General features: G+C 45.3%; 5 protein-coding genes across 7 annotated transcripts in view; 1 reads left to right on the top strand and 4 right to left on the bottom strand.

Moving 5' to 3' along the window:
• Window positions 1-6,322: 6,322 nt before the first annotated feature.
• On the bottom strand, window positions 6,323-17,356 carry ZBTB47 (zinc finger and BTB domain containing 47; the record flags this gene model as incomplete). The annotated part of the gene is given in 12 exon segments (XM_079712869.1): window positions 6,323-6,954; window positions 7,210-7,354; window positions 7,997-8,112; window positions 9,447-9,594; window positions 11,226-12,785; window positions 17,019-17,030; window positions 17,034-17,051; window positions 17,054-17,130; window positions 17,133-17,193; window positions 17,195-17,238; window positions 17,241-17,272; window positions 17,274-17,356. Coding segments are annotated over 12 exon segments (2,634 nt in total). The 3' UTR covers window positions 6,323-6,616.
• A 7,052-nt stretch (window positions 17,357-24,408) lies between these two features.
• On the bottom strand, window positions 24,409-71,174 carry NKTR (natural killer cell triggering receptor; the record flags this gene model as incomplete). Of its 3 annotated transcripts, none has more annotated exons than XM_079712923.1 (16): window positions 24,409-24,504; window positions 26,011-26,115; window positions 26,604-26,660; window positions 27,621-27,716; window positions 30,514-33,399; window positions 34,792-34,937; window positions 35,431-35,518; window positions 41,709-41,864; window positions 42,305-42,527; window positions 43,751-43,896; window positions 44,421-44,450; window positions 53,408-53,495; window positions 55,258-55,302; window positions 55,811-55,918; window positions 56,489-56,563; window positions 71,117-71,174. In XM_079712923.1, the coding sequence occupies 16 exons, from the start codon at window positions 71,172-71,174 to the stop codon at window positions 24,417-24,419; spliced, it is 4,395 nt and encodes a 1,464-aa protein (XP_079569049.1). In that variant the 3' UTR covers window positions 24,409-24,416. The 3 variants fall into 3 exon arrangements, with proteins under 3 accessions (XP_079569049.1, XP_079569050.1, XP_079569051.1); XM_079712924.1 differs by having other exon boundaries at window positions 26,011-26,112; XM_079712925.1 differs by lacking the exons at window positions 41,709-41,864; window positions 44,421-44,450; window positions 53,408-53,495; ... (2 more) ...; window positions 56,489-56,563; window positions 71,117-71,174 and having other exon boundaries at window positions 26,011-26,112; window positions 43,751-43,768.
• A 3,982-nt stretch (window positions 71,175-75,156) lies between these two features.
• On the bottom strand, window positions 75,157-77,982 carry SS18L2 (SS18 like 2). The gene is made up of 3 exons (XM_079713395.1): window positions 77,843-77,982; window positions 77,529-77,605; window positions 75,157-75,678 (listed from the first exon to the last, which is right to left on the bottom strand). The coding sequence occupies exons 1-3, from the start codon at window positions 77,909-77,911 to the stop codon at window positions 75,591-75,593; spliced, it is 234 nt and encodes a 77-aa protein (XP_079569521.1). The 5' UTR covers window positions 77,912-77,982; the 3' UTR covers window positions 75,157-75,590.
• A 10,281-nt stretch (window positions 77,983-88,263) lies between these two features.
• SEC22C (SEC22 homolog C, vesicle trafficking protein) lies at window positions 88,264-99,470 on the top strand (the record flags this gene model as incomplete). The annotated part of the gene is made up of 6 exons (XM_079713551.1): window positions 88,264-88,445; window positions 90,509-90,676; window positions 92,954-93,129; window positions 95,329-95,447; window positions 96,682-96,747; window positions 98,938-99,470. The coding sequence occupies 6 exons, from the start codon at window positions 88,264-88,266 to the stop codon at window positions 99,136-99,138; spliced, it is 912 nt and encodes a 303-aa protein (XP_079569677.1). The 3' UTR covers window positions 99,139-99,470.
• Window positions 99,471-114,433: 14,963 nt separating this feature from the next.
• Window positions 114,434-116,457, bottom strand: part of VIPR1 (vasoactive intestinal peptide receptor 1) — a gene marked incomplete at both ends in the record, with an annotated part of 29,852 nt that continues 27,828 nt past the window's right edge. Inside the window, 3 exons of the mRNA XM_079712609.1 lie at window positions 114,434-114,625; window positions 115,287-115,328; window positions 115,560-115,689. Coding sequence (XP_079568735.1) covers window positions 114,434-114,625; window positions 115,287-115,328; window positions 115,560-115,689 — 364 coding nt within the window. The remainder of the gene's footprint in view (window positions 114,626-115,286; window positions 115,329-115,559; window positions 115,690-116,457) is intronic.

Below are 116,457 nucleotides of genomic sequence, written 5' to 3'. Positions count from 1 at the left end.
TACACTGGAACAGGGTTTAACCCTGTAAGTTGTCAGACATGCCAGAAGATTTAATTTCATAGGATTCAACTATTCTAGGTGTTTAAACCCCCAGGGATCAAAAAACAAACATAACGCTCAGTTTAATATTCCAAGAAAGCTGTCTATGCTCGGTTCTTGGTCCATACTAAGCTTGGCTTGAGCCTGCGCAGCCTTGGGGCCCCTGCACCCTGTCTAGCATGTATGGAATCGGGGTAGAGGTCTGGGACAGCTGGTCCCAATGCCCACCCTGCTCTGGACCTCTGACCACCCTCCCCCTGCTCCACACATGCACACACACATCAGCCTCAGCCACCAAGATTAACTTGTTCCCAAAGTGCCAGAGGCTACAGCTGTGGGTTAAATTTAGCCCCTGGTGTGAACTGTTACGGGGCATTCTCCCACCATTCTTCTGAGTCACTTGTTTATAACCTCAGGCTTGGGCGGGGCAGGGGGGATTGGCGAGGGGGCCTCAGGCTGGGCCAGGACTGGGTCACCTCCCCGTTTTGTGATCTCAGTGATGTCACTGCCTGTCCCTCTGATCAGTGCTTTCAACTGCTTGTTCACCCCACCAGCAGGTCCCAGAGGGGCACAGCACCCAGGCAGTTCCTGGAGGTGGTCCTGTCTTTCAGAAAGAGCAAGGGGCTCACCCAGGGGCCTCCAGCCCGGCCCTGGACTGCAGGGCACTTCCAGTAAGAACTATCAGTGAGGAGACCAGGCTCTGAGAGGCTCAGCAACTTGGCCAAGTCACACAGCTGGCAAGTGGCTGAGCCAGGATTCAAAGCACATCTGCCTACCTCCAAAGACTGTGGGAATCCCTTTCTACCTTGCTGCTTCCTGCAAATAACAAAAAATGTCTGTTAGTCAGAGTCTCATTTACCAAAGACCAGGACAGAAGGTACTGACTGAACAATTAACTTATATTTATCAGATGACTCAACGACATATTTTTAGATTATGATGAATTCCATGGTGCTCATTTCCTACCAGGCATTCTACTGGAATGTTTACAAGTGGCTCATCCATTCATTGAGAACCTACTGTGCACTCTTCTAAATGCTGAGGATTCAGCAGTGAACACATCGGGCAAGAATTCCTGTCTTTATGGAGCTTACCGTCAGTTGAGGGAGGGGGCAACAAATAAATATATAAATATATACAGGGTGTCAGATGAGAACTGCTATGGTGACAAGTAGCTGGGAAGGGGCATGGGAAGTGACAGGTGGAGGTGGTCACAATTTTAAATGGAACAGTCAGGATGGACTCACTGAGAGGACTACACCTGAGCAGGTTCAAGCCAATGCAGAGGAGGTTTCCAAGCAGGGGAACAGCTTGAGCAAAGGCCCTGAGGCAGGAGTGCACCCCTCATGTTCTAGGAACAGCAAGGAGGCCAGTGAACAATGAACGAGGAGGTGAGTAGGAGATAAGGGCAGAGAGGTTGTGGTGGGGTATCATGTCTGGCCAGTGTACAGACTTCAGTTTTTCCCCTCAGTGAAAGGGGGAATCACTGTTTATTTTTAAATTATAATTATGGGAAATGCATGTATTTCCAGAGAGAGAATGATATACTGATCTCCCATGTACCCAGCATCCCATTTCAACAACTATCAAGTCATTAAGTCATGGCCAATCCTGTGTCATCTCTGCCCCACCCACTCTGTTCTCACCCAAGGACATGCCCAAGGATCGGATGTGGGAGGGAGGAAGTATGACTCCAGGGCTTGTAGTTGAATCAAAGGGAACTGTCATCTCACTTATCCTTTTAAACGTTACGGGCGCTGGGCTTCTCAACAGAAACGCGCCAGCATCTAAAATTCTGAGGGCAACGATTTCCAGCCTGAATTCTAGACCCAGGCAAACTCATTCCTGTGTCAGGGTGAAAGAAAGAGTCAAGCTCTTTGGAATTTAATTCCCTGAAGTGGTCCTGAGGAGAAGGTAAATTTTAGGGTTAGGAAAAAGGAGCCCACCAAGACGTAAACCTTCTAGAAGTTAAAGATCTCTGCAATGAACTGAAAGGGATACAGTCTCAGCAAAGTGGGACAGGGAACCACTGGCTGGGGGATATCGTTAGGCAGTTTCTCAAGTCTTCTCATGGGAGCTGGTTGCAGTGTGTGCACCCCGGGGTTATCTTGCTGCACGGCTCCCTGGTTACAAGAGTGATGAAATCAATGGAACACATATATGTGCCGTGTTTGCACATATTGGAAGGAAAACTGAATTTATAGCAAAGGGTTTGGGAACGCAGCAGTGATAAGCACATAGAAACCGAAGCAAATCACGTTTAAGAGAGACAAAAGTAAAAAGTTGTGCAAGAAAGGAAATGGAATCATATTCTATTATATGGCTTGGTTGAGATCAGTGTTTACACAGTCATAATAATGTACACACTAAATATTACTCTAACCCCAAATAATAATATAACCATGCTGGGAGGAAGGAGGAAGGGAAATTGTGTGCATAGTATTTGTGCATGTCATGGGAGCGATGAAGAAATACATCAATAGCTGATGCCTAAAACTGAAAAAAATCAGGAAAGTAGCGTTGGAGGTGTGCTTTTTGTGGGCATGAGAACACCAAAAATACCAACTGAATTGGAATTGCTCACCTACTGGGAGTTGGAGAGGAGCAGGTGCAGGGGACTGCAGGTTTTTGTTAAAAAACGAAAGTTCTAGAAGTATCAATATTTGGCTTCTTCAACTATGCCCAAGTAAAACTTTAATTTTAAAAAATAGATATTTTCCCAGGGATTCTATAGAAAATAATGCTTGTGGCATCAGGCCGTTGCTCACAGCACGGTGGGGTTGAAGGGAGGAGGCCATGGGGAGAGGCAGCAGACAGACCACCGATGGACAGGTAGAAGAGGGAAACAGAGAGAAGCTGAATCCCCACAAGACACTGTAGGAGCAGCCAGGCCCGCAGCCCTGACAGCAAGCTTCAGTTTTAGGGTGACTTGAGCGGGCCCCTGTTCCCTTCGGAGAAGTGGGACTGTGTGAAAGGCAATGTCCCCATCCTGGGGATGTGTACCCCCTCTCTGGCTGGTTAGTGAACCCACCCACCAGCCTCCTCTCCTAGCCCTTCCCAGTTATCCCCCTCTCTAGGTATCTGGGACCAAGTGCCACGTACATGGGGGCCTCAATCACCACGTGTCACCACAGCCTAGAGTTCTATCCCGCACAGAGCCAGCGCTCCAGTGAAATAATTCTTGGAGGTCCGCCCGGAGAGCCGCCTTCTCCCTCCTCGGAGTCCGCTACCTGTCTTCCACCTGAGATGTCCTCCCGGGTGCTGACATCTGGCTCCTTCAGACCTCAGCTCCTGACTCTGGATGATCCCCAGGAGCCCAGCCCACCCTCAAGGGAGGGAGACGGGGTGTGCAGATGCTCGGGGCACGGGTGTCCATGTGGTCTTCGGCCAAGCTGTCAGGTTCCGCGCTACCCTTGCTCTGGTCCAAGTCTCTTCAGCCAGTAGTCAGGGCGGCAATGTGTAAAGAAGAGGCTGGGCCAAGGGACAGTTGTACTGCCTTTATTCCCCTTCACTCTTCTCCTCACCCTCCTGCTGTTGCCCACACGCTCTGGGGCTGTGGGGTGGCCACATAGGGCCAGACATCAAGGGTCCACATGCCTGGGCACAGCCGTTCTGCCACCGAGCCCCCCGAGGGGTGCTATGTTGTCCGTGGTGGAACGCATCAGGATCGGAGGCTCAGGTTCTGCCCCCGGCCTGGGTTCCTAGGGCTTGAGGCCCACCTCATCTCTCTGGCCACTCACCTCCAGCTGGCTCAAGACCAGGGAGTACAAGGGGAGCCGGGGAGAGGGCAGGCCCAGGTTCTGGGCTTGAGGTCTTGGCCAAATGGGCTGAGAAGTCCAGCTGGACAGAGGGGCGCCCTGGCAGATCTCCAGTGGGAAGTGATGATCCCAAGCCCCCTCCCCACCACCAGCCCTGGGAAGCGGGTATGATGCCCAGTCCCCTCACTCCAATACCCAGGTGCTTGTTAATTTGTTTTAACAATTAAAAAGGAAATGTAAAAGCTGGTAAAACAAGAACCCCTATCCATACTGGCACTGCTGAGGTACCATTATTGCTTCAGACCCTTGTGGTCTGGCCAGAAAGGAGCTCCCACCAACACTGGCCCAAGGGGAAGAGAGCATTTAGCACCAGGGACACAGGGTTCCTGTCCCCGCTGGGGTAGGGGTCTCCCAGGAGAGGGGCTGGCCGTGCCCATCTACAGCTACAATGACCATTTGACCAATGCCCAGCCTGCTGTCTGGACCCCTCTTGTGCCCTGAGAGGGCAAGTGTACAAGAACAGGAGACCCAAGTCCTGGGACTGGGTCTTGCTACCAGCTCCCCACACCCATCTCCAGCCTCTGCTTGTCAAAGTCTGGCCTCATGGACCAGAGGTCCAGCCCGGCCAGGGCCCCCTAGGCTCACTAAGGCTGCAGGAAGGGTAGCAGGTGACAGGGCCACCAGCCCCTATGGGAGATCCCAGCGTCAGCAACAGGGGGTGGGAAACTCATTGGAGTCCCAGCCTACAGCCCATTCGGGGAGATCAGACTTTTCTTAGGAAAATGTGGGCCAGCTCTGAAGCTGCCAGGCACTGGGACCAGAGGTTAGAAATAGCCAAGGGAAGGGGGAAGCAGGGAGGGGAGGACCCTGAGGACGTCATGGAAGCCCAGAGATCACGGGGTGCAGGAGAGGAAAAGAGCTACAGTAAAGCAGGAGCCTGAGAGGCGCAGCGCTGACCCCATAAGAGGCTGGAATTCCCAGTCTTGGCGTGGGGGGAGCCTCAGTCCTGGGAGCCAGACAGGGAGCTTTCCCCTCTCGGGGAGGGGACCACTTTTTCTCCCCAGAGGACAGCAGGGGTGTCTGAGGGTGCGTACGTAGACTCTGGCTGGCACTGTTCCTGCTACAGCCCCAAACTCAACCGGGCCAGGGCACTGCCCCCTCTAAGCCCAGAGAACCATCTGGGCTGTGTGGCTTGGATTCTAAATCCTCAAATCACTCGGGCTCCTTGGGCTTGCCCACATCTGTACATAATAAAGTGCTTCGTTTATTGATGATTAAAATGTCCCCAGCCCCCTGCCCCGGTGCCATGGGCCTTACAAGGAAGTCAGAGGGGTCCTGACCCCCTCAGCCCTTGGGCTGATGGGGCCAGTCCCCCCCCAACCCGCCCCCCTGGGCTCAGGCCTCTTCCCACTCCAGCCATGCTGGGAAGGCGGTGATGCGGGGGCAGTCGAGGGGTTTAAGGTGCAAAGAGTATAACAGACAAAACTGTATAAACACAATAGGAAAGAGCTTAACTAGGAAACAGGTAGCTTATGGAACCTTCCTCCCCATCTCAAAGGCAGGAATAGAGACGTTAAATGACAACAAAAAAGGATGTCCTATTAGTGCTGGCCTTGTGAGGGCAAGCATTGGGCACAGGCTGGGTGGGGCTCTCCCGGTACCCCTGACCCCGACCCCCAGGGCCTGATCATGCAGGCTCCTCGCTCCACCCATGAGCCCAGAGGCGCAGGAGGGACAAGGCCGCTGGACACCAGCCAGGGGCAGGCTGTGGCCAGGCCCAGGGAGTGGCTGAGGCCTGTGCTGCCTTCCAGGAGCAGAGACAGACACAGACACAGATGTCTCTAGCATGGGAGATTCGGCTGGGGCAGCTGGTGAGGGATGGGCTGCTCCGTGAACAGCTGCCCTGCCCCCTGCCCCACTGATAGCACCTTGAAACCTCAGAACATCTGCCTGAGCCTGCTCCTTAGGGCCCTGGTCCCTGGGGTCCACCCATGTGCAGGGGCTCCTGGGCTGCAGTGCCTGGGGGCTGGCGCTGTGGGAACCAGCCCGCCTGCCCACCCAGGGCCCGGCCCACCACACCCTGAGGCCCGGCAGCTCCTGGGGACATCTTCCCCAGGACCCAGGGCCCTCGGTGCAGCCGGGGGCAGGTCGGGGATGCCGTGGGGAAAGCAAATGCCTGGGGTCCAGCCCCCGCCCGCCCCCCTCCCCACGGTGCACAGCTGCAGTCGTCGCACCTCGCCACGCAAGCCCACCCCACACAACCCCCGGCGTCCGGGCCCAAGTTCCTGCCTCAGCATCCGCAGCCCTCACAGTGGGCCCACAAGTCCTCCAAAGGGGGACGGCACCCCAACTTTTCCCCAAACCCTCCGGGATGAGGGGCGAGTGAGGGGGCCCAGGACGGGCGGGGACGAGCAGCTGAAGGTGACCCGGGCTGGGCCTGGCCACCCACCTCCGGCTGAGGCCTCAGCGGAGCGACCAGTCACACCTGCTCCCCAGGTCCCTCCCCACCCGTACCTGCTTCCTCCAGCGCCCCCCTCACCTGGAGGGGGATGCTGTCAAGAGTTTCCTCTCTTTTCGTTTTCCTTCACTTCCAAAAAACAAACAAACAGACAAAAAGTAAAGGCTTCAAGGAGCCGCTGAAAGGGGGCACTTGGGAGTGAGGTGTCCTCCGCCAGCTCTGGGGGCTGCCAGCCTGCACAGCCCCCAGGGTCAGAGGCCCCGGGCAGAGCGTGTCCAGCCAACTCTGGAGGTGTTGCTACCCCCCGCCCCGCCCCACGAGGACGAGTGGAGGGTCCTGGGCCCGTGCAGCAGGCAGGCAGTTAGTTGTTGGTGTTCAGCCTCCCCCCGGGGCTGGCAGCGGTGGGGAAGAGCGGCGGCGGGGGAGGCAGGGTCTGGGGCAGCCCGGGCAGCAGGGGGAGGGCCTGGGGCGGGGCGGGGGGCAGGCCCGGGGCTGCGGGGGCGCTGTCGCCGGCCAGGGGGTGGCTGACGCGGAAGCACTTCTCCTTGTGCGCCTTGAGCATGTTGGAGAAGCGGAAGCGCTGGCCGCACACGTCACAGGGGTAGGGCTTCTCGCCGGTGTGCGTGCGCCGGTGCCGCTTCATGTTGGGCCGGCTGGTGAAGCTCTTGCCGCAGATCTCGCAGATGTACGGCTTCTCCCCTGCGGGGTGGGTGGTGATGGGCCGTGGGGAGTTGCTGGCGGGCCGCTATGCACCCCCACCCCGGCCCTGGGCCAGCCTCCGGGCGTCCACGGAACCATCCCGGCCCAGCTCTGGCACCCTCGGATCCTTGCCACCTTGGGCCAGCCTGTACCAGCCTCGCCCGACCTTGGGAGGCAAGGAGGCCAGCGCTGAGCCTCCTAGCGGAGAAGGGGGCCCGGCCCGGTGTGGAGCCCCTCCTCGTGGGGCAGCCGTACCTGTGTGGGTCTTCATGTGCTCATCAAAGTACTGCTTCATGTTGAAGTCCTTGCCACACCACTGGCACATGAACTGCTTGTGGCCGATGTGGATGCTCATGTGTGACCGCAGCTGGTACTTGTACTGGAAACGCTCGTTGCAGTTCTGAGGGCGGGGTGGAGGGTGAGGGGGTGAGACCCGGCGGGGAACAGCCTTCAGGGAGGGAAGTGCTGGCCCGAGACCACAGGGCTGTGGGAAGGACTCACATGGGGAGGGGCTCCTGGGCAAGGAGGTGTGGATGCAAAGGCCAGCCGAGGTGCTCCTGGGGTGGGGCAGTGCACGGGCACAGGTGGAGAGGCCATGGGCATGCAGGGCCCAGGCAGGAATGGGGGTCAGGAAGTGGGAAGAGGCCACAGAGTGGAGGGAGCCCTCATGCCTAAGGCCCTCCATCCTTCCTCCTGGTCCAAAGGCCCCCCCTCATCCCCACCTGCAGCTCCATCTCTGACCTCTCTGCCTAAGATGCTCCTTTCTCCACCTCTCCAGAAAGCCTGCCCCATGGTTCCAGCCCATGCAGACCTCCCACCCTGAACCTTTGGGGGTTGGTTAGGGTGGAGTGGCAGGGGTGTGGGGGGAGGTGCAGGTGGGCAACCAGGTAAGGATGGAGCGGGAGGCAGACATCAAGGAGGGGCCCCTTTCTTTCTGCATCCTATACTCCAGTACCCCAACCCCTGGTTTTTAAGCAGCTGCTGCCTCTGATCCCTGCCCCGTCCAGGATGGCTCCTGGGGCAGGAGGAGAAGGGAGCTCACCTCGCATCTGAACGGCTTCTCCCCGGAGTGCTGCAGTGAGTGCACCTTGAGAGACATGCTGCGTTTGAAGGACTTCCCACAGGTCTCGCAGGTGAAGGGCATGTCCTTGGTGTGGGCTACAGGGCAGGCACCATGGCCATGACATCTCGGGGGGACCCATCTGGCTCCTCCCAGGGGACCCCTGCCTGACCACCCCCCAGATCCAGCCCAGATCCCACCTCCCAGGGCACCACCTACCCTGGGGCCTGATCCATAGCCTCTGTCTCCCAGGCGAGGCCCATTCCCTCCCGGCTAGGTCTCTCTGTTTGGTCAGACAGGCATGGAGGCCCTGTTGGTTCTTTAGCCTCTGGCCTCACTCCCAAAGCTTCCGGGAAAGATAGAAGGATTTCAAGTGGGACTGGCCTCGGCTCAAATCCTGGCTCAGCCACCGGCTCCCTGCATGGCCAATGTGTGCCTCAGCGAGCCTCAGCACCCTCTTCTATAAAAAGAGGGTAGAGTGGTCTTGGGCCTCCAGGGTGGCTGGGTTTTACAGAGGGTGGCACCTGTAAAGGCCTCAGCCTTGGGTCCTATGCCATCCAGAGGGAGTTAGTTACCTGCGCTCCTCCCAGAACAAACTCCAAGGAAGATCTGGGAGGAAGCAACTGGAGACACGGAGGGGCCCCCCCTCAGAGTTCAGAGCTGGGGAATCCAAGCCCAGGAAGGACCACCAATCCTGGGTTACCCAGCATGCTTCTGGCTGATACCTAGACCCTGGGGTCCCAGCTCCCAGTCAGTTCATGCTGGAGGCCTCTAGCACTGTCTGGTAGAGAACGGGGGTAAGGCCTGGCCAGGGCACACTGCCCCTCCTTGGCTACCCCTCCCTAGAGCTCCAGGCCCCAAGCGGGCAAAGAAGGGAGGGCCACCTGGACACCAGACTCCCAGCCAAGCCCACCTAGAGGGGAGGGAGAGCCATGCCCAAGGCAGCGAAGTGGCCCAAAACACACTTGGGGGCCTCCTTACCGTGTCCAGGTATGACCCCTGGGGGAGGGTTGCATTCAGAGAAGCCTGAAGCCCTATCAGAGGCACAGCTGTCCTCAAACTGAGACTGGGCCTGTGTCAGCCCATATGGCACTTCATGTAATCTAGACAAAGGTGCTCTGGTGGACACAGCCCCATGTCAGGATGCACAGCCTGGTTGGCAGTGTGCTAGCTGGATTCTGGTCCCCACCTGCCATCTTGTCCAGGAGTCCTTGTGCCATGTGCAACCTGCCCAACTACGCATGGCAGCCCTGGCCCCAGAGCCTGTCCAGGACCACCTGCCACTGCAACCAGCCCCCCATCCCCTACCTCCCACCTACGAGGGGCCTTCTCACCCCTTCATATTGCCCTTGGATTGTGAAGTGTTTCCCAGAACACCCAGCAGCTGGCCCGCTTGGACCTCAGGCTCCATCCCTCACCAGCCTGGACTTACCGACCATGTGCTTGCGCACGTGAGCCATGGTGTAGAACTTCTTCTCACAAATCTCACAGGAGAACTTCTTTTCTGCGTAGCCGTGCACAATCTTATTGTGCTCGTGGAGGGACCAGAGCTTCTTAAAAGCTTTGCCACACGTCACACACTGTGGGGTGAGAAGACTTTAGGCTCTGGGTCAGGACCATGTGACCTAGGACTAGTCACTGCCCCTCTCTGGGCCTCAGTTTCCCCACCTGAACTGTGCTGGAGAGAGAGGCCTTGATGTCCAAGGACCAGCCAGATGTGATGTTCTGAGAGTTGGGGGTGGTAACTCCCTAAATACTTACCCACCTACCCACCCACCCAGGGTGGGTCCCTCATCCTGAACTCACTAGGGTCAGGGGCCACCTCTTCCAGGAAGTCCCTCCTCTGTGCTCATTTCAACAAGGCATCTTTCTACAAAGAAGAAACACATAACTGGCTGAAGGACCACAGTGGGTGAGGAGGCTACTCAGTTCATGGAGAAGTCCCTCAGATAACGGGTCCTGGCAGCGCTGGGCCATTATCTCTGCTGCCTCCCCCTGCTGGGACCCATGCTCTGACACCATGGAGATCCCCAAGGAGACAGATTCCAAAGGACTGGGGACTGTAGGAGGTACAAGGGCCTATCAGGCAATAGACGGTGGCGGGAACCTTGAGGGCCACACTCCCCTCCTCCTCTTCTCCTGGGCCCTCGTCCTACCCATCCCTGCAGCAGGCCAGGGCTCGGGCAGAAACTGGGTCAGGGTGCCCGGGACAGAAGAGGTACAAGCGTCTTTCCCCTTCAGGAGGGAAGCTCAGGTGTGTGCGCACGGAGAGTCAAAGGGCAGCCCAGCAGGCAGGCAAGTGGGAGTGTGGGCACGAGGGTGGGGCAGGAATCCAGGTAACCCCCAGATAACACTTTCTCCACAGGGCACTGCAATTAGCAATTAGTTCAGGCAATTAGCACCCGCCTACCTACTGCCCCCCCCAACCTCACTCCCAGTCAGAAAAGGCAAAAACCAGCCTGGCTGGCCCTGTGCTGCCTGCACCCTGAAAGGCCGGGCTGGCCCAGACTCAGGCTGGCTCAAGGCTTGGCAGCCAGCCCAACTCCCCTGTTTGGCCCCCGGCAGCCCCTGCGCTTCCCAAACTGCTCATCCAGTCCCTTTTCCCAGGCCCAGGTCAGCTGGTACCTCCAAAGAGCTGAATGCAGGGGTTTCTTCCTGCTCCGCTGCCCCTTGCTCCTTTCGGCCTTTGCAGGAAGTGGGAAATGGCGCCCCCTTCTGGGAAAACCCCTCCTCCCCTCATCTGTGCTTTTGCGCAGGGCACAGTCTGAGAAACTATACATGGTGGCCCTGTTGGCCTTGCGGCAGCCCAGAGATTTACTAAAACACTGACTCATCCCTCCTCAGAGTTGGCTGTCCCCCAGCCTCACGTGCTCAGACAACTCTCATCCTCCCGAGTCCGGGCTCCCCTCTGGCCCTCTTGCCAAGGGTACTGTTTGTTCTACCCCTATCTGCACGTCTCTGCACGTGCTGAAGCCCAGCTCTATCCACCTCCTCCAGGAAGCTCTCCCTGACGTTATCCCTTGAGCTCTCACCACCCTGGGCTCACCCTTGGGCCTGGCCTGGTCCCACTGTCCAGGGGGCCAAGCCTGGTCTCTGCAGACTGTGTGGGCAATGCAGGCAGCAGGACACTGGGTGCCCGGGGCCCAGTTCAAGTCTGGCCCAGCCTGGATGGCTGCCCCTGTGGGCCCCGTGAACCCACCCCGAGGCCCACCTGGATGTTGCGCTCGCAGTCTGTCTGCCGGTGTAGCAGCAGCTCACTCTCTAGCAGGAAGCGCTTGCCGCACTGGTCGCAGATCTGCATGCGGCTGTGGGTCACGTTCATGTGCTTCTCCAGGTACCAGCGGTTGTTGAAAACACGCGGGCACTTCTGGCACGGATGGTGCTGCTTCTCCTCCAGCTTCACCTTGGCCCCCAGACCGTCAGCGGTCTGTGGCCCTCGGGCTGGGGCAGGAGACCCTCCTGCAGGTGGCTTTGGCCGCTTCCCACCCTGCCGCCCAGCCTCCTCAGGCTCTGGGAGGCCCCGGCGCCGGGCGGACCGCGTTGCCATGCGACTGTGGGGAGGGGCGTCTGCCCCGCTGCCGCGACACCCCGGCCCCTGCCTGCCTCCCGCCTCTCCGTCCTCCTCCTCCTCCTCCCCGTCCTCCTCCTCCTCCGAGCTCTCCTGACCCTGCTCGCTGTGCCCCTCCCCCTCCTCCTCCTCCTCCTGCTCGCTGTGCCCGTCCTCCTCCTCCTCCTCGTCCTCCTCCCCCTGACTGCCGCCCTCCTCCTCCTCCTCCTCCTCCTCCCCCCCTCCACTGCCACCGCCCTCCTCTTCCTCCTCCTCCTCTTCCTCCTCCTCCTCCTCCTCGGCCTCCTCATCCTCCGAGTGTCTCTGCAGCCCATCCTCCCCGCCCAGCACCATGGTGGCCGGGCCTGTGGCGGCGCCCGGCTTCCCCTCGGGCCCTGTGGACACGTGCAGCGTCTGGTTGTTGAGGTTCACCTCCACGATGATCTGGGACTGCTCCCGGTGACTGTAGGTGCCAGAACCCCCAAGCTCCTCCTCCAGCTCCTCCCCCCCCTCCAGCTTGCACAAGCTCGCCGGGGGCCGGCCGGCCTCCTCGACGCCACCCTCCTTCTCCTCCTTGAAGAAGGGCTGAGCCGGCCCAATGGTGGCAGGCACCGTGCCACCTGTGGCCCCAGCCCCGTCCTCAACGCGCACCGAGTAGGGGTCAGGGCCCTCACGGGCGTAGATCTTGGGCAGGCCCGGGGCGTCGGCCTCCTGCTTGATATCACAGTAGTAGGGTGGTGCGGCCGGGGTGCAGCTGGCAGCCGGCTGGGCAAGGGTCACAGCGCCGGGGCCCGGGGGGCCGAGGGAGCGGGCGTCCAGCAGCTCCTGGCAGGACGCGGCGATGTCTGCCATCTGCAGCAGTGAGGCGGCGCTGAGCACCTCGTGGACGTTGGCTGCGTTGACCAGCAGCTTGGACGTGTAGATGAAGTTGAGGATCTGCTGCAGGCCGCCGGGCGCCAGCGCCTCCAAGGACAGCTCCACGCGCTGCAGCTGCTTGTTTTGGGTGAAGAGTGAGTGGAAGAACTGGCTGTAGGCGGCCAGCACGCCCTTGTGGGCCGGGAAGACGCTGCGCTGGGGCACCAGCACCAGGTCCACGTCGCACAGGTCAGGCTGGAAGAGGCGCTGCTCGTTCAGGCGGCCCATCAAGCAGGCGAAGTGCAGCGCCACGTCCTCCACCAGCGAGAACTCGGCCGCCGGTGAGTCCGTCGTCTTCTCAACCAGCAACTGTGGGGCAGAGGGCACAGGTCAGGTCAAGGCCATCTGGGAGGTGGCCACCCACCCATCACTCCTGGTTCCGTGTTACAGGGAAGGTGCCGAAGCCCAAGCAAGGACGAAGGGGAACCAGGAATCAAGCACAAGTTTGCTTTTCCTCAGAGCTCAAACTCTGGTTGTGACCTTCTGAGGCCGCATGTCAGCCCCTGGGTCAGTGGTTAACTTTTCCTGGCCTCCAGCTCTTCCACTGTGAAATGGGAGAAGTCGTCCCGGGAAGGGGAGGGGAAGAGGAAGAAAGGGGAAGGAAAAGGTTCAAGGGTGACCAACCGTCCAGGTGGGCCAGGAACCTAGGGGTTTCCTGGGATGCGGGACTTTTGATGCTAAAACCAGGGCTGATCCCAGCAAACCAGGACTGGGTTGTCTCCCCAAAAGCATCCCCAGAGGCATCCCTTCAGCATTTCTGGGCCCCATGGATCCTCTCTTCCACACTCACTCGCATACAAATAAAGCCAAGCCTGCCTAAGCCCAGACAGCTCAAGAACAGGTCAGGCTCACTGGCTCACCGCTCTGCCTCTGGCCACTGCACCCCTGGGGCAGCACCTGAGGGAACCCCTCAGCTCACCCACAGCGGCCCTCAAGGTCTAGGCCTGAGGCCTTGCAGAGGCAGAAACTTTTGTGAAGAAATCCAAGCCCATGGTCCCGCTGCCCTGTTGGAGGAGGCTGGTGAAGTCCAGCCGTCCCCTCCTTCCTCAGTCAGAGCTTGGGCCAGGCTGCTGCCTGTGGCCTCAGGCCTGGTGGCAGCAGCTCCCCGCCACAGAAAGGTTCTGTGGAGGCAAAGGACACAGCTGTGTTACCTGTCCACCATGCTTGAGGCAGGAGGCCCCTAAGGCTTGTCCCAAAACCCTTTTCCCTCTACACCCCCAGACCCCAGGTCAGGTGTGGTCCAGGCCCAGAGGTTCCGAGATGGCCTCATCTTGGAGGTCACACCACTGGGGGCTTCTGGAGCCTGAGGGAGGCCCTTGGATCTGATGGGTCAGATTCCTAGACCCTTGGGCCACATCCGGTACCTGTGAATTGCCCAAAGTAATTATTCCTGGTCGCACCACAGCGGCTTCCCCAAAAGGTGGGCAGCACAGACAGGCAGGCTGCCCAGTCCCTTGCATGGGTCCAGCGCACAGCAGATGTTCAATTAACATCTGTCGACTACCTGCCTGGCTGGACCAGCCCTGCAGGTTCCAGGTTCTGGCCCTCCTCAGGCCCTGTGCAGCTAAGTCGGAGCCTCCTACATTTGAGGGTACCTTGCTGCACTGCAAAGACATCAGCTCCCTGATGCCGTGCACCTCTCTGGAAGCCTTGTGATGAAACCCCAGTCCTGTGCATCCACAGCCCACCCCTCCCCTTCATGCCAGTCCTTCCGGTCACCTGAATGAGAGGATCTGCCCTGGGCCTTGGGATGAGCCTCAGGGAGCCTCCAGGGGCAACCTGCTGACAGATCTGCCCTGGGTTTCACCCTTCCCATCCAGCAGCCCAGGACAGCGCCCATGCCCTCTCTCTGTCTCTCTCTCTCACCACCATCTCTCTTAAGTTCTCCCCTGACACCTCCTTCCCCCCAGCCAAGAAGCCACCCGTTTGCTTGTCTGTCTCAGGGCTGCTGGCCCGTCCAGGCCTGACCAATCTAATGGGGATAAGATGCCAACCCCCTCCCATCTCTATCCACTGACTCATTCCGATTCATCTTCTGGGACCAACCCCTATTACATAGATGGGGAAACTGAGGCTCAGAATGGGAGGGTCCCACCGCAAGCAGGAGCAGAGCCCCTAGACTCTTAGCTCTGCTAAGGCCACCCAGTCTGTGCTGGACTAGACACTATTCCACGTGGAACTATTTCTTGGCCTTTAATGACTTAAAAAGCAGGATGAGGCATGTGGGGACCCTCCCACCCAGGGGACCAGCTGTGTTTCCCCAGACCCCATCACCACCTCTGGCGACCTGCACCCTCCTTCCCAGAGCTGCTGCCACCTGCGAGTCAGTGAGGGGTCAGGGTGCAACTTGGCTGTATCAGGGGTTCCTCAGGGCCTCCAGGGGCCAGGCAGTGGTGGGGAAGTGGCTTGGATAAGGACTTGGCAATGTCGGACCTGTTGTGGGGTACCCACCCTAGGGCACAGGGTTCTGGTCCACTGCTCCCCCTTCACAGAATGCCCTCCAGTGCCTGCCTGCCATGGGGCAAGGGCAATGCCCGACACTTCCCTTGTGCAGATCTGGTCCCAGGATCCAGTGAGGACCCCTCTGGCCTCAGCAGGGGAAGAAGGGCTAGTCTAGGGGGTAGTGCTGCCCCAAACACTCCATTTCCAAGGCAATACTCCCAGCCAAGCCAGCACCATCCTTGGCCCTTGAGGGGCCCAAGAACCTTACAACCAGGCAGCCTGACTGGACTTCCTTGACCAGGCACGTAGATGCTGCCTAAGTCCATAACTGGCAGCCCCTCAGCAGGGCGCGGCTACCCCCTAGCCTGGTACCTCCCACACAGGGCCACCAGCTGTGTCTGCCTCTCCGGCCAGATGTGCTAGTTCCCTGAAGCTGCAGATGCCCCTCCCCATCTGGTTGTGCCAGCTGCAGCCACACACCCCACCCCCAAGTCCAGGCCAGCCAAGCTAAGATACAAGACCAGGGGAGTGGTCAGGCACTTCCGTTGCCAGGGCGTTTCATGCCCTCAACCCTCCCCCCAAGGCAGGCTGGGGGAAGGCCAGGTGCCAGGGACACCTGCCGAGGCTGCCTTACCATGGTCAGAGCCTTCTGCTCCTAAGGGGTACCCTGCCTCACTGTCAAGAAACCACCAGCTTCCTACCCTGCCCTGGCGTCTCCCTGGAGGCCCTAGGATGAAACCTGGGCGTCTATCTGCACACCTTACTCCCATGTCAATCCTTCCATCGCTGGGCAGCAGTGGGTGGGCCCAGACTGAGCAAGGGGGCACAGGCTCATGACTTCCAGCCTCCTCCTTTTAGGGAGGAGGTGTCTATGCCAGCCTCCTCTCAACTCAGGCCATCCGTCCTTCCCGAGAAACAGGCCCAGAGAGGGCGGGAGACCGGCCCAAGGTCACACAGGAGTTTGGACCGAAGCTGCAGGCGTCCCCCACATTCCACTCGGCCCAGGAGCCCCGAATCCCCAGGCAGGGCGTCTCCAGCGCCCACGTGGCCCAAGGCCCAGGCGGGAAACCGACCTCCTCCCTCCCCCCATCACCCAGTCCGAGGGCGGTGCCGTCCGGGCCCAGAGAAGCGCCCCCCTCCGCCAGTGCCTAGCAGGACCTCAGCCTCTCGCGCCCGGGCCCCAACCCCAGGAATTTAACCCCTTGCCCGCCGTAGGCCGCGTCAAAGCGCCGCATTCCCAACCCGCAAGGACCCAGAGAAGGGGTCGGGGAGACCCGGAGACGGGTAAGATTCCTCACATCCCTCCACCCCGAGCCGGCCGGCCGTGCGCTCCAGAGGGCAGAGCGCGCAGGTGGGCGGATAAGCGGGGGGACAGGCAGGGCCCTGCGTACCATGGTGCCGTGGCGCTGGGGGCTCACAGGGCCCCGCGGGATCGCGCTGCCCCCGGCGGCCGGGCCGGGGCCGCTCCATGAAGCGCCGCGCTGGGGGCCGCCCCAGCGCAGGGCCCCGCGACCATGGCCCCCGGGGGCGCGGCCGGGCGGGCGGAGGCGCAGGGCCGCGGCGAGTCCAGCCGCCGAGCAGCTGCGGCCCCAGAGCCTCCGGCGCGGCGGGCGGGGGGCGCGGGGCGCCGATTGGAGCCCGCGCGTCAGCTGGGGCCGCCGTCTGGACGCTTAAAGGGCCAGGCCGCCCTGCGCGCCGGCGGGGGTCGCGGACACGCGTGGTGCTCGCCGTCCCGGTGCAGCCCGCCCCTCCTCGGGCCGCCGGGGCCCCTGGCCAGGACCCGCCGCTCCTATCCTAGCGGACGGACCCCGGCCTCACTCTCCCGCGCCGGGCCCCCTTTCCTCCGGGAAGTTCGTCCCGGAGTCTAACCTCGGTGTCCTCCAGCTGCGCCACAGAGGCGGGGTCGGAGTAGGAGGCGGCCCTGAAATCGGGAAGCTGAGCTCTCCCGCCACCCCCGCCCCCCTCCGCCCCCCTCCGCCCCCACAATCAGCTGCAGGAAAGGCTTACACCTGCTCCCCTGAGCGACCTCACACTGAGGGACCGAGCCCCCGTATCCTAGCCGCGTCACCATCCCCACCCTCTGGCCTGGGCTGCTCAGACCTTAGGGTGAGTCTAGGATCGACAACTAGCCTGGCCGCCCCCGGCCCCACCCCAGGACAGCTCAGGGTTTGTTTTGGTCTGTGCCTCCAGGACTTGGTTCTGGTCGACCCCTACGACCCCTACCTGGTGGCTGCCTCTGGCTGCCCAGGGCCGCCCAGGGCAGGAGATGCGAGAACCCGTACCGCAGCTGCACTGATGAAATCCTTTAATGTGACAGGCCCAGAGGCCTAGGTCCCACTGTGTCCCCCAGCCGTGTGGCCTGATGGCTGCTGAGAGGCCGCCTTGCTCCGTCTCTGCTGGGGAGATGCAGCCAGGCCTGCGGAATGCTGCTCTGGCATGGACACCAGTGGGGGCTGGGGGCTGGCTGTGCTGGCAGGAGGCTGCAAAGGAGCACTGCCAGGCTGAGCAGGCAGCAGGGTGGGGACCACAGGGTGCTGAGCCTGGCAGGGTCTAGGTGGTGGCTGGGCCGCCATTGTGGCGAGGGGGCCTCTTGTACGGCCCATGTCATCATTCAGATGCCTTTCCGTACCCCCAACTCCAAGCTGATGGCTGCCCCATCTTTGGTCACTCTCACATTGACCCCATCCTGCAGTACCACAGAGTATCCCCCTACCGCTCCGCTCACATGTGCAGTTGTGCTTACACACCCACCCATGCCTGGCTGTAGCAGTGTCCCCCGAGTATGCCACCTTACTCATGAGTGGGCAGGAACTCTGGGGCCTGTTCAGAGTGACTTGGTTCTGGGTGCCAGGGAAGGAAATGGAGCAGAGGCCGAGATCCCCGGCAGGCGCCATCCTGTAGTCTGATGTCTGTCCCATGAAACTGCAAGGGCCTCCCCTGAGGCCGGGATGGGTAGGCCCTTACGACAGGGCCATCCCAGGGCCAGGGAGAAAACATCTCACGGGCCAAGATGGGGGTGACCAAAGAGCGCCAAGAGAAAGAGGAGGAAAACACATAGCCAGATGGAGGGTGAGGAGAGACCCTGGTGGAAAATGAGATGGGAAGAGAGGAAGGGGCACAGATGGGGACATGCCCCAGAGAAGGCCACTGCAGACATCCCGCACTTCTGTGGCAGTGGTGGGTGCAGAGACAGCTGGCTCAGCTCCCAAAGACCTCAAGCTGAGGCCGGGCCAGAGCAGCCTGCATGCCTGAGCAGCCCATCGCCTCAGGGCTGCCTTCCACTTCTTCCTCCATCCCAACCCACTTCCTCTTCTGACTCAGTGGATCCTTGCACGGGCCTGGGAGGTGGTAAGAGAGGAACTGTGTACCCACTGGTGGGATAAGGACAGTGAAGGTACAGCAGGACAGATCACACAGCAAGACACCAGCGTCAGAAGCCAAGAAAAGAGAGGCTGGAGCAGTCTCCCCCCAAGGTGGGAGGAGCCTGGCAGAGAGGGCTGCACAGGACACTCCTGGGCCCACTTCCCAGCCAAGGTTTGGCAGGGGGTGTGGCCAGCGTGACCAAGGACTGAAAGTTGAGTAACACTAGGGCAAAAGGAGAGGAAGGGTACTCCAGGCAGAGAGAAGAGCACCTGCACAGGCCGGAAGGGAGGATATAGTTAAACATCTGCAGGGAACTAGAGGTGATTTGATGTAGCAGAATCCAGATTCTCGTCTGGTGGGAGTGGCCGGATGGAGATAGGCAGAATTGTTCTCTTGGCCTTTGAAAGAGTCATGCTACAGGATCTTCCCCTCAGGGTTGGTCAAGGCAGGCTTTCTGGAGGGTGTAGGGTGGGACCAGTTATCGGGGAGGGGGATCCCAGGCCAGAATCACATGCCACAGGGGCAAGCCAGGAGTCTGTGGAGACAAGGGCAGGGCTGGATGATCCTCAGACACTTGGGACTGCGTGCTGGCAAGGTCAGCAGAGCCACACCCCTGCCTCTAGAGGCCAGCTCATGGGTTTTCTCACAACTTCCCTAAGCTTCTAGACCAAACTTCTCTCCCATGTCGGAGAGGAGGAAGAGATTCAAACCATGCTGGGGGGCAGCACGTGTGCGTGTGTGCAGAGCAGGGCTCAGCCTCCCTAGGCGGGGCATGGAGCTGGGTAACTGTAATGGGGGAGGGAGCGCAGAGTGGGCAGGGCCAGAAAACAGAAAGGGACACCGAAGCATGGGGTTGGTGGGGTGGCAGGGAAGTTCCACCTTCCTATTAGGTGCTGACCCAGGGCTCTGCCGGGTCGGGGAGCACGGGTCTCTGGGTGTGGGGTTGGAGGGGGTGCGGATTGCTCCTGTCCTGAGCTCAGCACTAATAGGCTACAGCTGTTGTGGGGTGGGGGCCTAATTCAAACCAGCAGGTTGCCCAGTTCCCTCCCAGAGCGTAAACGTCATGGCCTAGGCATTCAGGGCCTCCCTAGCATCTACCAGGATCCTCTCCCACCCTGCTGGTTCAAGGGGCCCTGGGCCTCTCACTAGTGATTGAGCCTGGCCCTCCCTGTGAAACTTGTGGGACAAGCACTCTGCTCTTGGAGGCAAGCCCAGGGGCTAGTGTCCCTGAACAATGTGTGTTTAGTTCCAAGCATTTAATACTCACCACTCCTAAGATAGAGGAGTTGTATTATAAAGGTCAAGCAATTTACCTAGCTATCCACCTAGAAGTGTCAGAGTGGAACTTGAACCCAGGCAGTCTGACTCAGGCCCCAAACCCTTAAGGACTGTGCCACAGAATAGTTGCTCATAGAGTTCTTTTATTTCTTCAAAATAAAATCAGATTGGGCCACTGGGATCCTTCTTGGTCTTTCTCTGGGAATCTGGCCTGGTGGTAGAGGTTTTAGTTGCAGGAGACCCTGGGTGACCTGAGACTGGGAAGTTCCAGCCCAGAGCCCTATCCCATGGGCTCTCTGGGAGGCTGATTCATCTCCAGACCGGCCCAGGAAGGGATGAGCACCCCGGTTCCCATGTCTGGTTGCACCCTCTTTCGGGGTTTATGAGCTGAGAGACTGGCAGTCTAAGGACCATGAGCCTCATGTTGCAGAGGAGAGTCAGGCCTCCAGATGCAGAATGCAGGTGTCTGTCCTGAGAGCTTGGGTCACATTTTCTACCCCGATGTCCTCACGACTCTAGGCTGGCGGAAGAGACGCAACCCTCCCCGGGCTAGTCTGGGTCCTGCCGACCATGAAACTCGCCTCAGTCTCTGGAGCTGGAGTTCGATAGCTGTAGGTGGTGAACAGTGGGTCTGGGGTCTCCAAGAGGCAGAAGTGCTTGGCCCGAGCTTCGTGTAGCCCCACTGGAGGCCTTCTGATTCACGGGGAGCACTGCCTCTACCTTCTACTGAAATCTTTAAAGAAAACCATCCACGAGAGCCTCTTGGTCCTTTGTGTGTGTTGCCCAGGTGGGATTTCCTTGCCTCACGCTCATCAGGCGCTGACTGGAGCCGCCTAGGGTCTGTCTGCAAGAGGTGCAGTCTTCTTCCAGGGTGCCAGCTCTTCTCCCTGACCTTTTCAGCATCAGAGAACTTCTCCCTGCTGAGCAGGAGTCCTCTTGGCACTCTGCCCAGTTCATTCTATCACCAGTGCCTCATGGGATTCACCTCTCGCTCTGGGCGGTGGCAGAGTGGATTCCCTCTCCCAAAGACCAGCCGTCTGAGGCCAGGCTCTTCCCACGTGAGCCGTGGCTTCCAGCCCCTCACCTGGCCACACGGTTTGTGTCACTCACTCTGCACCGCTGGAGCCTCCTTTCGCTTCCAAACCGTGATGCCTAGCCAGTCAGTGCTCATGGTCACTCGTGAGAGGGGCATTTCCCTTGAATTCTCTTGCCAGCTAATTCAGAATAGAAAAAACCAGTCTTTGACACATTTCCTCCCACACTGCCCAGCTGATCAATATGATCACTATCAGAATTTGATTAAAGATCCTTGTGTTCTCTAAAAAATAAGACCCTAAAGGAACCTCACTTGGGGATTTCCCTACAGCAAACAGACTACAATTTTATTTAAATTTTAAGGCAACACATGCAGATTTGCCTGTTTTCAGGAACTGCCTGACTTGGGGGTTTACTGTTAACTTTGAAAACTGAACCTCTGCCAATCTTACTGTGTGAGGTTATGTTGTATTCACTAAGAAAGTACAAATCCCTTTGAGTTCTGAGGAGAATAAAGTTAATTGTACTTGTCCTGCAAATTCTCAAGTGGATGCTAAAAATATCACCATGAATGTTTTCTCCAGGAGACAGTGCTATGTGCCTGCCTGGTGAACCACTGTTAGGGAGGGAAGGTGGAGGCTGCAGGTGGCGTAGCAGGTAAACATGCTGTCCCTAGGCAGCATCTCACAGATGGCGGGGGCACGTATTCCCTCCTCAGCAAAGGCATCTGTTATATGCAGGTCACCTCAGCTGGATGACAACAGAGCCTGGAAGAAACGTGGAGTTGGCAGGGGAAGGAAGACCAAGCACCATCAATGGTTCTCTGCGTAGGTGAACATTTCTGCCGGAAGTTCTCTCTAGCTCCACCTCGTGCCCTACCACTAATACTCGGCCAGAAGACGAAAACAAGCCACAGACAGATGAGACGAGGTCTCTTCACTGGCTGGGTCAGCAAGGAGACTCAATGTCTCCTTTTCCATTTCAGAAAGACTATTTGAAGTCTGGATGAATAAAGAAGGATGAAACATGCACAGACTCAAACTTAGACTAAGTATATATTTTAATTTCTACAAGGCCCCCCTTTCCAGTTTTAGGGAAATTTAATGAAGTGTATACAAATCAGACATTACCAATATGTACAAAAGTATTTTCTACAGTTTTTCAACAATACCAGCTATATCATATTTCATTTGCAGTAAACAGGACATTACAAAACCAGTCCAATAATGCCTTGTCTATTAAGAAGCACAATACACATAATTCAATTTTATTAAAAAATAACTTAAAATACAGAACAATCCCCTTTATGAAGAAAAGCTATTTCTGTAGTCCATTCAGTAAACACACAAGTTGAATGCTGCAGCTGAGGGCTGTTCTTTTCCATGGAGAAAACAAACGAGGCTTCTAGGGCCCACCTTTTCAGGGTAAAATTCTACCCACAGCACAACAGGCGAAGTTATTGCCTGTGGGAGGCAGAATTCTAAAATGCCCCTCCCCCTATTTCATGCCCCAATCCCAGGAACCTGTAAATGCGATACCACTTCTGTGATTATGTTCTGTGGCACAGCTGACCTTAATATAGGGAGACTATCTCAGTGGGCTTGATCTAATCACACGAACCTTAAAACAGAGGAGGAAGGCAGAGAGACCTGAAGCATGAGAAGAAGGCCTCGATGGGCCATTGCTGGTTTGAAGATGGAGGGAAGCACACAAGAAGGAATGCAAGCAGCCTTAAGGAGCCGAGAAAGAGGACCCCGGCTGACAGCCAGCAAGGAAGTGAATACTGCTAACAATCTGAATGAACTTGGAAGCAGATTCTTCCCCAGAGCCTCCATAAAGGAATGCTGCCCTGCTGACCCTTGATTTCAGCCTTGTGAGACCCTGAGCAGAGAATCCAGCCATACTGTGCTGGACTCATGAGCTACAGAACTGTAAGCTAAGAAATGAGTGCTGCTTTAAAGCTGCAAAGTTTGGGGTCATTTGTTACACAGCCATAGAAAACTAATACACTGCCCAAAGGTAACTCTTCTAAACGTAATTAGATTTGGCAGTTTTTGTTTGGGTTCTAAATGCAGTTTCTTTCCACTGCGTATTATTAAAGCAATATTCTCCTCTGCAGGCAACTTTTGAAAACCCTTCATGTGATCGCACGTTGTTCTGTATTCACTATCAAGTATGTTTGTTTGACTTAGGTCCTATTTTCTAATGTATTCTCATCTATCAACTTGGCAAACAACTGGCCACTTAACCCTGTTTATGAACCTTTTATGGGTGATAGTTTTAATATATCCAAGGTCACCCCTCCATCCATCAGGGGTGGTCAGATCCCTCCAACTGAGGGCTCTTTCCCACTTCCCAAGTACACCAGGCAAGCCCTGGGGTAGGATGGCACAGAGTTCTGCATCAAACATCCAATATGAATTTCTTCTGCATAACTGGATTAAACTGGCACTAAGGTGATTAAGTACACTTGGGGAAAAAACTCAAACTAAAGGTTAAAAAATATCTCACCAGTTTTTACAGGTCAAATCATTTTTGAAGGAACCACCCAAGACTGTGAAAGTGTGTAATCTATGCAGTACTGCACACCCCGATTCCCTGTGTGTTGTAGGTTTACCATCTCACACAAGGCTTCACTGAGTCAGTGCAGGCCACTGAAACAGGGAAACATGCTGGCGGGTGCTGAGAACAGTTCAACTGCTCTTGCATCTGCCTCTTACTTGAAAGACTTAAAAGTAAAGCCCTGCAAAATGTGCCCAGGATGGTGGCAGGGAGATCTTGGTGTTACTTTTGAAGTCCACTCTCCAATCAGCTCCTCCAGGGGCACACGCATCAGTTCTGTGCAGCAGACCCCAGTGGCCACACAACCCCATGCCAATCCTGCCTGCTCCATGGCCTCCAGCCCACACCTGTGCTTGAGAGAGGCCCTCCAAATATTTAAAGTGAATAGAGATTAGAAGGACCCATGTTTGGTGCCAATTAATTTTAAAAAATTCATTTCTCTCTCTGACGGAATTCTAATGTATAGTATATAAGAATAATGCACCAAAAGGTACCAAGCACCAAAGCATGAACTGGAATAGAATTTTTTTTTTTTACAAACTGAACTTCTGATAGTATTTATTAGAAAGCACATAAAACATTAGGGCTTTAGAGACAGTGCAGGTATTTATAGTTAAGGCTGATTTACTCTTCTTAACCTCACCCGCCAGCCTGAAATAATACAGTGGGCCTGTATGGTGACTACTTTCCTGATCCTCTGAGACAACAAAGACGTAAGGAATGAATTAAGAACCCCAGAGCCACTGCCTTATACTCCTGGCTACCATTAGTATCAATTCTGGGCAGTTTGTTTTTAAGAGCACACATGTATAAGATTCTGTGTAACTGGTACATAAGTATTTGGTCACCTTTCACAGTTCTCCTTCACAGTTCTATGCTTGGCAGCATATATGCTAAAACCTTAAAAACGGGCAAAAAGAATCTGTATTCTAAGAAATACATGAGATGGAGAGAAATAATCTAGCTAAAATAATACTGCAAATTATATTTAAATTTCATGATTTCTTGATTCAAGAAAATGAAATTCATTTCCATAGTTGGCTACTGTAAAATGTGGCATACAAATATTTTAGGAGACATATCTGTATTTTAAATTCTACGCACATGTAAATGAACAAATAACAATTAGTAAGTGTCTATTTTTCAACTTCATCTCTAATATTGAAACAGAACAACAGACTGCCATAAAGTTTTTTAAACTTTTAAGTTACCAGATATTTACAAATAAGATACAATCTGTATCAAAAAAAGGGGACACTTTCAACTATATCTGCTGCTTTCACTGGGACTCCGGTGATGAGAGTAACTTCGGTCACTTTCACTGTCAGAGCCATAAGATCTACAACTCCTGTATAACAAAACAAAAACAGAAATACCTTTTAATTGTCAACCCTTTGAATTCCTCTTGTAGCTTCTTTTTTGATATGAGTGGCCTGAAAGCAAGTGGCTTGAAGAGGCACAGCACAGTGGGTTGGCGAGTGGGGTACTGACTGTGGCAATACTGCAGACTTTTCAAAGATGTCAATGACAGATGGTGGTAATATCAAGGTTAAGATAAAATAAAGAAACTTCTTGGGGAATTACTTGAAATCCACTCATATATGTGAGAATAATTTTCCATGTTACCCAAAATGAACATCAATATTTAATTAGACTGAGGAAGTAAGGGAAAAAAGGCCCACAAAGAGAGTTTCATTAAAAGACAAGGAATCAGATGGGAGCCCAGTGAGGGGTGAGGGTGAGGTGGGCAGGGACAGGACCACTGGGATAGTGAGTCAAGAAGACTTGGTTATGGTCACCATTCAGTTATTTCGAAAAATATTCAGAGAGCCAGTCACTTTGCTAGATGCAAAGGGCACACACAGAGTAGACTATGTAGAGTTTCCTGGGGCTCAAGGATAGTATAGAATAGGGGGCAAGATAAATAAAGCACATGCGGCGGGAGGGCACATATCTCGGAGTGAGCAGTCAGGAAGGGCTTCCCTGGGGCAGTGAGTGGGTTGCAGTGGAGACCTGCAGAGTAGGGGAGAATTGGCTATTTCAAGAGGCAGAAGGGGAGATGGTGAAGTGGGCCTGTGAATCTCTAGGCAGAAAAACAAAAAGGTTCCAGAATGTTAGTGCAGGGAAGACAGAAAAGCCCAAGCTGGAGTTGGTAGGTGGAGAGGCCTCCATGCAATGCTGAGGAGCATGGACCTGCCCCTGAAGGCAGTGGGGCATCCTTGAAGAGTTTCAAACAAGGGAGTGTCCAGATCACACTGATATCCTACAAGCACGACTGACTGTAGTTGTAAGGTACAGGGGAAGGTAAGACCAGAAGCCACCAGGAAAGGGACATTATAAAAAGCAACCCACAAAGACTTCTGCAGTATGAGCCATGTTACATAAAACATATCTATAAATACATACAATATATAAACATTCTTAACCATATAAACTGCAATCCTAAGTGATTATTATATTTTATATGTTACATTTTTTAAAATATTACCTTTTTAAAATTTAAAACACTGACAAATTGGCTGTTAGTTCTAGCAAGCAACCCTATTTAAAGAATGGGCCATGGTTTGAGTGGCCTTCTCTCCTTATTCCTTCCAAAAGAAATGTTTGTCCAAGGATATGTGAATATTTAAAAATCCATTTTAGATTCAAACATTAACAACCACCAGTAAATATTACCCAGCAACTCTTAATACAAAGGCCACTTTCAGTAAATGCCTTTGGGTTGATGAAGTTCAGGAAGAGAAAGAGGTATTTCTGTCCTCAGAAGATGGTGCTTTCTCTTCTACAGCAGTCTCTCACCCCACACCCCAAGTGCCCACAGTAACTTACAGTGCTTGAAAGAACAGAGACCCACCTGGACCGCCTATTGTAGCTTCTGCCTCGGTGATAACTGTCACTCCTCTGGCTTCTACTTCGACTCCGACTCCTGCTATAGTAGCTATCGTAAGTGTAGGACCTGCTTTAACAGCAATAACAAACACTAAATCTTCCCACTCAAATACTCATATATTCCCATTTCTTTTTAGGTTCTTAAGTGTCCTCTTAGGACATGGGCACTATATGACAGTATGAAGACACATCTGCAGAACAAGTACTGGAAACATTTAACAACTGCCCCAAATCAGACTTACCGTATTAAACAGAAAAATGTTATAGTTTCCTTTCTGCATTGAAAAATATCACAAAATTAACACTGAGTTAGTTCAATTGAATCTCGTGGATCTTATTAGGCAATTATAGTCAATAAATCCCTGCCATTACAATTCGACATCAATTATCACTTTTGACACTAGAGCACAATGGGCCAACAGATTAAAAACTGTTCAAAAAGACAAACATATGTTTTTCAATAACATACAACACCTTTTAAAAGGGAATTAAGGGCTTTATAAAACAAGGCCCTTTTAATTCTGCCCCCGCAGGTGGTTTCCCAATCCCTGTCCGTACCTGGACCGACTGTGGGGATCGTACGAGCTGCTCCTGGATCTGCTCCTGCTGGACGTCCTAATAGGAATCACATGAGGGGCTATCAACGTGTGGATCAGGACAGGCTACATCAAAAATCTAGACATTTATTTGCCCATCAAGGAGAAAACACAATGAAATCCAGCAGCCATATTTATTTCATTTTCATATCAAAAGTATATTGGAATTTTTTTAAAAAGCATGTTGGATTTCATAAGAAAGGTTATAAGTTTTACACAATTCTTCTATGAGGTGCACATCAAGAAAGTCGCTGGGGAGGAACTGGGTGGGGAAGGGGAAGACACAGGTGGCACACTTGTAAGTAAAATGAAGCTGCAGCAGTGGTAAATACCTGAGAGGCAAAAGGGGGCTGGAAGAAGCTGGGAAAACCAGAAACTTGGGGTCACCCACCACACACACACCTCTTCCTTTGTCCTCTTTTTTTTTTTTTTTGCGGTACACGGGCCTCTCACTGTTGTGGCCTCTCCCGTTGCGGAGCACAGGCTCCAGACGTGCAGGCTCAGCGGCCATGGCTCACGGGCCCAGCTGCTCCGCGGCATGTGGGATCTTCCCGGACTGGGGCACGAACCCGCGTCCCCTGCATCGGCAGGCGGACTCTCAACCACTGCGCCACCAGGGAAGCCCCTCTGTCCTCTTTTAATAGTCCTCCTCTCCCAATACCTAACCCGAGTCAAGAGATGACTGCAGATGGAAACTTAGGTTAAAGAGGATGTACTGGGGGTTCAGGTCGTAGTCAGGGCCTCTTTTAGATACTTCTACTGCTTCTCTTTCCTCACTCTGATAAGATCCCATCTTGAGAACAGCCAGTAAGAATCCAATAGCTCTTTGAAAGAAAGAATTAGGTGAGAAAGTAGGCCCGTCTGATAGTCAGCAATGACAAGATCCTTTTCAACAGCTACCCCACTCTGCCTGTGCAGGGCAGGCCTTCAAAAGAAGACAGATGGAGACCCCACAGTAGGACAGGATTCACAAGCTCACCTATGGCTTTTGTAACTGCGGTAGGAACTGCTCCGGCTTCTTGTGCGGCCTCTGCTGTACCACCCTCTGCTCCGACTTCTGGAGTAGCTTCTTGATCTACAAGTACGAGTTGAAAAAATATAAATCATGTTAACTCATTATGCTGTTAAAACTAATTACTAGTAGGGCAGGAGGGGGAAAACCCAACAAGAGGAAACGTCTCTGGAAAGGTCTCTCACGAACTCCTCACAGCGGGTATCACAGAGACGGCTAATGAGGGTTTAACCTGAACAGAATAAAATAAAGAGAAAACAGAAAAGGCTGATATAGGTATGTTCATAGGAGCCCTACCTGTAATACCAGAAGAGGAAACAATCCAAATCTCCATTAACGGTAGAATGGGTTAAAAAAAAATTAACACAGATATATACTGAAATATTCTAAAGTAGGAAAATGAACTACAGCTGCCATGTATCAACAGAGGTAACTCTTGGGAACATAATGTTGAGTGAAAAAGGCAAACGTAGAATATCTATACATACAAAAAAGGATTTTGTTTGAGAACAAGCAAAAGCAACATTATATATAGATAGAAACATTTACAGTAAAGCTACAAAGAAAAACAACAAAATTATAATAGAAGTTTAGAATAATGTTTAACTCTAGGAGAAAAGAGAGAAAGTAGGGTAGCATCGGGTAGGACTACATTAGGTATGTCAAAGCTCTATTTTTTTTTTTTTATTAGTTTCTGCTTTATAACAAAGTGAATCAGTCATACATATACATCTGTTCCCACATCCCTTCCCTCATGCATCTCCCTCCCTCCCACCCTCCCCATCCCACCCCTCCAGGCGGTCACAAAGCACCGAGCTGATCTCCCTGTGCTCTGCGGCTGCAAAGCTCTATTTTTAAAGCCAGATACCATTTAAAATTATTTTTTATACCTTAATCATTAAAAAAATTTATACCTATTTAATATTTAATAAAACAAACAAGAAACTTAATGCAATTTTGCCCCCACCCTGCTTCCCCTAGTTTATGCTTGTCATTCAGGAACTGAACAATACCCCTGTGTATGTGCTACTCAGGTAATATCTTCATAGGTTTTATTCAGTACGTACTTATGTTTGGGAAGACAGATGCAGTTTACTGGCAAAGACACATTCTGTTCTCATAAGATCCTACTCATTTACTCAACGAACAATTATAGAGCGACTCTGTTAGGTGAATGAAAGATGAGTAGCAAACAGCCCCTGACTTCACTGAGTTTGCAGGCCAGAAGGGAAGTCAGGCCCACGTAAGTAACCAAAACAGGGAGGCAAAGTTTAGCTATCTCAGTCTACTATCTGTGAGCTGCCCAACTTAAGAGCAAATTTCTTAGCATTTCCATGCCTCACTGTCTTCATGTATGAAATGAAATACCACCCACTCCAAAGGCAGGGGCAGGAAGGCAGATGAGAATGGCCAGCGTCACCAACAGCTCAGAGCTGTCTGAGTGTAAACGGTAAGTACACACCGAGCGGACAGGAGGCTGGAGTAGCTCAACAGGCACCTTCATCTAGAATATGAACCCGGAGAGAAAAGGCCAGGATTCACCAGCTCTCTGGGCCTTGTTGGGAGTCGGAGCAGGAGGAGGTAGAGACGCCAACAACTCAAGCATGGAATGGTCTGAGAAGGAATGAGGAGAGCTAGCAGAGGGCTTCTAGAAGGACTGAAGGGACTGAAAACATGCCCTGGCACTGGCCATGCGGAAGTACCTGAAAATCTTAGTCAGCTGAGTGAGATGGGGGAGGGAAGGCACAATACAAACGGCAAGCAACTGAAGAGTAAATGGGAAATGGTTATTGTAGATGGTAAATGTTGGCTCCTATTTTTAAAGAAATCTGGGTAAGGGAAGAAAATGACTGATAGATAACTAGGAAGAAAAAAAGTTAAAGATTCTTACTGCATTTTACGTTCAAGTGATGAAAATCAAGCACAACGTAGTAAAGGATATGAGTCAGAGGCAGTGAGGCAAAACCATGAAACATTTACAAGGAAAAGAAAAGAATACAAATTACTTGTTAACTTCATACCACCATCACCAATTTTTTTTAGTTTTAAAAATGCTCATTCAGGGGCTTCCCTGGTGGCACAGTGGTTGAGAGTCCGCCTGCCGATGCAGGGGACACGGGTTCGTGCCCCGGTCCGGGAAGATCCCACATGCCACGGAGCGGCTGGGCCCGTGAGCCATGGCCGCTGAGCCTGCGCGTCCGGAGCCTGTGCTCCGCAACAGGAGAGGCCACAACAGTGAGAGGCCCACGTACCACAAAAAAAAAAAAAAAAAAAAAAAAGCTCATTCTCTGCATTAGCCAGTCTATTGCTGATGACAAAAGTTAGACGTAACTTGAACCAAAAATCAACCAATCAATCTTAAGATGATCATTTTTACCATTTCCTGCCCCTTGAATAAAGATCAACTAGATGCATGTCCTCGGCAGGTAACTTTGCCTCTCTGGCCCTCACCCTCCACTTGTATAAAATGGAGGGTTAGATTACTGATCTCTAAATCCTACATATTCTGTAAATGCAAGATTCCCTTCTAAGGCATCACTAACAGTAGAGAGAGCGGGAGAACAGTAGTTCTCCTTTAAAAATGGAGAACTTGCCACCTATCACAGCAACTCACTGCAATTGCCATGGAGCTTTAATTGACAGCAATAGTTTTTTTTACCCTGAGCCCAAATTTCTTCCCCTGAAATCTCCACTCCCTGTGTCTTCAGTCTGCTCTGTAAGTCACACAGCACAAGCTTTCTCTTTATTCCCTCCCAGATATTGGGAAATAGTGATCTTGTCCCTAACTCTGATGTTCTTCCAAGCAAAACAATAACAGACGCTCATTGGGAGAAAAAAAGGAAAAGAGAATAATGCTCACCGATAAGATGATGTGGAACTTCTCGATCGACTTCTTGAGTGACTGTAGGAGACAGACCTTGTTCTGTGCCTTGATTTGGTCTCAGATTTACTTCGAGATCTACTTGGACTCCTGGACTGGCTATCACCATCCCGACTAGGTGTCTGCTCATCACTCGAACTCTCCTGATTTCTTGGCCTCCGGTTTAAGCGTGCTGTCTTTCTTACTTCATCAAAGAGAGACCCAGGCCGAACTTTATTTTTGCTTTTAATTTCTATTCTCAAGCCTTGTGGTTTCATTTCAGGCACAGTAGTCAGTGCCTTAACTTCCACTGCACTTGATGTAGTAGCAGATGGTGCTGCCAGGTTCCCCACACCTTGCAGGGGCTTCCATTTATTATCCATGAGACTGGTCTGGCTTTTCTCAGCCACCTCTCTCTTCACAGTGCTTTCTACAGCAGTGGCCAAGCTGGCGGAGCTGCTGTCCTGTTTTCCCACCTCACCCACCGTTTTGCTTTCTGACATTCTGCTTTCCTGTTTTCCCAACTCTGCCTCAGGATGCTCTGTTGGCATATCCTGCTTTAGAACAATGCCTATATCCGGGGTGTCAAGCCTTGAATTTCCTAGAGGGGAAGCCCCCTCGGCCTTTGCTGGGGAACTCCTATCAGGAGTGCAAATCTCCATGTTGTCATCTGTTTGAAGCAGATCCTCCACTCCGCCTGGAATGCTCTCTTCAATATGCTGAACGTTCGGGGGAGAACTGACTACATTTTCCTCAGTGTTTAAAGCTGCGGGAGACACACTGAGTTTACTATCATCTTTAGTAGGCTGATCAGCATCTGATGAAACCGTTATTGGATTATGTTTACCTGAAAGACTGCCATCTTCACAGGGCTTCTCAGTTTGGGGAATATTTTCTTTTATGGCTTCACTGTTTTCAGAAAGTTGTTTTTTCTCTTTTGCTTCCTGAGTAACTTGCTTTTCATTAATCTCCTCCTCCTCCTCTTCACCAAATTCTAGTGGAGGCTGCCAGTGAAATGCTTGTTTTCGTTTTGGAGCCTTGTGTTTTTTATCTTTTTTCCCTTTTAATTTCTCTTTTGCTTTTTTGGTATGTTCCCTTTTAAGATGCTCCTTTGAACTGTGTTTATGCTTGTGTGGTTTTCCTCTACTGTTTTCTGAATTGGAATAGAACCCCTCAGAATCAGAGGTTGATGACCGCTGTTTGCTTGATTTCCAGGCACTATTACCATCAGGCAGTAAAGTATTTGCTGAAGACTTAGTTGCTGGTTTGGCTTTGATGTGAATTTCACCCAACTCTGACTCAGAATCTGAAGTGGCTTCACCTTCCTCCTTATCAGAAGATGGCCGGGAATTATTTTTACTGTTTTTAGTTACATCTTGTTCAGAGTTTGACTCAGAGTCCCATTTACTCCCAGCATAATTCTTCCTTTTGGGCTTACTGCCATTTCTAAAGTGATCAGAAGGACTTTCTTTCAAAGTTCTTTTTTTTGAATGAGGGCATTCCCGTTCAGGCTTAGATTTCTCTTCATCTCTGTTTTTCTCTTGTTTATTATTCATGTCCACTTGCTTCTCTTTTTCCTGGGCTGACTGTGTAACCCGAACACTTGACTGTTCACTGTCTGAAGAATAATCTAAAGATGACCTGCTTTCACTGTACTTTCTATGACATGAAGACTTGTCTCTGCCTTTGACATATTTATTACGAAGTGTCTTTTCAGAGCTGCTGCTGTGCCTTTTACTTGAGGTGTTATTTTTTTTCCCATTGGATCTAAATTTTCTCTTGGCTCGTCTTCCATCATCACTGCTAACAGAAGAGTATGAAAATGATCTACTACACCGTGAGTGGTCACTGTATTTATTTCGTGAATGAGATCTAGATGAGGGAGACCTAGACCTTGAATGTGAACTACCTAAACTTCGAGATCTTGTGTATGACCTGGAATAAGATCTACTCCTAGAAGATCTACTCCTTGACCTTGGTGAGCTTTCTGAACTTCTATCACTGTATTTTGAATAAGCGCTCCGATCACTTTCTGAATTTTTTTCTCTTTTATGGTAGGATGATGAACTACCAGTCTCTTTAACATTTGCTAAACCGTAAGTGCTTTGGATGGGCAGCAAATGGGTTGTTTTAGCTTTCATTTCCTGGATTCGTTCATAAGAGGGCTTCCAGGGCTTCTGTCCAGGCTTCCACCTTGAAGGAGGGGGGCTGTCACTCAGTGGTATTACAGGAATATTTTCCGCCACCACTGGTTGTACTAAAACATTTTCATTTTGTGTCACTGTTGCTCTTAAAGGTTCTGTTTTAACAGGTTTATTTTCACTTAACTGAGAGGCTGTTCCTCTTGGTGATTTTGATGCTGTTCTTTGGTGCCCTGACTTAGAACTAGATCTGGACTTTGATCTACTTCGAGAATGTGATGAGGATTTTGATGGAGTCCTTGATCTTGAGCTTCCTCTAGAATAAGACTGTGAGTGAGATTTTGATCTGTATGAGTCTCTGCTGGAATGGGTTGAAGAGCTCTGGTCATCCTTATCAGATTTAGACCAGTCCCTCTTGGACGAGTGATGAGATGACAATGAGGAAGAACGAGATCTCCTTTCTCTATCACATGAGGATTTCACTCTTCGGGTGGAAGATTTTAAGGATTCTATGTCAGATGGTACAATAATCCTTCTCTTCTTAGTCTGTTTGTGCCTTCTGCAATGTTTCTGCTTTTTAGCTTTCTTTTTATGCTTAACCTTTTTCTCTTTTCTGCGTTTTTTATGGTGACCATCAGAGTGTCTTGCCGTACTTAGATCTGAATAATATCCATTATAGGACCACGATCGGGATCTCTGGGACAAGCTTCTTTCATCCCATCGGCTTGAACAGGGGTCACTTAACCTATAGAAAAGGACATAATATGCATGCAATTATTTACAAGCATGTTTTCTATGCTTTAAAATTAAAACACATTTGTTGTCAATACAAATGCATCAGCAAAAGCTTAGTTAACAACCAAGTACTGACTCTGTCAACACTTTAAGCACACGTAGGAAGGATAAACCAACAGCTGATAGGCCTGGTCCTGACCTTTTAATTTCAAAGAGATCATTACTATCAGATCACTACTATCAGACTTACAAAAGGATTTTTTTCAGAGCCAAGCCAAGAATTTTCAAATTCGATAGGAAAATAGTTTTGAAAAGCAAACCAACTATAGCAATCACAAAAGCACTGCTGACCTACTGAATTCCTGGCTATCATCCACTCAATAACACTCTGCCTCCAGGAATAATTCCTGAGGGAGAATCAAATCAAGTTCCCAAACAATTCTGATAATTCTCTGCAGATACAGGATAACTGCCTGAACTTTAGGCAAAGCCTCTTTTTCTTTTTGGCTGCACGGCTTGTGGGATCTTAGTTCCCCGACCAGGGATCAAACCCAAGCACCAGCAGGGAAAACTCCTGAGTTGTAACCACTGGACCACCAGGGAATTCCTTAAAAACATGACTACTGTTTTTATCTCAGCCTCATAGAGGTAATCAACAACGTTCCCCTATGGTTTTAGTTAAACTACTTAGTATAGAAATTAGGGGAAAAGTACATGAAAATAGATGCAGACTTTACAATATCTCAGTGGTAATGTCAGGGCTCAAAACTGAGAGTTCTCAGTGCCACTGTGTCTACACCACTTCCACACAGCAGGCGCACACCTTTTCCTCCCTCTTCTAACTCTGAACCATTCTGCTGGATGCACACAGAGAAAAACAGAATTCTACCATGAACAATTACACAGGGTCCCATTGGTATATTTTGCACTAGCTATTCTGGGGCCAGCCCCATTTCTAAAATACTGCACTGTGGAGTGTCACTGAAGACAGGAGATGGATACACTTCTGAAGAAACAGAAGTCCCTGGGGTCAGAAGTTAACACACACACTGGGTACAGATTTCCCTATCTACCCATTTATTCATTAGTGACTATGAGAACAGGCTAGGAAAGAATCTGCTATATAATTTTTTTTAAGTCCTGATTATTTCTAAAATTGAACAAGAAATCTTTAAGAAATTCAGGAAATTCAGGTTATAGTCTTGTGAGGGAAAAGAGAATTTTGATTTAAAAGCACCCAAAGTCAAGCAGCCCTCCTCCCATTTCACCAAGCATTCCCAAATGTATTCTCTTTGGTCACAGTCTAATTTTAACGGTAAATATTTAGTGAAAAGTCCAGAAGTATGTCTCTATCCCCTTAAGACTTAAAATATAGAGGACACAGGATTGTACTTATACTTACTTATCTCCTTTACTCCATTTTTCTCCACTAGGTGGTCTATATGCTCTTAATCTCTGCATTTCTTCTTTCCAGTGAGGAGGAGTTTCACTGCTATCATCATCATCTGATTCGGAACAGGATCTTGATCTTGGAGGTGTGTGATAGCGCTTTAAAAAAAAAGTTAGGAATAACTACCTTCAAAATATCTCTTAAGTGTAATCTGCTATAGGACAGAGGTAGGTATAAGACCCAATCTCTGATGCCATTCAAAGGCAATAACGACTGAAGTACCAAGAAGATGGTATGAAGTTATGTCAAATTAAAAAAAATGAGAAAGCTGGAGACTCACCTGTAATCACACAAAAAAATTTCCTCTTTGAAGTCCTAATGGTTATATTCATTAGCCTAGATTATTCAATATACTAACATTTCTCAGCATACTGATTATTTCACATTCATTTCATATTCAAACCCATTCAAACACAGCAGTAAACACTAATCTAACAGCAGTGCCTTCCCATCACTATATAGAATACAACTAGCTCCTTGGACAGATTTTGGACTATACCTAAGATTAAAGCTAGGATTTTGCCTAGAGGTAAAAACATTTTACCATTTAAGATAAGTAATTTGAAAAAAGTCCAGTTTTAACACACATACAATTGTGCCCCTTCCTTTAATCTTCCGTCCAGACTTTGATACAGATGGTTTCTGATCATTTACAATGGGTGTAATATCAGGAATCTTCCTGGAAAAGAAGATTGAAAATTTTAAAAAAGCAAACGCTAGGCAGTTTTCTCAGTGTTTTTTTTAAATGCAGAATTTATGTTCCTATCATACAAAAACACTTCATTTAGATTCAACACTTTTGTAGAATGAGGCACTCCACATAACCTAATTTTCTAAGCAAATCCTTTAAATACAGAAACTTAAAAAAAAAGTAACCCGGGGCTTCCCTGGTGGCGCAGTGGTTGAGAGTCCACCTGCCAATGCGGGGGATGTGGGTTCGTGCCCCGGTCCGGGAGGATCCCACATGCCGCGGAGCAGCTGGGCCCATGAGCCATTGCCACTGGGCCTGCGCGTCTGGAGCCTGTGCTCCGCAATGGGAGAGGCCACAGCTGTGAGAGGCCCGCGTACCGCAAAAAAAAAAAAAAAAAAAGTAACCCAACTGAGTAGAAATACACGATACTAGTATCAATCTTTTAAAGTACAGAACTACTTTCAAAAAAATCCTTTTTTAGATGTCTCTTGTCAAAACAGTAATGTCCTTAGGGAATCCTAAAGTATTGTTGACTCTAATGCTCAAGTGTTTTTAACAGTTTTAAATTTTATTATATATATATATATTTTAAAATATTTATTTATTTATTTTATTTATCTCGGCTGTGCTGGGTCTCAGTTGTGGCACGTGGATCTTTACTTGCGGCATGGGGGACCTTTTAGTTGCAGCATGCGGGCTCTTTACTTGCGGCATGCATGTGGGATCTAGCTCCCTGACCAGGGATTGAACCCGGGCCCCCTGCACTGGGAGCACAGAGTCCTACCCACTGGACCACCAGGGAAGTCCCTTATTTTATATTTTTAATAGTTTGTTTGTCTACCCCACTTTACTATAAGCTGCCCCTCCTTCAATGCTCTGAATCTACTACTTTATCTTATGGGTAATTCTAAGAGTATAGTTTTTATGGCAGCTACAGTCCTCCATGCCTGAGAAGTCTTTTCATACTTGAGTTTGTTTTGTATCTGTTATTATTAACATAATGGCTAGCTTTTATTGAGGACTTACTATGTGTCAGGTGTTATGTTAATAAGCATTTTAAACATACTTTTTTAAATTGGGTAAAAATATATAACATAAAATTGGCCATTTTAACCATTTTTAAATGTACAATTCAGTGGCATTAATTATACTCAAAATGTTGTGCAACCATCACTACTATCTTTCCAAAACTTCTTCATCACCTCATCCTGAAACTCTACCTATTAAGCAATACCTCTCCATTTCCCTCATTCCCTTAGCTTCTGGTAACCTCTAATTTATGGCTGAATAACATTCCGTTGTATATATATATATACACCACATTTTGTTTATCCATTCATCTGTTGGTGGACGCTGAGTTGTCTCCACGTTTTTGCTACTGTGAATAATGCTGCAATGAACCCTGGAGTACAAGTATCTGTTTGAATCTATTTTCAATTCTTTTGGATATGCACCTAGGAGTAGACATGCTGAGTTACATGGTAAATCCATGTTCAAGTTTTTGAGGAACCACCAAACTGTTTTCCACAGCAGCTGCATCATTTTAGACTCCTCCTAGCAATATATGAGGATTCCAATTTTCTCCACATCCTCACGGACACTAGTTTTTTGGGGTTTTGTTTTAAATTACAGCCGTCCTAGTAGGTGAGACACAGTATCTCACTGTGGGTCTGATTTGCATTTTCCTAATGACTAATGACATTAAATATCTTTTCACATGTTTGTTCCCCATTTGTACATCTTCTTTGGAGAAATGTCTATTCAAGTGCTTTGCCTATTTTTAAACTGAGTTGTCTTTTTGTTGATATTGCTCATGCTTTTGGTGTCAAATAGAAGAATCCACTGCTGAACCTAAGGTCATGAAGGTTTACCCCTATGTTTTCTTCTAAGAGTTTTACGGTTTTAGTTCTTATACTTAGGTCATTGACCCATTTTGAATTAATGTTTGCATATGATGTGAGGTAGGGTCCAACCTCATTCTTTTGCATGTGGAAATCCAGGTGTCTCAGCGCCATTTATTGAAGAGACTATTCTTTCTCCATGGAATGGACTTTGCACCCTTATCTAAAATATAATGGCCATGCAAAGTTTGAATCTCAGAATCAAAAATTAGAATTTTTATCATCTCGGGCCAGTTATTTAGCTCTTTGAGCTTCAGCTTTCACACTTGTAAAACAGAGATAACACTTCAATTTATTTATACGAATTAAAGAGATAATGTATGAAAAACTGTTAGTTCAGTGCTTTGCATATAGTAAGGGCTTCCCCCCAGAGCAGGGTTCTCAAACTCAAATGCTGACAGGCAGATAATGTAAATCAGTGAAGAAGACACAACAGAATAGTTCACTTTCCACTTGATTATTCTTCCACTTGAAGAATAACAGTTCAAGCCCAGTGATACACTTCAACTTCTCTTGGTCAGGAGACAGCAGAGATTGGTATGAACAGGGACAGCACTCTCGAGTAGCCACTAATTTTTGCCTTGCAGTGAAACAGAACCAATGTTTTGGAGGATTCTTCAATTTCTCAAGAGAAGACAAAAATCTGAATTTTTGTATGAGTCAACAATGTTTGAGCCAGTATACGAGCCAATGGTGACACTGTCATGAGAGGTGCCATGAACCTAAGGAATATAATGAATCCAATTCTGGACACCTGGGAGCCAATTTTTAAAAATAAAACAATAATATGAAGGATAAATAACATAGGTCTATACTCCAATGTTTTCATGATCCACCAGTTTTCTCTTCTGCTACAGAGGCTCTCAGACCATGAGTAGGTCCCATATTTCAGGGTCTGAACCTCAATCATGGGGGACCAGATACTGGATGTTCTCAGTGTGTCCACTATGCCCATCCTCTCAGAGACTCACACTGCTCACCTAATCCACATGCCACTGAGGTACTAACCAGAGGTCAATATAATAAATGACACTGGGGAAAAAAAAAATCTAATGGCCATAGATGTATGGGTTTATTTCTGGACTCTTAATTCTATTCCATTGGTCTCTATGTCTATCCTTATGCCAGTACCACACTATTTTTTTTTGAATTTTATTTTATTTTTTTACACAGAAGGTTCTTATTAGATACCACACTATTTTGATGACTGCAGCTTTGTAGTAAATTTTGAAATCAGGACATATGAGTCCTCCAACTTTGTCTTTCTCCCTCAAGATTGTTTCGGCTATTTGTGACACCTTGCAATTCTATACAAACTTGGACATTGACTTTTCCATTTCTGCAAAGTCTACTGGAATTTGACTGAACCCATAGCTCACTTTGAGTAGTACTGACATCTTAATATTAAGCCTTCCAATCCATGAACATAGAATGTCTTTCCACTTATTTAAGTTTTAATTTCTTTCAGCAGTATTTTAGATATATACCTATAGTTTTCATTGTACAAGTCTTTCACCTCCTTGATTTAATTTATTCCTAAGTATTTTATTCTTTTAGATGTTATTTTATGGAATTACTTTCTTAATTTCCTTTTCAGATTGTTCATTGCTGGTTGTTAATAAGTGTTTTAGAGGCATTAGTTCATTTAATTCTCATAACAACACTATGAGGTAGATACTATTATCATCTCCATTTTAAAGACAAAGAATTTTAAGATTAAGAGGTTAAAAATGTTGCCCAAGGTCACGGAAAGAAATGAAACTTGACTCTTATAACCATTTTATAGGGTTTTCCCAACCAGGAATCTGGCTCCAGATAAACATACAATATTACTATAAGAAAACCTTGACTAAAAAGTATATATTAGTCTTTTCAGTCATTTCATATTCATGACATCATTTGATTCTCACAATGAGAGATATAATAGGGACTCTTGGCAAGCAACTGTTAACCTCGTTTTCCTCATGAAGAACAAAGCACTGAACCAAATGACTTGCCTCTTAAGTGTTCGGCACAAATTAATGTTCACCCAGGAACCTTTTAGATGCTGATCCAATGCTGCCACCCTCTACCTCCTCCCCACAACATTCTGATTTAATTTGCTGTATGGCCCAGAAACTGGTATTTTTAAAAGCTTGTCAAATTACTCTGAAGTGCAGCTGAATATGAGAACAAATGAATTAGAGCAAGTGTGGAACCCAGCTTTCGCTAAGTGAATTATAAGTGATAATGAGCTTAACTGCTGGTAAATTCAGTAAGGTGGCAAGCTCACTAAGGTTGACAGCCCCTGTTTCTTATCCTTGCATGCCCTGCATTATTAGCACTCAATTCTAGCTCCCAAACAACTGATCAAATCTCAAACATTCTAATGAAATAGATCAACTCGCTATCTTTGTATGACACAACTACCTGCCAATTATGATTTTAAATAATTCTGCAGAATATAACTTCCAAAGATGTTATGTAACCAAAGAAGAGTGATGACCAAATAAACTTACTAGCAATATTCAACCATAAATACAAGACAGCGGTATAAACTACTTTTAAAATACCAGATAACAGGGGTCGGCAAACTTTTTCTTAAGAAAAGAGTCCAAGAGTAAATATTTTAGGATTTTTAGGCCAAGAAGAAAATTAAGATGACTATGTAACAAAAAAAACACAAGTCTTCACAAATGTTTTATCAATGAAATTCGAAAGTATCATTTTTTGTGACACAGATCTACTAAGGACAGTGGAATTCTTTTTTAGGGAGAATAACATTTCACTTCATTTAACTAGGGTTCAGTATCCCCTATCAAAGCAGATAATGTTAATACTGTTCTTCTGGTAATGCTGATCTGTAATGAGATTTTTACATACTCCATCTCTGAAAATATCTTTCCACACAGATGGATTTTATGTGTAGCACCTGAAATACTGGAGAGTTACAACTGCATCACTGTGATGTGTAGTGCACTGAATAGCATATAAAGCGATGAGAGCACCACATACAAACTCTCTGCAACTCCTTGATTCTGCTGCTGTAACACAAAAACAGCCCAAGAAAAACAGTGAACAAACGGATGTGGCTGTGTTCCAGTAAAACTTTATTTATGGTCACTGAAATTTGAATTTCATGTAATTTTCACGTCACAAAATATTATTCTTCTTTTGATTTTTTTCCACAAACATTTAAAAACATAAAAACCACATTTAGCTCATGGGCTGTACAAAGCCAGGCAATAGGCCGAATTTAGCCCATGGATGACTATAGTTTGCCAACCCCCGCTAGATGACACTAAAACTGACCTTACAAGTTTCCTACTTTCTGAAAACCAAATGGATTTGATCAATGAATGGTGTCTTATATTCTCAGAAAGAAGGATTCCACTAAAATTTGTTCACAATATATTATATTATATATAATATAATAATATAATTAACAGCAAAACTACTGATACCTTACAAAGCTCACTAAAAAGGTTTACACAACTGTCATAAAGAGAACATTCAATTTTAAAAAATGAAAACATCAGTATGTTAAGCTATTAGTTCAAAGATACAGCCCATTTCATAACAGCTTTTTAAAATGAGAAAAATACAGAATTTTAAAATATCTAATGAACTAAACAATAACCACATGTAGAGACTTGATTGTGAACAGGGACATGTGCATAACTTCTCAGGCTTCAATATTAACTCTTCATAGGAAACGTGTCAATTACACCAACCACTTTATGGTATTTCTATTCATATATTTCCCTTTACAATTCTAAACTTGAGTCTAACATACAAAATACATTAATTACTATTTTTTGAGACCAAATCTAAAGCTACATCTTAGCTTTTCCAGTATAGGGGATTTATCACTGAGCAAGTTAACAACAGTAACATATGGGACTAAATTTTATCCCCAGTCATCACGCCATAATTTTGCACTATAAACTGGAGTATGTTTTATCACTCGATTGGATCCAAAGAGTTCAACTAACCCTGTTTTGACAACCAAAATCTCACCTCTAATGAAAGGCCAAGTAAATGAGATTGGTAATGAAATCTTTCCAGATCTCCACTAAGAACTTCTCCCCGATCCACTTGCCAAACCCCCTCTCTCTACTAGCAGAGTATGAATTTTGAAAGGTAGGGTACATGTCATTTATGAATCCAATATCTCCCCCAGTATATTTCAAATTGCTCTGACTATGGGTCATGCTCAATAAATGAGTGTGGACCTGCAATGAGCTGACAAAATCACCAGTCAGAGAAACGAAAACATGTAGGTTAATCATCCTTACGGTTCAGGCTCCACTGTGACAAGAGGCATATCTCTTCTTAGTAAAAATCGGTTCTCGGGCACTGGAGGAATCTCTTCTGGGCGCACCACAGGCTTTTCCCTTTTAGCATTTGAATCGATACACCTTTTTTCATTGGTATCACTCCTCTCAGAGTGACTTAGAGAGAACAAACCGAATCACCAATTAAGATGTGTAATGTCTGCATTTTATAATAATATTAAATAATATAATATAATAATATAATTAACAGCAAAACTACTGATACCTTACAAAGCTCACTAAAAAGGTTTACACAACTGTCATAAAGAGAACATATAAAACATCAATGCAGTGAAAAAGCCACGGCACTAAAATTCTGATAAGAATTGCCAAATGATCCTTTTTTCTTTCAGGGATTATTTTCACCTGCAAACGCGTAAATCTTTGATATGAAACATCTGTGCTACCCTTGATTTGCTAGATTTCAATTTCAAGTCCACAAAATGCTATCCTTTTCAACAACAGGTAACAAAGCTAAGTTTACAGAATCACACATACTTTCCCCATTCCAGGGTGTCTGTTTTTTAGGTAAGACTACCTTGGTGTTTCGCACTTACCCTTTTGGGCTTATTATATGTTTATTCCTTGGCTCTTCTGAACTGCTTGCTTCCTTTCGTCTCTTTTTAGAATGTTTAACTTTTGGCCTCCTCTTATGTTTCCTTCTTCTGCTTCTCTCATGTTCAATTTCACTTTCTGAGGATGATTCTGAAGAGGAAGAGGAATTGGAAGAGGAATCCGAGACTTCTGAATGAGTTGGTTTCTTCCTTTTTTTCTCAAAAACTTTTAAGAAATATTAACAAAAATATTAGTACTGGATTTCAGTGCCTATGTTTCAGAGTAAAAAACATGATTACCAAGTATTGTAAAACATGTTTTGTATAAAGAAAACTAAAAACAAAATTTATTTATTCTTTTTTTAATTTTAATTTTTTTAACATCTTTATTAAAGAGTATAATTGCTTTACAATGAATGGTGTGTCAGTTTCTGCTTTATAACAAAGTGAATCAGTTATACATATACATATGTCCCCATATCTCTTCCCTCTTGCATCTCCCTCCCTCCCACTCTCCCTATCCCACCCCTCTATGTGGTCACAAAGCACGGAGCTGATCTCCCTGTGCCATGAGGCTGCTTCCCACTAGCTATCTATTTTACGTAAAAACAAAATTTAAATAAACTTTTTTTTTTCAAGTTGATAATACAATTTGCTGGTGAGATTGTAAGGTAACAAAGCCCTCATGAAGTCTATATTCTAGTTGGGTCAGAGAAGAAAATAAGCAACTACATAATATGACAAATGATAAAAGCTAAAAGAAGGGGGAAGTAAAGGCAGGGTAAAGGGAACAGAGAAAGTCGAGGTAATTTAAGATAACATTTGAGCAGAGACCTGAAGGAAGTGAGGGAGGGGGTCATGCAGGTATCTGAACGAAGAGTATTCCAGAGAGAAGGAACAGCCAGCACAAAGTCCCTGAATGCTTGGCATGTCTGAATAAAGGTCAACGTGGCTGGCAAGACAATGAATGAGGGGAAAGAGAGATTAGAGAAACAGCAGAAAGCCAGAATCCCTTACAGACCATTGTAAAGACTTTAGCTTTGGCTGATGGAGAAGAAGCCCTTGGAGAAGATGGCTCTGGTTGCTGCTGAGGACTGTAGAGGGTCAAGAGTGTAAGCAAGGAGACCAGTCGGGAAACTATCATTGCTGAGAAAAGATTACAGAGGAGCGAGGACAGAGGCAAAGTGAACAGTAATGAGGCTATTGCTATCTTGTAAAAGATACCTGGGTTTGGACCACACTGACAGCAGGGGAAGTAAAAAGAAAAGGTCAGATTTGAAAAGATTCCCTGATGGGTTGGATACAGGGTATGATATAGAGGCATCAGGGCTATTGCTATACTACTCGTAGGAATTCCTTCCACTATTGAAATCTAGGAGGTATCTTTAAGTTAGTCTTCAACATGTGTTACCTGCATCCTAGCTCCCTCTACCCCCAAAACACTCTTACCGTCTTTTGTTGACTTCGTGGCAAGCACCCCACAGTCAATAACTCGCACATCTGCATAAGGTCTACTTGCAGCATCAGTTTTCAGATTTTCAATTTGTTCGATTACTTCAAAACCGGAAATAACTAGTCCAAAGACAACATGCACCCTGTTGCAACACAAATTCAAGAAAAAATTGTTTTGACGATAATTAAGCCATGAGCAGTAATCAAGACAACTGTTATCAATGACATATCCACAGACCTGAAAATAAGAGCGAAGTGTTTGATGTATGAAGCAACTAGAAGGGAATTAGAACTTCTGCTTCATAAAAGGAAAAAAAAAAAAATCTCAAACTGGGCCTTAGTTTTCTGCCTTAAAAACAATGGTTCTTAACTATTTTATAGTAAAGAGTCTGATAACAATCAGATTGCACTTGATACTCAGAAACCATCCTTACAGGGTCACTCAAGAGCGCATGCCTGAGAAGTTCCCCCATAGGCCCACGCAAAAGGCCCCTTCAGTGACATGAGAGGTCTCAAGACTACTGCCCTGTGATCCTTAGGAAGAGCTTGGCTATGAGAGATTAACCCAGAGATCAAGAGCGCCCCCTTGAGGGTTCACCCACGGTCTAATCTGTCTTGGATTGGCCACCCAAACACCTCTCCAAGATAAAAAGAACATAACTCTTACCCATCCAGGTGTGGAGCAGGTTTTGTGGTACTGTGTAACAAACATCAACATAAAGAAGATGGCAAAAACCAGGTGTTCAGGTGAACAGAGCAGAAGGGTTTAAATCACAGCATGTAGAGGACAAAGAGGTAAAGATAAAAAGATAGGGGAAAAAGTTAAACATGATACACACCTGAACTTAATAAGCTTAAAACAGCAACAGTAGTCATTTTACTGATTTAAAAAAAAACCCTCAAGATTATAATGAATTACAAACTCATGTCTCTCTCCAACATGAAGACTATATATGTATACATATATGTGATATAGGTTTGAAATATACAGCATAAATATACATTAAAATTAAAGTTATTCTCAAATCCAAAACAACGACAACAACAACAAAAACAAACTCAAAATTTATCAAGATAATTAAACAAGAATAAAAAACACCTAGCCATTTACTTATGGAAAGAAGTGTGATCAACACTTAACACTTGCCCCACATACTTAAATGAATTTTTCTATTCATACTTAAATGAATTTTTCTATTCATTATTTTTCATACTGAGTCAGTCTGCATCTTTTAGGCAGGCAGATGGAGGTAGGCCTCAGGAGTCCTGTTTTCAGAACTTCCTGCCCCTCTTCCTTCACCTAAGGTGACCCTCTGCCACTCACAGCAACTCTGAAAATGCAATAGGGAGCAAACCTTCAATCTGCCAACACTCTGACAGCAAACTAAGTAATCATGGCATTATAGACACTTTTAATTTCCATGGCCCAGAAAACACCCAACCGGCTGCTTCTATAGTCACAAACTGGCAGTCACTCTTGGGAAGTCTTATGGGGTATATTTGGTTAAGATGTTTTGAACCCAAGCTAGTTTTCCCATAACACTTTCACAGATCTTCAGACTACGTGAATTACAGTGGGAAAAAATTCAAAAGCAGATAACTAGACTCAGAAGTATCTATCACAAACATCTTAGTTTATAAGAAAGAGAAATAGTATTTGAGAGAAAGGTCACTGGATTATCAGGCCATGTTAAGGCAGTCAATTGTACTAGAAGCTCCCTTACCAATTTTTATACTCATTTTAAGGCAATTCTAAGAAACATATGTCAGTAAAACACAATTTTAACCTTCACAACAATGCTAAAAATCATTATTCTACCAGGAAATGTAACACTTATACTTACATTAAGAATATTCAGTTCTGTAAAAGCACTACAGAATTTAGTTTTAAAAAATTAAAATATCAACTCAAGAAGTGCCAGAATTTTAAAGGGAATCTTGAGTTTTAAAACCACTAGTCTCAAATTTTCCTTAGAAGATTGAGAAGTGGTAGTTTAAGCCAATGTAACAATAAAAATGAATAAAAACAGGCAGAAGAAAGAAAGAAGAAAAAGAAAATCTCGTGAACTGGTGAGTCACTGATGCTTAAATCATGAAACTAGCATCCCGAAATTACCTTGGACAAGAACTTTAAGATAGAATTGTGCTTCCCATAATTAAAAAACTTTACTAAGCACAGTAAAGATAGTAAGAAATTAGTACATACGCTAGACAGTGATTCCACTGTATGAAAGATGGAAAGAGGTAAAAACTTTAAAGGTAAAAATGTTCTTCAACATAAGGGATCAGTCTCAAACATGCAGTAGTGAAAACACTGATTTATTGATTAGATATATTCCTCTTCCTTGGTCCTTTCTCTCACAATTCTCAGATATTCTGGTAATGGGGAAAAGTCTACAGGTCATCTTAAAACACAAACAACCCAATTCAATCTGCATCCTGGCTAACAGGAGTGCTATGAAAACCACCTTAGAGCAAACCTTTGGAGCAAATAGTGAGATTAAAACATCTGAGCTAACTGCAGTGATACAGCAACATAACACTTGAAACTCAATTTGAGGATAGAACCTTTATGGACAGACTCAAGTTTTGTTTTTAATTCAAATGAAAACTGAAGACAAACTTGGTCCTTTAGTGCAGTAGTGAAGAAAACAAATGAAGACAAGAGCAATTCTTTCAAGGACAAATTTCAACTGGCCGACTGGTGGGAATAATTAAGTCCATTACTCGCATCTGCAATTCAGGATGCAGAAGTACAAATTTATGCTTTAATTGGGTTAGACCACATAATAAGAATACTGAAAGTATCTTAACAAAAGCCCCCTGGGGTTCTCAGTCCACACTCTAAGAGCAGAAATTCCAATGTAAAGCAAGCTTGCTGGCACTGGGCTGATGGGCAGGGGGAAATGATATGCTCGGTCCAAGCCATTCAATTCTACTAAAATGGGCAAAGAGATCTCATCCCACCAACTCTTAATTGTATTGATGTTTCAAAACTATACCAGGCAGTGGTAACATATTCTTAGTAAGTTAAGACCTTAAGGCCAGAGACGATCATAAATATGTAAGTTTAAACATGCTTATGAAAACATACCTAAAGGAGAAACAACCACAAGAACATTTCAAATTAGAAAAGCTTTCAATATTTTCACATTTCCATTTTCTCCTGTCACTCAAACACTGATTTTCTAGCTTCCCTCACCTATGAATCTGCTTCAGAAATGTATGCACAAGGGTTCATTTAAACCCTGTAAATCTTAGAAACTGAAAAGTGTCACTGTTACTCCAAAAAACAATCTATATATATATTTTTACCATTATTAAAGCAGCTTTAGGCCTTACACAGAAATTAACAGTTCTGTACTGAAATGAGATCTAAACCATTATATACAATATAACCCACCCCCCCAAGATGTGTGGGAACTTGGTGGTAACAAGCCACTGAAATTAAAATTATACTTCCCAGGATTAACCATGAACAATAAAACACACTTGTTTTACATGTACTGCTGCCACAGATCAAGCAGAAAGTTTTTTTTCTTAAAATGGTTCAATGCACATAACAATAGGATTAAAGAGATAAAGGCAAAGAAAGAAAAAGAGAGAGCCTTAGAGTAATGAGACATTACCTTTGGAGCGCACGGTGTAACACTCTTTCTGTAAATTTTACACAAAAATGGCAAGAAATAAATTGTAATACACTTTTAAGACAAGACTGAATCTATGTTTTAATATCAATATAACTTTGAAATTAAATACTTTCAAGTTTTATGCAAAGCAAGAAAGCTTTTTAAAAAGGAGGGCTCTAAATTTTCTTTCACATAGGATATGTATGTAGAGATGAATTATGTTTAAGAAAAGCATTGTGGTTGAAGTGGGAATCTGCTCAGGTCCCTAATATTGAAACAGCAGAGTGTGAATAATAGCTAGAAACAAAACATTATATATCGCTTTACAAATCACAGAAACTGGCTAAGTCATCAACTAACATCCTTCTCAAAAAGAGAATAATGTATCCTGAATACATACATAAATAAAAAATCTGAATGCCCAGGAGCAGTTACTAGCAGTACAAATCAAAAATTTCAATGGAAAGAACTGAGTTAAGAGACTTAAAACAAAATTTCAGGGAACTTTTTTTTACTAATTCACTTCAAACAATTAAAGTACCTTTCATGTTTCTACATTTGAAAGCTTTTTTGGTCACACATCAAAACAGATTACCATCAGGAGTTAATGACCAAATGTTTAGACTGTAGTTTCTGTTCACTGCCATTACATACACTTATAGTTGTTAAGGAACTGAAAATAATAATAATAATAAAATAATAAAAAAGCATACCTAGAATTTTAAGGAGATTCTCAAAGGATAAAAAGGCAAGAGAGATATAAGAAAAAGTATGCTGTCAAATCTTGGCCACAGTACTTTCTTTTCCTGTCTAATCTGATTTCCTCCATTATGAAAAATTTTTGTTCAGTGAATATACACTGTCTGACCAACTTTAATTCGATTAAACTTTAAACATATCTGTTACTATTCAGACCAAAACCTGTATTACATACAGTGGACAAAATTCTTTATAGGGGTTTTGGATATATTAAATCTTGAAATATTTAAAAATAGCTTTAATTTCTTATAAAGGCATTGATACATGAATTACTGTCAAAAAAAATGTTTCAAATAATGTGGTGTTTCCAAAGAATGTTGTAAAAAAAAAAAAAAAAAAAGTGACTCTAGTTGTAAAGTAGTATGAGAGAAGGAAACAAAGACAACCTATTTCTGTCTTAAGCAGGCTTTAACATGCAATTTTTCCCTTCAACTCCTGAAACTATCACACCTGTAAGAGGCACCAAATTGTACAGAGTGACAAAGCTCATGTAAGGGCAATGGGAACTAACCAAGCCACATTACAGTGCTCTACGTACTGGTCCATAAGTCACCAAAATAAAACAGCTTTAAAACATTCAGCACTAACATTAACACAATACACACCAAACACCATGAGATACCTTTCAGGTTGCTAACACGAATGTCACACAAACACTAAGTAATATTAAGATTGGATGTTAGGGATGACACTTGATATCCAGAGACAATGGATTATGGCGTAAGTGTCGTGAAATCTGTTCATGAAAAGATCTTGAAATTAACATATGAAAGTATTACCCCCCAAAAAGTAAGGAAAAAAGCCAGAACTTCTCAGGTTATTAACACTTACTAGCATTTCTTCTCACACAAATTCATGAATATGTGGAGGGAAAAAGATTTCTACCCCAAATCTACTTTTGCTACCCAAAAATATCAATATAGCTTTATAAAGCCCTTAAAACCAAACCACCCCTAAACTTCCCTTGCTCTGCTACTCTGAAACGATCAGCACTTCTCTCCCATTCAGGTAAGTAGCCATTCTTAAATGACATAGAATATATCCCAGAACTTATGTTTTCCTCCCACAGTCCTATTTATGACTGTTAAAATTCAACACACACTTTTTGTTTAAAGTTCAAAGTTTGACTTTTCGACATTATCTTATTTTCTTGTATTTTTATAATTATCATGACCACTGACAGTGGCCAACGACAAAGCCTGTTCTCCAAGGCTCTGTGGGTCTTTTCATTCCCTGGTTGTGATATGAGGCCTGCATAGACTAAGCCAAGGGAGACGAGAGCAATCGCCACTCCAGCATGTTCTAACAGCAGCTGATGAAGAGACTGCAGCCGATTTAGGCAAGATGAGCCAGAGTTTCTTTGCAGCACCTTTCAGACTGATGAAAATTAAGCAATTACAACTATTTCCTTTAGGAGAGACAATATTTGCATATAAATCATTCCACATATTCAGAAACTTAGGATCAACCTACAAAACACTTTCTTCCTTTTATGTCTGCATTTTCACACCAAAATGTTTACTTTATATTTGAAAGTGGGGTAGATACTTTACAAACAGAAAAGGAAAAACAAAACTAACTCAAGGTATATAGTTAAGTAAGACTACATACAAGGCTTCCTGATAGCTAGGTTTGTGCTCTAACCCAGGAGAATAGTTATTTAATACAAAGCTATAAATCACCTAACTAATCTTTTTAATGACTACTTTATGCAATATCTTTTTTATCCTTCTGATGAATGAAAATAAAGACAATGAAAATCAGAGTCAGAATTAATAGACTGTCATGACTGACAGCCAAAGGAAAAGAAAAATGCTTTCTTATGTGTCATATTATTCTCCAGCAATGCTTGAGGTGTCTAAAACTTACTAAAATTAAAATAAATTCAGGGGAATCCCCCAATGGTCCAGTGGTTAGGACTCTGTGCTCTCACTGCCAAGGACGCGGGTTCAATCCCTGGTCAGGGAGCTAAGACCCTACAAGCCACGCAGCGAGGTAAATAAAATAAAATAAAATAGAGTAAAGTAAAATAAAATTAAATAAATAAATAAATTCAGAGCAGACCGGTCAATAAACCTATGTAGCTTACAGTGTGCAGCATTCTCTTTCTAGCTATCAATTTCTTTAGAATTATGAGTAAAACTCCTATAACCTGGGCTGCATATGTCTTTTCTTCCTTACTCACCATTATCTATAGAACAAAGGATCTCTAAATTCTTTTCTAGTCTAAAACTTTGTAATCCTATAGCTTTTACTGCGGCTTCTTCCTAGTCTTTGGCCTAAAAAATAAATAATAATAAAAAGGACTCAGTTAACCTGGTTACTACTCTGGTCCCAGTTCTTTGAATTCCTTCAAAAATAGCTCAGCATGAACAAACCATTACTTCCTCAGTGATTCATGGGGATAGTGCCATGTTTCACTTCTTTCACGTTTCTTGAGAAGTACTATTCCAAAAACAGTTAGTTTTCTTCTATTTAGGCCCCTAAAAGCAAAATCACTATGACTAATATAGTAGTAGATATAAGTAGTTACTGCAAAAATTACCAATAGCTTTATAGAAGATAATCTGGTTTTTATCACACACATAATTTTTCCACCCAAAGAAAGCAATATATACAAAAATATGTTTAATAAGATGATGTATATGTCTCAGGAAGGGGAGGTTTTAAATGTCTTAAGTAATGAAGACAATAGTTATTGCACAAAGCACAATAGTTATTCTTGAGCACAATAGTTATTGCTCAAGAATTCTTGAGAAACATTTTGCTCAAGTACCCACACTAACTGCATCAAATTTACTCCTTGGAATTACAAGGTAACAGATTTATAGCATAAACTACAAATACTATTTTGCAAGGATATGTTAAAAGTCCTTATTAAGCCTATAAAACTGGAACTATAAAGGCAGTTCTTGGCATTTTATGATCCATTCTCACACTACCCTTTCTTTTTCAGACTGCAGAACTGCTGCTCAAGGTGCCACAGGAAGAGCTGTGAGAGGAGGATGAAATGCAGGAGCCACCCCTGGGAAGCCATCAGACAGCTCAGTGACCATCAACCCTCGGGACCTCAACTTTTAGAGCGATTATCTGTGGTCATCTATACAATCTGAGGATAGTACATTACACTTTTTTACTACTTCCAATTCCAAAAGGATTTGGGCTTGTAAGACATAGACTTTCAAAGATATTTCTTTCATGGGCCACCATCTCCATTTTACCTATCCCTTCTATAAAAGCAAAGAAACATTTTGTTTAGCAAAGTGAACATTAGTTTTATTTTATCCTGCAACCCCTGAGGAATTGGTACTTTTAGCTCACATAAAAAAAAGCACACGCGTAAAAACTTCTTAAAAAAAAAAAGAGAGAGAGAAGGATTTTTTGTGAGTGCAAAAATGTTTACTTCCAAGATTGCTTTTAACTGAAAACTCATTTCCAGAGGTAAATGTCAAACTAAAAGTAGAAAATTTTCTTTCAATCATAAGTTCACAGTGATTTTAGTGCCATCTACAATCAGTTAATTATGAAAACAAGGTTAAAAAATTTAATACTAATTTACAGATGTTAAAATTTTAATTTGGTATTCCTTGTCAAAAAATAGTCTAATGTAAAATTAAGCTACGTAGAAAACAGACATGGCTTTAATTTTATTTGATACTAAACATTTCTAGAAAAGACTTAAGCAAGTACTAAACAACATAAAAACAAGATACTCTGAATTTTTTGAAGAGAGAATTTCATATACTGGATTTTAACTAATGTATGTAGGTGCACGGGTTTTAACTCTAACATTTTCTAAATAAGCTAATTCGTATATAACAATGGGAAGAAGCTGCTGCTACCTGATAAATACAAATTTAAATGTACTGATATAAAAAAGGAAATCTAAAAGAAACTTTAGAGCCCTCAGATGGTAGCTTTTTGACCAATGAATCATTAGTTTATCATGTTCACAGTTCAGATAAGCTTAAAAATGGAAATGGGAAACCTCAATCAAAGAGTAAACAGCTTCTACATCAAGTTTTTCAAAATATTTCCCCTTACTTTTTTTTTGGCCCTCAAGGAGGTTAAGAATTGAAAAATACTCTAGTAAAGTAGTGTAATAACTAATACTCTATGGGATCAAAACAAGATATAGGAATAACTGTTTTAGGCCTTCCTTTTTTCCTGCACAACTCCAAGCATTATCATCTTCTATCAGCTTTCCATTTTTAGGACATTCTTAGGAACAGAATGCCCCTTATCTGAACTTTATCAGATCATGTTGGAATCTATTTTTCACACAAACTTAAAGTGTGAGATTTATTTTATATGAATAATTTACTCCTTTAAAGACAGGGAAGCGCCATTCATACTCATCCATTCAGAAAGATGACAAAATTTTTTTTCTGGTAAACCATGGAAAAATATTTCTCCAATATACATAGCATAACTGCAGAGATTTACTTCCAATCAAAAGCATTAAACTCCATGCTAGCCAATTATCTTTCATATCTTATATCATGGGATTATAATAAAAATAGGTTTTGAAGTAGCTTTAGATAAGAATATAACTAAAAGTATGCCAAAAGTCTTTCAGATGAGAAATAAGTAAGGCTTTGGTTGTGTATACATGTACACGTAAAGGTGTTTGTTTTTTAAATATCAAATTCAGCATTCTGAAGTTTTCTAAGTGATAATATCATAAACTTTGGTGGAAATGATAGCAACATTGGGTTAATTCAATTACACATAGAGATCTCACAAAGTTTAAGATTGTTAACAATGCTGGCTGAACACCAAATCATTTATCTCTATACAATGTCAGAAAACAATGGCACCTCTCTCAAACTGGCTCAAAGAACACCAGTTAGAGAAAAAGCAACCATACTATGGTTTACTCAAACCAACTGCTTTCCATGCCAAGGGCACATCCAGTCCTAGTCATGGACAAGTTTTAAATGTTCATCAAGGGTTTATGTTCCAATCCAGATTTGGTAATCTGAGCCCCAAATTTGTTAAAAGTCAAAGCCAATTTCTTTTCTTAAGATGACAACATATTTTGAAAATAATTTACATCTTTAAGTTACGCCTTTTAAGTACCATTCTTCAAATCCAGGATATATGCTTACCGCTGAGGTGGCTGTTAGAGCTTACCAATTACTATAACATAATAAAACCCAAGTTGACAGAATCTAGCATTAAACTTGGTTTAACGATACCATCTTTCTCATGAACAGCGCTTCTCTGTTTAGAAAAAGCTCATCTCTGAATTATGCCTACTCACATGAAAAACTGGGAACCATTGGTATGTTTCCCTCGATTTGCCATTGACAAAAGGAACGCTCTGTCATGTTTGAGAATAAAGTTTTCATCTGTTTGAAGAAAACACAAATTTGTCAGTCTACAATTATAAGTCTCTTTTAAAGTGCAATGTTCAAAGTAATAAATAGAAAGCAAAGGATGAAATTCCTCTTCTGGTCAGTACAGATACTTGACTGAATACTTTGAAAAAAATTCTTTTAACTAATCAAATAACAAAAGCATAAAACAAAAACAAAAACTGCTACTTATTTACTACTTAGCCTTGAGAAAAAAGAACATATATTTAATACTTTTATACAAACAGCCTTAGAACAGTCACTTTTAGTAGTAACATACTTTAGCTAAACGATGTTTAAACTATTAACTTTCAGGGAAAACTAGCAAGAAAATTTTAGAAAAATCTTTACAGTAAAGCTCATTTCCTCCAAATTTCCAATTAACCTGCATAATGCACTATACATGGGAGTTTAATAATCCTCTTATGTGCTTTATTTCTATATGGTAAATTTATTACTCAATTCAATTGATGCTAGACTATGAAACGAAAAACCAAAATATTACAGTAAGTTAAGTTGTAGGGACATGCCTAAATTAAGTTATGTAGATTCTTTCTAATCAATACGATCAAAAATTATCTAAGGAAGCAAGTCCTGTAAGTACAAAAATTTAAATGGCAAAATACAATTTTTAGATATACAAATATCTGCCACAGGGAACAACCACATTACAGTGGCCTACAGCATTAGTTTCAAATTGTTACATGCTAATAGAACCAGCTGAAGAGCTGTTTCCTACTAGCTCAAGGGAAAAACTCTGTCATAAAGATCACTTAGAGATGGGTTTAATTCCAGCAGAAATATCCTGAAAACTAATTTCAATTTCCTTTTAACACTCATACAAACAAATTTTTCTTTAAAACAAACAGAAACATAGAAAACTTTAAAAAAAAAGATTACCTTGGGAACAGGCTTCTGAAAAAGTAGTAATCCATTTTTCCCCAAAAGAAATATAAAAGACTATTATAACACTGAAGCTATCATGGCATTAAAACCTGGTACTATTGGATCCCATTATAAATTTCCGCAACTGACTTTTCTAAGGCTTTTTGGGGCAAGTGCAATAGTTAGATTTATGCAAATACTACTGTAGGAAAAAAACACAATCATATAGCTCTAGTATACAAAAGAAAACATACAAACCTTTGAGAAAGGAAGAAATACCAAATTTTATTCAAAGAAATTGCTTGGTTTAGAGAAAATAAACATTAACTAGATTCTTTTCCCTGACGTGGAAATAATAACCCATTGGGAATAGAAAAGAAGATACAGATGCATGTATGAAACAGTATACAGAATTTTCCAAGTCTTCAAGCAATATAAGAAATCCAGCCACAACCTGACCCAGACTGTCCATAAATTTATTAGGAAGGGTGCAAGGGAACAGAGTTGGAGTTTGTGTTACTGAGCTTCGTTCTCTTACCTTTTCATTTTGCAAAAGACCACATTCTCTATAAACAAAAGAATATGTTGACAGTTTTAGGCAGGAAGATAGGAGTTTTCATGTATATAGTTGCCTAACCTCCATGCTGAAAGTCATGTTTAACCATAAAGTTAGCCTTAATTAATCTTGTCAATTAAGTTATATATTACAATGTAATTTATCCCCAAGTTCATGCAAATAAAGTATTTTCATGCAGCATTAGTTTCATGCAAAAAGTGAACTATAAGTAAACCTCTTCTCATTAAAAGTACATGATCAAACTTGCTTTAATATCAGAACTGAAACAAAAGACCATAAAATATTAAGCCTTACCTTTAAAATATCCACCATAAATTGATTCTCCACCTTTTCCATTACCTGAAAATAATGAGCTACATTAAACAATAATGAAAACTAAAAATATACTAATACACATAAATTACTTTTTATGGTTTCAATTTGCTGAAGGAGTAATTACTGCAGATGATAAAAATTCTAAGACTCCTCAGTTAACCTCAGTTTTAAACTATAAATCCAATCCCATTATAATAAAAACTATTTAAAAAATTCTCTCCATAACCCACTTATTTCAAACAGCAATCACACCAACAAAATTCTAAAAGAATAAAAACAATTGAACAGTACTTTGGCATTCACTGTAGGGTATTCACCAAGTAAATGTATTAAAACTGCATAAAAACAAACAAAAAGAAGTCTTAGTATTTTGCTTTTTATACATTCTTGGCCTACAACATTCGTTCATCCAACAACTATTCACTGACCACCTGATATTTACATCATACTGTGGCACTATATTTACAATTAAAAGTAATAATGAGATGCTTTAGAAACTGATAGTTATTAAGAGCATAACTTTTAGCTCTACCTTCACTGAAGTCCCCACCCTGAATCATAAAGTTTTTAACCACACGATGGAATGTAGAACCTTTATAACATAACTTCTTCCCAGTTGTTTTCCCAAGGCCTTTCTCCCCTGGAAAAAAAAAAGAAATGAAGTTTAGCTACAAACATATCCTTCCATGGAAAGCACCATCCAATTAATCCTTTGTCAAATCCCTCCCTTGTGTTGGGCACTGTAAGAGATAAGTAACATCATAAATGTTTTTCCTCCCTATTTTTTCTACTTTTTAAAAAAATAAATCCAATTACATGTAACAAAGAACAATCTCATTATGTTCTGCTTCTCTATCTTTTAATCCTAAATTTCTTGTGAAATCTGGAATGCTAAATTTGTTCAAAGTACTAAAATCTGTAAAATTCTACCAAAATAAGTCAGTTTTGAATATACTATTATTTTATAAACTATAATGGATAAAGATTTCATTACATATGGTGGTACTTCCTTTTTCATTTCTGAGACTATTTCTTTCTCCTCTCTTCCCTTTAAGAAATGCTTCCCTAACATCATATCAGTGAAAATAATATTTTTTCTTTGCTAAACCCATTTCACAGATCATTACTTTTTAAGGAAAATATCTACTCTGTTAAGGAAGAAACTGTAAGCCAGGACTTCTCATTGGAAATAAGTTAATAATTCATTTACCTGAGCATAGGCAAAGGAAGTTTTTGCAAGTTTTTGGACATATATCTGAAAAGAGCTGAAACATAATGCGACCAACTGAAATAAAACACATGAAAAAAAGGTAAGCAAGTTGATTAAATATATCATACTTTATATGGGAGAAATAAATAGAATTAACAAATCAAAGTGTCCATTTTTGTAATTCATTTTACTTTTTTAAGAGATTCAACAGGAAAGAATTTAACTAGGCAATACCAACTAACAAGAACCCCACTCTATTAGCATTAGGATTCACATGCAACCAAACTGATTTCAGCCCTAAAACTGTAGGGTTTTAAGTGTCTTTTAAAGGGACCTTATATTATTAGATTCCTTATAGTACATCTCCTACCTGAACTATTAATCTTCTTTAAAAATACTCTCGAAGGACTTCCTGGTGGTCCAGCGGTAAAGAATCTGCCTTCCAATGCAGGGGACGTGGGTTCAATCCCTGGGAACTAAGATCCCACATGCCGTGGGGCAACTAAGCCCGCGTGCTGTAACTACTGAGCTCGCGCGCCTCAACCAGAGAGCCCGCGTGCCGCAAACTACAGAGCCCATGAACTCTGGAGCCCGCAAGCCACAACCAGAGAGAAAAAACCCGCACACCATAACTAGAGAGAAGCCCGAGAGCTGCAATGAAGACACTGTGCGCCGCAACGAAAGATCCCACGTGCCTCAACGAAGATCCCGAGTGCCACAACTAAGACCCGACGCAGCCAAGGAAAAAAAAAAACTCTTGATAATAGTTGTCTGATTTATGCTTGAACCCCTCCAGTGATGAGAACATCATATCATAAGATAGTCATTCCAGGCAGTACTGTTAGAACAAGTTCTGTGCTCTACATCAGCTTTTTACCTTTATGAAAAAACTGTTTACAGACAACTTCCTGAACTGCCACTCACAACTAAAACTCACATTCTAGTCCTGAGAGAGTATAAAGAGAATAGGTATGGTTCCTAAAAACTAACCAACAAACAAACAACCCTACAATAAACAGGAAATGAGAAGGAGCAAGTCTGAAAATTCGATTTAACTATGCCAATAGAGAAGTGTTTCACAAACCTTTTGGTCTCAATACTCCTTTATACTATTTTTTCTTTCTTTCTTTCTTTTTTAATACTTTTAATTTTTTTAGTTTATTTAATTTTATTTTTCTTATTTTTATTTTTTTGGCTTCACTGGGTCTTCGTTTCTGCGCGTGGGCTTTCTCTAGCTGCGGAGAGCGGGGGCTATGCTTTGTTGTGGCACACAGGCTTCTCACTGTAGTGGCTTCGCTTGTTGTGGAGCACAGGCTTTAGGCACGTGGGTTTCAGTAGTTGTAGCACGCGGGCTCAGTAGTTGTGGCACATGGGCTTAGTTGCTCCACGGCATGTGGGAATTTCCTGGACCAGGGATCGAACCTGTGTTCCCTGCATTGGCAGGAGGATTCTTAACCACTGCACCACCAGGGAAGTCCCTCCTTTAAACTCTTAAAAATGATTAAGCTTTTAAAATGTGGTTATATTTATTGCTATTTACTGTATTATAAATTAAAACTCAGAAACTTTCAAAAAACAAAAATACACAAGCACACATTCCATCAGCTGTCAGAGTGGTGACATCATCACATATTGTGTAATCTCTGGAAAACTCGACTTGTGAATGAGAGTGCAAGAGGCAAATTACATTATTCTAAAAATGGTTTTGACTTTGCATACCTCCTGAAAGTGTCTCAATAAAATAAGAAATGGAATTTTGATTTATAGTCACTTTCTTGAGTTCCCTTTCCCTTTATTCTATAAAATCTAAAAATTATGAACATCTGTATACACTCAAGGAGACTTGTGGAATAAATCAAAATTAACTGTGGACCAAGCATAAGTCATTTTCAGTACAGACACAGTATGATTTACTGTGTATCACTATGATTTTAATTTATTCCTGGCCATGTCAGTCAGTTCCTCTGAGGACAAAACAAAGCTACTGCATAAGAGACAACCTTAAAGGATAAAAAGTGGGTGATGGAATCATATACGGAGACTTTCCCAAGTCAACAGTGCCAAATGGAGTGCTGGAACCAAATTTTAAAGCAATTTCAAAACCTTCTAGCTGATCTTGATATCTAAAGGGATGAAGAAAAAGGTAAGAAAAGAAAGCAAAAAGGAGGACAGCAATGTATCTAAAATCATTTCAGAATTTTAAAAACTACATGTAATATCAGTAATATTAAATACTACTCTTTGTATTTACATGGAAATATTTTACCAGTGTGATAAAAGTATTTCCATCACTCTTCATAAATCCCTAAGAAATGGCTGGATAGGTGGGTGTCAAGTTCAAAATCATCTAGCTTTGCAAACTAGAACATACTTAGATCTTTGGAATCCCTTTAAGATAGTTAATTTTCAGAATAAAAGATATAATCAAAACAACTGAAACTTCGCCTTTTCTTTTAGGACTGTAGTAATAGTAACTTCAATATCAAGGGTTTTTGAAAAAAAATTAATTAATTTATTATTTGGTTGCACCGGGTCTTAGTTGCAGCAGGCGGGCTCCTTAGTTGCAGCATGTGGGCTGCTTAGTTGTGGCATGTGAACTCTTAGTTGCATGTGGGATCTAGTTCCCTGACCAGGGATTGATCCCGGGCCCCCCGCATTGGGAGCACAGAGTCTTATCCACTGTGCCACCAGGGAAGTCCCTCAAGGGTTTTTAAAAAAAATCTTTAATGCCTCCAAGTGAAAACTGATGAAAGTTTCAAGTTCATTTTTAGTTTCTCCTTTACAGATGATTAGTAGTTATGAACACTCTAGTGGTACAGTACATATGAAAACAGTTAAATGTGATTATATTTCCAGGTCTAATATTCAGAGAGGGATATCTAACTACAATGATTTTTAAGAAAATGCTCACCTCTAATATCTTACCCTCTAACCTGATGAAGAAAAGAAATTTCTATTGACCTCTCATTCTCATGGGGCAGGGGTTAGAGCAGAGGTTTTGTCTTTTCCATGGCATTGTGTTTTTAAGAGCAAAAGAAAAACACTGAACAAAACCAAATTGTTTTGGGCTCAATACCATGGTGCAAGGTTAAAAACACTGTTAAAGGCTCTAAAGTAAATGATGTACATATCAGAACTGTAAAATATCATACTGGACAGCTAGTTCATCCACCAACGTCAGAATTTCCTTTGCAACAACACTGACAGATGAATACCAGCAAAGGTAGAAAAATAACAGAAAAGCACAGGGACTCAAACAGGGGTAGGAGGTGAGAATTAGAAAAGGAACAGCCATCTTATGTTAAAGGTAGAAAAGGAAAAAATCTTTGTATATTTCACTTGGCGTTTTGAGGCAAAGAAAGAAAAGGAAAAAGACGGCGCTAAGAAGTGAACTTTCTTCTCTCAAAGTCCCCATAAAAATCCATATGAATTTTCCTTCATGACCTTTCAAGCAGGCCTGGTGTTATTACTGGGATTCTCTGGGCCCTACTTCTAAAAAAATAAGGAGAAAAAGGGGTGGGGGAGAACACTCTTGCTTACAAAAATGGAAACAAGCCTTTTCCCTAAAATTGAACATGAGCTCAGTGCTCGAGCTCATGCTCATGCATGTGCACTAATTAAAGCAACTTAAAAAAAAGTGTGTCAGATACTGTGCTAGGTTCTTTACAAATACAGGCAGCTCTGCAATAACGACAGAACTGAAAGAAACATTGCATTATCCAAAAAATCACATATAAAGACAACTGTTTCCATGGGACAATAGGGGTTGGGGACAAGGGAATTTCAGGTCATAGTAAAAATGATTTTTTTCCTTAAGAGTATCAATAATAAAGGTATGTTTTTAGTTATAAGAATATGTTATAAAACTTAAACATCATTGAGGAAATCCTACAATTGATCACACCTCACTCTGGCCTTTCTCAGCACTGTCATTAGCATAATCCTTCTTGTGGTCTTTCAAATTACTATTAGGACAACAAGAATAACTCAGAATAGCAGTGCTGTTCACAGTTCTTCTCTTCCATGTCACTAGTTCCCCACCTTGTTATCTAATTGTGTCACAACACAAACGGTATTGCTCCTTAATTAATCTATCCATTAGAATAAATTCATTTTACAAAAACACGACCTGTAAGACAGGTGGTTGTATTATTTAATTACTTTCCAAGAACCTTATTATGCAGGCACTACTGCACTGAAGTCCTATTAATTTATGAGTGTATAAAAAGGGGAGAAATCATTTAAATAGTGCAGACCACTGCATCCAGTCACTGTATTCATGAGCTTATGACCCAGGGTGTGCTTGAGATGGGAGATTCATTTCTCCTGTTCCCTCAGTACAAATCAGATCTCATATGCTCGTTCTATCTCAAAGTATAAGCTATCTTGAGTGTGAGTCTAAAGTTTAAAGGGTAATTTTGAATACAAGCAAATTTCACTGTACTGCTATCTTTAGAACCACAATAACAAAACTCTATAGTATTTCCATTTACAAAGAGGTTAAGTGGCTTGCCCAAGGTCATAAGCAGTACTCAAACATTTGTCTTCCTCTTTACTTAAAACTTATTTCTCGGTTTCAGTTCCAAGTACTTTACAATGTTTACTAAGAATACATTTTTTTTTTTTTTTTTGCGGTACGTGGGCCTCTCACTGTTGTGGCCTCTCCCATTGCGGAGCACAGGCTCCGGACGCGCAGGCTCAGCGGGACCAGCCGCTCTGCGGCATGTGGAATCTTCCCGGACCGGGACACGAAACCGTGTCCCCTGCATCGGCAGGCAGACTCTCAACCACTGTGCCACCACGGAAGCCCAAGAATACATTTTTAAAAAAAATTTACTTATTTATTTATTTTTGGCTGCACTGGGTTTTTGTTGCTGCGTGCGGGCTTTCTCTAGTTGCAGCGAGCAGGGATTACTCTTTGTTGCGGTGTGCGGGCTTCGCATTGCGGTGGCTTCTCTTGTTGCAGAGCACGAGAGCACGGGCTCTAGGTGCGTGGGCTTCAGTAGTTGTGGCACACGGGCTTAGTTGCTCTGCGGTATGTGGGATCTTCCCGGACCAGGGCTTGAATCCATGTTCCCTGCATTGGCAGGTGGATTCTTAACCACTGCGCCACCAGGGAAGCCCTACTAAGGATACATTTTTTATTCAGTTTCTTCAATTCACATGAACCTTGAGCAGTAAAGTTAAAACACCCATTTCAATGATATCCCCATTTTATCTATTTTGATAACTTGCCAGGGTTTTATAATATTGCTCTGAGGCCCACATAAAGCAACATTCTAAAGTCAAGCATTCCTTTAAAGAAACACTTTGGTTATCACTTTGTAAAACCAACTTTAAGCCTCTGACAAATACGAAACAAGTAATGTTCTATTTAAAAAGGGAAGGCGGTGGGGGGGGGGGGGCTTCCCTGGTGGCGCAGTGGTTGAGAGTCCGCCTGCCGATGCAGGGGACACAGGTTCGTGCCCCGGTCCGGGAGGATCCCACATGCCGCGGAGCGGCTGGGCCCGTGAGCCATGGCCACTGAGCCTGCGCGTCCGGAGCCGGAGCCTGCGCGTCCGGAGCCTGTGCTCCACAACGGGAGAGCGGGAGAGGCCACAACAGTGAGAGGCCGGCGTACCGCAAAAAAAAAAAAAAGGAAGGCAGGGGACTTCCCTGGTGGCACAGTGGTTAAGAATCCGCCTGCCAGTGCAGGGAACACGGGTTCAATCCCTGGTCCGGGAAGATCCCACATGCCGCGGAGCAACTAAGCCCGTGCGCCACAACTACTGAGCCTGCGCTCTAGAGCCCGTGAGCCACAACTACTGAAGCCCGTGCGCCTCAAGCAGGTGCTCCGCAACAAAAGAAGCCACCACAATGAGAAGCCCGCACACTGCAACGAAGAGTAGCCCCCGTTCGATGCGACTAGAGAAAGCCCGCCTGCAGCAACAAAGACCCAATGCAGCCAAAAGTAAATAAATAAATAAATTTTAAAAAAATAAAAAGGGAAGGGGCTGTATTCCTCTAAAATGTCAATGTCATAGAGACCAAAAAACAAACAAAAAAAAGGCTATGAAAAAGAAGGATAAAGAGACATGACAGCTGAATGTAATATCTGATGCCAGACTGGATTTTGTATTGGAGGGGAAAAATGTTATAATTAACTTTTTAGGCTAACTGACAAAAATGGAATACAGAGACAGTAGATTAAAGTATTGTATCAATGTAAATTTATGAAGTTGGTAACTGCATTGTAGTTATGTAGGAGAATATCCCTATTCTTTTCTTTCTCAAAAAAATTTTTAATGCTTCTTAAGACTCTTTTAATGAATATCCCTATTCTTAACAAATATACACAAGTATTTAGGAGTAAAGAGCCATGATGTGGGTGAACTGCAAATGGTTCAGAAAAAAATGTGTGTGTAGAGAGAGAAAAAGAGAGAGATTAATAAAGCAAATGGTATAAAATGTAAATAGGTGAATCTGGGTAAAGAATAGATGGGCATTCTTTTTCCTATTTTTATTTTTCAACTTCTTATAAATGTGAAATTATATCCAAACAAAAAGTTTAAAACATCTGCAGATAAAGCCCAATGCTTGAGTTCTATGAAAGCATGTGTCTATAAGAGCAGTTCTCTAACTTTTTGGTCTCAGAATCTGTCTATACTCTAAACAATCCCTGAGAACCTTAAAGACTTTTTAATATGGGTTATTTTAAATAATTTACATTTTCAAATATGAACAAAAAATTTAATGAGTGTCATTGTTTTACATTTTTGCAAATCTCATTAATGTCTAGCGTAATAGAAGATAGTTAGATTTTCCTATCTGCTTCTGCATTCAGTCTGTTGTGTCATTATATGCCATGCAGCCTTTGGAAAACCCTACTGGATACAAACGGAATGGGAGTGAAAAAAATGGGGGTTTGACTCCTCCTGGCCTCATGACACCATCTCACGGTTTGAAAACAAAAGGTCTACACCATTATACTACTATAATGTAGTATATTACAGCTATAATTTATTTTAAAATACCTTACATAGACATTCTCATGTAAAGTAATCAGATGAGTTTTAAAACTATACCTTAGGCCTCTAAGAAAGAAACACCCTTCAGGGGTGATAAATCAAAGGCCGTACTCCAGAGGTAGCTTCTAATACTGCTTCTGCTATCTTTATGTCTAACCAGAGGCCTTGTAATTAGCAAGATGAATGTTAGAAATGGGTTCTTATTGGTAAATTAGTGATGTTTGGAACATACAGACTGAATAAAAACATCTGGAGATAATCCATACCCTTCCACTAACAGGACATATAAATCTGGAGTCACCCTTTGGAGTGGAACCTAAGGCTGGGTCCACCAAAAAGGTCCTGGGTCTAGTCAAGATTTTGGAGGATTCTGGTGCAGAACACTAAAAGATTCGCATGACAATTTTCAAGACCAGAAATCTTTCACATAAAGAGTGCTTGGAGCACTGGAAAGGACAGAACTGGGACTTCATCAAACTTACAGAACTGGTTATATGACTTACTTGTGTGCATACTTGCTTGCCAACGTCTACATGTGGCAAATGAGACTTGCTTTCACTGTGCCCTGGTAGCAAGGTTGTGACAAAGGCTATCTATAGCCATCACCTAACTTATCGGTGACTCCCCGATATACTCTAAAAAGAACTTAATAGCCATTCTTAACTGAACTGGCTTAAATCAGTTTGCAATAGGTATCTAAAACCTGGTCCCCTGGGCTCCAGTACTCCATTTCTTGATATAAGATCTGAATAAGGCAAGTAAAAGGCAAGTTTCTGAGGCACCAAAGAAGGAAAAACAAGATTCCTATTTCATGTCTGCCCTGGAAGGTACTCAGTTTAACCAACCACTAACAACCATAGAGAGAAGTAACATTTAACCAAAGAAGGGTGGGCCTACCTGTCAGAAAAATAGTTGTCAGTGAAAATTTCATATCTATACTTCCAAACTGGGTATCATATTTCACACAAAAAGCTACTACTGGGGCCTCCCTGGTGGCGCAGTGGTTGAGAGTCCGCCTGCCAATGCAGGGGATACGGGTTCGTGCCCCGGTCCGGGAGGATCCCATATGCCGCGGAGCGGCTGGGCCCGTGAGCCATGGCCGCTGAGCCTGCGCATCCGGAGCCTGTGCTCCGCAACGGGAGAGGCCACAACAGTGAGAGGCCCGCGTACCGGAAAAAAAAAAAAAAAAAAAAAAAAAAAGCTACTACTTTCAGAAAACATGAATTTATTTGTAAAGACGATGAAAAAGGACTGGCTAATTTCTACCAGTTAGGACCTTTAAAAAATTTAGAAGGAAATCTAGGTTCAGTCAAGATGGAGCAAATGTACCCCGCCCTATCTTTCTTATTGAATGCACCTAAACAACCCTGGACAGAAAGCATGGAACAATTACCCAAGGACTGAAAAATAATGGTAGAAGGCATTGGGGAAGGACATCAGATCACAAAAGCCCACCAAACTGGCAATGAATTTTGTTTTTGTTTTTCCTCCCATATCTCTTGGCCTGGAATCAAAAGCAATCTGAAACCTGGAACTGCCCACTGGGTACAGAGAAAAAAAAGCTCTAAGAAAAGCCCTCTATTTCTAGAAAGGGGGCCCCAACAGATCAGAGTGAATAGGGGATATCTCATTTTTTGGTGTATTTTTTCCATACTCTCTTGTCCCAGCTCCTAAGGAATTCTGCAGTGGCAGCAGCAGTGAGAGCAAGCATATAAAACTCCAAGGGAGGGGAACCCTTCTCTCTGACTAGAGGAACTGTGGTCCCAAGAGCTTAGGAAGAATTCCTGTTGCATTTTACTCTCTATCCTGTTGCCACTTACCCTCAGAGACAGACACAGTCATGGGAAGCACATGGAAGAACAGGGAAACTAAAACCCTTGCTTTCTAGCCATATGAACAAAAAAGGGAGCCCCTAAGGGCCAGAATGTGTTGGGGAGATCTCAAAAAAGAGGGAGCTCAAAAAACAATCCCATTAAGTTGTACATGAATTCCTGAGCTTATCCATGAACTATGCATGGATCTGACACTGAACAGCAGAAGGTGGGTGGGAACTTGCAAGCTGAACCTAACTGGGTTGACTGTTTGCTATAACATCATCATCATCAACAACACAAGTCCATATTCTCCCCAGGATTTAAACTAGATCCAGGGTCATATAACATAACATACAAAACGTCCAGGATACAATCCAGCATTTATCGACATTTAAAGAACCAAGAAAATCTCATATCTCATAAAGGAAAAGAAGACAGTCAAAGACAGCCACTCCATGATGATACAGATGTTGACATTATTAGACAAAGACTTTAAAGCAGCCATTACAACCATACTCCACTAAGTAAGGACAAACACTCTTAAAATGACTGGAAAAATAGAAAGCTACAAGCAAAACCAAAAGGAAATTTTAAAATGAAAAAGTATAATAACCAAAAATAAAGATTCACTGGGTGGGCTCAACAGGAGGACAGAGATGACAGAGGATAAAGTGAACTCGGAGGAAAAAAAAAAAAGTGAACTCGAAGACCAGTTAATAGAAATTATCCAATCTGAAAAACAGAAAAAAGATGGAAAAATAAATAAACAGAGCCTCAGGGACCTGTGGGGTAGTATCAAACCTCTGATATTTGTGTCATCAAAGTCCCAGAAAGAAAGGAAATAGTGTTGGACAGAAAACATATTTGAAGAAATAACAGCTGAAAACTCCCTAAATTTGGCAAAAGACAGACACAGATTCAAGAAGATCAGCAAACCCCAAAGAAAATAAACACAAAGAAATTCACACTACAATAAAACTGCTGAAATCTAAAGACAAGATAAATATTGAAAGTAGCTAGACAAGAACAATACATTTACATTTGGGGGAGCAACAGTTCGAATCACTATAGATTTCTCATCAGAAACCATAAAGACCAGAGGAGAGTGGAACATTTTTCAAGTGTTAAAAGAAAATAACTATTAACCCAAAATTCTATATATAGTGAAAATATTTTTTAAGAATAAAGGCAAAATAAAATTTGCAGTTGAAGGAAAACAAAGAAAATTTGCTGCCAGAAGTTCTGCTCTAAAGAAATACTTAAAGCAAATTCTTCATGTGGAAGGGAAATGTTACCAGAGGAACTTCAGACTTCAAAAAGGAACAAACAGTAACAGAAAGGGTAAAGATAAGAGTATTTTTTTTCTCCTCTTAAGTTCTTTAAAATATGTGTGACATTTGAAAGAAAGTTTTCAGTGTTTGTAGATGTAATACATAGGACAAGTACAACATAAGGTGAGAGGTAAAGGATGCTATATGTGGGATGGTTTTAACAGTTCTCTTGAAGTGGTAAAATATTAATTCTAAGTACACTGTAAAGAGACAAGCATACATACTGTAATCTCTAGAGTAACCACTAAAAAAACTATACAGAGATATCTCTAAAAATTCAACAGAAAATTTAAAAAATACGAATTCAAATAATCCAAAAGGCAAAAAGAGAACAGAATAAAAACAGAAGAAGTAAAAACAATTATTAAAGTGACAAATCCAAACATAACAATTATATTAAGTGTAAATAGTCTAAATATACGGATTAAAAGACAGAGAATGTGAAAATGGATTAAAAACCAAGACTCATCGATTTGCTATCTCCAAGAAACCCACTTTAAATATAACAATATAAGTAGGTTAAAAGTAGAAAATGATGCCTTCCCTGGTAGCGCAGCGGTTAAGAACCTGCCTGCCAATGCAGGGGACACGGGTTTGAGCTCTGGTCCGGGAAGACCCCACATGCCACGGAGCAACTAAGCCTGTGCAACACAACTACTAAGCCTGCGCTCTAGAGCCCGCGAGCTACAACTACTGAGCCCACGTGCCACAACCACTGAAGCCTATGCGCCTAGAGCCAATGCTCCACAAGAGAAGCCACCGCAATGAGAAGCCCGCGCACTGCAATGAAGAGTAGCCCCAACTCGCTGCAACTAGAGAAAGCCCGCGCCCAGCAACAAAGACCCGACTCAGCCATAAATAAATAAGTAAACAAACACATAAATAAATAAATAAAAGTAGAAAATGACATACCACGTAAACACTAATAAAAAGCTGCAGTAGCTGTATTCACATTGGACAAAGTAGACTGTGGAACAAGGAAAATTACCAGGAATAAAAAGGGTCATTACATAATGATAAGCGAGTTAATTCATTAAGAAGACGTAACAATCCTGGGACTTCCCTGGTGGCCCAGTGGGTAAGACTCTGTGCTCCCAATGCAGGGGAGCCGGGTTCGATCCCTGATCAGTGAACTAGATCCCGCAGGCATGCTGCAACTAAGAGTTTGCCTGCTGCAACGAGGATCCCATGTGCTGCAAGTAAGACCCGGCACAGCCAAAATAAATAAATAAATAAATATTAAATAAAAAAAAAAAAAAAACATAATCCTAAATGTGTAAGCATCCACCTAACAAAAGAGCCTCAAAGTAAATGGCGCAAAACCTAACAGAACTGAAAGGAGAAATAAACTCACGATTATAACTAGAGATTTCAACACTCCTCTCTTGGTAATCAATAAAAGAAGCCAGGAAATCAGCCAGGATATAGACGAACTGAACACCACTATTAGCCAACTGGATCTAAATGACATTTACAGAACAGTCTACACAAAAACAGCACAATATATATTCTTTTCAAGTGTACCTGGGAAATTCACCAAAATAGAACATATCAAACCTTAATAAATTTTAAAAAGCTGAGATCATACAAAGTATGTTCCCTGACCATAATGCAATTAAACTAGAAATCATTATTAGAAAGACAACTGCAAAATATCCAAGTATTTAGAAAGTAAAACACTTCTAAATAATTCATGAGTCAAAGACTAAGCTGCAAGGGAAATTAGAAAATATTTTGAACTGAAAGAGAATGAGCAATATATCAAAATTTGTGCAGTACACAAAATTTGTGGGGTCCTTCACAGAGGTAAATTTATAGCATTAAATACTAATACTTGACAAGAAAGGTCACAAGTCAACAATCCAAGTTTCTGCTTTAAGAAAGTAGAAAAAGAGCAAAATAAAGCCAAAGCAAGCATCAGAAAAAAGAGCAGAAATCAATGAAATTGAAAACAAAACAAACAAAAAAATCAATGAAACGAAAATCTGGTTCTTTGAAATGACAATAAAATTGATAAACATCTAGCCAAACTGGCCAAAGAAAAAAAGACAACAGGCACAAATTATCAATATGAGGAATAAAGGCAATACCACTATAGATCCCATAGACACAAAATTAAGGAACGATGTTGTCTGACAACTTAGATTAAATGGACCAATTGCTTAAAAGCTACCAACTACCAAAACTCACTCAAGGAGAAATAACAACATGAAGAGTTCTATAACTATACTCAAATAATTTAAAGACATTTCCTCTTTTAATATATATTTGCATTCATTTGGTGGCTTTACAATTCAAAAGTCTAATTCACATGTTTGCTAAAAAATATACAAATTTCCACTGATAGTAACGCAAAAGAATACACACTGTGTTGTATTCAACTCAATTTTTATCAGTACTTGATATCTCATTAATGTGGATAGTATGTCCACTCTTGAAGGATCTCTGCTTATCAAAGTAAATCAAAGATATTACTTTATATTGATATTTATATCAAGTGAATTATTAACTATAGCAGAAGAGTATTACTTGAATAGTACTCAATGACATACATACTAATGTTTAAATCGTGCAAAGCAGGACACCTCATTTCAAACAACTGAAGTGATCCTTAAAAGTTGTGTAAAAATCAAGTATCTACTACTTACATAATATACTGAAAAGTACTGAAAAGTGCTAGAGAAGTATTATATATGAGACTGAACCATATAAAATTGCCAATTATCAACTGGTTCAACCTAGAACAATGTAAGCATTCCTTGTTTTCTATATGATTCAGTGTTCTCAAGAGTTCTAGTCACTTCTACCAGAAAGGTATTATAGTGTTGGGGACCGAAATTCATTTTACATTTACCAAACGTATCCTGGAGATGTTTCATGACGAAAGTCATTTGCAAAACTAGGACATGAACGTATATGAGGAAAGGAGTACTGTACTTTATGTGGCTAGAGAACCTTTGTTTGACCTCCACTTTCCAGGAGTCTGATATTTTTAACTCTTAAAAAAAAATGAGCCCTGTTATTCAAAACGTAGATTCACTATAGAGTAAGGATTAAGATCCACAAGGCTCAAAGTATGAAAAAGAGTGAATGCAACAAAATTACTAAGATCACATCATTCCTTTGCTCAAAACCCTTCAATATCTTATCTCACTGAGTCAAAGTGCTTACTATGGCCTTTACCCATTTCCTGCTACTCACCTGCCTCCTTTACTCCAGCCCCCGTGGGCTTTTCTTGCTGTTCCTCAAACTTGCAGGTACACTCTCTCCTCAGGGCCTTTGTACTACTACCTCTACCAGGAATGCTCTTCTCAAAGATATCCACACGACTCACCTCCTCATCTCCTTCGGGTCTGCTTAAATGTCATCTTCTCAAAATGGCCTTTTCTGACCAACCTATTAAAACAGTATCCCTAGGGACTTCCCTGGTGGCGCTCCCAATGCAGGGGGCTGGGGTTCAATCCCTGGTCCGGGAACTAGATCCCCCATGCATGCCACAACTAAGGAGCCCGCCTGCTGCAACTAAGATCCGACACAACCAAATAAATAAGTAAATTAAATAAATAAATAAAATAAAACAGTATCCCTACTACAAGACAAAAAAATTTGGTGGGGGGGGGGTTATTGTCTGCCTTTCTCCAATAGAATATAAACTACAAGGAAGAGAGGCCTTTGTTTAATGCACTGCTATATCCTCAGAGTCTAGAACAGCAGCACGTAGAATCTGCTGAACAAGATTGGCACAAAGACTGTATATATGCCTCCAATTAAAACTTCCCTCACAGATACTAAAAAAGAGGTAAGAAAACAGTTTGGAACCCCGCGCGCTCTGTAACTTAGAACGAAACAACTACCCTCCAGAAGAAAATATTTTATTTTCAACAAAATATACTAACGAATGGCTGGATTCCCTGAAAACAAAACATTAATCCTAAGCGCACACATGCTGCAAGTCTGTTGGTACTGAATGCTTTGGTTTATCACCCAAGACTTGTGCTAAGTCATTTTCCTACGAACCAAGAAATTCTGGCTAAAGATACTTAAGGAAAAATAAAAGCGGAGTTAACCTATTAATGCTGTACAAGGATTAGGAAATACAGAATATACGAGTCCAAAGCTCACAGTACAGAGTGAAAGACCAGAAATCGAAATTGGGAGTGTTTGCCCCTAGAGACACTGAGAGAGACAAAGTCCACAAAGGATTGCACCCCTTTTCTTGGCGCTAGGCATGGTATGAACACTCATTCCGGGGGTGCAAGGGGGCATGGAGTTTGGGACTGCGAGGCCTGTTTAGGATTGGAGTGGTGTATCCGGGCCACTCTCCTCTCTGCACCGACTTTCGCTCAGGAGAAAAGAGAGTGCCGACTGCGCCTACCAGCTCCCAAAAAGGCTTGGGGGAGGGGTGATGAAGGTAGACCCCTCCCCTTCCCCAAGGAAAGCCCAGGGCCCGCAGGGCTCCCCAGTGTCCCGGCTCACCCGGTTCCCGGTTGATCTCGATGTCGAAGTGACACTGCGGCCGGTCCTGCGCCCCCATCGCGACCGAGGCGGCGGCAAGAGCTGGGAGAGACGGGGAGGAAAGCGGTCAGGGCGCAGGGCTAGGGCGGAGCCCGCGCCTCAGTCACCTCCCGCTGGCCTGGTGCGACAGCGCCCGAGGCCGAGACCAGCTCCCTCTCACCCCAGGCCTCCCGGCCCCCACGGAGCGCGCACACACATGCAGGCTAGCTCTTCACCTGGCTGGCCTCCAGCCTGAGCTGCTCCCCGTGAGCAGAGGAGAAACCGCTGCCACCACGGCCGAAGCCCAACGCCACTAACAGACCACCACCCCCGCCCCCTGGCCTGGTCTCCCAGTGCCACGCTAAACCCCGCGAGAGTCGGGACAAATACCGCGAGAGTACGGTCTCGAAGGCGGTGGGTAACCGAAGTGGGTGCGCTTACGTGGGCGTGCCTTGGAGCTCGAAGAGCTTCCAGCCCCGGCGCTCCTATTCCTGAGCTGGCCCTGTTTTGCGCCGCCCCTTTTCCCCCCTGTATGTTGGAATCAGTCGCCCAATCTGGGAGCCCCGGACGCGCCTGTGCTCTCTACTTTCTGTGGTCCTTTCTCAAGGGCCGTGTCTACGTATTTGCAGATACCGCGAGCTTCCTTGTTTCCGAATCTGCGAAACAGTTGGGAGAATGAGGTTGTTGAGGTTTAGTAGAGCGACAGAGCTTTGGTTTTCTTTTTCTCAAGGAGTAGTTATGGCACTATCCCGTTAGACCATTTGTCTCACTTCAAAGGCCTATAGGCTGAACTGTGCGTTCGTCCCCGCTTTGGGGCCAGCGTCACTGGTATAGTTGTGTTCAAGACCACTCTCCCTCTTTTGTGACGTCTCAGTTCAAGACCTTTGCCCTTATTTTAATCGCGTTCTTCGTCTTATAGAATGCAAGGGTTCTGTATACTAACATGTTGTTAGATACATGTATGTTCTGAATACAACTCTCTTGTTAGGTTTATGTAAGTGCGAATATTTTCTCCCAATCTGCGTCTTGTCTTTTGTTTTGAAAGTGGCTTGTGCAAAGCAGTTTTTAATTTTTGATTAAACCACTTGATCAATTTTTTCTTTTATGGTTTGTGCTTCTTTGTGTAGGAAATCTCTGCCTACCCCAAGCTCGAGAAGATTTTCTCCTATGTTTTCTTTTAGAAGTTTTGTAGCCCAATCTTACACCATAGGTGTAAGTCTATGATCTATTAGAATTTGTGGATGTGGGGCCAGGTAGAAGTTGAGGTTCATTTCTTTCCCCCGTAGGTCTATACAGTAGTTCCACCACCATTTGTTGAAAAGACTTTTATCCATTGAATTACCTTGGCTTTGTGACCACATATGTGCGATTCTATTTCTGGACTCTATTTGTTACACTGATATATCTTTAGGCTGGGGCCACACTGTTGGGTTGTACTTTTCCATTATTTTCTTAAAATTGTAAAATATACATAAAATATTTTAACTGTTTTTAAGCTTACAGTTCAGAGGCTGTTAACTACATTCACATTGTTGTGCAACCATCACCACCATCTATCCATAAGACAATTTTCATCTTGTAAAACTAAAACTTTGGGGACTTCCCTGGTGGCATGGTGGTTAAGAATCCGCCTGCCAATACAGGGGACACAGGTTCGATCCCTGGTCCGGGAAGATCCCACATGCCGCGGAGCAGCTAAGCCCGTGCACCACACCTACTGAGCCTGCACTCTAGAGCCTGCGAGCCACAACTACTGAGCCTGCATGCCACAACTCCTGAAGCCCGTGTGCCAAAATTGCTGGAGCTTGAGCACCTAGGGTCCGTGCTCTGCAACAAGAGAAGCCACCTCAATGAGAAGCTGGCACACCGCAACGAAGAGTAGGCCCCGCTCGCCACAACTAGAGAAAGCCCGCGTGCAGCAACGAAGACCCGAAGCAGCCAAAAATAAATAAAAATTAAAAAAAAAAACAACTAAAACTTGGTACCAATTAAACAATAACTCCTCATTCTCCCCTCTACCCAGGATCTGGTAGCCACTCTCTACTTTGTTTTTGTTTTACTTTATTGTGGTAAGAACACAACATGAGATCCACCCTCTTTTTCTAAAATTTTTTGGCCATGTCATGCAGCATGTGGGATCTTAGTTCCCAACCAGGGATCGAACCCACACCCCGTGCAGTGGACGTGCATAGTCTTAACCACTAGACGGCCAGGTAAGTCCCGAGATCCACCCTCTTAACAGATTTTTAAGTGTTCAAACTGTCTAATAAAGGGGGGCAGCTGCCATCCCACTCCAGCTGATGGTTGCCACATGGATCTGTAACCCAGCATTGCTAGAAAGCCAGGCTTTTATAGGAAATCCTCTTGTTTTTTTAAATATTAGCAACTAATTCAAAACTAAATATATTGCACAGCACCCACCATATCTGCTGATCAGATTAGGCCCATGAGCAGCCTACTTGGCATGGAGTATGAGCACAAACCACATGAATAGTAGAGGAGGGAGGAGACCACTGATGGGTTAGAACCCTACAGATGGCAGAATGGGTGGGGGAGCAGGCTCCCTTCCAGACTTGAGAAGGCCTAGAAAGGGCCAGAGCCTTCAGCTAACACACAAAGCTAACACACTTGGATGTTTACCATGTGCCCAGCTCTCAACTGCATTATCTCCATCTCACAACGTCAGGAGGCGGATACTACTTTCATTATTCCCATTTTAGAGCTGAGGAAACAGAGCTTTCAGAGGTTGTGTTAGATCTGGGACTCAAAATGAGGTCTCTCTTCACTGTTTACATGTTACAGCCTCCCTGGGTTGCAACCCTTGACTCCAACAAAAGGTTTTAATTTTGGGTTCGCAAGAATCTCTTTGCCTCATTTAACAGATAAGTCTCAAAGAGGGAAAGTTCTTTATAGAACAAAGCTAATAGAGGCAAAAAGAACAATAAAATAGAAAATCACCATTATGTAATCCCTGAGGAAGTAACAGATCAAAGCTGGGTAGATCATCATTTAAGTGAAAGGCTATCAGGAACTTGATAATAAATCAGATTAGGTTATTTCCTGATGTGATGCGAAAGCAAGCACTTCCTATGATGTATTCTTGCCAAAAATATTAAACCTGAGTCTGAATGAGCCTCTACCAGTTTATAGGAAAAGTGGGCGATTAGTGGGACAGATATAATGACACCACAGGGATACAACAGAAATGTGAAAAATTTTAGCGCAAATGACCTAGTTTTTCCAACAAATGGCAAAGAAAAGAAAAGGGAACTGTTAAGTATTTTTAGAGACTTAAGGGACATCAACAAAATGCAGGGTGTAAATCTTGTTTGGATCCTGATTCAGACACATCAACAAAAACACATTTTGTGGGAACAAAAGAAAATTGAACATTGTGGAATTCAGGGCATGCTACTCCAAAATATGGCACCTTGGCATATTGAATATTTCACGCTGAAGGAATTTGAGAAATGGCAGATGCTGGAAGGACTCTCAGACCTTCTCCCATGAAACAGGTCATGAGACCCTCATATTAGAAGTGTCCTCCCTACATCCAGAGGGACACAGATTTTGAACAAAAAGGCCTTACTAAGTTCCCTCCAGTTTACTACACCTAGCTCATACCCTTATGTCCTATCACATTTTCCCATGACTTTCTACTTTTCATCAAACTTACTATAAAAACGCTCAGGTTTAACTGCTCCTTTGGGTCTTCATTTCCTTATGAAGGCTCCCATGTCATATAAAACTTATATTAAATAAATTTGTATGCTTTTATTAATCTTTTGTTATAGAGGCCTAGCCAAGAACCTTAAAAGGATAGAAAGAAAAAGATATTATTCCTCCCCATCCCATCTTCTATTAGTAGATGATGTTAGATAATAATGAAGAATTACTATTAATTGTGTTAGCAATGATAATGGTGTTGTTACATATATGTTTAAGTCTTTACACTTTTTCTCAAAAACCAAATGGAAGACTTATTACATGAAAACATCTACACCTCAATATCAGTCTTTTGTGGAAAGGCAAGCTTTATTTCAAAGCAACCTGAAAAGAGCAGTCGAGGTGCACAACCACAAACTGGTAGGAGGGAACACACAGTTACACGTCCATTGGCAGGGTCTCAGTCGGGAGTCTCGCCCAATACCTGCTCAGTTTCCTCTTCCGGTTGAAACTGAAAAGGTAGACTCGAAGATGCCCCTGATGTCCAAACACACTTATTTCAGGAAGGAGGACACCTGGAGTCAACTTAATTGAGCGAATCCGCTTATTAAAATAAATATTCTCTCTGAGAATATGGTTAATTTAGTAGCTTTCCTTGCATTTTCACATTTTGAAAAGAGCCACAGAGGTTCCATTCACCTTCTAAGCAGGTGAGTTGGTAAGGATCCTGCCTCCATTTCCTAGGAAATAGATTACATTTGATTACTCCTCACAACAGCCAACTGGAAGATTATTCCATTGTTTTTGAAGCACTGGTTGGGTTGGCGTCTGCGATGGTGGCCAAATAAATGAGATTTCTGTGTAACACATGCTGGTACCTATGGGTAAGAAACAGGTAAAAATTAGACATTTGCTTTTATTGAACATGAACAACAAACTGGAAAAGAATTTATCCGCCCTAGTGAATGGCTCATCCACTGACTGGATCACTCAGTGTTGTCAACCTTCTTACTTTAACATATTGAAGGAAAATATATCCAGAATCTTATCTGTTCTCACTTCTCACTTCCATAGCTACCTCTCTAGGCCAAGCCACTATCACTTCTTGCTTGGACTACTGCAGCAGTCTCCTAACCTGTCTCCCTGCTCTACCTCTGCACCCCTACTCTAATTATCCACATAGCAGCCTGAGTGATCACTGTACAATTTAGGTCAAGACCATGTCATACCTCTGTTCAAAACCCTCCAAAGCCTCCCATCTCATTATGAGTAAAGCTAAGCTCTCATGGCCTATAAGGCCCTATATGATCAGGGCCTCTAGTTACCCTCTCTGATCTCATCTCCTACCACTTTCCCTTTACTCACCGAGTTCTGGCCAGAGTGGCCTCCTTGCTATGACTTGAAGATATCCAGCACGCTCTAGCCTGGGGGCTTTTCCACCTGATACTCTCTCTGATTCACGTATCTGCATAGCTGCTCCCCCACCTAAGGCGTCTACTCAAATGTCACATCAAAGATACCTGGTATAAAGTAGCGCTCTTCCCCCCACTTACCCTGCTTTATTCTTGTTCGAAGTGCTTATTAGTATGTGCCTAATTATATGATTCTACAGTCTAGAAGGTAAGTTCCATGAAAGCAGAGCTGGTCTCTGTTTTGGTACTGATTCCCCAGTGGCTGAAACAGTGCCTGGTCTCAGTATTACTTATAAAATATCTTGAACAGGGAATTCCCTGGCGGTCCAGTGGTTAGGACTTGATGCTTCCGATGCAGGGGGCACGGTTTTGATCCCTGGTCGGGAACTGAGATCCCTCATGCCACAAGGGCCCCCCCCCAAAAAAATCTTGAACAAACTTAAAGAAGGGACAAGACACTTCCATGATCAATGCACACTTACTATAATAGCGATTCTCAGTCAGGGGGTAGAGCTCTCCACCTAGGAAGACAAATCAGGCTAGGGGGCAGGAAGCGTGAACAGTGCAGTGTGAAAAGGTACATTAGGAGGTTTTGATAACTTTCTTACCCCATAGTTTGAGAATCACTGCATCAAATGGAGTGTTTTGCAACTATTTGCCGTATAGAAAAATGAGAGCGTTTACTATAAACTGTACAAAAGCAAATTACCAAATGCCAGTGTCCAGTGTAAAGACTTACCCAAAGATGGATTGCAGGTTACTTTTTTAGGGGGTGGGAAAAGCATGGCTTTGGTAACAATGAAATAAAATTTTTTGTTTCTGTAATAAATGGGGCATAATTCCTGGAATGACATTTAGAAAAGAGGCTGTTTTCCCTCATTTTGGCATATAGCTAGAGAGCACATTAAATTACTGTGCCAAGTTTACCTCTGTCTTAACCTGGAAATCTTTTATTGGTCTTTGCATGTGTTACAAGAAAAGTATGAGCCAGGGTTCCACGACCAGAAAGCAGCCACTGCTCTCATCATCTCCGGACACTAGTTTTCCGAGTGCTTTCCTCCCCACCCCTGTTGTCATCGGCTGACATGGCTTCACGTGAAGCAGTCTTTGTAATGAGCACAATTCAAGTTTTGAAGAGGGAGCCACGTCTGACTCCAAGCTTCACAGTGCACTGTCCGTATGGTCTTGGGCAGGTAACCTCTCTGAGCCTCATCTGCGATCAATCACTCAAGACTCCTAGTTCAGGTCAGCTGCTGTATTCCTATACTGGCTTCCCCGCCAAACTCATTAGTCAGGGTAATGGGGAGGGGACTTACTGGACGCATTCATTCGCCCGGCCTTTGTTCTGATATTCCACAATACAGCGGATCAACTGATCATTCTCCTCCAGGAGCTGAAAGATGAAAGGGTCAGGGCAGCACGACATCAGGAGGGCGGGGACAACTGCCTCCTTCCCCGCCCCCGCCCCAATGCCGGGATTTCCAGCCCCAGCGCCTCTGCTGACTTCATTCCCATCTGACGGCAAGTCACCCTACGCACACCAGTCTCAGTTGCTCACTCCCAGAAGCTTCCAGCACCCGTAGCACTTCGGGATCTCTGCTAAGATCGCTCTGCCCGCATTAGCGCTCACCCGCTGGATCGTTTCCTGATTGACTTCCGCCTTGCCTCTCAGCCAGTCCGGCACGAAGGCCACCGACATCCCGGGAAGCCAGGTTGGAAGGCGGCCTCACGCTTGCAGACCCCCGCGCGTCTAGACCAGAGCTGACCAGCAGCCCTAGACGCCCTACAGCCGCAGCAAGGACCCAAGCTAAGTGGGCATACGCTCTCGACGTTGATTGGGTCCCCCCACCTAGGGGGCGGGGAACAGGCGGAACGTCATTTGTGATTGGGCGCGCAAGAGCGATTCTCAGCGACCTCCTCCGACTCCGCCCCTGGGGCTTCGGTGCTGTTTGTGAATCTTTTGCGTTTGCGCAAGCTAGCCTCAGGGGCGGGGTCCGGCGTCAGCTCCTCGCCTTTTAGGCTTTGGGCCCTGCTTGTCTGCGGCAGCACCTTCCCCAGGGTCACACAGTAATTGAGGCTGGAACATGGATATCTGGCTCCAAATCCACACCTCTTTCAGTACCACTCTGGTGCCTCCAGGCCTGCGTCTGGAGCCTGAACCCTGGGAATTGCCTCCTGCCAAGCCAAACCCTGCAGGGCCAAGGAAAACACCAGTGTCAGCTTTACCCTTTGCTGAGGGAGAAACTCGCCTATAGGCCTCTTTTTCCTTTGGGCCCTTCTTTTTTCTTTTTTTAAAACTCAGATTTACAACCCTAAAAAGCACTATAATTTTCCCCAATTTACAGATGAGAAAACAGAGGTTAAGTTACTTGCCCAAGATCTCATAGCTACTAAGGGCAAAGTCAGTATCTGAACAGAAGCAGTCTGGCTTTAGAATTTTTGATCTCAACCACTGCCCTGCACAGCCTATGCACCATACTGCGGAGGTGGTTTGCTGCAAGATAAAGGGAGGAAGCTGGGCCAATCTCTTGGGCCACACTGTTACTGCTGGCAACCACTAAAACTCTGAATTGGTTGTCTTCTCTTTTGTCCAGTCCATCCATGATGAACATGGGAGCAAGGTTGGTTTTCTCTGTAGCAGAGAGTGAGAAGCAGCCACTTAATTTAGGAGGCAGATCTTGGAAGACTTAATCCTCAAAAAGGGTATCCGGGCAATTCTGCCTTCTAGAGCTTCATTTCCCAGAGCAGGCTCATCTGCTTTGCTGGGCTCTCCTTCCACAATTCCCTTATTCATCCCTCGGAGGAGGTTTCATCCCATTTAACAGAGGGCTAAGTGTGAGTGATAAATTAGCTGTGGATGTGTACAGTTTGAGGTGATGTCTAATGGAGATGTTGAAGTTTGTGGCTGGCTGTTTGGCTGGAACTCAGGGCCAAGGACTGGGCTGGTGATGTAAACTTTGAGAAAAATCACTTGTGGAAACTGGCATCATCCTTGAAGCTACTTTGTCACCCTTTCACATCCAGTTCATCACCAAGTCCTGTTGATCTTGCTCCTATATTTCTCTGCAGCCTGCCCAGTTTTCTTCCTTTTTGCCACCGTTCCTGCCTAAGCTCCAGCTTCATCCTCTCTTGCCCAGTCAACTGCACTGGCATCCCAGCTGGTCCTACCACAGTTTCCATGAGCCTTCTCCACTTTGATCTTAATATCAGCAGCCAAAGTGATTTTTACAAAATGCAAATACAATCAGTTTTCCCCTGTCCCAAACTCTACCATGTCCAAGAGCCTATATGGTCTTACCTCTTCTTTTCTCTCTAGTGGCTCTCACTCTACTCCTTTACTCTCTAAACTCTGAGTTTCAGCCAAAGCAGTCTTGAGGAAAAAAGCAGAGCTGGAGGAATCAGACTCCCTGACTTCAGACTATATTACAAAGCTACAGTAATCCAGACAATATGGTACTGGCACAAAAACAGAAATACAGATCAATGGAACAGGATAGAAAGCCCAGAGATAAACCCACACACCTATGGTCAACTAATCTATGACAAAGGAGGCAAAGATATACAATGGAGAAAAGACAGCCTCTTCAATAAGTGGTGCTGGGAAAACTGGACAGCCACACGTAGAAGAATGAAATTAGAACACTCCCTGACACCATACACAAAAGTAAACTCAAAATGGATTAGAGACCTAAATGTAAGACCAGACACTATAAAACTCTTAGAGGAAAACATAGGAAGAACACTCTTTGACATAAATCACAGCAAGATCTTTTTTGATCCACCTCCTAGAGTAATAGAAATAAAAACAAAAATAAACAAATGGGACCTAATGAAACTTCAAAGCTTTTGAAAAGCAAAAGAAACTACAAACAGAACGAAAAGACAACCCTCAGAATGGGAGAAAATATTTGCCAACGAATCAACGGACAAAGGATTAATTTCCAAAATATATAAACAGCTCATGCAGCTCAATATTAAAAAACAAACAACCCAATCCAAAAATGGGCAGAAGACCGAAATAGACATTTCTCCAAAGGAGACACACAGATGGCCAAGAAGCACATGAAAAGCTGCTCAACATCACCAATTATTAGAGAAATGCAAATCAAAATTACAATGAGGTATCACCTCACACCAGTTAGAATGGGCATCATCAGAAAATCTACAAACAACAAATGCTGGAGAGGGTGTGGAGAAAAGGGAACCCTCTTGCACTGTTGGTGGGAATGTACATTGATACAGACACTACAGAGAACAGTATGGAGGTTCCTTAAAAAACTAAAAATAGAATTACCATATGACCCAGCAATCCCACTACTGGGCATATACCCTGAGAAAACCATAATTCAAAAAGACCCATGCACCCCAATGTTCATTGCAGCACTATTTACAATAGCCAGGTCATGGAAGCAACCTAAATGCCCATCGACAGACGGATGGGTAAAGAAGATGTGGTACATATATACAATGGAATATTACTCAGCCATAAAAAGGAACAAAATTGGGTCATTTGTAGAGACGTGGATGGATCTAGAGACTGTCATACAGAGTGAAGTAAGTCAGAAAGAGAAAAACAAATATCGTATATTAACGCATATATGTGGAACCTAGAAAAACGGTACAGATGAACCGGTTTGTAGGGCAGAAATAGAGACACAGATGTAGAGAACAAACGTATGGACACCAGGTGGGGAAAGCAGTGGGGGAGGGGAGGGGTGGTGGTGTGATGAATTGGGCGATTGGGATTGACATGTATACACTGATGTGTATAAAATTGATGACTAATAAGAACCTGCTGTATAAAAAAATAACTAAAATAAAATTTAAATGACAAAAAGTTAAAAAAATAAAAATAAACTCTGAGTTACTTCTTTTTCTTTCCTTTTTTTTTGGTGGGAAAATATACATAACACAAAACTTACCACTTTAACCATTTGTAAATGTACAGTTCTGTGACATTTAGTACATTACATTGTTGTGCAACCATCACCATCATCAATTTCCAGAACTTTTTCATCTTTCCCAACTGAAATTCTGTGCCTATTAAATAACTCCCCATCCACCTCCCCTCCCCACACCCCCATCCAGTGTTGGTTTTCATCCTTCAAGGAGCCCTGCTGCAGTCCGCACAGAGTTCTTAATACATCTCTCTGTCTGAAACACTCTTCTTCCCTTTGCCTAGTTAGCTACTACTCATCTAGTGTCACGTTCTCAGGGAAGCCTCCTTGAACCCCCAAGTCCAGATCAGAAGCTCCTGTAAATTCTTTCAAAACCCGTCCTCCTCTCGGAAGAGCACATAGCTCGGTTTGTATTTAAACACGTGCTGTGTATTGTGGGATGGGTGCTCTCACTCTGCTCTGCTAGCATAGTTTTTACTGTCAGGAGTTACTCGCTGTGTCCACAGTGCCCGGCATAGTGTCTGGTTCGCAGCAGGTGCTCAAAAATTGTTGAATGAATAAATGGATGAACACTCCTTCCCAATCTCCCTTCAGCCGGTCATCCGTCTGTGAGTACGTCCGCCCCCAGACTGGGGTGTGTTCCTGGGGGTCGGACTTTGGCATCTCATCCAGGCTGGCAGGTGGCTGTGCCCTTTGGTTTGCCTATCTCGGGCCTCCCGCCAAGCAGACAACTGAACCCACGCCCCGGGCGTGTCGCGGCGTCACGCGGAACTTCCCTGCCTCCACACGTCAGTCCGTTCGCTACCGCGGCAGGAACTGAGCTTAAACTGCAAAACTTCTCTCACCTCCGGACGTGGGAATTACAGGCTTGGAACTCAAATCCACGCGGGTGAGAGCCGACAGATGTGAGGAAAGTTGGGAGGCACGCCCCATCTACATTTGGGTCGCAGTCCTTTAAGAACCGCTTCATTCAAGACTCCGCCGGGACCAGGCAGTGTGGGCGCACCAGGATTGGTCGGTTCGGGTGTGGGTGCTGCTCAGCAGCAGCGAATGAGGGCGTGGGGTGGTGTTTCAAGACTCGCGCATGCGCACCGCCGCCTACCTGCGCCTGGGCCGCCGGTGACCGGGGCCAGGTTCGCCGGGTGGGCTAAGGTTGCAGAGAAGGCGGAGGGTGGCGCAGCGGGAGGGCGCTGACTCCCGGAGGCCGCCGTCGGGGCGAGGTGAGGGCTGGCGGGCGGAGGCGGGCGCTGCGGTCCGTTAGTCAAGAGCTGGCGGCGTCGGGTGTGGCGCAGGGCGGGCCTGGAGGTGGAGGGCCGTCCCTCCCCCCCGGGCCCGCCCAGCCATCAGGCCCGGCTTAGCTCTCCAGGGCTTCGTCTGGCGTCCCGAAGTCTTCTGCCCCCCCCCCCCCCCTTTTCTGCCGCCGGCTGCTCTCCTGACTCCAGGACGATCCGAGGTGCGCGCCTGCCAGGAACCCTCAGCCGCCGACGCGGGTAGAGCGCTGCTCCCAGTGGGAGGAGACGGGGTGTGTCCAAATGATAGAGGGGATGATTGTTTCCTTAATTATCCACGAAACTCAGGTAGTGTTTTAATAGCAAACTTCCCTTCGCGTGCCAATAAGACTTGGTTTACCAAATACTGGGTGCACTAGACCAGCTTTTCTGAATATCAGATGTTCAGAGGTACTGTATATTTGTGTCCGTTACAGTATTACATCTAGACTTCCAGAGCCAGAAGGATTAAGCACCCCGGTGCTTAATTAGGTTTGTAGACATCAAAGCCACAAAAGAATACTCCCAGTGGTTAAAAGTAACTGGTGAAATTTGTGACACGGTCAGAAAAGTAATAAAGCTCAGACGGTGGATAGGGTGAATCTTCATTAAATTTTACAAAGAAGGGAATTAATTCTGATAGAGATAATTTTAGTAAAATAAAAATGTAAATAATTGAAAGTGCTTTAATATTGCTAAACAGAATTAAATTGACATAACAGTTTGTTCTGGAAAATACATTTTAGACAATGTTGTTATAGCTCTAAGAGTTTGTGTTTACAACACAGAGGACATCTTGGGGCCCCAAAGCTTTTTATTCTTAGAAGGAGCCTCAGAGATCCACCGCATGCAAAGATGACCAGTGCTCAGAGAGGAAAACCAACTTATCCAAAGTAATGCAATGAGTAAGGAGCAGTTGTAACTAGTGTAATCCTAGGCCTTGGCTGCTTTTATTAACAGGTCTCTGATTAGTTCTGAGTATCAGTGCTCCAGGGGAAGGAATTGTTTTCGGGAAATAGAGTAGCTGTAGTCCCAAAGATTGGATTTAGAGAAGCAGAGTGTAGTGGAAAGATCATAGGCTTTCCAGTATTTTGAGTAAGGAAGTTTTGGATGGAACAGTGGCTCTACCACTTGAGCCTTGGAGCTAGTTTTCCCTTCTGTCCAGTGTAGATTATGCCTACCCCATAGATGGTTATGAGCATTAAATAACATTATCAGTGTAAAAGTTCCTAGCACAGTGCCTGGCATATAATATTAGTTGCTATCAAATTCAGCCCTCTACTCTTCTTAGCTCCTAACAAGTGACAGACTTGACCTCTACCCTCTCCCTACCCCATCCCCAAGCAATGCGGAACCAAGGCACTTTCATGAACTACAAATGAAGTAACCAGTTCTCAAGTCCTGTGGCTGAAGGTGAATTCAGTAAGGGTGATATAACTCTATCTTGCCTTCTACATTTTTTTTTTAATTTATTTTAAATTTATTTTATTTTTGGCTGCGTTGGGTTTTCATTGCTGCGCGCGCGGGCTTTCTCTAGTTGCGGCGAGAGGGGGCTACTCTTCGTTGCGGTGCGCGGGCTTCTCATTGCGGTGGCTTCTCTTGTTGCGGAGCACGGGCTCTAGGCACACAGGCTCGGTAGTTGTGGCTCACGGGCTCGGTAGTTGTGGCTCACGGGCTCTAGAGCGCAGGCTCAGTAGTTGTGGCTCACGGGCTTAGTTGCTCCGTGACATGTGGGATCTTCCCGGACCAGGGTTCGAACACGTGTCCCCTGCATTGGCAGGTGGATTCTTAACTACTGCACCACTAGGGAAGCCCCTGTCTTCTGTATTTTGGATTTGAGGAGTGGGTAATGCCTTATGGTGAACCCTTGTGTTTGAATATTTGTGTGTCAAGTGAAACTTGTTTTGCTTGTTTAAATTACTATTTTGCAAGGCCTGGTCATTTAATGCTGTTTGTCTCTTCCCCTTTCTTTCTGTCTCTCTTTTGGAGGGAGGAGAAGTGTATGTGGCAGGGGTTTGAGAGAGGGTTAAGGATACAGGGATGAAAAGAAACCAGTTGGAACAAGGGGGCCCTCCAGCTAAGCACAGTCTTTTGTCGGTAAAATATGGATAATCTCTGACATGAGCAGTTTATAAATAGATGCTGAGAAAAGGATTTAGGAAATGGCAGAGGCAGACTAAAATATAATTTTGATAAAACCTAATAGTAACTAGAGTGCTATATTTGATTACTATTTCAGTTTCTATTTTTAAAAATTTCATTTATGTAAACCTCTTTTTTCCTCTCCAAGTAGAGATTTATCGTGGAAAAATTTTTATTAGTTTTAAAACTTAATTTTTTTTTACAAGTTTTATTTGTTTAAAAGTTTTTATTGAGGGCTTCCTAATATGTGCCAGACGTAGTGCCAGGTTACAGGGTCTGCTGGCCTGTAGAAGGAGCTAGTAAGACAGATTTGTATGTCGGGGTGAGCACTCTTAGGCTGCCTTTGTCCTTGTGTAATTGATAATATTTTTTCTGTAACTGTGACGTGATTTTCCAGATTCATGCCACTGCTTTCCTGTTTTAAACTGAATACTGGTTATCTGCAAGTGGCTTTTATTTTAATGAATTCAGAGATTATAGTACCTACCAGTTTAGAAATGTCATGTAGGAATGGAGCTGCTCCCTATAAAACATGCCCTTCAACATTCATGCATAAATCATCAGAATTACAGTTAATTAGCATAAAAGATTATTGTAGAGATATTTTAAAATGACATTTAAATGTAATTAAATTACATTTAAATGTAAAAAGCAAGTATGAGCATACTTTAAGTGATATAAAAACCTTAAGGTAATACTTTTTTTTTCTGTTTTTACTTTAAAGTAATTATACTGACAGGAAATTGCAGAGAGAGTACAGAGTATGATTGATAGACTGTATGATAATTGCAAGCTTAGTTTTAAAATAAACTATTTTCCAGAGTGACTGTACCATTTTACAGTCCTACCAGTAATGTGTGAGAGATCCAGTTCTCACACATTATGCACATCAAATGCTGTGCATGCTTGCCAGCATTTGATATTGTCACTTTAAATTACCTGCGCCAATAAGTATGTAGTATTATCTCATTGTGATCTTAAGTTGCATTTCCCTTAATAGCTAGTGATGCTAAACATCTTTTCACGTTCTTATTTGCCATTTCTATATCCTCTGGTGAAATGTCTGTTCATGTACTTTGTCCATTTTCTAACTGAATTATTTGTTTTATAACTGTTGAGTTTTGAGAGTTCTTTAAAAATTCTGGATATCTAGAGTCCTTTATTAGGTATGTGGTTTAAAAATATTTTTTTCCCGGTCTCTAGCTTTTCTTTTCATCCTCTTCACATGGACTTTTGCAGTGCAAAAGTTTTTAATTTTGATTAAATCCAATTTACTGTTTTTCTTTTATGGATTAAGCTTTTGGTGTCGTACATAAGAACTCTTCCCCTAAGTCCTGAAGATTTTCTCCTATGTTTTCTTCCACTTTTATAGTTTTACTTTTTACATTTAAATTTATGATATATTTTGATTATCATCAAAATAATGAGAGGTGTGAGATTAGGTCAAGATTCTCTTTTTTTTCTTTCCTTCCTTCCTCCCACCCTCCCTCCCTCCCTTCCTTCCTATAGATATTCATTGCTCCGCCACCATTTGTTGAAAAGACTATCCTTCCTCTATTTAATTGCTTTTGCACCATTGTCAAAAATTATTCGGCTGTTCTTGTGTAGGTCTGTTTCTGGGTTCTGTATTCTGTTTCATTGATCTGTGTGTCTGTCCCCCTGCCAGTACTGCACAATCTTGATTACTGTAGCTATACAGTAAATTGTGAAATAGGATAGTGAGGTACAGTCCACTTTATTCTATTTCAGAATTGTTTTAGCTATTTTAGCTTGTTTGCCCTTCCATATAAATTTTAGAATAATCTTATCTGTATCTACAAGCTATCTTGCTGATATTTTTACAGGAATTATATTGAACCTGTATATCACTTTGGGGGGAGAATTGATATCTTTACTATGTTGTGTCTCCCAATTAATAACATGATATATTTCCTTATTTATTTAGGACTTCTTTGATTTCTTTCAGCAACGTTTTGTAGTTTTCAGCATACAAGTTCTATACATGTTTTGTTAGATTAACACCTAAGTATTGCATTAAAGAAAGTATAGCTTTATTGAGATCATTTTTTGGATGATTGTCAGTGGTATTTTATTTTTAATTTTGGTTTCTATGTGTTTATTGCTGGTACGTAGGAAAAGAATTGATTTTGTATGTCGGTCTTATATTCTGCAACCTTGTTGAGCTCATTCATTTTAGGAGTTCTTTTTTAGTAGGCTCTTTGGCATTTTCCATGTAGACAATTATGCCATCTGCAGATAGGAATAGTTTTATATCTTCCTTTTCTATCTCCTGAGACTTTTCACATTTTTACCCTTTAATGGAAAGTGTGGGGAGATGGGACAAATGGGCTGAGTATGGTCTGTTGCCCGGTAGACTAATTTTTCTTTTTGCCGTCTCTTATTTTTATACCACTGCAGTTTCTTCATGTATAAAATGGGAATAATTATCCATTCATCCATTACAGATGGAAAAGCTATAAAGTATAGCTTTATTGAGATCATTTTTTGGATTTTAAATGGTATTTTATTTTTAATTTTGTATTGGAGACAGTGCTTGGTGTGGATTTGAATGTGGGGGAGATCAGAGGAGTGTAGATACAGGCGAAGAATGCACAGAGGCACAAAGGTGAAGAGAGTAGTGTACATCCTGGGGCTCCTGTTTCCTACAGCTCGTGGTAATTGAGATGCCAAGTTACATCCCTAGTGTTCTTTGGGAGAAAAGTCCACCAGTGCCCATACCTGTTAATATGCTATCCAGGTAGAGGATCTGACAACAGGATCTGTGAAACAGGATGTGTAGATCCATAGAAAGATGCATCAAAGCTGTAATAGCCTCCTCACTAATCCCTGGTTGCAGGGCTGCCACATGCAGAGGTGCAGTTTATGCCCTGTACGAGCACCTGCAGAGTTAGTAGATGGGGGCTGACACCCAGCTAGGCTCTGCCAGCAGAACTGGTCCAGGGCTGTTTCTACCCCGAGAAGCACCTTGTTCTAATTTGCCACAGGTGCCATGAGGCCTCAGAATCTGTCTCCTTTTGTTGCTTAATGGTGGTCACATATCATGGCTAAAACTTTAGTATCTTATTTGCTAAGTGACTTCCTTTAGCCATCTGTAGGAACTCTCATCATTTTGAAGACTGGCTGTGTGTCAAATGTGCAGAAATTCAGTAGGACATACTATCCTCTCTGTTTTATTTTTGCCTTCTGCTTTCCTTGCTGCCAGCTTTAGGTTAGATGCTCAGAAGCCCTCCACTTCAGGTGAGGATATGGCAAGTAAACTGCTCAGCACCTACCTCGCTGGATGACCTGAAATGCCCAGGTCCCTGGACCCCAACCCTGCTGCATCAGTGTCAGGCTCTTCCTGGCCCTTTGGGACCATCTTGCTACCTTTGTCCTGCTTCCCACTGTCACTGCTGTTGCTCCTGAGCCGTTCTGGTTTCTGTTCCCTCATCCCAGTTGGTTTAATTCTGCAAATGGAGAGATTCATTAGAGAGAAGGAAAAGGAGGATTACAAGTGAAGAAGAGACAGGGAGGCTAATGGAGGGAGGACAATTGGGAGTGACATAGCAGTAGAGGGCAGGGAAATAAAAATAAAAGCCACATGTACATTTGTGGTGGGGGTGAGGGTGAAATAACCCAGAGTGAACATTTCAAGGGCGGTGGTGTCCCTGGCTCATCACCCGGCCCTCAGTAACAAGGTGACCTTCCTTCCTCAGGTGTCCTCATGACTTCTCTTGTGGACCATGTCCATGATCCTTTTTGCCTGTGTGGTTAGGGTGAGGGATGGACTGCCCCTCTCGGCCTCCACTGACTTCTACCACAGCCAAGATTTTCTGGAATGCAGGAGACGGCTCAAGACTTTAGCCTTGCGACTGGCCCAGTATCCAGGTCGAGGTTCTGCAGAAGGACTTGACTTCAGTATCCAGTAAGCAAGCATGTTCACTGTTCAAGAACATCTTAACCGCGTGCAGAGGTGACATTATGCTGATCACACTGTGTGTTAAAAGCGGGTCTCACATCAGACAGCAGTCCAAGGTTGTGTGTATTTACAATAGAATCAAAGGGACTCAAGCACTGTTGCCCCAACTCTCACCTTTCTTTCTTTCCTTTTTTTTTTTTTTGTAATTAGTTTTTATTGGAGTATAGTTGCTTTACAATGTTCTGTTAGTTTCTACCATACGGCAAAATGAATCAGCTGGCAGAGCGGCCGTGAGCATCGGCAGGCCCTGGTCACCCAGTCTTCATGCCTTTAGTTTGGTAGTTTTTTCTGCATTAGGTGCAGGGTGGAAAAAAGGTGAGTCGAAAGGAGATGCTAGATTAAAATGTCAGGAAAGGAAAAGGGCGAGAGTGAGGAAGCCAAGAAAATCAGAAAAAAGACTTGACTTAGAGTTCTTGCCTTCAGTTTTTGCTTTTTGAATTTTTTCACTTCTTAAACATTTTAAAGTGAAAAATGTTTATATGACAGGAGCAGGGGAGTAAAAATGAGCATAAGTAGGTCCCTCTTCTCAAGGAACTCCAGGTCTACTAAAGGGACAAGATAAATATATAACTGAATATTACACAGTGGGGCAAATGCTCCAGTGGAAGTAGGAATCAAGTGGTTACAATAATCATGGAAATAAGAGCTAATATGATTGTTTTCCATGGGCCAGGCACTACTCTAAGTGCTGTATGGGCTTATGAGGTAGATAATGGTATTATACCTGTTTTACAGAGGAGGAAACTAAGGTTAAACAGCTTCCCTAAGGTTAGACTGGTAGTAAATGGTAGAGCCAGGATTTGAATGGAGGCAACCAGGCACCAAAGTCTGCTCCTCATGTGTCATGTGTTATGTCATTTCTTATACTAGGGGTTAGAGTAAAAAGCCATTCTACGGAGGGATGGGGCAAGGCAGGTTTCAAAATCTCAAAATGGCTTGTTATAGATTTTACATCATTGTTTTCCAGAATTTAGGTCTTCATTTACCAAGTTCTTTTTGTTCCCCTTGAATAGTAAAAATTTTTTTTTTTTTTGCGGTACGCCGGCCTCTCACTGTTGTGGCCTCTTCCGTTGTGGAGCACAGGCTCCGGACGCGCAGGCTCAGCGGCCATGGCTCACGGGCCCAGCCGCACCGCAGCATGTGGGATCTTCCCGGACCGGGGCACGAACCCGTGTCCCCTGCATCGGCAGGCGGACTTTCAACCATTGTGCCACCAGGGAAGCCCCTAATAGTAAATTTTTGATTGACCTGATAAGGTGGCATCCTTTCAGAGGAATTCAGTCTCAGAATTAGGAAAACAAAAGGAAAAGTCCAGGCCTAATTCCAGGCTTGGTGGTATTGTCAGGTGAGAAGGGTCGTGGCCTGAAGAGGGATCCAGATGGTAGGCATATGAAGCTGTCACCCTGTGGTATGGGCTCTGGGTGCTCAGGAGCAAAAGCTGAGCTGCATCTGCCCACATCTACAGCTCCTTTCTCTGGGTGCCTGAAACCACCTTCCTTGGTGGTCCCTTCCTCATTATGCTGTGATTATCTAACAGTCTATGCGAACTTCGTGCTGTACCTCAAATAGGAAACCTTTTCTCTGTTCAAACAAACAAACAAACAGAAAAACCTATCACTTCAAATGAAGTTCTGGGTACTTCAGTCATTTTTTGAAAAGTAGAATGTAAAATGTTCTACTCATTTGTATTTTGACTTAAATATTCACCATTATTTTCACAGAGGAAACCAAGGCTTTTGTTCCTTACAGGTGAGCGGTCCCATAGCTTAGTTAATAATAAATAAGTTAGAGTGATCACACATTGTCAGTGGCAAATGCCACTATACATTTTAGAGGAAGTATAAGAAAGGCACGGTCCCCGGCAGGTCTAGCTGAAGAGATGCAACAGACAGCTCCAGGACTATTCAAGGCCCAGCAGATCCACAGTTGAGGCAACATGGCGTCTGGGTGCAGGATGTGAATACATGGGTCTGTTCCCTGGTAACGCAGATGACACTCTTTTGTTCCAGCTTCTCTTCTTCGAGGGATGTAGCCTGCATGGCTATCTGCTCCCGCCAGTGTCCAGCAGCCATGGCCTTCTGCTTCCTGGAGACCCTTTGGTGGGAATTCACAGCTTCCTATGACACCACCTGCATTGGCCTAGCCTCGAGGCCATACGCCTTTCTCGAATTTGGTTCGTAACCCTCTTCGTATTGATTGTTCTCTCTTGCGGCATTGTATGTGTAGAATTTCCAGTTTGGATTTGGCTTTGACCGTCAGGGAAAACCACTGGAGGTGCTGTAACATGTCACTGGAGAACAGCCTTATACAATGAGATTTCACAGCAGTGGAAGGGGCCTGCAAGCTTGGAGGTTCAACACTCTGGCTTTTCATCTCTCCAGAGCCTGGGGCAGGGTGGAAGAATGGCAAAACCTGTATCTTATTCTGGAGTAGGCGTCAGCAAACTGTGGGCCAAGGGTCTGTTTTTTTGTAAATAAAGTGGAACATAGCCGTGCTTATTCTGTTACTAATGGGTTGTCTGTGGCTGCTTTTGCCCTTCCCTGGCAGAGGTGAGCCGTTGTGATGGACCATCTAGGGCCCATAAGCCTAAAACATTGACTCTCTGGCACTCTGAGAACACTGCCAACCCCTGCTCTAGAGCAGCACTGCTCAAGGGTGGTACCCATTCTTCCAGCATGAGGGACGTACAGAGAGTGAGAATAAGAGTTTAGAAATTCTTACAGTAATTTGGCACTCCTGTGATATTTTCAGTTGTATTTTATCAAAGTATCTGTCTGCAACCATTTGGAAATAAGAAAAAACTGGTCCTCCATGCAGAGGTTTGAGGAGCACAGCTCTGCAAGAGGATACTCCTTTTCTAGGCCCTGCCAGAGAGGCGGTGTGGAGGCTCAGGGCTTTGGAACACAGCAGGGTAGTTATAGCGTATGCTATCAGTGTCTGTCAGCCGTGATTCAAGTCATTTTGAGATCCTGGAGAGGAGGAGTAGAGGTGGGAGTTGGGGGACACTCTCTGGTCTCAATGTAAATCGCCATGGTCCCTGTGATGCTCTTGAATGAGGGGCTGGCAGCATTTGGTACTCAGGGTCAGGTGCAGGGCTGGCACCTGGAAGTGTTGCCACTTATGCTTCTGGCAGCTACTGCTCACATCCCCTCATGTGGTCTCTGGCTGGCCCATCAGTGATGGGGCCAGCACCCCCTTTTGGTGTCACCCAAAGGTGCTGGGGAGCTCCCTGATACTCGGGCCCCAGCCTGGTAGCCCTGTGACATAGACCATGAGTCCTGCCTGAGTCTCCCTGTGAGGATTGGTCCAACTGCCGCTCTCAGCCCCACTTCTTCTTCTGAAGGGCACGCTGTCCCCAGTCGGACCACAGCTGCAGCATCCCTTGGCTGTTATTTGATTGGCAGCTGGTAGACCTGTGTTCTTCTCTCCCCCCATCTCTGCATGCGCCTTCCTTCCAAAGCGGTGGGCTTGGTCTCACAGGAGACCCTTCCCAGCATCACGTTTATTCATTATTGAGTGCGAGTAGAATATAAGTAAAAGTATGGGGATATTAGAATTATACATGATTTTGCTTTGCCAATATGTATGAAACTTCACTTCAAATACTTATTAAAACTTGGTAATGGTTAATACTAATATAAATAAAAGAATTAAAACCAGTACCTTTCAGATATATAATCCTAGTTTGCAAAACATACAATGATTTGTAATTTTTTTTTTAAATTATTTGTATATTTATTTATTTATTTATTTATTTATTTTTGGCTGTGTTGGGTCTTCGTTTCTGCACGAAGGCTTCCTCTAGTTGCGGTGAGCGGGGGCCACTCTTCATCACAGTGCGCGGGCCTCTCACTGTCAGCGGCCTCTCTTGTTGTGGAGCACAGGCTCCAGACGCGCAGGCTCAGTAGTTGTGGCGCACGGGCTCCAGAGCGCAGGCTCAGTAGTTGTGACTCACGGGCCTAGTTGCTCTGCGGCATGTGGGATCCTCCCAGACCAGGGCTCGAACCCGTGTCCCCTGTGTTGGCAGGCAGATTCTCAACCACTGGGCCACCAGGGAAGCCCTGATTTGTAATTTTTTTCACACACCTTTTCTTGGGATAATCAGGTCAAAGATGACTGTCCCCATTTTTCTATCTTAGAAATATTCTGTGAATGGCCCAGGATTGTACTATGAGTCGTGGCTGAGCTAAGACTCAAGCCTCTGTCCCCTGACTCCCTTGCCACTGAGGTTCTGATGGACAGACTGTCACGTTTTAATTATTCTGCTTTGAAGAGATTGATGAGACCAGTCCTGATATGTACTAATCATTTGACCTTCATGTGTAGTTGACAGTCTTCAGAGTCTGGCTGACTTATTAGCTTGCTTAGAAACGTAAACTTCATTGTGTACGTATTGTCTTATAACATCCATTGTAATGAAGACACTCAGCTTGGGTTGCTCTCTTCACAGACAGCGTCATTCAGAAAGTGAAGTGGCATTTTAACTATGTAAGTTCCACCCAGATGGAGAGCAGCTTAGAAAAAATTCAGGAGGATCTCAAGTTCCAGCCTCCAGTGGTTCTCACTCTGGAGGACACAGATGTGGCTAACGGGGTGATGAACGGTCACCCACAGATGCACTTGGAGCCTGGTAAGTGGCCTGCTGCTCTCTGACGTTGATAAAGATGAGGTGAGATTGTGTATTTCAAATGCACAGTGACTGTTTTAGTAGGAAGGTGTTTGGGTGGGGGGCAGTGTATAAAATACCTGGGGAAAAACATGGGCTGATCTTGTTCCAGGTGGCTGTTATAAAAAACTCAACTGTTGTGACCAGTGAGTCGATCTGAAGAGAGGCAACTCTTTTGACGAAATTCAGGAGAAGAGTGACTTGGCAGGTTGTTTTCTTAACCAGGGTGAAATCTGCACATTTAAATGGTGTAAAGGAGATTTTCACTCTCTTTTGCTGGAAGTCACTTATTGAACTGTACAGATTTGTACATTCTCTCTCTCTCTCTCTCTCTCTCCTTTTTTCCTTTGACAGTGAGTCCTTATCTCATCATTTAGTGAAACATTGGGGATCTCCACTGAGAAACCCCTGCTCCTTGATGGAGGGAGTGGAGGGCTATGGGGATGAGAGTGGGCAGGGGCCAGAGCCAGGGCTTCTAGACCTCTCACTCTCTGCTTCTCTGTGGGACCCGGGAACATCCCTCTATCCCTTTGGATTTCCAAGTCCTTATCTGAGGAATGAGGTGTTAATGAACATGCTCACAGTGCCCTGGCATCCGTGACTTAGTCTGGCATTAACACCAGTAGCCACTCAATGCCTAGCACATAGCAAAGCATGCTTTTTTGCATTCCTTGTTTACAGTTACACACAATTAAACCAACCTTTAATTAAAGTGAATATTTACATTCCAAGGATTCTGTAACGGTGTAAAAGCTGAATCCTTCCCTGGAAGACAGAACCATCTACATTATAACGGTCTAATTACTTTGTTTTAACAGTTTTATACTAAACTCATTGCTTGAATTTTGAAAGTGGTGTATTTAAAATGTTCACATTTTTGGCTTAACTTTGTGTTTCGATTTGATCTGTTTCAACCAGTAAATTCCTGGATTGGCTCTTATGCCATTCAATAAGTTGTTGTAATTTATATTGGGATTGAACTTAACTTTTGTGCAAGGAAGACTGGGTAATCAGACCCCAAGCTTTTCCTTTGCCGTATCTGTAGACAGGGTAACTTTGTGATGTATGTTTTGTTTTATAAACACTTAGACAAGAGGAGAAGACCCAGAAAGTGTCAACTTGCCTATCTTTCTAGGATGTTTTACTCTGCTTTGACTCACCCTATTGTTCCAAGGCTAGAACCTTTACAGGTAGCATGCTCTGTTCTAACAGAAACTTTGAATTGCTCAGTGGAAACTCTAACACACTAACAATAGGCATCAGTTGGGTTGTGGCTAGATATTTGTGTGTGTGTGTATGCCTGTATGGGAAATGTAAGGACAAGAAAGGATGATTTAAAAGGAGCATAGCAAGGGAATGGGTGGGACACTATTTAATTGAGTGAACCAGAATCCGTTTCAGCAGTTATCTTTAAAGAGAGAATGATCATTTGTCCTAATTAGAGTTCCAGAAACAGCTTGTAGCTGAAATAATCAATGTTTCCCTCCTCTTCCCAATAATTTTGGAATTTAAAAAAGTGCATTTGCTGTGAATTGTTCCAGAAGCACACATGACACTGAATGTTGTCCTCGTCAGAAAAAGAATGGAACATTTTACAAGCTGAGGGTTGAGCTGTGTAATAGAAATGCTTCAGGATTTGACAACCAATTTACAGCTAAAGCCATAAACTGCTTTAAATCAGGATTTCTCAGACTTAGCCCTATTGACATTTTGTACTGGAAATTCTTTGTTGTGAGGGCTGTCTTGTGCATTGTAGGATGTCTAGAAACATTCATGGCCTCCACCCATGATAGATGCCAGTAGCAACCCGTCCCCAGTGGGGACAACCCAAAACATCTCTAGACACTGATTGAGGGGCCATATCATCTCTGGTTGAGAACCACTGTTTTAAATAGAAAGGAAATGAAGCACTTGAAAAATCTGTGCTTGCTCAGAGAAGTGGCCTCTTTCTGGAAGAAATTCACCTTGGATTCCCAAATCCATTCTGTCCTTCATTTCTTGCCTTTTCCCCCTCTAACTACAGCTGCTTTTTAAATTAATACGTTTGCAGTTGTGTGTTTAACATAATAAACCTTTTCATTAGCAGAGGTCTAGTTAATATCTTTATTTTTCCTTCATGTGGAAATTATTTTCACTAGACACTTGTCGTTTTTCATTGTGAAGCTCCTAATTTCCGAATGGAACCTGTGACAGCCCTGGGCATCCTCTCTCTTATTCTCAACATCATGTGCGCTGCTCTGAACCTCATTCGTGGAATTCACCTCGCAGAACATTCTTTACAGGTAACATTTTCTATACATTTTAAATCAGAAGACACATGATGGCAGAAACGGATGGGGATATATATTATTTATAAGGTTATTACGTACTACATATTAAAAATTGAAGTAAAATTTTTACTTCTCGTTTTATTCTTTGTCTTAAGTTGAACAAATATGAAACTTGCTCTTTTGTATCTGTTTTCCTAAGATGCCAAAGGGCCCTCCTGGGTTATTGGTGAGAAATGGAAAACTTGCTTCAGGGACATCAGGCCACCCCATGGCTCTGGGGACTCCAGGAGTCACTGTGGGGGCTGGATTGTTCATCCAGGGCAGAAGTTTAATGCTTAGGTTTTAACGTTCAGGCCCTTTTTTCCCCTGGGGAGAGTGCCCTCATAGTCTGATTTATATCATTCAGATACCAGCTTCCTGGTGTCTTTGGCAAAAGAACAGTGTCACTGCGAAGTTGATTCGCCAGCCTGCTCATCTCAAAGCACGTTTCTACTTCAGTGCTTTTTAAATATTATTTTTAAATTTTGAAGTATTTCCAACACTTTAAGAAAAAGTATGGAACCACTATGAACATGAACAGATAGATGTTACTATTAAAAACAGAGCCGTAATGCTCGCACCGAGGCACATGGTGGCTAAAGTCTGAAGCGCAGCTTAGACTGAATCTCAGGTGGCTTATGGGGACTGAAGTGTTTGGGGAACAGCAGCAGGCCTGGGCCATGAGTGGTGGCTGGCTGTTTCCACACCCCGTCTTTGGCCAATGTGTGGTGTGGTTCCCACTCTTATTGTTTATGACGACTCATAAGCAGATGCTCATCAAGTGTCTGTATGCACTAGAACAGGTGTTCGTTGGTCAAGACATAGTCCCTGAGTTGGGGCACATAGCAGAGTGCGACAGCATCACTAAGGAGGTGGCAGTACCGGGGGGTGGGAGGAGTTGGGGAAAGCTTAGCACTTACAGATGAGTTGGATTTTGAGAGGTGGCAGGGCTGGGGGTGGGAGCATTCCAGGTTGAGGGCTCAGTACACATGCATGGGGACTGGAGGGCGCTTAGTGTGTCCAGGCGATTCAGAAGGATTTCATGTCACCCGCTGGTGTGATGCGTGAATGGGGGCTTATTTCTCATGCAGCCAGGGATTTTGTACTGTCAGCCATACCAGACCCAATGCGGAGTAAAGCACTTCACGTCATAGTGTTTCATGTCCTCTAAATATTCCTTTCCTTGTGTTCCTCACATTTGTCTTAGGTTGCACATGAAGAAATTGGAAATATTCTGGCTTTTCTTATTCCTTTTGTAGCCTGCATTTTCCAGGTGGGTGAAACGTTGATGTTTTAGTGAGTGGGTTAAACCCATGGCCTTATTTTGTTCTGTTGGAATCATCAACAAGTTTCTAGATCCTGCTTTTGTTCCACCAAGGCCTTGGTTCAAATCATGGATATAGTACCAGCCCTTAGTGGGAGGACCCTCCACCCATCCTGCCCAGTCCTCTCATTTTACAGAGAAAAGACCTTTGGGCTCAGAAAGAGAAAGCCACTTGCCCTAGACCTCAGGGCCTTTGACAGTGCAGGACAGAAACCAGGAATTTGAACTGGGCTCCCAAGAAACGAGGGGTGAGACTGCAGTGGGGATTGGGTTGGGCCTGACCAGTATGAGGCAGGGTCCTGCCTCGTGCTTATTGTCGGGGTGTCCAAGTACAGAAATGTCCTTCTGCAGAAGTGACACCTATGTATGTGTGTTTCTTTTTTTTTTTTATAAGCAGATATTCATTTTAAATTATTATTTATTTATTTATTTATTTATTTATTTTTGGCTGTGTTGTGTCTTCGCTTCTGTGCGAGGGCTTTCTCCAGTTGCGGCGAGCGGGGGCCACTCTTCATCGTGGCGCGCGGGCCTCTCACTATCGTGGCCTCTCTTGTTGCGGAGCACAGGCTCCAGACGCGCAGGCTCAGTAGTTGTGGCTCACGGGCCTAGTTGCTCCACGGCATGTGGGATCTTTCCAGACTAGGGCTTGAACCCGTGTCCCCTGCATCGGCAGGCAGATTCTCAACCACTGAGCCACCAGGGAAGCCCCTGTATATGTGTTTCTTTTCAAACACAGGACTAGGTTAAAAATTTTGTTGTTTTTAATGGTAATACCATCTGAGTCAAATCTGTCCTTAGGAAATGAAACAAAAATTATGACACTAACTAGAGCCCTTTGATTATTAGTTATTTTCAAATAAGCTGTGTACTTAAGGAGTGGGGTAAAAAGGAGCTTTTGAATCCCCTATAGGCAGAGTTAATTCTAGTAAAAACCTGACTCTCTTTCCTCATCCTCCACCTGGACTAGGATTTTAGTACCTTTTCTGCATGTTTAAGCTTCTTCTTCTTCTTTTTTTTTTAAATGAAAAGTTCTGTTCTCAGGGCACTTCCTCTCTCTCCTGCATACATCCTAGATGACCTGTTTTTAAGAATTACCTGATTGTGCAAAAAGAAAATTTCATCCCAAGATTGAAAATGCACTCATTTTTTTAGAAAACAAGTCTCTAAGACCTTGGGTGTTGCCAGGAGAAGTTTCCTGGAGCCTGCATTTCAGGGCTGCAGGTATCTTACAGTTCCACCTTCATCCCCTCAACTGCAGTCTTACTTGGATAATTCTTTTGATGGGGAACTCTCTCCTTCCCCCCCTGAGCTTTTGTCAGATTGTTTGTGTTTTGAGAATGTGTCTTTTTTTTAAAAAACACAAAAAAAACACCCAACATTGAACCAAAAAATGATTTCCACCTTTTGCAGAACAAGAATGGCTTCTTTCTGTGTGATAGCCCTACAGGAAATATCAGTCACTCTCCCTGCTATAAGACCTTTCCCTGAGTTAGATATGCTTTTTTTTTTTTTAGGCTGTGCCACTCGGCATGTGGGATCTTAGTTCCCTGGCCAGGGATCAAACCTGTGCACCCTGCAGTGGAAGCATGGAGTCTTAACCACTGGACCGCCAGGGAAGTCCTCAGAGATGCTTTTGAAGACATAACAAGGAGGCTGTCTAGGGAACAGTGGCCCCCTATGCAGTTGTAACTCAGGAAAAGCTTAAATAGTAAAAGCACAGCTTCTCTCAGCAGCTTTCTCACCTGTTATGACCCCCCTTAAGGAAAATTCATTTGGAGGCCTGTCGATCTTGTTAGGGTGTTCTGGCCTGGCTGTCTACCCCTGACCTGCATGTCTTCTTTCTCTACAGCACAGCCTGGGCATTTCTGTCTGTCTTTCTTGAATTCTTTCAAGAGTGCTATGTTCTAGTTCCTCCTGTGATGTCTTTTTCACTTTTCTTATCTGTTCCAAATCCCCACTTCCATCCAGTGATTAACAGCAGCTGATCCAGTGAGTCCAAGCTCCACTGTAACGGATTCAGTTTAATAAGCTAATGTGTATGAGGTGACACTGCGTGGCAGGTACGATAAGTGAATCTTGCATCTGACCTTGGCCATTTCATTATCTCTGATGGGACTTCCTCTTCCGGTGTCATTTCAGTGTTATTTGTACCTGTTCTACAGTCCAGCCAGGACGATGAAGGTGGTGCTGATGCTGCTCTTTATTTGCCTGGGCAACATGTACCTGCATGGGCTGAGGAACCTCTGGCAAATCCTCTTCCACATAGGAGTGGCTCTCCTGTCTTCATATCAGATACTGACAAGGCAGCTTCAGGAGAAGCAATCTGACTGTGGAGTGTGAGGATGACATCATGGGATGAACGGATCCTTTGATTTTCTTGTGAAGGTCATCGGTGTTCCCCTTTTTGCTTCTCGACTTCACCTTAAGTTTCCACCCTTGAAGTTCCTTTCAACCAAAGCGGATTGATCCCGAGAGCTGAGATTTCTCATAGGTGCAGTCGAAAGCATGAGATTGCTTGACATCCAGTTCCAGTTTTGTGCTGAGGGTTACTGCAGAATCTCCAGTTCAGCACGATTACTTCGGACAGCAGAATCTGGGGGCTTATTCAGAAAGAGCACTATTGGAAGACCAAAATGGAATTATTTTGGTCTTTTAAATTGAGTGATGCAATAAACCACTAGATTCAATAACAGTAGTTTAAAGTAATTGGCAGTTGTCTCTGAGGAACCACTTAAAAATCTGTATCAGCTTTTCAGTCTAAATGTGACTTGGTTAGTTTTTTTTTTTTGAGGGCCAGTAGAGGGTGAATCAAAAACTTTAAAAAGTGGTTTATAACTATAAGATGGATAAATTTTGTTTACATTTTTTGATAACTTAGGTCTGATATGATACCTTTAGAATATTTAAATATATATTAGATATAAGTTGAACATGGCTTCACTTAGGGTAAGGACAAACTTAAGCTGAGAAAATGTTAAGAAAGCTGAATTTATTAAATTTATATATAACCTTTTATGGTAGTGGGATTGTAGGGATACAGAGATGTTTTGTATTTATTTGCAGGGTATATCTGAATATTTTAAAAATTGAGTAACCAGTGCTACCGGATCATTAACTTATAAGCATGAGCAGAAATGAGAATATCAGGATTCCTTGCAGTTGGCCACAAACTAGAGTAGGCAAGTCACACATATTCATACGGTGGCACTTTGCAGTCACAGGTGGGAGAGGCTGCTGTCATCAGCCTTTTAGGTGGCAGCCGAATACCTGTCACTTTAATCATGTAATTTGATACTTGACCCTGTGTACTTGTTCTCAGAAGATCTCCCAAATTAATTACTCCTCCGCACCTTTCCCACTCATCTTAATTAGGTTAAGGGCCTCATTGTTTTATGAACAAGAGTTAAGTGTGTGTTAACTTTTTTAGAGCTTTATAGCTTATAAAGCTTTATAATTAACCCTGTGCTCTGAAAAGTTACCTTTCTTTCTCTCATTGTCAAAATATTGACTGATTACAGTTTTCCAAAATTTAGATCTGAATATGATTCCTGAGGTCTCTAGAAATTTCAGACTGGGTTGCCCAGTACCATTCAGGAGGCCATTTTGGAAGCTTGCCCTTTGGATTGTTCTTCATAGAAGTCCAGAGTCTGAATAGCTCCACCACAATTGCATAGAATACTTTGGGTTGAATTATGTGATCTTGATAAATTAAAAAATCCTGTTTTGGTAGTTTTTAATGGTCAAAAACTGTTGCAAGAGTTATTGAGCAGATGGGGAAAGCAAGGATGTCATTTTAGGGAATTCAGTTGTACTTGGTCATTACTGGTGGTGAATTGTTATTGAGCTACCTTGGTGTCACTTAAAAGTCCATGTGACTATGAACTGTGTTGGGAAAATGTTGCCATGGTAATTTTATTTTCTTATAATAGAATTTCCTATTCTTAATCAAACAAAGTATCTGGATATGAAAGTTATGCTGGCAACATCCTCAGATGTAAACTTCAGAGTTGTCTCTCCACTGATTTTGCATCTGCATAATTTTCTGCATAGCCAGCAGGTGGATTTTCAGGCTTTCCGGGACATACTTTTAGACAGATGGTGAAATAGGATGGGAAGCTAAGGAGGGGAGACAAATCTTTTTATATTAGAAGCACACACACAAAGCTTTAAAAGTTGATTAGAACAGCTTACCCAATGTATTGTTTTCTTTTTGAGCCCGTGTGCTATTGGTGTTGCCATGTAGCCCTGTACTCCAGATGGTCTGGGGTCTGAGCCTGTGATCCACATTCAGCAAGTAGTGAAGAACAATCCTTGCAGAGGAGACCCTCCTGGTGAATGCCTCCTGCCCTAGTGGAGAGGTTATTCACACCTGGTTGAATGTGGTCTGAATCCGTTAACATCTATATGGGGTTTGAGATTTACTTTTGCAAACAAAAGGGAAAAGATGCAGTCGACAACCGCTGCAAAATAATGACCTCATAAACGTTCTTTAACTGAAATCCAGCTAAGAGCAGTCTCAGTTCACTGGTGGTAGAAGCTAATGATAGGAAAGGCATTCTGGAGATTTTATCCAAGGGAAATCCCAGGCTCAGGGGTTGACTTGGTTCAGGCCTGGAGTTTTGTAGCCCTGTGTCATCCTTGATGCTAGAAAGTTGACCCCCACGTTACCCTCACTCCGCCACACACCTTTGTTTTAGCTGTTCTAGCACCTTGATTTTCTCAGACGTTAACCGATCTCACAGGGCTGGATCCTGGGATAGATGAGATAATGTTGGAAAAACCTTAAAAGTGCCTTCGGGTGTCGGATGTGGCAAGATCTTGAGCATCAGTGTGTGAGGTGTCCCATCTGCTGTATCTGGGCGGGGATGTGGCTCAGTGCTCTCTGGCAGGGGCCAAGTCCAAGGGTTCCCATTCCAGAAGTGTGCTAGTGTGGGAACCACATAGACTCTGCTTTTCTTTCCCCAGCCTAGCCTGACTGTGACGAGGGCCATGCCTGGGTTTCCTCTCGGTACTAGAGGCCTCACTGCCCTCAGCGGGAAGAAGGTGACCATAGGCTCCTGGTTTTGCTTCTCCAGCTGGCACCCCTTTTATCTGTGAATCAAGGCCCAACATTTTAAAGCTCTTCAAGGGTTGGGGAAAAGGGTATTGGAAGGAGAGCTGAAATTAGAACGTTTAGCATCATTGCTACCAACCCCGCCTTGAGCTCCCTGTTCTTCTCCTAGGTGCCTCTGTTCAGGTCTCCCCTGCCTCTCTTTCCACTTCTGCCCCCCACATTCCAGTCCTGGGGACCGAGGCTGAAACTGGAATCTCTGGAGGGACGGGGAAGCCACCTTTCATCGTAACAGATAGGGCGGGTCCAGGAGCTTCAGAGAGGGCACGGATGGCCCCGAAGCCCAGCCCTCTTCCCTGTGCACCCCCAGGCACACAGCAAGGCTGGCTGTTTGGGGTGCAGGAAGCAGGGCTAGATAAGAAGCGGAGCTGGGGGCTGGCTGGCTGCTGGAAGACAGCAGCTGCCCTTGGCACATGGGGGCTGCACGCCACACCTTCATCCAGGGCTGCCGTCTGTTGTTCCTTGAAGGAGTTGGCTGCTCATAACATGAAGGACAGGTGGCCCTCAGAAAACAGTGCAGTGCAGGTGAGGACCGGCGGGGAGGGAGGGTTTACGGTGACCAGATGAGTGCACAGACCCCTGCCCCGACGTCGCTCACATTCCAAGTGATTCTACACAGAATGCTGCCCAGGCACAGGGAAACCCTATCTGTGCACTGTGAGTGTTAATAATGGTGGAAGAAGAGAGAGTAGATGTGCCCTGGAGAGATGAGGTGGGAAGGAGCGCCCTGTCAGCTGGCCCGAGGCCTGGAGGTCGGCGTGGCTCTCCCACTTGGTCTGGCCCTGCAGTGGGTGAGTCGCAGCCCGTCGGCCGGGTATTCTCTGGAAAACGGTGGTAACGTCGGCCGGCTCCCCTGGCGAGCTGTCAGGAGGGTAGAAGCAGTAGTGGAGGGGATGCTGGGTGAATCTATTGTTCATGTGCAGGAGGAGAAAGGCTTTGAGTTGGTTCACCCAACATGCGGAGGTTCTGCAGGCTTCAGGCAATGCAGCTTGGCACAGCTGTGTCTTCTGGCCTTTACAAAAAAAGACCTCATGCTTTCATTATAGACAGGTAGCAGCCTCTCTTCCTCCCCCTGGACCTGCCTCCTGCCTTCCAGGCACGGAGCCTTTGGTTCCAGTGGCATTGGGTCCTGCAGGATCCAGGGAGGTTGGTTCTGTTGGTTGGACCAAACCTCATGGTCTGTTTCTGACCCAAATGAGGAGAGCTGATTCTCCCTTCTGGGAGCAGTGATGTCAAACTTCTGTTGCTGGGGAAACGTCATTGGCAGAGAACCTGTGGAAAAAGACTTGTCAGTAAAATCTGGGAATGGCCGGATATGGAAACATCTGCCCATGTGTACCGATGATAGAGCTGTTGCCCACAAGCGCCTTTCATTTAAGGTAAAATTATCAAATCCAGTCTATTCCTCTACCCTGTGCTTGGTACATATGACCTTCTTTAACCCTTATACTTACATGATTCTGGGTTGTTTCAGAAGTGTTATTTAATGAATGATTCATATAATGTGGCCCCCAGGATTCCATTTTGTTTAGTGGACTTTTTTACTAAGAGCATTAAAGATTGAGGCTGATTTAGCCAGAGAAAACCATTTCCTTCATGTATTCATTTTGAATGCTTGCTGCCCATGTTATACAGGCTTCTTACTGTTTTCATGTAATAACAAAGATCTATTTTGAGTAAACGATGAGTGCGTTTTAACAAACTTTCACACAGTAGTAAAGCCTAAACTTGTGTTAATGTTGGTAACGAATGTCATATAGCCGTTTATATACTATGTATATATAAATTAAACGAGGTGGCTTCAGAAGTGGGAGGAGAGTAAATCTAAGGTGCTTATCAACTTGTGTGTTTGTACTTGTGTGAAAAATCCTGAGTTATGGGTCCATTTTCCTAGATGAGGTGATGTGGGCTTGGCATAATGGAGGGGGGTGTGTTGAGAGAAGTGAAATTCAGGTCCTCTTGTCCAGTGAGGTCTAGACAGGTGCAAGGGCTCAAATAGTCTTCAGCACTAATCCCCAGACTCTGGAATGCAATCATGGGTCCGGGAAAGACCTTGGAAAAACCAAAATAGCAATTGCCGCACTGCCCTGGGGGGGCTGGAGGGGGGCTGCCTTCTATGCAGGCTCTGCTTCTGCCCAGCCCTTTCCCTGCTCTGGGCTCTGAGCTCCAGTCTGTATGTACTCTGAAGGTGATGTCGTTTTCATTTCCCAGGAGGAGCCCTGTCAGGAAATGGCCACCAGGGGGCACATCATCAGGTTCCCGGCACTGGGGACTGTGCTGTTTTGCTGGATCGTTCCTTTAGCAGCTGAAATTCCCAGAAAGGAAACAAATGCACCAGCCTCTCCTGACGGCACTGAGTTCTGGGATTCGGGCGTTGGCAGACCCTTTAGATACCACTGGGTTCAACCCCCTTGTTGCTCAGGTGAGGAAGTTGAGGTCTGTCCTAGGTAGCCAATGACAGTGTAGCCCAGAGCTCTGTCCTCTGGGCTGAGACCAAGGTGCCATCAGCCCACTTGGCAGCACCCACAAAGAATAAAAAGGGATCTTGGCCCATGAAGGATGCCCTTTCTGTGCCAGGAAGGCTGGGTGCCAGTTCAGGCTGATGAATTGCCTTCCTTTTTCTTGGACTCTAACCCCCTGTGGGGTCAGGTAGCAGAAGTGCTGCCTGACAGCTGCCCAGCATCCTTGGGCAATGTCAGCGGAGGAGTGAAGGGGCTCAGAGAGAAGGGGCCCACCTGAGTGCGCCTGGCTCTGCTGAGTCAGCTCTAAGACACCCCCGGATCGAATGTGCAGGGCAAAAACTATTAAGTTCACTGAAGAGCACGACGGAGAGTATCTGTGACCTGGGGTGAAAAAGTACTTCTTAAACAAAACGTCATAGGCACGACCCTTAAGGCAAAATGATTGATGAATCTGATGACATACAAATAAGGATTTCATGGGCAAAGTTAAAAGAATGAGAGAAGATATTTACAATGTCTGAAACCAGTAAGGGATTAATATACAAGCAGTTCTTTAAATCAGCAAGAAAGATGAGCAACTTCAATAGAAAAATGAGCAATTTGCAGAAGAGAAAACCCAGGAAGCTAATAAGCATACGAAGATGTTTAAAATCATTAGAAATGCAGAGAAATACATATTAAAATAACCATAAGACATCACCTTACGCCTGTGAGTTTGGCAAAATTTAGAAACCTGGATGGGACCGAGTGTTGGAGCGAGTATGGGGATCTAGGACTTTGTGTACAGTGAATCTGAAGAGCAGTGCTACCGTTATGAGCTGAACTGTGTTCTCCCCGAATTAATATGTCGAAGTCCTAACCCCCAGTACCTCAAATCGTGACTGTATTTGGAGATAGGGTCTTTAAAGAAGTAATTAAGGTTGAAAAAATAAGAGGTCATATGGGTGGGCCCAAATCCAATATGACTGGTGTCCTTAAAAGAAGAGATTAGGACACAGACCCATACAGAGGGGAGACCATGGGAAAGTATAGGGAGAAGGTGGCCGTCCGCAAGCCAAGAAGAAACCAGCCCCACTGACACCTTGATCTCCAACTGCTAAGCCTTCAGAAATGTGAGAAAATAAATTTCTGTTCTTTCATCCACCCAGCCTGTGGCACTTTGTTCTGGTGGCCCTAGCAAACTAATACAGCTGCCTACTGAAATTTAGTGTACACACACCTTATGATGTGGAAACTTCAGTTCTGGTTCTATGTCCCTGGGAAGTTCTTACACAGATCCTTAAGGGGTCACGTATGAAGAGAAATGTTTACTGAAGCATTATGTGTGTTGGCAGAAAGCAATCTGTGTGTCTACCGTGGACAGATAAAGCGTGTAGGCTCACCATGGAGCAGCAGGCAGGAGGCAGAAGTACCAGATTTAGATGTAGTTGCATGGATGCATCTTCAAAACATAGAACTGAGTGAAAAATAGTATTTCTACGATTAGAAACGTGCACAAAATGATCTAATATTTCCTAAGAATGTACTCCAAAGGATACATGTCAAATTCATTTGCATGGTTGCCTACGAGGGGCCAGGACTTTGTGAGTTACATATAGAGATAATAAGGAATTTTTTTAAAAAAAGGAGGGCTGGCTAAAGTCAGCAGTCAGGTCTGAGAGCTCTGGGAGAACCAGGGGGCCCACATTGCCCCTGGAGAACTTTCCCAGGGTGCCCAGCCCTGACTGGACTTGACAAGGCCAACAGGGCCTGCCCCTGGGGGCCTCCAAAGCCCTACGAGCTGCCAGAGTGTTTCGGCCTCCAGAGCTTCTTCAGTGGGTGACAGGGGTGGGGGGAACTCGAGCCGAGCCCAGGGGCTGTAATGGGCAGAGAGGGTTTCTGGGACCCAGGGGGGCAGGGGCGGAGGGGAGAAAGCAGGGAGGCGGGGTGTCCAGAGAGGGAATGCAGGAGGGTGGGAGCTGACTCTGGCCACCAGGGCTCTCTCCTTCTCAGATTCAGGCCGTCTGACCAGTAGTTTCCTGATGGAGACTCTCTCCCACATGAGGCACTCAGCTGAAAGGCTCTCATGGGGACAAAGAGCACACAGCTGCAGGGGGACAGAGGTGCACCCAAGGCAAGGTCTTCCTCCCAGCCCAGAAATAGCCTGTTCTGGCCACGGAGCCAGCAGCGTGAGCCCGCGGAAGTAAAGCAGGAGGACCCTGGGGCTGGGAGGCGTGAAAGTGACCAGGACCATGACTGCCCTGAGGGGTGGTTCCAGGCACATTTTCTGAGGCCTCAGGGATGAGAGCAAGGGCCATAAGCAAGGAACACAGGGCCAGAACGAGGATGCACTTTCTCATAGAGCTGTCCAACAGTGCTTGGAGAGGTCGTGAGCACTCCACCATGAAGGTGTGCAAGCAGATATGAGATGGATCAGATGGGACCTTGGAACATGCTGTCCCCATCTCAAAGACATCGTCTTGCCCGGGATGCTGGTGTCCGCGGGGACATCTGCCTGTCTCCCGGAGTGCCTCCTTTTGTGTCCATCCCACGGGGTGAGCCAGACGCCAGTTGCAGGAAACAGCCTGTGCCAGCTCCCATTTGAAGAGCAAATATTAGTCTTTTCAAGAGCTGCCTGTTCTCTGTCACTTGGCACGGAGGACACTGAACCGGGGGTAGGAGGGTGCCTCTTGGCCCCCATGCCCAGATGGAGTCTCTGGACCCGGGTCACTGCCACAATGTAGCTCCAAGGAACAACCCTCCCCCTGTCCAGGCAGGTATCCCCTCCTGGTGAGTGTGCGAGCAGTGGGCACTGGAGCCCCTACCTAGGGGAGGCTTGGATGGCACCGAGGCCCCAAGTCCCAGTACATGGCTCTCACATACTGTCCGGGCTGCTGCTGCAGAGGCAGGGGAGTGGACTTTTTGACCTAGACCTCAAGGTCTCTGGGCCCCAGTTCTGACATATATATATATGTCATATATATATGTCATATATATATATATATATATATATATATATATATATATATATATATGGTTTTAAAACCCTCTGATTACCAGGAAAGGGGAATGACCTGTTGCTGCTCCACTATCTCCCTTCGGGGAGACCTCTTCCAACTACTCCAACCAACAGAGCACCCCTTAGCCAAGCCCCGCTTCTTGCCTTGTTTCTTCTGTAATTTTCCTCATTTATTATCGACTCCTCCATTAGAGGCTTAGCTCCGTGAGCACAGGGCCTCTGCCTTGGTCGCTGCTTGGAACTGTGCACACAGTACGTGCTCAGTAACTGTTTGCTGAGTGAATATGATGACGTTAATACTTTGAAAATATTAAACCAATAGCATTCTCATCCGCTAAGCCCTGAACTCGTATTCCTCTGAAGCCCCTCCAGCAGGATGACTGGGGCGGGGTGGGGTGGGTGAAGCCATCTCAGGGAGAAGGGAGGATGGAGGGGGAGGCAGGAAAGCCCAGCCTCAGCTGGTGAGCGGTGGAAACAGAGGGGGTGCATCTCTCAGACGCGTGTCCTGGTATCATCCTCTAGGATGAAATCTTGAAGGGAAAGAAACTGAAAGCTGAAGATAGAGAGGGTGTGTGGCCCCCTCTGCATTGGAAGACGGCCCCCCAGGCAGCCTGTGGCCCTCAGGTGGCCCTGCTGGGTAAAAATGGTGGAGCTACAGATTTGATGGCAAGAAAGCTGGAGTGGGCGTCTTCTCTGAAGCCTCCCTCCACTCCCAGAGGCCTGGAAGGGTCCAGAAGTTCCTGCGTGCTCCACAGGGCACGGGGAAGGTGGCTGAGCTGGGGCTGGTGGGCCTGTCTCAGCACTGCCGGGGCCAGTGCTGAGGTGAGAGCAATTCATCCCCAGGGCTGGATGGAGGCACGGCTGAGCCTGGAGGGGTCTGAGGAGCCAGAGTGAGCTGAGGTGGGACCCCAGCCAAGAGAACAGACTGTGAGCTCATGAGCTATGAGTGTCCGGCCACCGTGAGTGTCCACCGAGACCCCAGTAGAAGACCCTAGCCCTAGCTTTGTGCCAGTCTCCATTCTCTCCTGCCAGGAGGCCACCCGTATTGGACTCTGCCTTGTATCCTCTTCACCTACCTTTGCCAGCTCCTGCAGGAATAACGGGACCATCCCCCATCTCAGCTGTCCCACACAGCTCTCGCTTTCTGCCCCAGTCCCTCTGGAGTCACAGTGTAGGATGCCTGCAGGGACCCGCTTACACTCAGGCCTGCCCAGCCTGGCAGTGTGAGGGCATTGCCGTGGGCAGACCTTGAGGTGTGTTCTGCCAGTGAGACACGAGTTCCTGTTGGCAAAGCAGTGACCAGTTCAATAACCCACCTTGATTTTGGCTTTCTCCGTTTCCCTGCATCACACTTCTCTGTTCCCTGTTCCTGTTTCCTGGTCACAGGCTCTGCTTTCTGGGGACTCAGGCTACAAGGCCACCTAAGCCTCTGTGCTAGCAATTGCCTATTGGCACTTGGCTTCCCTCTCTGGCCCCTTCCATATTTCCCTGTGTTGCAGGGGCTAGAAAGCTAAAGACTACCTTTCCCAGGCCACCATGCTGCTGGGGATCTAGATGTAACTTAGAGGGAAGCACTGTGGGAGAGAGTTGGGAGGCAGAAGGGAGATGGAGGCCTTTCTACCTGCGGTGCGGTGGCTGCCGGGTGGGATCTGGCAGACGTGAATTTTTGCAGCAGCAGGACACTTTGTTCCTTCTACTTCCTTGTCACCAGTTTAATGGATGTGCAAATAGGACACTGACAATAATTTCCTACAAGGTGGCAGCTGGGGTGGTGTGACCATGAAGCTAGGTATGCCCTATTTTCCACTTCTCCAAATCTTTATACATTTAATTTCCTGCTTTTTTTTGACATCTTTATTGGAGTATAATTGCTTTACAATGTTGTGTTAGTTTCTGCTGTGTAACAAAGTGAATCAGCTATACATATACATATATCCCCATATCCCCTCCCTCTTGCGTCTCCCTCCCACCCTCCCTATCCCACCCCTCTAGGTGGTCACAAAGCACCGAGCTGATCTCCCTGTGCTATTTTACATTTGGTAGTGTATATATGTCCATGTCACTCTCTCACTTCGTCCCAGCTTAACCTTCCCCCTCCCCGTGTCCTCAAGTCCATTCTCTTTGTCTGTGTCTTTATTCCTGTCCTGCCCCTAGGTTCTTCAGAACCACTTTTTTTTTTTTTAGATTCCATATGTATGTGTTAGCATACGGTATTTGTTTTTCTCTTTCTGACTTACTTCACTCTGTATGACAGACTCTAGGTCCATCCACCTCACTACAAATAACTCAATTTCATTTCTCTTTGTGGCTGAGTAATATCCCATTGTATATATGTGTCACATCTTCTTTGTCCATTCGTCTGTCGATGGACACTTAGGTTGCTTCCATGTCCTGACTATTGTAAATAGAGCTGCAATGAACACTGTGGTTAACTTCCTACTTTAAATCTCTTGCTGCACGAAAGACCTAGAGTGTTTTCTCTTTCCTGCACTGACCCATGACTGGTTTGGCTTCCTCTCCTCCACCATCTACCACACCACCAGGCTCAGATGGAGGGAATCTGAAAGGCCACACACTTACCCAAAGAGACGTCCAAAAGGAGATTGAGAGTCAGACTCTGTTGGTTGCCTACTCAACAACCATCTTCCCTTATCAGATCAACTTCCCTCTGGAAGCCTGGTCTCTCTTGCAGCCAGGGCTTGGGTGTGTGACCTAGTCCTGGCCAAGGAACCTGAAGAGAGTATGTAGAAGGTGGGTTCTGGGATAGCTTATCTTCCTAACAAAAGGAGACACACAGGAAGCACTCTCCTCCCTGCCAGTGGATGGAGTTCTGTGAGAACATGATGCTTGGGGCAGAAACAGGTGTCTTGCAATCAAGAGGGGGTAAGTCTGTGGATGAAAGTCAACACATCGAGGATGGCAGCGTGGACAGGTAGAAAACATCTAGGTCTATGTTGACGTTATTGAACCTCTGAATTAACTCTGGAGCCCCCTACTTCTCGTGGGCATCACCCTGGCAGGACCCCTTCCCTCTGGGCCACATAGAGGCTTGTTCAGAGCTCTTCAAAGTTTTTTCCATGCCAGTATGCTGGGCTCAGAGATGCTGGGATCTCTGGGAGCTGGGCTGGGACTAGGGTGAGGCAAGTGAGGCACTGTCCTTGGATGCAAAATTTAAGGAGGGTCACAAAAAACTCAGTAGGTAATCAGGATAAACGATATTTTACAGGACCTTAATTCCCTGACCAGGGATCGAACCTGTGCCCCCTGCAGTGGAAGCACAGAGTGAGTCCTAACCACTGGACCACCAGGGAATTCCCTTTAATGTAATATTTAAAAAAAATCAAAACTAATGTAAAAATACAAAGCCAACAAAAAATGTCAAGATTTTTAAATAAAGACGATGAAGATTCAGGGTCACCAACCAGGTCTGCTTCTATGTTTCTACACAGGGCAATCCCAGTAAATGTCACCTATGACAATTCATACAATGAGGCAGGGTTCTGGGACTGTGAGAACTGGGTTCAAGGCCGGGCTGTACCAGTGACTTGCTGGTGATCCCAGGCAAGTCCCTTCCCTCCTCCCTGGACATAATCTGCCCTGCATGGGGGCTGGGGCATTGCCAGGTTGGCCTCCGGACCCATCCTCCTCATCCCCATGACCTGCAGAGGTTACTGTTCCTCTTTCTGTGAGGCTGTGTCCTGGCTATTAATATCTCAGCCATCCCTGGCCTGATCAGGGTGTTTAATGACTGCCAGCTGTGGCTCCGGCCTGCTTCCCCGGGAGAAATAAGAGCAGTTGCTGTTCCCACATGGGGGTGGGGGATGGGCCTTGCTCATTAAAACAGGCCCTGGGCAAGTGATGGGAACTGAGGCACTGAGACCAACTCTTCACCCAACCTGGCCTTGCCCACCAGATGGAGGTGCCTGGGGATACAGACTCCCTGCACCCCAGACCCCCGGGGGCTGCCCTGGTCTCCCTAACTCCTGCCTGGGCCCTGTTGCCTTAGGTCAGTTTCCAACAGCCTTGGGACTTCTCCCCAGATGCCCCACAGACATTAGCTTCAGCATGTCCCAAACCAGGGCCTCCCTCACCTGGATGATGGACTGGCAGCTTTTCCTTGGTCTGTCCCTGGGGCCCTTCTCAGCAGCCCGAGTGGCCTGCCCCAAACCCACCCTCATCCCCTTGGCCTCATTTAAGAAGTCCCCCCTGAATTCCTACTGCAAAGGGCTCCCCACACCTGCTCACCTTGATTCAGGTGTCCCTGGCATCTCTCATGCTCCCTTGGGATCTGTAGACTACTACCTAGTCCCCAGGGACTACCCCTCACCTGGGAAGGTGCTCCCTATCCATTCTACTGGCAGACTGGTCACCCTCCTTGGGCAGCCTGTCCCCTGAAGTGGCAGGAGTCATCCACATGGTGGCCGTCTGTGCCGGGATGGTGAGGGGCTACTTGTCTTTGTCTTCCCAGAGGGAGCCCACCTGAGTTAACTGGGCTTTGCACTCAGGGTATGGGGTCAGCCTTGGTCAAGGGTCAGGGCCTAGCCTGTGGGCAACCAGAGGTCTGGTTCCACCTGGGGTCATAGCTGGGTCTGGGATGGGACTCACTGCCACAAGATCAGGGACCTTGATCTGAGGGCCAGGTCCTGGGTCTCCTTAATCCCAAACTGTCCCTGGGGTCATCAATCCTGTGTCCTCACCACTTCCTCTCTCTTGTATCTCGTTCTGAAATGGAGCTGAGGAGAGAGGCCTGCCCTCTGCGTCCACTGGCCTCCTGGGGAGGGGCCTGCACTCAGGTATTTGGGTCCTTAAGGCCAACCTTGGTGATGTCCTTGAGGCACCACCAGGTGGCAATAGAGATGAGCTGGTCTGGTCTGTGCCGGGACAGGCAGGAGAGGGACCGGGGAGCTGGAGGAAAGAGGGGCTGCAGGAGAAATTCTGCTCGTGGTCACCCCTATTCCACTCCGTAGGCAGCCTGGGATGTCTGCTCATGACCTCTGCTGGCCAGGGACAGCGTCTCACCTTCTCCCCATTCCTGAATGCTCCCCACTCCCAGGGGTTGTGGGGTGGGGAGCTTTTCACCTCCTGCTGCCTCCGAGGCGGGGCCCCACTTCTGTCCTCCCTTTTTTGTCCCTGTCTTGGGCCTCTCTCTCTTTTATTCACTTTTTACCCTCCTGGCTGATAACTCTGCTTCTCCCCAGACATGACTCACAGACATGGTGGGATTTCAGGCACGGTGGTGGATTGGCCAGGTCCAGGCAGGAAGTTTGCAGGAAGGGGAAGCCAGGGAGGTCAGCTGGAGCAGTGGCTTTGAATCCATTCCTTGCTGACCAGCGTCATCTTCTTCGCCCTGCAGCCTCTGTGTCTAAACCTTTCTATTCTATTCTATTCTGTATTGTTTCTGTTTTGGTGACATCTGCTCTGTCCTCTATCTGCCACCTCTTGGCAACATGGTCATCTCACACCCCATGTGCTCCTTGGGTGCAGGTACCCCCATGCAACCATTTTTGGGACCGAGGGCAGCTCTGTCAGCTGTTTTGTATAGATCCAAGAATAGAACTATCTCTTCTTGGTTGGATTCAGGGGGTGGGAGGACGCTACGAGGACGGGGTATAACTTCACCACCCTCAGAGGAGAGAGGGTACCACTCAACAAGATGTGAGTTGAAAGCCCTTAGAACTGTGTGTTCCTCACATGGAAGCCAGAGGGGCAGTGGCACCTGGCTTCAGTGATGTCTTGGACCAGCCCTCCTTGGAATGGGGGTGGGGGGCATGGCCGCAAGTTGGAAGCTGGTCTCCATTTTAGCCCACATGGGAACACCAACCCCCAGGAAAACCAAGCGAATCCAACCCAGTGTTTATTGTTGCACAAGCCTGTTTGCAGTCCCAAGGGGATCTTCTGGCTGGGGCGTGAGTAGGAAGCCGTGTGGCCACAGGGGTGCAGGGCGGACACAGGACATGACAACCACCAGGCTCTTGTCCAGATGATACATGGGCTGGAGGACTCCTCAGCCACACTCCAGGGAGGGGGGGGTGGGAATGGGGTTTGGGGGATGGCGGTAATAACAATATCAGTGGTGATACAAATAAGCAAGAGGATCCAGCTTGTTACGATATATAAAAGGCAGCAGTTAAGAGTCTGTGCTTTCACTTTCCCATCAGCAAGATCTGAGTTCAAATCCTGTCTGTGTGACAAGATGAGGTACCTGCTCTCTGTGAGGCTCACTGTGAAATAAGGACAGTAGTGCCCGCCTTGCTGGGTTGCTCTGAGGATTAAGGGCCCAAGAGTGTACATCTCTGAGCCCGGTCCTAATAGTTGGCACATAGGTAGGCAGCCAGGGGCAGCTCCCACAGCCCACAAAGATTGGTAGGGCTGGCGGCAAGCCCCTGAAACTCATCCCGGGATGACTCCACTTTAGCGGGGACTATGAAGATAGCTGCCCTCCCCAAACTAAAACCCCTTGTTTACAACCGCATCTGCCGGAGGCAGAAAAACTCATTCACCTTGAAGAGCTGGCAGCTATGAGGAGGCACTGAGGGAGGGGACCGCATCTTTGGAGAGATGCCTGAATGGTGATGCTTAACCCAAAGGAAACTGACAGCAATGGTGGAACTTCAGGCACTGTCGAGGTGGCGGTGGCAGGTGACCTTTCGGGGCAAGACCTTTGTCCCCTCAGATCACACCACGTTCCCACATGCATTGTCAGGGGATAAGGCGGTGGCCCTCCTCGGATGGGTAGTGAGATCTACCAGGGGGTGGAATCAGGTGAGAGTTTGCAGATTTCTTGTCCTTAATGGGTAGAGGGGGCCTTTGGGGGCGGAGTCTGAAGACTGAACTCCACCCCGCATCTTCTAGGTAGGAGCTCCCAGCTCTCCCGCGTCGTCTCCCCAGGCAGGCGCAAGGGCAGCGTTCTGCAGCGGCTTCCGACAGTGAGCTGGGGGTGCCCGGGCAGCCTCCGAGCTCAGGGCTGGGGCTGACCTCGCCTGGCAGGCCTCTGCCCCCGGTGCCGCGCGGGGTGGGGGGCGGTGCGGACGGGAGGGGCCGCCCACCCGCCTGGGCACCTGGCGGTCAGACCAGGGAGACTTCGGCCTGGAAGCTGGAGGAGCGGCGCGCGCCGGGGCTGACGCGGGTCAGCATGGAGACCTGCGTGCTGCACGTGGCTCCGCTGCTGCCTGCTGACGGGTGCTGGTATTTGGGGTTCCAACCCAAGACGCCCTGCAGATGCCAGCGCCGCCACTTCCGCCGCAGCTCTGCCTGCACCTGGGAGAAGGGAGGGTGGTCAGGCCCGCCCCTATGAAGCCTCCTGCATTGCTGATTGGGCTGCACTCCGTCTAGGGTGCGTGAGCCAGACAGTCATAGCCTCTTGGGGAATCTAACTTGAAAGGCCAGATGCTACCCTCGGCAGTGCAGAGATGGGACCTCCTAGGGGCCAGGTCAAATCAAGGGATTGGAGTGGGGGGAGGTGGGAGCCAGAGAGGATCAGAGAATTCAGTCCAGGGAGGGAGAGGTATGCGACCCAATCTCCTGATCCCTGCCCTCCAGCTCACCTTGAGCTCATCCAAATAGACTTCTGTGCTTTGTAACCAGGGCTCCACAGTGACTCAGCCTTCACTTCACCCATCCCCACTCACTCTGCACACAGCCACCTAACACAGCACTTCTAAAACTCTGATGTGCACATGAATCCCCTGAGGTTTTCTTAAAAGCAGATTCATTCAGAGTCAGCAGGCCTGGGGTGGGCCCAGAAATCAGCATTTTAAACAAGGTCCTAGGTGCCATCACTGATTTACTAGTCTGAGGACCACACTTGGCGTAGCAAGGTTTGACTCTTCTTTGCTCTGCACATATCCCGTCAGGGGTTCTGGACCTTGGGGCCACCAGAGTTCTGTTCCTTGACCCCCAAGGTCTGAGAGGGGCTTACCTCGCCATTGAGGAAGCAGTAGAGGATGGCCACCACAAAACCCTGGGGAGGAAGGGAGCGGGAGAGGTGAGGTAGACAGACCCTGGGAGCCCCAAACCCTGCCCCACCCCTGTGTCCCCCTGGTGAAACAAAGGGCCAAATATACAGTTGGTGCTTAATAAATACTTATTGCAATGAAAAGATTGGAATCTAGCGGCAAGAGGCCAAGGCCCCAGGTGAATTTCCTCCCTTAAAGCCCAGAGAAGAACGCAGCCTTAAGTACACAGCTCATACCTGGAAAGACCCCACGACGAGCTCAAAGACCATTTTCACTTCAGCCTTAAAGTTGTCAGGGAAGAAGGCAAACATGATGTAGTGCGCTCCAAACAGGGGGATCAGCAGAAGGGTGGACTTGGCCAGCCTCCTGGGGGCAGGGGAGGGGCAGGCAGTGGGTATGGGTGTCCACACATGTGGGCACACGGGGCACAGAAGACAGGGACAACGACCAGGATGTGTGAGGATAGACTGTTGGTTCCCATCAGTCCTATGTCCACAACTGTTTCTGTTCCATATTTGCAGTGCCTATGACCTCATGCCCCCTGGGCCTCCTCCCTTGGACTTCCAGCTCCAATGAAGGAGGGACAAAGGGAAGAGGTGGCTTTACCAGAACCCAAGGACAGGGCTACCTGGAAAGGGTTGGGATCCTGATGGTAGAGGCCTTACTAAGTAAGTGCTAAAATCAACATGGGAGGAGTCCCTTGAATGAGATGGAAATATGTTGAGAAGGGCTTCTTGAATGAGCTTGAGCCACAAAGAGTATAGTCAATGCCAGAGACCATGCCAGAGTCAATGCTGGAGCCATGAGAGAAAGTCTGTAGCTTCCCTCCCCTTTGTCCTATCTAATACCCTTCCAGAGCCTCCCACTGGTCAAATTTAACTAGAAGTCAGTGGATAAAGAATCCTAGCAAATGTAGCTTGCAAGGAGAGAGAAACCCCTCTATTTTCACTTTCTGGAGGAGAGAGTATAAAGGAGGGCCAGGGCTGAATCCCAAGGATTACGTGTAATAGTGGTATTTCAGGCTCTATGGCCGCTAACGGGGATAGTTTCTTGAGCAACAGGAGATCCTGGTTTCCCTTCCCCTGGTCTCAGTTTCTCCAATCTGTACAATGGGGCAAGTGTATGCTCAACATG

This window comes from Hyperoodon ampullatus, assembly GCF_949752795.1.
Source record: "Hyperoodon ampullatus genome assembly, chromosome: 10".
In the NCBI taxonomy this organism is placed as follows: Eukaryota; Metazoa; Chordata; class Mammalia; order Artiodactyla; family Ziphiidae; genus Hyperoodon; species Hyperoodon ampullatus.
Note: the sequence above shows the minus strand (reverse complement) of the source record. Positions and strands in the feature narration are given on the sequence as shown.

Bases quoted from the DNA above. Each gene is read 5' to 3' on its own strand.
- SS18L2 (XM_079713395.1), bottom strand. From the start codon at position 77,911: ATGTCGGTGGCCTTCGTGCCGGACTGGCTGAGAGGCAAGGCGGAAGTC. The intron at 77,606-77,842 runs GTGAGCGCTAAT...TTCATCTTTCAG, and splicing joins ATCAGGAAACGATCCAGCGG to CTCCTGGAGGAGAATGATCA. The intron at 75,679-77,528 runs GTAAGTCCCCTC...TCTTACCCATAG, and splicing joins CGGGCGAATGAATGCGTCCA to GTACCAGCATGTGTTACACA.